This window comes from Saimiri boliviensis, chromosome X (genome assembly GCF_048565385.1).
Source record: "Saimiri boliviensis isolate mSaiBol1 chromosome X, mSaiBol1.pri, whole genome shotgun sequence".
NCBI lineage: Eukaryota > Metazoa > Chordata > Mammalia > Primates > Cebidae > Saimiri > Saimiri boliviensis.
In genome coordinates this window covers 130,892,091-131,036,269 of record NC_133470.1, presented here as the reverse complement: position 1 = coordinate 131,036,269, position 144,179 = coordinate 130,892,091, and the positions used below count along the sequence as shown (strand labels likewise).

General features: G+C 39.7%; 3 protein-coding genes, 1 long non-coding RNA gene and 1 pseudogene across 13 annotated transcripts; 3 read left to right on the top strand and 2 right to left on the bottom strand.

Moving 5' to 3' along the window:
* Window positions 1–40,912: 40,912 nt before the first annotated feature.
* Window positions 40,913–45,195, bottom strand: TMSB15A (thymosin beta 15A). Its single transcript, XM_003944295.4, has 3 exons — window positions 44,975–45,195; window positions 43,451–43,567; window positions 40,913–42,512 (listed from the first exon to the last, which is right to left on the bottom strand). The coding sequence occupies exons 2-3, from the start codon at window positions 43,548–43,550 to the stop codon at window positions 42,475–42,477; spliced, it is 138 nt and encodes a 45-aa protein (XP_003944344.1). The 5' UTR covers window positions 43,551–43,567; window positions 44,975–45,195; the 3' UTR covers window positions 40,913–42,474.
* A 24,803-nt stretch (window positions 45,196–69,998) lies between these two features.
* On the top strand, window positions 69,999–73,922 carry LOC101040989 (nuclear RNA export factor 2-like; annotated as a pseudogene).
* Window positions 73,923–76,581: 2,659 nt separating this feature from the next.
* LOC141582834 (uncharacterized) lies at window positions 76,582–101,371 on the bottom strand. The gene is made up of 2 exons (XR_012515749.1): window positions 101,285–101,371; window positions 76,582–79,046 (listed from the first exon to the last, which is right to left on the bottom strand). It is a non-coding gene; the product is annotated as an uncharacterized LOC141582834 (long non-coding RNA).
* A 276-nt stretch (window positions 101,372–101,647) lies between these two features.
* GPRASP1 (G protein-coupled receptor associated sorting protein 1) lies at window positions 101,648–143,780 on the top strand. 6 transcript variants are annotated; one of them, XM_074392046.1, is made up of 6 exons: window positions 101,648–101,738; window positions 107,582–107,753; window positions 135,325–135,538; window positions 138,156–138,223; window positions 138,555–138,632; window positions 138,913–143,780. In XM_074392046.1, the coding sequence occupies exon 6, from the start codon at window positions 139,242–139,244 to the stop codon at window positions 143,424–143,426; it is 4,185 nt and encodes a 1,394-aa protein (XP_074248147.1). In that variant the 5' UTR covers window positions 101,648–101,738; window positions 107,582–107,753; window positions 135,325–135,538; window positions 138,156–138,223; window positions 138,555–138,632; window positions 138,913–139,241; the 3' UTR covers window positions 143,427–143,780. The 6 variants fall into 6 exon arrangements, with proteins under 6 accessions (XP_074248147.1, XP_039319894.2, XP_039319898.2 ...); XM_039463960.2 differs by lacking the exon at window positions 135,325–135,538; XM_039463964.2 differs by lacking the exon at window positions 135,325–135,538 and having other exon boundaries at window positions 101,660–101,750.
* Window positions 101,652–107,574, top strand: ARMCX5 (armadillo repeat containing X-linked 5). Of its 5 annotated transcripts, XM_074392052.1 has the most exons (4): window positions 101,757–102,899; window positions 102,992–103,043; window positions 103,556–103,601; window positions 103,966–107,574. In XM_074392052.1, exon 4 carries the CDS (start codon window positions 104,230–104,232, stop codon window positions 105,934–105,936), a length of 1,707 nt encoding a protein of 568 aa, XP_074248153.1. In that variant the 5' UTR covers window positions 101,757–102,899; window positions 102,992–103,043; window positions 103,556–103,601; window positions 103,966–104,229; the 3' UTR covers window positions 105,937–107,574. The 5 variants fall into 5 exon arrangements, with proteins under 5 accessions (XP_074248154.1, XP_010330517.1, XP_074248152.1 ...); XM_010332215.3 differs by lacking the exons at window positions 101,757–102,899; window positions 102,992–103,043 and adding an exon at window positions 101,656–101,738; XM_074392051.1 differs by lacking the exons at window positions 101,757–102,899; window positions 102,992–103,043 and adding an exon at window positions 101,676–101,750.
* Window positions 143,781–144,179: the final 399 nt, after the last annotated feature.

Below are 144,179 nucleotides of genomic sequence, written 5' to 3'. Positions count from 1 at the left end.
CTACAAAGAGAATAAAGTACCTAGGATACAACTAACAAGGGATGTGAAGGACCTCTTCAAGGAGAACTACAAACCGCTGCTCGAGGAAATAAGAGAGGACACAAACAGATGGAAAAAAAACATTCCATGCTCATGGTTAGGAAGAAGCAATATCATGAAAACGACCATACTGTCCAAAGTAATTTATAGATTCAATGCTATCCCCATCAAGCTACCATTGACTCTCTTCACAGAATCCGGGAAAAAACAAAACAAAACAAAACAAAACAAAAAAACCCTTAAATTTCATATGGAACCAAAACAGAGCCCGCATAGTCAAGACAATCCAAAACAAAAAGAACAAAGCTGAGAGCAGCACACTACATGATTTCAAATGATACTACAGGGCTACAGCAATCAAAACAGCGTGGTACTGGTATCGAAACAGATATACAGACCAATGGAACGGAACAGAGGCCTCAGATACAGCACCCCACATCTACAACCATCTGATGTTTGACAAACCTGACACAAACTAGCAATGGGGAAAGGATTCCCTGTTTAATAAATGGTGTTGTGAAAACTGGCCACCCATGTGCAGAAAGCTTAAACTAGATCCCTTCCTTACACCTTATACTAAAATTAACTCCACATGGATTAGAGACTTAAACATTAACACCTAAAACTATAAATACCCTAGAAGAAAACCTAGCCAATACCATTCAGGACATAGGCATGGGCAAATACTTCATGACTAAAACACCAGAAGCAATGGCAACAAAAGCCCAAAGTGACAAATGGGATCTAATTAAACTAAAGAGCTTCTGCGCAGCAAAGGAAACTATCATCAGAACGAACAGGCAATCTACAGAATGAGAGAAAAGTTTTGGAATCTACCCATCTGACAAAGGGCTAATATCCAGAATGTACAAAGAACTTAAACAAATGTACAAGAAAAACAACAACAACAACAACAACAACAAAAAAACATCAAAAACTGGGCAAAGGATACGAACAGGCACTTTTCAAAAGAAGACCTTTAGGCAGCCAACAAATGTATCAAAAAAAATCTCATCATCACTGGTCATTAGAGGAATGCAAATCAAAACCACAATGAGATACCACCTCATGCCAGTTAGAATGACAATCATTAAAAGGTCAGGAAACAATAGATGCTGGAGAGGATGTGGAGAAATAGGAACAGTTTTACACTGCTGGTGGGAGTGTATATTAGTTCAACCATTGTGAAAGACAGTGTGGTGATTCCTCAAGGATCTAGAACTAGAAATACCATTTGACCTAGAAATACCATTTTACCCAGCAATCCCATTACCCGGTATATACCCAAAGGATTATAAATCATTCTAGTATAAAGACGCATGCACACATTATGTTTACTGTGGCACTGTTCACAGTAGCAAAGACTTGGAACCAACCCAGATGCCCATCAATGATAGACTGGATAAAGAAAATGAGGCACATATACACCATGGAATACTAAGCAGCCACGAAAAGGAGATGAGTTCACATCCTTTGCAGGGCATGGATGAAGCTGGAAACCATCATTCTCAGCAAACTGACACAAGAACGGAAAACCAAACACCACATGTTCTCTCTCATAAGTGGGAGTTGAACAATGACAACACATGGACACAGGGAGGGGAACATCACACACCAGGGCCTGTCAGGGGGTGGGGGGCTAGGGGAGGGCTAGCATTAAGAGAAATACCTAATGTAGAGGACGGGTGGATGGGTGCAACAAGCAACCATGGCACGTGTATACGTATGTAACAAACCTGCATGTTCTGCACATGTACCCCAAAACTTAAAGTATAATAAAAAAGGAATGAAATACAATAGAAAGGAAAACATCTATACAATCCAGTATTTACGATTCAAAGCCCGACATGTCCAAATTAACCATAAACAAAACTAAGATGCAAAAGAGAAATACAACTTTGTGAAGAAGAAGAGAAAACCTGCCTGAAGAATTGTAGAGAGAGCATGAAGTGATTAGCCATACAATTGAAGCTAATCACACCTGCGGATAAGGGATACATAGAGAGTGGAGTGGAGAGTGGACCACTGAGCAATCCAGCTGGATTTGCCTTTCCCGTTAATCCCTAAACCTTGACCCTAGGTAATGTAGGCCAAAGTAGGCCTAATTTATAGAAAATTTGTAGAAAAGATACTGGTGTAATTCACCTAGTTGTAAGAAGACTTGGAATCATCTTGGGAGCTACACTTCCTTTAAAAATCTTGCCATAAACAAGACCCAATCTTGTGGGTGGGGCCCAGCGTTTTAGCAGTTCCTTCTCAAAGCAGCGGGGAGAGAACTTCAGTTGGCTCAGCTTGGTCAGGTGATCTCCTCTGACTTATCAGCTCCATGGGTGGGGGATGAGGCTAGATTCCTGCCCCTCCCCATCCTGGAACTGGGGGAAGGGGGAAAAGAGAAGGAGGGGAGAGAAGGCAGGGGTGGGGAGGGTGAGGCACGGGAAGGGTGGTGGGACAGAGGGGTGGGAGTGTGTGAGGTGGAAAGGGAGGGTGTTCTGATTATAAGTTTGCCCCACCTGCTGAGATCATCTTAGGTGAAAAGTGAGCCACAATGTCATTGCACATGGCCCCTGGCACTGGCCAGCCAGGGTTTCTCTTCTTTTTTTCTTTTTTTTTATTTAATGGAGTCTCACTCTGTCTCCCAGACTGGAGTGCATTGGCGGGATCCAGGCTCACTGCAATCTCAGCCTCTGGGGTTAAAGCAATTCTCCTGCCTCAGCCTTCCTTGTAGCTAGCATTAAAGGCACCTGCCACCATGCCTTACTGATTTCTGTATTTTCAGCAGAGATGGGGTTTCACCATATTAGCCAGGCTAGTCTCAAACTCCGGACCGCATGTGATCTGCCCGTCTCGGCCTCCCAATGTGCTGGGATTACTGGCGTGAGCCACCGTGTCCGGCCCCAGAGAGGGTTTCTACCAGTCCACGCCTCAACACAGACAGTTAAAAGTCCAAATTTAGGCCGGGCGCGGTAGCTCACGCCTGTAATCCCAGTACTTTGGGAGGCCAAGGCGGGTGGATCACGAAGTCAAGAGCTCGAGACCATCCCGGCCAACATGGTGAAACCCCATCTCTACTAAAAATACAAAAATTAGCTGGGCGTGGTGGCATGTGCCTGTAGTCCCAGCTACTCGAGAGGCTGCAACAGAATTGCTGGAACCCGGGAGGCGGAGGTTGCAGTGAGCGGAGATTGTGCCACTGCACTCCAGCCAGCAGCCGCAGCCTGGTGACAGAGGAAGACTTCATCTCAAAAAAAAAAAAAAAAAAAAAAAAAAGAAAAGAAAAAGAAAAAAGTCCAAAGTTAGTGGACATGTAGCAGGGGATGTTTACTTAAACCACTTGATGGCAAAAGGCTGTTGGATATTAGTGTCCCTGGTTCTCTGATATATTAAAGAAAGAACTGAGTCCTGACCAAAGATAGGAAAAGTGTGTTTGTCTTCTGCAGCAAAGCCAATATAGCATCTACACTGACACCTGACAAAGGCGGCACACAGGAGAAAACTTCCACCCATCTAACAATGCTATCAATTACAAGGCAGCCAATATCTGTTTGCACGTCCAACCCTCAGCCCACACTCCTGATTCCATTTCTTACCTATTTGATTTTCTTTTCCTCACAGTCGTCTTTTGGAATACGATATATTTTACTCATACGCTGTTTTTGTTTTTCATTGTCTGTCTCCCATAGTGAAAAAATACAAATTCCAGGAGGGCGAATATCTTTGTCTATTGCTCATTAATGTATCCTAAGTTCCTATAACAATGTCTGCTTCACGGGATAATTTGAATGAATAAATGAATTAATAATTAAATGAATTTTTCTCCAGCCACACTAGCCTCCTTTTTATTGCCCTAACACTATCTCAGCAAGCATACTCCCATACCATTCTGTATTCTTCTGTAACAGCCTGGCCGGAGGTATCCCTATAGCGACCTTGCTTACTTAGTGTACATCTCTGATCACATTATCAGACATGTGGTACTTTTCTTCATGACAGTTAGCTTGTCACCGTGTTGTTTTTATGTTTTGTTTTCTATTACTCTAATTACAGGTAAAGATGCAGATCAGCTGTGTCTGTTTTAATTTTGGCAGTACAGCGCCATCTTTCAGTAGATGGGGTAATGAGCATCAGCTCTCTTAGGATTGAATCCATGGCACTGCCACTCTGTAGCTAAATAACCTTGGCCAGGTAAACTCTTCCAAGGTTTTATTATCCATCTTTAAACTGGTAATAGTAATAAATTCAAGCTCATAAGGCTGTTGATGGCGTTTCATTAAGGTAGTTCATATACAGTTATGCACCACATAATGACTTTCTGGTCAATGATAGACCACATATATGATGGTGGTCTCATCATATTATAAGGTTATATGTTCAGATTCCTGTTCTGACACCATCCTAGCACTCAAGATTGCTGGTTCACCTTGCCTCTTTACAGATGGCTGTGGTGGGAGCTGAACTTTTACCCTAGGCCCACTGACACATTTCCAATAAAAAAGGGGGCACCAATTCACAACACTTTGTTACCTCAGAGGTAGGGTGGGGGAAGGTAGGCACAGTTATTTGCTAGGCTTCAGGGAAAGGGTAACTGGACGGCTGACTCAATATTTTGTTGCTGCAGTGTGGTGGGGCAGAAGGCTAGCTCCCCACTGCTCTCTGAGAACATGAGGGGAAGGAGTGGGAAAAGAGAGTGCCAACGAATCCTGCCTTCCACCACCTGCTTCCATCTTGAGGATGGGTGGAAGAGGAGGCATAGCTCTCCATAAGGCCTAGCTGGCACAGGAGGCCAGCGGGGGAAAGCAGAGAGTCGATTAGCCCCACCTCACACCATTTGATTGAGTTTGGATGCGTGTAAAGGTTCACGTTTCCACTGGACATCACTGATACCAGAGATGGGGATCAATGGAATGCTTACTAGTCCCAGCGTGGACTGCCTTGTTCAGTGTTATTGATGTCAGGTGAAGGTGAAGGCTCATCTTGCTGCTGGACACCACTGACACTACCTTGACAGGTGAATGGGATCATCACCATCTGCTTCAGAGAGGCAGGATAGAAGACAAGTTTCCTTCTTGTTCCCTGAAACCTTGGGCGTTGGGGGAGGTAAGGTTTTTCCATTGTTGCTTGTCTAGCGTAGGGGAGGGGAATTTGTCACAAATTCAGTTTTTAGATCATGCCTTCTCTGATCCTTTGGCTGAGGAAATAGGCTTTGCTTGGTTGCTTTGTGGCTGCCATTGTCAGTGGTTCTGGACTGGACGCGTCTGTGGTACCCTCTCTGTGACCTTGCGTGGAAATAGAAAAACCAAGAGAATGCGCTGCCTGTGTTCTTGCTCGAGTCCTGAGAGCACGAGTCAGTCTGCTTTCTCCTTTCCACGTTTCAGAGTTCCCTTTGCTGGTTTGCTGTTATATTCAGGGTGTTCTGGTGTAGAGGGACCATGTGGGAGGAAAGGGCAAACTCTAGCTTGGCCAGAGCTGGAGGTCTCTAGGATGTTTATTTTTGAGAATTTTATTTTGACATCTCTTGATCATCTACTGGGTTGGAGAGCAAGCCGTCCCTTGATTAGTAAATATGGCAATGAACTTGCCTTTGTGATATTTTGCTTCTCCCAGAACTGCCTGATTTCTGAACTCCTATGACTCATGATGCATTCTCAGTAAAATCTGCCATATTAAATTCATTTTCTAGGCTTTCATGTTTCCAAGTATGCCAATTTAACTCTCTGAGACATATTTATTTATTTTTTTAAATATTTGTTTATCTCAGCAGTGACCAAACACTAGTTGCAAACTGATGTTTTCCTTACACAAGATTTTTTTTTACAAGTCAGAGACTGAAATGTCTGGCCTGACTTGAGGATGGAATCTATGAATGAAAATAACATCCCTGTGGAAGATACTGGTAAACTTTTTGTCCCCTCTGAGTCCGTTGTCCTGGCTTTGCTGACAAGGTTTGACAGTGAAAGACTGTGAAACCTTCTGAATGTGAAATAGTGTATTGGAAGTGTTTCTCTGTTTGATTTATTCCATAGGCTCGGGGGTCGTGACATTCTAAAGTAAATGAGAAAGGAGACGATTTTCTGAAGAATAAGGAAGGTGCATATTAAAACCGTTACACTGATGCTGGCGAAAGATTATAACAGATGGGAAGAAATTTGGGCTTCAGAAGGGGATACGTGATGCCCCTTTGAGTACAGATGCCGAGGAAGCAGGAGGGTGAATTAAAAGGCCATGTTTCAACAGACAGTAGAGACACGTGTTCTTCATGTTGGTCAAGCTGGTCTGGAACTGCTAACATCAGGCACTCTGCTTGCCTCAGCCTCCCAAATTGCTGGGATAACAGGCGTGAGCCACTGCACCCTGCCACTCCCAGGAAGTTGCATCTATGTTTAGATTCAGCGAGGTAGAAACACATTTCTTCTAAAAGCTGCGTTTGAACATTCCAGAGTGGATGGGAGTACAGGCTGTAAAGAGAAGTACCTGAATGCTGGGAAGATGGCCGCCTAAGAACAGCTCAGGACTTCAGCTCCCAGTGAAAGTGCAGAGGGTGAGTGGACGCCGCATTTTCAGACGAACTCTTATTGCCCACAGTCCAGGAGATACCCAGGCAGAGGGGTCGCCAGGGTCGCAGTCCCAGCCAGTGCGGCTGTTTTGGCCCCCACGGGGCTGATTCCGCCTGCGCGGCTGCTGTGACCACGTCCTGTTGCTGCGGTTCTCCCTACAAAAGCCACTGGTCTGGGAGCCCTCTTAGCTGGCGAGCAGAGCCCTGAGATGGCAGAGCTGCCCATTCATCTGAAATAGCGAGTCAGGCCAGGAGATTCCTAGGCAAAAAATCTGCCAGGAGCCGGCGCCGCAGTTCGAGCCGACTCCGTGAGTCGCAGCACGGGAGATCCCGGCGCCTTTTCAACAAGCGACCCGAACGCGGGGTCGTTCAACTTAAAAGAAAAGACTCTGAGTCAGGGAGCCAGGTGATCAGGCTCGGTTGGTCCCACCCCTCCACCCCCAACAACAACGAAAACAAAAACAGTAATTGGAAACCCTCTGGGTTGAGCCCTCCAAACCAAGTACAGCTGAACCGGGACGGTTCGGCTCCGTGGGGGAGGGGCTTCCGCCATTACTGAGACTCTCCACCGCTACGGAGGCAGGCTGCCGTTGCCGAGGCAACCCGCCGTTGCCGAGGCAACCTGCCACAACAGAGAGAATCCGCCATGACAGAGGCGGGGCCACCATTGCCCAGACAGTTCTAACTACGCCCATATAAAAAGGACTACAGGGAAGAGCTCAGGGCAGCTGGGCGGAGCCCACAGCAGCTCAGCAAAGCCCCCGCGGGCAGGCAGAGGCTAGGCGTGCTGCTAGCTGGGCGGTCCGACCTGAAAGAAAAATCAAAAAAGGCAATAGTGCAATGGAAACTCATAAAGCTCCAACTCCCTGGGACAGAGACAGACAACAGGTGGATAAACCCACAAAAATGGGAAGAAACCAGCGCAAAAAGGATGAAAACTCCCGAAACCAGAACACCTCTCCTCCTAAAAGGGATCACAACTCCTCACCAGCAAGGGAACCAGACCGGATGGAGAAGGAGGGTGATGAAATGACAGAATCAGACTTCAGAAGGTAGGTAGTAAGAAACTACAATGAGCTAAAAGAACATGTTCTAACCCATCGCAAAGAAAATAGGAACCTTGAAAAAAGATTGGACGAACTGCTGACGAGAATGGACAGCATAGAGAGGAGTATAAGTGAATTGATGGAGCTGAAAAACGCAACACGAGAACTTCGTGAAGCATGCACAAGCTTCAACAGCTGAATTGACCAAGCAGAAGAAAGGATATCAGAGGTCGAAGATCAACTCAATGAAATAAAAAGAGAAGGCAAGAACAGAGAAAAAAGCGCAAAAAGGAATGAACAAAATCTTCAAGAAATGTGGGACTATGTGAAAAGACCTAATCTACGTCTGATAGGTGTACCTGAATGTGATGAAGAGAATGAATCCAAACTGGAAAATATTCTTCAAGATATTATCCAGGAAAACTTCCCTAACCTAGCAAGGCAGACCAATATTCAAATCCAGGAAATACAGAGAACACCACAGAGATATTCCTCAAGAAGAGCAACCCCAAGGCACATAATCGTCAGATTCACCAGGGTTGAAATGAAAGAGAAAATGCTAAGGGCAGCCAGAGAGAAAGGTCGGGTTACCCACAAAGGGAAGCCCATTAGACTCACAGCAGATCTCTCAGCAGAAACCCTACAAGCCAGAAGAGATTGGGGGCCAATATTCAACATTGTTAAAGAAAAGAACTTTCAACCCAGAATCTCCTATCCAGCCAAACTAAGCTTCATAAGTGAAGGAAAAATAAAATCCTTTGTGAACAAGCAAGCACTCAGAGATTTCATCACCACCAAACCTGCTCTACAAGAACTCCTGAAAGAGGCTCTACACATATAAAGGAACAACCAGTACCAGCCACTCCAAAAACACACCAAATGGTAAAAAAGCATCAACACAATCAAGAATCTGCATCAACTAACCAACAAAACAGCCAGGTAGCATCAAAATGACAGCATCAAATTCACACATAACAATACTATCCCTGAATGTCAATGGACTAAATGCCCCAATCAAAAGACACAGACTGGCAAATTGGATAAAAAGCCAAAACCCATCAGTGTGCTGTATCCAGGAAACCCATCTTACATGCAAGGATACACAAAGGCTCAAAATAAAGGGATGGAGGAAGATCTACCAAGCAAATGGAGAGCAAAAAAAGGCAGGAGTTGCAATTCTCATCTCTGATAAAATAGACTTTAAAGCAACAAAGATCAAAAGAGACAAAGAAGGACATTACATAATGGTAAAAGGATCATTGCAACAAGAAGAGCTAACGATCCTAAATATATACGTACCCAATACAGGAGCACCCAGATACATAAGGCAAGTTCTTAATGACTTGCAAAGAGACTTAGACTCCCACACAATAATAGTGGGAGACTTTAACACCCCATTGTCAATATTAGACAGATCATCCAGACAGAAAATCAACAAGGATATTCAGGACCTGAATACAGACCTGGAACAAGCAAACCTAATAGACATTTACAGAACTCTCCACCCCAAATCCACAGAATATACATTCTTCTCAGCACCACAACACACCTACTCTAAAATTGACCACATAATTGGCAATAAATCACTCCTCAGCAAATGCAAAAGAACAGAAATCATAACAAACAGTCTCTCAGACCACAGTGCAATCGAGTTAGAACTCAGAATGCAGAAACTAACTCAGAACCGCACAGCTTCATGGAAACTGAACAACTTGCTCTTGAATGTTGACTGGATAAACAATGAAATGAAGGCAGAAATAAAGATGTTATTCGAAACCAATGAGAACGAAGACACAACATACCAGAATCTCTGGGACACATTTAAAGCAGTCTCTAGAGGAAAATATATAGCAATGAGTGCCCACATGAGAAGAAAGGAGAGATCGAAAATTGACACCCTATCATCAAAATTGAAAGAGCTAGAGGAGCAAGATCAAAAAAACTCAAAACCTAGCAGAAGACAGGAAATAACTAAGATCAGAGCAGAACTGAAGGAAATAGAGACACAAAAAACTCTTCAAAAAATCAATAAATCCAGGAGCTGGTTTTTTGAAAAGACCAACAAAATAGACAGACCACTAGTCAGATTAATAAAAAAGAAAAGAGAGAATAACCAAATTGATGCAATAAAAAACGATAAAGGGGATATCACCACAGATTCCACAGAAATCCAAACCATCATCAGAGATTATTACAAACAACTCTATGCACATAAACTAGTAAACCTGGAAGAAATGGATAAATTCCTGGACACCTGCATCCTCCCAAGCCTAAACCTGGAAGAAGCGGAAACCCTGAATAGACCAATAACATGGTCTGAAGTCGAGGCAGCCATAAAGAGCCTACCACCCAAAAAAAGCCCAGGTCCAGATGGGTTCACAGCTGAATTCTACCAGACATACAAAGAGGAGCTGATACCATTCCTTCTGAAACTATTCCAGACAATCCAAAAAGAGGGAATCCTTCCCAAATCATTTTACGAGACCAACATCATCCTGATACCAAAACCCGGCAGAGACTCAACAAGAAAAGAAAATTTCAGGCCAATATCCATAATGAACATAGATGCAAAAATCTTCAATAAAATACTGGCAAACCGATTGCAACAGCACATCAAAAAGCTCATCCACCACGATCAAGTAGGATTTATCCCGGGGATGCAAGGCTGGTTCAACATACGCAAGTCCATAAACGTAATTCACCACATAAACAGAACCAAAGACAAAAACCACATGATTATCTCAATTGATGCAGAGAAGGCTTTCGACAAAATTCAACAACCCTTTATGCTAAAAACCCTCAATAAACTAGGTATTGATGGAATGTATCTCAAAACAATAAAAGCTATTTACGACAAACCAACAGCCAATATCATACTGAATGGGCAAAAACTGGAAGCATTCCCTTTGAAATCTGGCACTAGACAAGGATGCCCTCTCTCACCACTCCTATTCAATATAGTACTGGAAGTTCTAGCCAGAGCAATCAGGCAAGAAAAAGAAATAAAGGGTATCCAAATTGGAAAGGAGGAAATCAAATTGTCTCTATTTGCAGATGACATGATTGTATATCTGGAAGACCCCATCATCTCAGCCCAAAATCTCCTGAAACTGATAAACAACTTCAGCAAAATCTCAGGATACAAAATCAACGTGCAAAAATCACAAGCATTCCTGTACACCAGTAATAGACTTCAAGAGAGCCAAATCAAGAACGAACTGCCATTCACAATTGCTACAAAGAGAATAAAGTACCTAGGAATACAACTAACAAGGAGCGTAAAGGACCTCTTCAAGGAGAACTACAAGCCATTGCTCAACGAAATAAGAGAGGATACAAACAGATGGAGAAACATTCCATGTTCATGGTTAGGAAAAATCAACATCGTGAAAATGGCCATACTGCCCAAAGTAATTTACAGATTCAACGCTATTCCCATCAAGCTACCAATGACCTTCTTCACAGAACTGGAAAAAAACACCTTAAACTTCATATGGAACCAAAAGAGAGCCCGCATAGCCAAGTCAATTCTAAGCAAAAAGAACAAAGCGGGAGGCATCACACTACCGGACTTCAAACTATACTACAAGGCTACAGTAATCAAAACAGCATGGTACTGGTACCAAAACAGAGATATAGACCAATGGAACAGAACAGAGGCCTCAGAGGAAATACAACATACCTACAACCATCTGATCTTCGACAAACCTGACAAAAACAAGCAATGGGGAAAGGACTCCCTGTTTAATAAATGGTGTTGGGAAAACTGGCTAGCCATGTGCAGAAAGCAGAAACAGGACCCCTTCCTGACACCTTACACCAAAATTAACTCCAGATGGATTAAAGACTTAAACATCAGACCTAATACCATAAGAACCTTAGAAGAAAATCTAGGCAAAACCATTCAGGACATAGGTGTAGGCAAGGACTTCATGACCAAAACGCCAAAAGCAATGGCAACAAAAGCCAAAATAGACAAATGGGACCTAATCAAACTCCACAGCTTCTGCACGGCAAAAGAAACAGTCAGTAGAGTGAATCGGCAACCAACAGAATGGGAAAAAATTTTTGCAGCCTACCCATCTGACAAGGGGCTGATATCCAGAATCTACAAAGAACTAAAGCAGATCTACAAGAAAAAAACAAACAAGCCCATTCAAAAATGGGCGAAGGATATGAACAGATACTTTACAAAAGAAGACATACAGGAGGCCAACAAACATATGAAAAAATGCTCATCATCACTGGTCATCAGAGAAATGCAAATCAAAACCACATTGAGATACCATCTCACACCAGTTAGAATGGCGATCATTAAAAAATCGGGAAACAACAGATGCTGGAGAGGATGTGGAGAAATAGGAACACTTTTACACTGTTGGTGGGAATGTAAATTAATTCAACCATTGTGGAAGACAGTGTGGCGATTCCTCAAGGACCTAGAAATAGAAATCCCATTTGACCCAGCAATCCCATTACTGGGTATATATCCAAAGGATTATAAATCATTCTACTATAAGGACACGTGCACACGAATGTTCATTGCAGCACTGTTTACAATAGCAAAGACCTGGAACCAACCCAAATGCCCAACGATGATAGACTGGATAGGGAAAATGTGGTACATATACACCATGGAATATTACGCAGCCATCAAAAACGATGAGTTCACGTCCTTTGTAGGGACATGGATGAACCTGGAAACCATCATTCTCAGCAAACTGACACAAGAGCAGAAAATCAAACACCGTATATTCTCACTCATAGGCGGGTGTTGAACAATGAGAACACATGGGCACAGGGACAGGAGCACTACACACTGGGGTCCATTGGGGGGAAATGGGGGAGGGGCGGGGGGTGAGGAAGTGGGAAGAGATAGCATGGGGAGAAATGAAAGATACAGGTGACGGGACGGAAGGCAGCAAACCACACTGCCATGTGTGTACCTATGCAACAATCTTGCATGTTCATCACATGTACCCCAAAACCTAAAATGCAATAAAAAAACCCAACGTAATGCATTTATATATTTATAGAGTGGATATTCTTGAATGGTTAGAGACATGTTTTTTTGTTCCAATAATTTCATTAAATGAACTATGGGACTCACAACTTAAAGGAACTTTTAAATTGGCTCTTTAATTGAGCAAATCTGTCTTTCATAAAGCAAATAATTAGCCACCAATTTGTTTCCTAAACAAGATTTTACATAGCAGATTTTCTTAAACAAGGACTCTTTTAGTTGGTGATCTGTAGATTTTCTCATTTTTCCTGACTTCGGTAAAGACAAACTTATTATAAAAGGCCAATGTGGGATGATATTAGTGAGAATGACAGAGAAAGGACCTTGGAAAATTCTTCTCTCCATAAGGACAGTAAGTACATTGGCAAGTATGACAAACACCAACTTTTTCAGAACTCTGAAAATTAACCAAGGCTTTGAAAAATCCAAGGTGAGTTTATTAAAGAAAAAAATGATTGCATTTCAGAGACAATAGCAAGCTTTGTCACAATGCTTGGTATTTCAACTTGTGCTGTTTCCACCACTTCTTCTTCAGGCCCAAAGTTGTCATAAAACTCAACAGCCATATAATCACAGTGAAAACCAACAGCCAAAGGAGGGAGCAGAGGATTTGAAGCTGTCCAAAACATCATTCTAAGAGAAACATCATCATAGGCACTACTTGGAAGTTCCCTGGAAACACTCATTTCAAGTCTTGTCATTATTTGACCTGACCAAGATCTCACTCGGTGTGAACAGTCTTTTTCACAGGGGCATTTGATTTAAAGAAAACAGTAGCAATCGGATGACACAATCACTCCTTGAGGTGGCAATAAGAGTTAAGACAAACAAGAAGCTGAACAAAAAGCCTAAAGAGTAAAACTGGGGAATGAGATGCTTATATAGGGGACTTTGAAAAGTTTAGGCATTTAAAACACCCAAGAATCTAGGAGGCCACTCAGATGTGCAGGGTTGTGTGCACACCTAGAAAAGATCTAAGAAGGCTCTAAATTTTCACCTCAAGGCAACCTTGAGACCCAGCACAAGTTGAAGGCTGAGAGAGAGTTGTAAACTGCTTTGCCTGAACATTGAAGGAATTTATCCACAATACATACAGGGTCCTGGAAAACAAATCTAGGGATTTCTAAGTTCCCCATAATTATATAATTTACAATATCCAATTATCTTGGACCCTTCTCTTACATCATACACAAAAATCAACTCAAAAGGGATTAAAGACTGAAATGTAAAACATGAAACCATAAAACTCCCAGAATAAAACACATAGGGAAACTTCCTTTACATTGGCCTTGGCAGTCATGTCTTTTGTTATCACACCAAAAGTTCAAGCAACAACAGCGAAAATAAGTGGGACTATGCCAAACTAAAAAGCTTCAGCACAGCAAAGGAAGCATCAACAAAATGAAAAACCAGCCTATGGATTGGGAGAAAATATTTGCAAATAATATATCCGATGAAGAGTCAATATCCAAAATACATAAGGAACACACACAACTCAATAGCAAAAAATGCAAATACTCCCTTTAAAACATGAGCAAAGGACCTGAATAAACATTTTTCCAAAGAAGACATAAAAATCACCAATAGGTACATGTAAAGGTACTCAACATCACTAATTATCAGTGAAATGCAAACTAAAACCACAACAGGATGTCATATTACTCCTGTTAAAATATCATGTTGTACATCTTCAACATATACAATAAGAAATAAAATATGCTGTTATCAAGGAATGACATTAGCAAGATGGTGGAATAAGAAGTCCTGGACTTTCCTTCCCCAAAAGACACAGGGATTCAATAGCATGTGATGAATCAATTTCTTTTGTGAGAAATACAGAAACTAGTTGACAGGCTCCTGCATCCTGAGTGAGTGTGAAACCAACCACATCAAAACAAGTAGGAAAATTGAGACCCTCTTACCATAATCCCCACTCTAGGCACAGCACCATATGATCAAGAGAAAACCGAAGGCTTTGAGCCTCTTCTTGAAGAGCCAAGGAGTTAGACAACATATCTAAATTTCCAATTTTCTCAGGTACTACCCAAAGACTGGCTTCTATCTCTCTTGTTTCTAAAAGCTGATGGGGCCCAGCAGGCACTAGTCCCCTGGGGGCTACAGAGAGCAATGCCTAAAGTGCAAGCACTTACCACAGCTCCACCCCTGGTTCAGCCAGTTTAAGTCAAGAAGAAATAGAAAATGTCAATAGTCATATAACAACTAAAGAGATTGTGTCAGTCGTCAAAAACCTTCCCACAAAAAAAAATCCCAGGACACAATGGCTTCATTGGTTAATTCTACCAACAGTTCCAAAAAGAAATAACACCAATACTTCACAAACGTTTCCAAAAATAAAAAAGATGGAACACCATAATTCAGGTATCACTCTATAATTCAAGTATCAAAGCCAGACAGACATTACAAGAAAAGAAATAAAAGACATATCTATTATGAATATAGATGAAAAATCTTCAGCAAAATAATAGCAAAACAAATTCAGCATTGTAGAAAAATAAGTATACACTCTGACCCAGTGCAATTTATCCAAAGAATGCAAGGTTGTTTTAGCATCTGAAAATCAGTCAATGTAATTTATATGCAATATAAATAACATAAAGGCAAAAAGACATAATCATCTCAATAGATGCATTTGACAAAATCCAACACTATTTTATAATAAAAGCACAGAACAATCTAAGTCTAGAAGGGAACTTTCTCCACATTATAAAAGGCGGCTGTAAAAACCAATAGCTAACTTCATACTTAATGAAATGCTGGATACTTTTCCATTAAAATGAAGAAACAGACAGAGATGTTCACCTTCATCACATCTATTCAGTAATGTACTGGAAGTTATAACCAGGGAAATTAGATGAGAAAAAATATAAAAGTCATCCAGACTGTAAAGGAAGAAATGAAATTATCTCTTTTTGGAGATAACATGATTTTATATTTAAAAACAACAAATCCACATAAATATATTAGTGCTAATAAATGAGTTTAGCAAGGTTGCAGAATTAACATACAGAAATCAGTTGTATTTCTATATACTAGAAATAACCAATTAAAAATGAAATTAAGAACCTAATTTTACTTACATGAGCATCACATTAATTAAATCACTTAAAATTTAGAAAAGAAGGTACAAAACATGCACACTGAAGTGTACAAGCCATTGCTGAAAGAAATTAAAGAAGGCCTAAATAAATGAAAAGACATTTGTGTTCATGAATTGGAATAATTAATATCATTAAGATGTTGCTATTCCCCAAATTGATCTACCAATCTAACAAAATAACTTTCAGAATTCCAACTGCATTTTCACAGAAATGGGAAAGCTAAAATTCATGTTTGTATTAGTTTGTTTTCACATTGCTATAAAAAAACTACCTGAGACTGGGCAATTTATAAAGAAAAGAGATTTAATTGGCTCACAGTTCCACAGCCTGTACAGGAAGCATAGCTGGGGTGGTCTCAGGAAACTTACAATCATGGTGGAAGGTGAAGGGAAAGCCTGCACATCATACATGGCTGGAGTGAGAGGAAGAGAGAGAGGGAAGGGGAAGGTGCTACACACTTTCAAACAACCAGATCTCATGAGCACTCTATCATGAGACAGCACTAGGGGGATGGTGCTAAACCATTAGAAACCACCCTTAGATCCAATCACATCTCACCAGGCTTCTCCTCCAACAGTGAGAATTGCAATTCTACATGAGATTTGGGTGGGGACACAGAGTCAAATTATATCAATGTGGAAGTAGAAGGGACCCAAATAATCAACACAATCTTTAAAAAATAGAAGAAATTTGAAGAACTTCCACTCCTTGATTTCAAAACTGTAATAATCAGTACAGTGTGATATTGATGTTTCCATAAAGATATATATGAATAAAACAAAATTGAGAGCCCAGATACAACCCATACATCTATAGTCAATTGGTTTTCAATAATATTTTCAAAAATGGTCCTGGGACAAGTGGATATACACATAGTGGTTGCAAAATAATCAATTTGGTCACTTTCCTTACATTGTATGCAAAAAAAAAAAAAACACAAACAAACATAAAAATGGATGAAATATCTAAATGCGATAATTAAAGTTATAAGCTACTGGAAAAAAAAATGTAAATCTTTGTGAGTTTGGACTAAGAAATCATTCCTTTGATATTGTCTCAGTCAGTTCAGGCTTATATAACAAATACCATAGACTAGGTGGCTTATAAACAGCAGAAATTTCCGTCTCATAGTGCTGGAGACCAGAAGTCTAAGATCAGGGTGCCAGCATGGTCAGGTTTTGGCAAAGGCACTCTTGTGGTTTGGAAACTGTCAATTTCTTATTATACCCTCACATGGTAGGGAGCAGAGACAGTGAGAGCAAGCTTTTGTGTCTCTTCTTGTAAGGGGAATAATCCCATTAATAAGAACTCCACCCTCATGAGCTAATCACCCCCTTATGACCCCACCTCCCAATAACATCACATTGGGAATTAAAATTTCAACATATAAATTTGGGAGGACACGAGCACTTAGTCCATAACAGATATGACATCAAAACACAACAACCAAAGAAAAAATAAACTGGACATTATCAAAGTTTACAACTTTTGTGCATCAAAGGACACTATGAAGATAACACGTTTACCTATGTGACAAACCTGCACATCATGCTCATGCACCCCAGAACTTAAAATAAAAACTAAAATTAAAAAAGATAATTAAAAGATAACCCAGAGTTTGAGAAAGTATTTGCAAATATTTTATGTAATAAAAATCTAGTATCCAGAATATATAAAGAACTCTTTCAATTCAGTAATGAAAACAAACCCAGTTAAAGCTGAACAAAGAATTTGAATAGATATTTCTATGAAGAACAAATGGCCAGTAAGCACATAAAAGAGAATCAATATCATTAATCATTAGGGAAATGCAAATGAATACCACAGCTAAATACTACTTCTTACCCACTAGGACAGCTACCATCAAAAAGGACAGACATGACAAATGGTGATGAGGATATGGAGAAATTGGAGCCCTCAAATACTGCTGGGGGGAATGTAAAGTGGTGCAGCTACTCAGGAAAACAGTCTGGAAGTTCTACAGATGATTAAATATAGAGTTACCATATGTCCCAACAATTTCACTCATAGGTATATATCCACGAGAACTGAAAACATGTTTATACTAAAATTCGTACATGAATACTAACCATGACATTATTCATAATAATCTTAAGCTAAAACAAACACAAATAACCATTAATTAGTAATTTTATAATTGAAATATCTTATATCTATATAATGCAATATTATTTACCATAAAAGGGATGAAATTCTGACACGTTACAACATGGATGAACCTTAAGAACATTACGTGTCAAGTGAAAGAAGCCAGTCATAAAAAGCCACATATTGTATGATTCTATTTATATGAAATGTTAACAATAGGCAAAACCATAGAAACAGAAACTGGATTAGTGGTTGCCAAAAGCTGTTGAGAAAGGGCAATAGGGGGAGACTAATAACAGGTAGAGGATTTCTTTTTGTGGTGATAAAAATATTCTGGGATTAAGCAGTGGTGATGGCTGCAAAATTGTGTGAACATACTAAAACCATTGAATTGTACATTTTAAAATAGCAAATTTCATGACATATGAATAATTTCTCCATTTAAAAAAGTTAATCCCAACCACCATCAATACACTATAAAGCTCAATGGGGCATGAGCGGCATAGATAGAATTCTTCTGTGTCTTTCACTGTTTATCTGTATGTAATTATAGAAATAAAGGTTGGACAGACACTGGATCTTGATGTCAGATTCCATGCTATGACTGTATATAGATGCTTTCCAAATCCAAATTGAAGTTTCATAATAGGTTCTGTTATAAATGTGTGGTTCTATTTTATATCCTGTATTTACATGTATTCCATAAATAACATTCCAAAATTGTCTGAGACACACAGATTTGCAGAATATCGTCTTATCTTTCAAGCTTTACTCCAAAGAGTTGAGACTTTCTTTAACAGATTTAGTACAACAAACACAGTCTGTCGTCTTTAGTAATGTAGTGAAATTTATCCACAGTTGAAATTTTGTTCTGTTGAGCTTTCTGCAGCTATGTATGCAGCTATGCCACATTTCAGAGACCTGACAAAATAATCCCACCACTTGTACAGCATTAGGTTTGCCTACGACAGCAAATCAGAAAGACCACATCAAATTTACTTTGGATACACAGAAAAAGCTGCATTTTCTGAAGCAAGTTAGTAAAAGAGGTATTGTTGAAATTGCAGTTTCAAAAAAATCTGCAATATATATTCTTCTTTCTCTGTTCTTTCTGGAAAGGTATAAGCAGAATATAAAGAGGGTAAAATATAACTAATTCAAATGTTATTCCTTTATAACTTTGTAATTGTCACGTGAGCTAGGTGTGATGTTTAAACTTTGCAGTATTTCCCTTTATAATGTTAATTTTAAAAAAGAAATTTTAACTAACATCAAGCATTTTATATCCCTCTTAATATACAAATATTTTATATCTTAATGATAAATTTTTATCCTGACATGAAAGTAAATTGTTGAGATTCACTCGGGGTGATTGGCAAAATATTATGGAAAATATTTAGGGCAAGTTATGGATTATAGTGTTAAACCTTTTGGAAGGTCGAAAGGTTGTATTGGGGCAGGCCAAAGGTGGTCTGCCAGTCCATTAAGTTAGAGAGAGACAGAGACCATCAAAGGCCTTATCCCACACCCATTTGTCTCCACTCTGTTTGCTCATGTCAATTTTGTGCTGGGTAGTCTCTCTGGAGAAGATCAAAGGGGAATTACCTGTTAATAGCATTTACTCTGGGCTCCAGAACCTAAAACTTTTATCAGTCATATAACCACTCTCTTAACCATATTAATTATCCACAAGTGTGTTTAACTTAGAACTTCTGTTGTAAAATCTTGAGGGAATAAATGTGTAATGGACAGAGGGTCTGGGTCGACTGGTTGCATTTTACCCTCTGAAAGCAGCCAATGGCCACTCCTAGCCCACTTGAAACACTATAATGGCGTGAGAGTACATTCGTTCATTTGTTGTTGAGTCAGGGTCTGCAGGTCAGATTTCCACAGCAGTAACCCATGTCTCATGACCCCGACATGATCGAGGGCACAGTAAATGTCTTGAGATCTTTAATTAGATTCACCTTTGATTGGTAGTTGAAATTCTTAAAATGCCATTTCAAAGAGATCTTTCATGGCCTCAAATTTTCAGTGACTGGGACTGGCTGTCCAGTTAGTTTGAATTAGTAAGTCTGAATTAATGTCCATTTACTTTTGAGTACCTCCTGAGTGATTAGGACACAGAATGTGGAGTGAGACTGACCAAAGACAAATCATCATTTCACTATATACAAGCTTGGTAACCACTTAGCCAAGTGGCCTCTATGCTTCAACTGCCCTCATCTGTACAATTGGAATAATAATAGCAGAAATGTCGTAAAGTTGACACAATTAAATGTGTTAACCTTTTAAAGTACCTGGAACATTTTAATCATTATATTTATTTAAAAGAATAATTAAAATAGACCTATTTGGTTTGCTTTAATTTCCTTTAAGCCTGCGTTAAATCAACAGTACTTAATCTGTACCAACTGCCATGCTTAGGTTCTTGCAGCACTTCCTATGTTATGGCTATGTTTATAGTTTTATGAAGGACCTATTTTACTGTTATGAGTTAATTTGTTATGTATTAAATTTAATGAGTTAGTAGAAAACAACATAACAAATTCCAAAATAAAAAGGGATGGAGCAGCTAAAGGCCAAGCTCATGTGTTGTGAAGGTCACCTGGTGGCACCACCATCACTGTGGAGCTCAGAAACATGGGCAAACTCAGATCTCCAAGTGTCATGAATCAGATAGACCCCGGAACCATGTAGAACACTAGAACAGTACTGCCAATGAACTCTATTTTTATGGGACAAGAATAGCCCTTCCAGGCAAATGAAGATTACAGGCTCCTAATGTTACGGGTCATGTGAATACTACAATCATGTGGTCTCCTACTTTCATGTGGCAGTGAGGCCCTCATAATTATGTGGGCACCACAGGTACACTACCACTGTTCGTCACATGGATACCATGTGGCTTAGTCTGTTTGGGCTACTATAACAAAATACCATAGACTGGGTAGTGTATAAACAGCAGAAATTTATTTTTCACAATTCTGGAGACTGGAAAGTCCAAGGTCAAGGCGCTGACAGATCCAGAGTCTGATAAAGGCCCTGGCCATATTTTCACTGTAACCTTACATGGACAAGGGGCTAGGGATCTCTTTTGGGCCTCTTTTGAAAGGACTCTAATCCCATTCACAAGGGCTCTACCTTTATGACCTAATCAATTCCCAAAAGTCTCAGCTCCTAATGCCATCACCATAGGGTTTAGAATTTCAGCATATGAATTTTTGGGGAACACCAATATTTAGACCTTAGCACTCTGATCATGGCTCCTTTACAGTCATTAGGCAGCCAAAACTCTTTCCATTGCATAAAAAAATGTAGGCTCTGGAACCCTTATGAGTCATGTGAATATTGTCCCCCTTATGGCCCTCACTATCATGTGGCAGGTTCAGCTCTCTCAGTCAGGTGAAGTCACATGGATCCTGTGAGCATGGTCACAGTCCTATGGTCATGTACCATGACTAGCCCATTAATAGAAACTTCTGAACTAGATCTAATCTTTTATCCCTCTGAAAATTCAGACCTATAGATGCAGAAAATTCTCAGAACTGTAGTCCATGCCATGACTCAGGCAAAACTTTGATCAGACTGTGACTCGGATCTCAATCTTTCTACCAAATTTTACATCCTGCTTCAGTGGAAAGTACTTGGGTATCAGGAGTGACAGCAGATATTAGAAGTTTACACAGCAAATTGGCCACTGAGGAAGCCAAGTGGGTCCAAGTGGCAGACGGACCAAGAGGGTTGGTGGAGGGAGGGAGACTTCCTCAAAGTTTGTGGACAAATTTGTAAGGCTGGGAGAAAAATCCTGTGGATATGTTTGACCTGATCCTGCACAGACAGAAGCTGTTATTGCTAGAGAGGGATGTGGTGTTAGGGGGGAAACACTATGAGAGGTATAGGTCATGTACTTGTAGATCATCTGTCTGTGGCAGGGCTCTGGAAGGCTGGTAATTAATATTAATTAATTAATATTAAGTCTGAATTAATATCAATTTACTTTGGGCTATCTCCTGAGTGATTAGGACACAGAATGTCGAGTGAGACTGGCCGGAAACAAATCATCATTTCACTATATACAGGCTTACTGACCAATTAGCTAAGTGGCCTAATACCTCTTTGCTTCAACTGTCCTCATCTGTAAAATTGGAATGATAATAGGGATCCCCTGCCCTACCCCTCCCCGATCCCTGCAATAACGTCCTACACTTGCCTATGACCCTGCCATATTAACTGTCTGTGGAGATTAATTATCTAAATCACCTGTATTTGGTGTATCAATTTTATTCCTTCTGTTTACACTCCCATAAACTGTGTGATGACCTTATATTTGTATGTTGCTCTTGTATTCTGGAAACTTTCTGTATTCATTTATGAGCTCAAATAGATGTTTTATAAATTTTTAAATAGTGTTACTTTCCCTTTCAATTTGGATGCATTTTATTCTTTTTCTTACCTAATTGTCCAGTACAATGTTGAATAGAAGTCATGATATCGGACATCCTTCTATTGTTCCTGACTTTATTGGGAAAGTTTTCAGTCTTTCAGCTTTAAGTATGATATTAGTTCTTGCTCTTTTTTTCTTTTTTTTGTAGATGTCCTTTTTCAGATTGAGAAATTTCCCTTCTATCCCTAATTTGGTGAGTGTTTTTAATGATAAAAGGGTGTTGGATTTCATTAAATGCTTTTTCTGCATCAACTGAGATAACCGTGTGGAAATTTTTCCCTTCATTTCCTATTAATGTGTTGTATGGCATTGTTTGATTTTGATATGTTCAATCACTCTTTACTTTTGGAATAAATTCTACTTGGTCATGGTGCACAAACGTTTTAAATATGATGCTGGATTGTTTTTGTTAGTACTTTTTGAGTATTTTTCATCTCTATCTACTTATTTATAGTTTTCTTTGCTTTTGATGTCTACGTTTGGCTTTAATATCAGGGTAATTATGGCTTCACTGTATGAATTAGGAAACAGTCCCTACTCTATAATTTTTGAAAGAGTTTGAGAAAGATTGGTATTAATTCATTTTTAAATGTTTGACAGAATTCACTGGTGAAGCCACCTGGTTCTAGGCCCTTCTTCATTGGAAGATTTTTGATTCCCAGTTCACTCTATTTGCTTTGGGCCTGTCAAAATGTCTTATTTCTTCTTGAGTTAGTTTGAGTAATTTGTGTATTTCTAGGAATGTCTCCATTTAAGCTAGGTTTTTTAGTTTCTTGGCACATAATTGTTCATAGTATCCTCCTATAATTTTTTTTAAATCACATAAAATTGGCAGTAATATTCACACTTCCATTTCTGACTTTCATAAATTGAATATTCTGTCTATTTTTATTGATCATTCTAACAAAGGGTGTCAAATTCATTGGTCTTTTCAAATAATCAATTTCTGGGTTCATTAATTATCTCTATTGTTTTTCTATTCTCCAGTTTTTTTTTAAATCTCTTCTCTAATATGTAGTATGTCCTTCCTTTTGCATCCATTGGGTTTAGTATATTCTTCTTTCCTAGTTTTTTTAAGATGAAACCTTAGGTTATTGACCAGAGATCTTTCTTCTTTATTAATGTATGCATACAGCTGTAAGTTTCGCTCTGAACACTGGTTTGGCTGTATCCCATCAGTTTTGATATGTTACATTTTCATTTTCAGTCATCTCAAAATATTTTCCAATATCCTTTGTGATTTTCTTTGACCAATTTACTTTATAGGAATGCGTTGTTTCATTTTTACATATGTGTAAAATTTCCTTTTTTTCTGTTATTGATTTCTAGTTTCATTCCATCGTGGTTGAAGAAAATACTTTGCATTATTCCAATCTTTTCTAGTGCATTTAGATTAGTTTTCTAGGCTAACATTTTCTCTCATGAAAAAAGTTTCATGTGCACTTGAGAAGAATGTATTTTCTGATATTGTTGGGCAGAGTGTTCTGTATATGTGTTAGATTTAGTTGGTTCATAGTTTTGTTCATATCTTCTATTTGATGAGTCCAGCTCCTGGCTAAAAACCTACGTTATTTTTTGTGCCCAACCCTGGGCAATTGTAAAGGTTGTCAGACCACATGGACAAAAAGCTGCCTTTCCCACACAAACCTTGGTACATAGCCAGTGAATTATAGTTTCTGAAGGGAGTTGAAGTCAAGGACTCGGGCTCACCTGGTTGGCCATGTCCTTGTAACTGGGTTTTCTCTTGGGTGCTGGTGAGGCACAACTTCCCCGAGAGAATGCTGTGGGTTCTTGGTCTCCAATCTCTTAAAGAATAAGCGATGGGACCACTGCAGGTACGCCGTATGCTCGTAAAAGCAAATATTGGACCCAAGAAGTGTTGCAGAAAGGTCATTTTATTTAGGTAGAGAAAAGAGAAGGAAAGGAGAAGAAGAGAAAGACTTCCACGAAGAGTGTGGAAGGGGATTTCAGGGGGAAAATCCGGCCAGGTGTGTGGACATGGACTTTTATCCTGGGAGAAACCCCTACCTTCTCCAAGACCCTGGGACAGTGAAAGGAGTTCCTTAGAACTTCCGCTGGAGTGATTAACTTGTAGTTTCTTCCTGCACCCACAAAATTCAAACGTAAGCCATTAAATCTCAGGGATGGAGAGAGATGGGAGTGGGGCATGGCATTGGGAAATTCTTGCCCTTAAAGCTACACCCCCTCATGGACCCAGAAAGAGAACACATTCCCTCACCCTTATGAATATCTGCATTACTAAATGAAACACTTCCATTCAGAGGCTTCTTTATCTGGGTCTCTGGCAAAGGCCTTCATCAGTTACCTCTGCCAAGGCCTCCTTAGGGAGTGGGAAAAGGTCATTTTAAACAGCTTTTCTCCACTCTGATTCAGTACTCGGAATTTTTCCACTCCTAGCCCTTCCCTCTAGCCTTCTGGTCCATAAAGTTGCAGGAGCCTTTTGCTCAAGACTTTACTGGCTATGAGATGACCCCCACATCTGTGCTGACCCACCTGAACCTAGACCAACAGTGCTACAGAGAAAAATGGGACAGGGAAAGCTGGTGTTTTCTCCAGTTTAGCTTCTTGGTTATGTTATCATAATAAGTGATTAAAAGCCTGATTGTGACTTTCATTTAGGCATTTTTAAATCAGCTACTCGGACACCTGGTAGCTCAGCTCTCTTCAGCTCAGCTGAGCTCCTGACAAATTGATGCAGCAAGTAGTGTAGTGGATTAAGCACAACTGCAGAAAACCAAGAAGCCTGAAAATCCCATTGGCCACTTTGCCAATGGGGTGCTAGTGGAGTCCGTGGGGCACTCTCAGAGGGTGTTAGTGGATGCTTTGCAAGAGTTTGAGGATCCCACAGAGAACTTTGTCAGTGAGTCTTGGGAAATGCTAGCAAGTTCCACAGAACACTTTGCCAACTATACCAATGGTCTTGGGAAATGCTAGCAGAAGCCATGGGGAATTCTTGGCTGTTGCTAGTGAACTGTTGGGTTTTTTATTTGAGGGGGCCCATTTTTCCTTATTAATTTCCAACTCTTTTGCTGAATTTATCTAGTGGGTCAAATTTGAATTCCAACTGAGGGGCTCTACTGTGTATTGTTCTTTCATGATGAGCCCAAAAGTCATTGGCGATTCTCTTGGCTGAGTTCACCCAGTAACTATTGTTAGCTCTAGGCAGGTCGTTAGCAATTATGGAAAGCCTGCAAAGCAATGACTTATTGAGATTCATGCTTTTAATGAAAAAGGATCACTTCACTTAGTGGCCTGATGAGACCTTAGAGACTTGGTAAGTTTGCTTCCATAATGAAGGAGATAATCTTGTTAAATTTAGTAAAGGAGATTGGCACCTTGTGGAGTGCACCACCTTGTGGAGTGCCTTGACATTGGACACTTCACCTAAGGATGAGGAAGGGGAGGAAGATGAAAAGTATGAATACTCTTGAAACACTTTCCTTCCTTAGTTGGGTACTATTTCAGCCCTGACAGGTTTAAACTGCCCATGACAAGTTCCTTACCATTGCATAACATATCTGAACCAGAATCACAAAAGCTATAGACGAAGTTAGATGTAAGCCAGCCTGGTCATCCCTTGGGTCCACAATGAGAAAGTGGGAAGAGTAGATAACACAGGATTGTCAACAAAACTCAAATTTGCAGGCCCGTTCATACTATTCTTACGATTGTCAAGCTCAATTAAACTTCCTACTGGAATCAGATCAATCAATCCATGACACAATCTGAATCTTAACGGACAAATTTTCAGGTATGAAAAAAGTGGCTACTGTCAAAGTAGCACATATAAACCAACAGGAAGACATAAAAATGGTAAACATGTGCCCTCTGCTGGACAATCTAGGTAAAGACTCTTAGGAAAAGATCTCTGAGTCTGGCTATTCCATGAAAAGGTCTTAAAAGAGGAAACTGAAGGGACACCCTACAAGGAACTCCTAGCCAGATACTGGGTCACAGAGGGCTTAACAGGCAACCCTGTTAGGATTTGCACAGTGACTTTTTATAAGTAATACACGTGCTATTTTCTCTGCCTTTCTCAATGGCCCCAGAACCCATACCCTGGGATTTTAACCCAGTGGGTAACTATGAGATTTTCAGCATATCAGACTTGTCGCTATTTCTTTATCTATACAATGAGATTGAAGTTGGATGGTCTTTAAAGTCTATGTTAATGTTTTCAGTTCTATCAATTCTTTATGTACATGTATAATTATTTAAATTGAACTTACCTAGAAGAAAAAAAATTCTAAGTACATGCAACCTCATGTGTATGTGTGTACACACACACATATTTATTACAGAGGTTTCCTAAATTTACATGAATTTAAGACACGGACACTAGTCTCTAATCATGGTTTCTGGTCTTTGAAACAATTATACAGCTTCAGCTAATTTTACTTGGTAAACCTTGAATCCCAACAGCTCATTTTAAGTAAAATGTTTTTCTCTAAAAATGAGTTTTTGTATCTTGATCCATCTTCTCTAACCTTAGGAAGGATGCTAAACTAAATAGCATCTCTCATTAGTTTTTTTTCAAACTCTAACTTTGACATTGTACTGAAAAAAAAGTTATTCACAAAGATGTAACTTCACCTTTCACTCCCTGAATTACCAATTCTTATTCTTACATTCCTGAATCTTATGAAATGTATCTGTCCTGGCAGAACAATGACATTATCAAACTTAACACTTGCTGATAATTAGAAATTTAATATCCTTCAATGATCTTATAGGAAGTTATAACATTATTAACAGCTCGTTGTCATTCTACCCTTTCTTAAGTCCCACTCCCCCTCATTACCAATGGCTCCAACCTGTGAAAAAGGAGATTCCAAGGTTGGCTGGACAAGCCACAGGGACTGGGGCTGTCATATAAATTATATGCACCTGCCTGGTATGTAGCAAGCTGGGCAGAGCCACATCACAACACAAAAACCTGGGGACAAGTTGAATCCTGAAAAAACACACACACACGCAGACACAAACACACACACACACACACACACACACACACACACACACACACATCCTCTCATACCTTGAAAGTACAGGCTCTTGCTACTACCATTGAGTCTGGGTGAATTTTAGTCAAAAGCTGATAGTCAAAACTGGGCCCCACAGGGCTGGGTCTGAAAGGTAAATCCTTTGGGAACAAACCTCTGTGAAAAGAAAATATCTTGGGCCCCCAAAATCCCTAAGTTAAAGGGAAAGTTCAAGCTGGGAACTGCTTAGGGCAAATCTGCCTCCAATTCTATTCAAAGTCATCCCTCTGCTCTCTCAGATAAATTCGTATCTGATTGCCTCCTTTGGAGAGGCTAATTAGAAACTCAAAATAGTCCAACCATTTGTCTCTCACCTACCTGTGACCTAGAAGCCCACTCCCCACTTTGAGTTGTCCCACTTTTGCTTCGAGTTGTCCCACCTTTCCAGGCTGATCCAGTGTTCATTTTACATATGTCAATTAATGTCTCATGTCTCCCTAAAATGTATAAAACCAAGCTGTGCTCTGATCACCTTGGGCACATGTCGTCAGGACCTCCTCAGGCTGTCACAGGTGCACATCCTCAAGCTTGGCAAAATAAACTTCCTGAATTAACTGAGACCTGTCTCAAATTTTCGAGGTTCACAATTCTGAGGGCTCAGAGACCTTTGGTGATGGAGAAGACCTCAACACCATCTTGTTCTTCCTCTTGTCTGACATGTGAGGACTCAAAGTGGGCCCAGAGAAAACATTTGGCCAGAATCTCATGGTTAGCAATGATAGAGCTGTGGGCACAGCTGGGTGTCCTCACGTAGGGTTCATAGCCATTTCCACCACATGCTGACCAGCGGCACTCTGTCTTTCCCTGCTCCTACCCTGACCCTTTCTGCCCAACACACACCAAAAAGACCACTGCTGACCCACAACATAAAAAAGGTCCTTTTACAGAAAAAAACTCAGCTTTTGTTCTGGGAGCCAGACCTAAAAGTCCCTTTAAGAACCACTTCAGGGAAGAAGTGACTAGAAAAGAATTGGTCTCTTCAAATAAAGAATTGCTTTTTCCAAATTTATCAACAAAGTCCCCATGGGGTACCTTCCTGATATGGTTTGCCTGCGTACCCACGCAAATCTCATCTTGAATTGTAGCTCCCATAATTTCCATGTGTCATGAGAGGGACTCGGTGGGAAGTAATTGAATCATGGGAGTCGGTTTTTCCCATGCCATTCTCGTGATAGTGAATAAATTGCATGAGATCTGATGGCTTTATAAAGGACAATTCCCCTACACAGACTCTCTTTCCTGCCACCATGTAAGACATGCCTTTGCTCCTTCTTCACCTTCTATCATGATTGTGAGGCCTCTCCAGCCATATGGAACTGTAAGTCCATTAAAACTCTTTTTTAAAAAATAAATTACCCTATCTGAGGCATGTCTTTATTAGCACCATGAGAATGGACTAATACAGTAAATTGGTACCAGGTAGTGGGGCACTGATGTAAAGATACTCGAAAATGTCGAAGCAGTTTTGGAACTGGGTAACAGGCAGAGGATGAGCACAGTTTGGAGAGCTCAGAAAAAGACAGGAAAATATGGAAAAGTTTGGAACTTCCTAGAGACTTGTTGAATGCCTTTGACCAAAATGCTGGTAGTAACATATTTAATGAAGTCCAGGCAGAGGTGGTCTCAGATGGAGATGAAGAACTTATTGGGAACTGGAGCAAAGGTAACTATTGTTATGCTTTAGCAAAGAGATTGGCAGCATTTTGCCCTAGAGATCTGTGGAACTTTGAAGTTGAGAGAGATGATTTAGGTATCTGGTAGAAGAAACTTCTAAGTGGTAAAGGGTTCAAGAGGAAGCAGAGCATAACAGTTTGGACAATGTGTAGGCTGACATTGCAACAGAAAAGAAAAACCCATTTTCTGGAGAGAAATTCAAGCTGGCTGCATAAATTTGCATAAGTAATGAGGACCTGAATGTTAATCACTAAGACAATGGGGAAAATGTCTCTACAGCATGTCAAAGACCTTTGCAGCAGCCCTTCCCATCACAGGCCCAGAGGCCTAGGAGGAAGAAAAGGTTTTGTGGGTTGGGCCCAGGGTCCCCCTGCTGTGTGCAGCCTAGGGACTTGGTACCTTGTGTCCCAGCTGTTCCAGCCATGTCTAAAAGGGGTCAACATACAGCTTGGTCCATGGTTTCAGAGGGTCCAAGCTCCAAGCCTTGGCAGCTTCCACATGGTACTGAAAACCTAAAAATGCACAGAAGTCAAGAATTGAGGTTTGGGAGCCTCTGCCTAGATTTCAGAGGATGTATGGAAATGCCTGTATGTCTACACAAAGGTTTTCTGCAGGGGTGGTACCTTTATGGATAACTTCTGCTAGAGCAGTACAGAAAGGAAATGTGGGTTTGAAGCCCCCACAAAGAATTCCCACTGAGACACTGCCTAGTGGAGCTGTGAGAAAAAGGCCACTGTCCTCTAGACCCCAAAATGGTAAATCCACAGACAGTTTGCACTCTGGAAATGCCACAGACACTCAACACCAGCCCAGGAAAGCAGCCAGTTGCACCCTGCAAAGCTACAGGGGTGGATCTGCCCAAAACTATGGAAACCCACTTCTTGCATCAGTGTGACCTGGATGTGAGACATGAAGTCAAAGGAGATCATTTTGGAGATTTGAGATTTGACTGCCCCCCTGGATTTTGGACTTCCGTGGGGTCTGTAGCCTCTTTATTTTGCCAATTTCTCCCACTTGGAACAAGTACATTTACCCAATACCTGTACTCTCATTGTATCTAGGAAGTAACTAACTTGCTTGTGATTTTACAGGCTCACAGGCAGAACAGACTTGCCTTGTCTCAGATAAGTCTTTGGTCTGTGGACATTTGAGTTAACGCAGAGATGACTTAAAACTCTGGGGGACTGTTGAGAAGGCATAATTGATTTTGAAATGTGAGAACATGAGATTTTGGAGGGTCCAGGGGCAGAATTATATGGTTTGGCTTTGTTCCCACCCAAATCTCATCTTGAATCATAGCTCCCATAAGCTCCACATGTCATGGGAGGGATGCAATGGGAGATAATTGAATCATAGGGGAAGGTTTTTCCCATGCCATTTTCATGATAGTGAATAAGTCTCAGGTGATCTGATGGTTTTATAAAGGGCAGTTCCCCTACACAGGCACTCTTGCCTGCCACCATGTAAGACATGCCTTTGCTCCTTGTTCATCTTCCACCAGGAGGCTCCTGTGAAGCCTCCCCAGCTATGTGGAACTGTTGAGTCCATTAAACCTCTTTTTCTTTGTAAATTACCCAGGCTTGGGTATGTCTTTATTAGAAGCTAGAGAAAAGACTAATACACCTCCAAACTTCCCCAGCTTGTACCATTCCTGAGTCTTTCATCCTGCCTAATGATCTTCCTGTTGCTGATTTTATTCCCAGCCTTGGACCAGTATATAAAACAAACACCCCTATGATGATGAGGCATTTGGTTAAAAATTTGTTCTACTCTTAGTAACCTGCTTATTTGTCAACCCCTATGTTGACAAATGGGACTATTACCAAGAAGCAGACAGTGTTTCTCAGCTAAACATAGAGACTGAAGTGTCTACCCAAGAGCAAGCAGATGTGCAACCAATTGCCTCCTGGATCCACAAGAAGAGAAGATGGCCCATGGGAATTCAGACATCATCCTAGACTGGAACTACATACATGGACTGCCACTGTTATGAGATGTCAAAACAGCATGAAAAAGCTGTCCTTCCTACTAAATTGTGGCCAAAGCAAAAATCACTGCTCAGGGACAGAATTCCCTAAACCAACAGGCCAGAATGTTTTTGACAGGTAGATCATTTTAGGTGTCTCATCCTAACCAGAAGATTTTACTGGATCCTGACCGCAGTTGGCACTTCTCCAGGTTTGGTCTAGCCATTCCTGTGCATCCCACTAATTCAGGGCACACTATCCAAGTCCTATAAGACTATATGTGTTCTCTGTTCCGTTTTCCTTAGCACACCACATCTGATAACAGTGCCATATTTGTACTCCAGGCTACACAACAGTGGGCTAAATCATGAGGTATACAATGGACTCTCCATGTTATATATTACTCCCAAGTTACTGGGATGATTGAGCATTTCAATGGACAGTTAAGGATGGGCTTGCCTGGCTGATGAAGAGAACAAGATACTCCCAGACAGGACTACACATCTCAGGCAAGCATTCTCTCATCTCAATGCAGCAATTCAATTAAATGGTACTTCTCATTTGCACCACATATTTGATCAGACGGTCTCTTCCTTTCCTTCAATTGTATAACCTTTTTTTATAGTTTTATATTAAAACCTCAGTCTCTGTGGGGAACCTGCAAGGGCCTTCCATCTTCTTTGACCTTTTTCCTGAAGACGTATAAAGATGAAAGTTTGAAAGTTTAAAACAACTATTAAGCAGCAATGAATGAAAAGTTATCTGTCACCCAGGCTGGAGTGCAGTGGCATCATCTGGGCTCACTGCAACCTCCACCTCCCAGGTCCAAGCAATTCTCATGCCTCAGTCTCCTGAGTAGCTGGAATTACAGGTGTGTGCCAACATGCCCGGCTAATGTTCTGTGGAGACAGAGTTTCACCATGTTGGCCAGGCTGGTCTTGAACTCCTGGCCTCAAGTGATTCACCTGTGTTGGCTTCCCAAAGTGCTGGGGTTACAGGCATGAACCACTGCATCTGGCCTATGCTAACAATTCTTAAACATGGTATGTTTTTCTGCTTAAGTTATAGAAAAATATTTTTTTCTATAAAAAGGCTTTTGTCCCTCTTGCATACAACCCTACCAGAGAAAAGGTCTGGATACAAATAGGAGATAGAAAAATAATTTATGGTTTTGATTACTAAATGGGAGTCATGCAACAACAGAAAATAAAACATCACCTGGGGAGGAACTGGGGAGGGAGAGCACAATAATGATTTTTATTTTCTCAGAACTAATCTTGTTTTTTCAGAACTGTGTTCCCCTCCTCCTGAAAAATAAAAATAAAACCTCCTTTTCTGCCTTTTCGGGCTTCAGTGATTCACACTAATTGCTAAGCCTAAAATCATATCTGACTATGCTGACTACGAGAGAGCAGAAACTGGTCACAGCTCCTGCAGTGTCCACACAGAACACCTACAGATACTCTCCACACTCATAAGGATGATCAAGTCATACCATAGATGACCTTAACTTTTTGTCTTCAATTCAAATTGTGACTTTCTTGGTTTTTTGGTAAAATCAGTGATTTTTATTTTTATCCTGGAAATTTTGTTTATTGCCTTAGGAGACTCTTTATCCTATTTAAATATTCTATTTTAGCATGCAATTTTCCTGTTTAGTTTTATTATGTAAGTTCTGGCTTACTTTTGTGGGCTTTCCTTCCAATGACATTTTAGTTACCTGAGCCCTTGTAATACTATTTTAGTCTGCTTTTTCTGGTGCTCCTACTTGATTTTTGATAGTGGTCTCCTCAGTCAGACTGTCTACAGAGGCCCTGGCTGTGGAGCAGGAGTTGGAACATCTCTGTAGATTTCTGTAGGACTTTTCCTTTCTTAGTCTTTTGGGTAGAAATTTGGCCATTATTTTCTTGGTCATTTTTGTCTATTCTTATTGGCTCCTGATTGCAGGATACTCCCAAACCCAATATGGAGTATGTGGGAAATAAACACCAAACCCAGGAAACTCACCATTTTCTCTCTCTCTCTTTTTTTTTTTTTAAGTCTTAAGTATCCTACCCATCCTGCCCTCTTCTTTCCATCTCACAGAGTTTTTTTCTTAAATCATTGTCTGTTAATAATTTTGAGGTTATTTAATTGCATTTAGACAGTAGGAGCATAGATAACTGAATCTATACCATCTTGTATCCGAACTGGAAGTCTAGATTCTTTTTATTTTCTTGAATTCCATGTAAATGGAATCATACACTATGTACTCATTTTTGTCTAATATCTTTCACTCAGCATAATTCTCTTGAGATCATCCATGTTGTTTCATATATTATTAATTTCTTTCAATTGATGAGTATTATTTGAATATATGGATAGAGCACATTTATATATCTATTCACTTTTTGGTAAATAATTTGTTTGGACTTCTGAGCTATTACAAATAGAGCTGCTATAAAATATTGTGTACAAGTCTTTTATGGTCTTTAACTTTCACTTCTTTGAATAAACACTTGAGGTTGGAAAGGCTGAGTCATGTGGTAGGTGTATGTTTAACTTTTTAAGAAACTATCTGTTTATCAAAGTGATTAGAAAATCTTCATTTTCCTCAGCAATGTATGAGCATTTCAATTACTCCACATCCTCAAGAAAATTTGGTATAATCAATCATTTTAGCTTTCTAATAAGTATGCAGTAGCATCACATTGTGATTTTTATTTTTGTTAATTGACAAAATAATTTCACATATTTATGCACATAACAATATGCAGATACATATAGTGATCAGATTATGATAATTTGCAAACCCATTATCCTAAACATTTGTCATTTCTTTGCATTGAGAACATTCAATATCCTCCTTCTAGCTATTTAAAACTATAAATTATTCTTAAATATAGCCATCCTACAGTGGTGTAGAACTCTAGAACTCATTACTCCTATCTAACTATAATTTTGTATCCCCTAAGAAACCTCTCACCACCTTTCCCATCCTCTAATATGCTTTGTTCTACATTTTACATCTATGAGATCAACTTTCTTTAGTCTCCACATATGAGTGAGAACATGTGTTTAACTTTCTGTTCCTAGCTTGTTTTACTTAACACAATGTCCTCCAGTTTCATCTCACATTGCCATTTTAATGTGTTTTCCCAATGACTAATTATGTTGAGCATCTTTTTGTTTCCTATTGGTATATCTTCTTTGGTTAAGTGTCTATTCCAATATTCAGTCAATTTTTTCATTGCACAGTTGGTTTTCTTATTACTGAGTTTTGAGAAAATTCTTTACATATTGCAGATATGTGTCCATTATGAGATAAATGATTTAGAATTATTTGCTGCACTCTGTGACTTATCTTTTTACTATTGTAACAAGGTCTTCCAAAATTCAGAAGATTTATTTTGATAATTTTATTTTTTCTATAAAGCATGCTTTTGGTGCCATATCTAAGAAATATTTGCCAAATGTGGGTCACTTTTATTTTCTCATAATTTTTTCTAGACTTTTATAATTTTAGTTTGAACATTTAGTTCTATGATGAGTTTTAAGTTAATTTTTGCATATGATATGAAGTATGGATTGAGTTTTTCTTCTTTCCTTCCTTTATTTCTTTCTCTTTTTTTGTTTTTGCATATGAAGATACACAAAGTTGCTATTTTCAGTGCTCTTCATTCCTTTCTGTATATTCATATATTCATGTTTCCCTCTTGGAAAAAAAATCTGCAAGTAAGGAATTCTTTCTCCTTTTGGATGTTTTAAAATGTCTTTATTCTGCATTCATTAAAAAATATACACTGGATATAAAATTCTAGGTTGACAGAAATATCCTTCCATTAATTCAAATATATTGCTCTATAAAATAAAACCCATCAGTCTTTGCCAAATTCTTTCTTAAAAAAGAATAATTTCCAACTAATATCATAGTATTACTATGATACTAAGATCAGAAAAAGACTGTACAAAGAAAAACTATAGACCAATGTCACCTGTTAAATCCATAATAAAATATTAGTAAACCAAATCCAGCAATATATAAAAATTATTATACACCATTACCAAGTGGGATTTATCCCAGGAATGCAAGATTTGCTTGTTATAAGAAAAATCTAGGACTGTAACACTCCCTCCCACCCCCCAGACTGAGACGAAGCCAAGAGACCACAAAGCAACTCAGACAAATCTAGCTTGACAAATAGATGAGACCATTATTATTAGTCTTACATACAGGACATTATTAAGACTTATGTAATTATTAAGACTTACATACAGGACATTCCTGGGCAGCAGCAGTGCAACTCCAGAGAGCTGCCCACAACTCATCTCTCAGCTGCTTTTAAGCTAATTTTCTGGCTCATTGCCTACTGTATGTGTGTGTATGTGATGAGACTGTTTCTTTTGGTATGTTCCCAGCTATGCCCCAGGATATTTGAATTCTCAGGGACACCCCCTCCTTTTCTGGGCATCATAGACTTGGCTTATAGCCCAGCCTTTAGTGTTCAAGCAGCAGACATATACCCTTAAGCAACCTGGTAGAGAATGCATCACACTACATAGCTTAACATCTGAGAATCAATTAATGCAATACATCATATCAATAGAATAAAAATGGAAAAAGAAATTATCATTTCAGTAGACACAGAACAAAGTTCTATAAAATCCAACACCTGTTCATAATAAAAACATGCAACACACTAGGAACAAAATGGAACTTCCTAAATCTGATAAAGGTCATCTATTAAAAACCCACAGCTAGTATCATATTCAGTGGTGAAAGACTGGCAGCTTTTCCCCTAAGATCAGGATGTTTCTTATTTGCTATATCTAGTCAAAATTGTATTTAAAGTTACAGCCATTATAATTATATACAAAATAAACAAAAGGAATCCAGATTGTAAAGGAAGAAGTAAAACTACCTCTATTTGTAATTCACATGATTTTTTACATAAAGAGTCCTTTAAAACCCCACTAAAAACTGTTCAGAGTTAATAAACCAGTTGAACAAGTTCACAGAATACAAGATCAATATACAAAAATCAATTCTATTTCTACATACTAGCAATTGGCAATTCTAAAATGAAATTCTGATAACAATTCAATTTATAATCACATAAAGAAAACAAATACTCAGGAATTAGTCCAACAAATTAAGGGCAAAACTTGAACTCTGAAAATTGTAAGACATAATTGAAGTAATTGCAGAAAATCAAAATAAGTGGAAAGACAACCCACATTCATAAATTGGAAGAATTAATATTGTTAAGAGGGAAATACTTCCCTAAATTAATCTACAACTCAACATAATTCCTATCAAAATCCCAGCTGTCATTTTTTGTAGAAATTAACAAGCTGATTCTAAGGTTCTTATGCAAATTTAAGGGATACAGAGTAGCAAAAGGAATCTTGAAAAAGAAGTACAAAATTGGAGAACTCACTACAAAGCTTCAGAAATCAAAACAATATGGTAGTGATATATAGAAAAACATAGATTAATGGAAAAAAATGAGAGTCTACAAATAAGTCCATATATCTGTAGTCAGTTGATTTTTGACAAGTGTGCCAAACTATCCAATGAAGAAAAAAATAGCCTTTCATCAAATGGTGCTAGGACAACTGAACAACATATGCAAAAGAGGGAATTTGGATGTTTTCGTCACATTATAAATAAAAATTACCTCAAAATGGATCAAATACCTTAAATAAAATTAAAACTCTTAAAAGAAAATATAGAAGTAAATCTTTATGATCTTGGGTTTGGCAAAGGATTCTTTGATATGACACCAAAAGTATAAAAAAGCAAAAACAAAAAATATTCAGTACCAACCATGTTTGTATTCTTGAGTGAATCCTGATTTGTCCTTTTAGGTTTTTCTTTTAACATAATGCCAGATTAGATTGTTAATATTTCATGTAAAATAGTTGTACTCTCATTTGTAGGTGTGGTTTCCCAGAATTCTTTCACCATGCTCTTGTCAATGGATTTTATCAAAATATTTTCTTTAAACAAAAATAAAATTATTTTTTCATGCTATGCATACTTTTCATTGGCAGTAGAAATACCCGATATTCAATGGTCTGAAAGGAAACATCCTTGGAAGACAGGGCATTTGAGATGGGGCATTATCAATGATCAACTCATTGATAATCTGTTACTTCCATTCTTCTTAGTTTTTAAGATTTTTGGGTTTTTTTTTTTTGTAGGAAAGAGGAAGGTTTTAATTCTTTAATTTTTGTTTTGTAATTCTCTCATTTTATCAATATTTTCAATTATAGATATTCAAAATATTTATAGATATTTGAAAGAAGCATTGTTTTGGTAAAAAAAAAAAAAAAAAAAAAAAAAAAAAAAAAAAAACATTTCCTATAATTTTTTTCTTCCTAAGGTGGTTGCTTAGAGGCATAGTTAAGCAATTGTTTTAAGCCAATGGCATTCACGAATTCTCAGTTTGGGTATTTTTCTAGGAATAACTACTGCTAGGAAAACAATTTAAACCTTGATAAATATTTAAGTATTTGTTATACATTCATAAATATCCTTAATTTTGTTTATGTTGCATCTTTGGAAACTGCTCTCTTGCCATTTTTCCTCTCTCTGATTCAGTGAGGGAGTTTCTGTTTTTGTTTTTGAGATAGGGTGTCACTCTGTTATCCAGTGCAATGCAAACATGCCGCACTGCAGTCTCCATCTGCCCAGCTCAAGTGATACTCCCACCTCAGACTCCCAAGTAACTGAGACTACAGGCATGCATCACCATGCCCAGCTAGATTTTTGTATTTTTTTGCTAGAGATAAGGGTTTCACCATGTTGCCCAGGATGGTCTTGAATTTCTGAGCTCAATCAATCTGCCTGCCTTGGCCTCCCAAAATATTAGAATTATAGGTATGAGTCTCCACACCCAGGCTGATTCACTTAGGTTTTGATCAGAATGGAAGGTAGTGACTTGTCAGCCAGGTTCCTTCTTTTCCAGAGCATTCTCCTCCCCCAAGTCAGAGAATTTCTGCTCGAGTCAAGAAAAAGCCTTTATATCCATAGGCCAATTCTCTTCTAACAAAATCTGATTCAGGGTGGGAAATGTAGTGCTCTGAAGCAGATGGAAAATCTCAGGGCTTGATTCAGAAGACAAAACTACATCATTTCTCCATGTCCCCAATGTGAAGCAGAGACCAAAGTAAAGACTCTTTGTATTCTCTTTGTGCACGTGGTAATAATAACAACAATAATCATAGTAATAGAGTTCGTTTCTATTCTCCCCCACAGCTATCCCTGCCTCCATGGATTCTCTCCTCACCAGTTGTTTGTCCCCTTAAAATTCAGGTCCAGCCTCCATGAAAATAAATCAGAGATCCAAAACCTAGCTGCATGGAAACTTGTGATGCTGAAGTATGTACAATACACATTTTCCCTCATATGAATGTGTTTATTATATTTCACTTCATTTCTTACCTCTAACAAGAGTATTCTGTTCATGGATCATTGTAGGTCAGTGCATCCCGAAGGCAAGAGAGTGTTACGTCGCAAAGACCTGCAAAAGCTATATGCACATCCCAAGATATGGCTATCCCACTTTTGAATCCCACTTAAAACACTTCACCTATTTTATTTGGTCATTGGCATTCTTACTTTATCCCTTCTATGATATTGTAAGTCTCTGGAGGGCAACAATTGTCTCTTATTCATCTCCTACATTCTCTGCACACATGCTTAGATGTAATAGGTTCTTGAAAAATGCCTGCTGAATTTAAAAAAATATATCTTTATCTTTTCCTAAGTGTCTGTTCTAGCTAGCTACTACAGCCCAGCCCTGAAAGCATTTTTACTAGTTACCTAAAGCACTGATACTTAAGCCTGAATGTGCATCAGAATCACCTGAAAAGCATGGTGAAACACAGACTGCTGGCCCCCCTCCCAGTTTCTGATTCATTAGGTCTAGGATAGAGCCTGAGAATTTGTACTTCTAACAAGTTCCCAGTTGATGCTAATGCTGCTGTCCATGTGCCAATACTTGGAGAACATGGGAGCTAAAGCATTGCCAACGAATTACTCCATCTGTTCCTCTCAAGACATCAACAATACCAATATTCAGCAAGAAAACATTCTACGTAAGGGAGACACAGAAGTTAGATGTTGTAAACAAAAGATTAAGTCATAAATCATAAAAGGAAAGAAGTAATAATATATATACTATAATTTTGCAAAATTATGACAAGAGAACATCCTTTGCTCTCACTGAATCTGAATCTCTGGGGAAGGGGCCCAGGAATACACACTAATTACCAAGGATGGTCCTAATACTCATGGCTCAGGGACCACACTTTTAGAAGTTCTCCTGGGTATATTCACAAATAATCACCACAAATCTAAGCTACATCCTATACATTGTCTTAAGTTACCTTGCTTATGTATTGAGCAGTAACTTCTCCTGTGTGACCTGAAAAATTCCTTTCCTCTCTGAGCCCTGGTTTCTTCACTTAGCAAATGCAGTTCTACTACACAGCATGCTCTAGATCAGGCGTCTCCAAACTTTTTACACAGGGGGCCAGTTCACTGTCCCTCAGACCATTGGAGGGCCGCCACATACTGTGCTCCTCCACATACTGTGCTCCTCTCATTGACCACCAATGAAAGAGGTGCCCCTTCCTGAAGTGTGGCGGGGGGCCAGATAAATGGCCTCAGGGGGCCGCATGCGGCCCGCGGGCCATAGTTTGGGGACACCTGCCTAGATCTACCCCAGGCTCTGTCATCATTACCTCTTTTTCCTTTCTCTATAAATGTAACTGCCCACAATAACATAAGGCTACAACAAAGCCTTAGTGCTGTCAGTTTTGCAATTCATAAATGAATTCAGGGCAATAAATCTCAATCTCTTTTTATAGTGGACTTATGGGAAAAAAATATTCCCTTGGTTGGCAAAGGGAAGTGAACCTTGTAGCTAAAAGAATAGCTGCATGTCATTAAAAAAAAATACAGGACAAAACTACAGTAGGTAAGCAATTGTTTTTCCCAACTGGTGTAAATACTCACTTAGCAATACACATATTTCACCTTCATCATGTGCCTTTCATCTGCTCCCACTCAGTTTACCACTTATACTACCCAGGGTAGAATTAATGCCTTAAGGAAAAGGATAGGTACCAGATGTAATTGAACACTGGGAGTTAACATCCAATTCCAGCTTACCTGACAATATTCATGCTTTCCTTTAGGCACTTTGAAATGAGTCTAATCTTGAGTTGGATTAGTATACAAATGCAGAGGCTGCTGGATCTATCATAGATATATAGCACTTTTATCAAATTTGCAAGTAGCAACACTGAAAGGAGAGCATATGTGTTGGATGATAGAATCAGAATCCAAAGAAATCTGATAATGAGGAAACTTGAGCACACCTAACATGCAATCAGCATGGTTCCCCATCCATGTGACTTGGGTCCAAAGGATGTGAGAGATGTCTCCTGGAGAAGACTTGGAGGTACTAGGGCAGGCACACAACAGCTGACTTCAAATACTGGAAGGCAGGTTAATCACCTTGTGAAAGTACCCAAAAAACTGTCTGAGGACTGTTGGATAGGAGCTAAAGGTAGGCAATTTTGGGCACAGTGTAAATACCATGTCATTGTAAGGGGTGAATGACTATTGGACAACTGCTTTAGATAGGAGTTAAGTTACTGGTGACCCACATGGTTACTTCCAAGGTTCAAACCCTCTGGCTACACTAAGCCCTGTGATTGTGTCACCTCATCGGCACTTGATCAAAGTTGATCCACCTACTGTTTCGCTTGTGGAACTTTACGCTATAGCAGAAAAAAATGGCTTCCACGTCCTGTAACCTCAGTGATTAAGAATATGAGCCCTTAGAAAGGGAGGTAAGAACAATACTTGAGATTGCGAATAGGTGCTAAAAGCATTATTTATTTATTTTCTTGCAGAAAAAGCTCACAGTCCAGATTAACAGAGCCACAGTCTGGATGGTTATACAGTACACATAAATGCTAACACTTCTAATTGGTGGGGTTATATGTAATTGACTTGAATAAATTAAAAATGACAAAAGTATTAAGGGCATGGGTTGAGACATGTGCATTTATATGTATTCCTTATTGTAATAGTCATCTCAAGTTACCATAACAAAAATATCATAGACTGTGTGGCTTAAACAGAAATTTATTTTCTCACAGTTCTGTATGCCAGAAGTCCTAGGTCAAGGTCCTGCAAGGTCAGTTTCTGGTGAGGGCTCTCTTCCTGGCTTGCAGACAGCTGCCTTCTCACTATGTCCTCACAGAGCAGTGATCTCTCTCGCTCGTTCACTCTCTCTCCCTCTTTCTCTCACTCCTCCTCTTCTTCTTAAGGCCACAATCCTATTGTATTAGAACCTGACCCTTATGACCTTTTTTTAACCTTAACTACTTCCTAAAGAACCTACCTCTAGATATTATCACACTGGGGTTAAGTCTTCGACATACAAATTTGGGGGGAAACAATTCAGTCAATAGCACTTATGTTCACCATAAACATCAAAAATGCTTGGTTCCTAAGACAGCAAATTCTGTTCTACACAAGAACCAAACCAGAAGTTCTCTACTACAGGTCATTAAGAAATATTAGATATGGGTTTATGTTCCACAGAAGGCATATTGTACTTAGTACAGTGCATGTTAGCAAGTGCCTCCTGCCCCTTCCCCATCCAATCCCAGCCTTGAGTGGCCCATTCCATTAAGTTGAAAAATACTTTCTAGAAGGCAAGAGAACTCCACTTTAATATTCATCTTGAGCAGATCACCTCAGACTTTGTATTTTCATTTCTTCATTCTGAGATAAGGGGGTTAGTCCACATGACCTTCCTTTCCAAGTTTCTCTAACTCTATGATTCCAACTCTAACAAAAAGCACCTAGCATCTCCAAATCAGGATCCACAAGGCCTGGAGAAAGGTGAAAATTTCCCACATGAATAATCTGCTAAAACAGTTTTCCTTCAACCATTCTGTCTGGCTGAAAAGTATATCCTTGTGTACTTTTCATCACTTAGAAGAGTGCCAAGAGTCAACCACCAGGAGTCTCAAGATAATGATTACATTTGTTACTTTATTACTACATTAGAAATGAAAATAAACTGTGAAAGGCTGCAAAAGCATTTAACTTCATGAAGATTATGAAGCAATGAAGGCACCTATCACAGCAGGTTAAAACAGGCTTATGCAAGAACTACATACACAAAGATCATCAATGGTGAGATTATTGACATCATCTGCCATCTGGAACATAAGCACCAATGGTAAGTATAAAAATCAATTTAAGGAAACATTGGCTACTTCTGACTTCTTAGCCAGGGAACACAGGTGAGAAGACATCCAAGGAGGCCTAAAATCTCTACAAACACATGGGTTTACAAAAAACAAGCCTAAACCAAGACTCTCAGGTAATGTTGAAATCTGCTGTTGGGAGGAGATCCCCATTTTACGATGTTTGAACACACTCTTTCTCCTGCTGGATAGCTGGGAAGACAAACAAACACAAATTAAGACCATATTTTCCTAAGGTTAAGTTCAGTTTCTTCCAAAAGAGCTCCTTGCTGAGTCATCAAAGTCTGTATAAATGCTTTAAATTTAGAATGCCAAATCATTAACCACAAATCCTCACAATAGGGTGTGTGCATGTATGTGTGTATGTTAACTACCTGAATATTCATTAGAATCTATAACTGTGGAGTATTTCTTCCCATTTGAGAGATAGAGATATGCTGTTGCCATTTTTTCATAGATGATTCAAGACTGAGATATGAAGCAATTTCTTTGGATTTATCTATTCATATACAACTAGGAAGTTATACCTTTTCAGACAATTTTGGCTGACTTTGGAACTCTTAAAGCTAAAAAGACAAAAAGTTCCCCTCAACTTCTGCAAATACAATTGGAGTTTCTCCAGCAGGCTCTATTTCTGGAAGGCAGAAGTGATCACTTATCCCTTGAGTCTGGGAGCCTTAATTGCACCCAAGATCTAAACTTGTTCATCTTCTTTATCTCATCATCAGGTAGAAAAGGACAAAACTGCAACGTTTGCATGGCTTTGGGTGTAAGATCACTGATCCAAATTGACGGATGCAGAAAAATGTCTAATAAGCATAAAGTGAACAATACTAAGGTTTCTAGTATTAAATCCAATGTTTCAAGATTGATTTTAAGGTGGTTTTTAGTAATTTTCCAACAAGAAACTAGGCTTCCCTCATTCTTATTAAGACTTACGTGAGAACTACTTATATAACCCAAGTAAGAAGACAACTATTTGATATTTTTAACCGTTATATTAAATACCATGGTAGTCTAATTATTGCTTACTTTGTGGCAGAAAGTTACTAGAAGATAGGTTTATTTACTGAACCTATTGACATTCTCTATTGTTTGTTTCCACTAGAATCCCCCCCCCCATGACTTACTTTCCTTTGAAGGAAGAGTATTTTTTTCTTCAGTATTAGTTTTCTTCAGTTTTGACCTGTCAAACTTCTCCACTTCTGACAAGTCTGGCTTATCACTCATCTTGACTAAAAGATAGCCTGAAAAGAAAAAATACTTTTAAGAAAATTTACCTGGCAGAACTATCTTCGGACTAAGGGGTCACAAGCAAAAATTTTCACATTTCATATCAATGTATATTCTACCCACTGATTTTCAACAGAAAAACAGCAACAGATCTTGGAAAAGTTATATTTTTGTTAGAATAATCTTCCATTCCACATCAGTAGCCCATTTTTGGTAGGCAGTAAATGCCATTGGATCAGAATGCACCAGAAACCAAGATGTTCTAGAAACCCAGAGCCAATATGTCTGACTCTTAAATCACAGCAACGGTAAAATGGAGGTGAGAGAAGCACAAGATCAGACAGAGATAGAAGCAAAAATAAAGACCGGCTTTAACCAGTTAACGATTTTATAGCAGCAGATAGCACTATTCGAGCATCTTCACATTCTATTACATTACTTTGGATCTTTGGTATTTTTCCTAGGAGACGGGGAGCAGCACAGACGAACATTAAGACACTACAATAGACGTCTCATCATAGCTCCTCGTGGCATTGGTTTGCACACGTTTTAAGAAGGAACAGCTAACTAGGATGAGACGACCCAGGACTCGAGCAAAATGGAATAAACCAAACCTAAGTGTGTCTTCCTTCACCATCGTTTCTCTGCAGAGAGAGACGCAAAGAGAGGAGGCTCAGGGGTGCATGGCTGTGGACCTGACGGAATGCCTGGCGCCCTGTGAGCGTCCCGAGTTTGTCCAGAAGAGACCAGAGGATATCCCAGAAATCGCAAGGCAGAGCCCTGGTGGGCGAGCCCGGCCCCACCGTGGGGGAGTACGACACTTGGCCTGGTGCCTCGGGTAGAATGGAGAGGCCCCCAAGCAGCCAGAAGTGCCGAACGTGCCTCCATTCCGTCGAGGTGACCCAGGCGAGCGACCAGACTCCAAGCTGGGCGCTGGGAAGCGGAACTAGCCCATAAATAACAGCAGGGCCGGGCGCAGAGGCCAGGCTGCCAGGAGCAGCCGGCACACTTTTCCAGGGAACGATGAGCGTTGCCGGGCGCCCAGCCCGACGGCCGTGGGAGGAGAGGGAACGAGGGCCCAGCCCCAGAGGGCCCGTTCCCGGCGGCCCCCGAACTCCTCATCCCCTAAGCCTCAGACCCGCAGCCACCGCGCACGGGCCGCTTTACGGCTTCGCCCCCGCTCCCCACCGCGGGGCCTTGTTTCACACCCCCGGGAGGGCTCGGCATCCCGCGCAGAGGGCGGCGCCCGCCCGGGGGAGGACAAAGGCGCGGACTCGCCGGGCCGGGCGGCGGTGCAGACGCGAAGCGCCAGCCCCAACCCCGGCCGCTCTGGCTCCCGCGGGCGCGGCTTCCCCAGCTCGCGACCCCCACGCCTTCCCGTCCCCGTGGTCCTCGGGCTCCGCGAGGCCGCACGTCGTCACCTGAAGGGTTGAAGACTCGGGAAAGGCCGCCCGCGGGGCTGAGACCGAGGCCGGCTCCGGACCAGGTTCGCGTTCCCGCGCAGAGCCCCGCCGTGCTAAGCCCCGTGGCGGCCCCGCCTCAGGCCTCTCCCATTGGCCGAGGGCTCCCGGGCTCGCCTCCTTCCCCTCTTCCGCTTGGGCCTCCAGAGCCTGCGCCCACCGTCCGGCTCCTCTGCCGTCAGGGGCTTCGTGACGTCAGAGCAGACCCCGCCCACCCAGACCCCGCCTCCCGGGCCTCTCCCACCGCTGTCAGTCCTGAGGGGCCGCATTGCCTTCACCCCAGGTACACTCACTCCTTCACGACAACGGACGGAGGCCTCTTCGATAAGCGGACGCATCTGGCCCAGGGAGCTTAGAGCTCCTGACCGGGGTCCAAGCGGAATGACCGGTATTTAGGCGCTGTCGGCTTTTCATAGCCAGTGGGGCCTAAGGAGGCTCTGACAACCTAACGGGAGGTTGGGACTGGGGCTCGGTGCTTTCTGCTCTAATCCTGGGCCAGGTCGTGGAGTAGGGGCTCTCATGGCGCGAGTGGGTGGTTCGGAACCATTCGCCCCTTCAACTGGACATTTCTGTGACAGCTGTGCTCGCCCATGAAATGTCAAAGTCACATTTGCAACGTTCTCAGCCACTGGACACAATAGCAGTTGATAATCACCACAGACCAACTGACGCTATTCGCCTTTACATCCCAATCCCTAGCCCTTTGGCCCACAGGACACACTAGTTGTGGAGATGTCTGTAGATGGAAGGAACAAATCCGTGATAGAGAGGGATTTTTTGACAACAGCGCCACCCAGTGTCTGTTGGAAGACAAAATTGCGGACCTGGTATTTATTTGAAAGGACTAAACGTTCAAGATCATTTCCTGGATTCTCACCCAGAACCTTAGAGCGTTAAGACGGAGGTAGAGCTATGCCTTTAGCTTGCACCGCGTGTCTGTTGGTATACGTCCATATAGATCATATGTCACTCTTTCCACAAGGATTTCTCAAGCTTTCCCACCTCACTTCATTACCTTTTCTTTGCTTTTGTAGCACTTTCTGCTAATTTGAGAATTGTGTATGTTTTGATGGAGAAACTTTTAAAACAAAAAGGCATAGTCATTCAACAAATAATATATTGAGTGCCTACAACGTCCCTGGCATTAAATATAGCAAACACCAGTGTTTCCACTACTCAGATTTCAATGTTGTTAACATTTAGGTATATTGATTTTGTTTTTCTTTTAAGGAATGAAACCTTTACAGAAAAAATCGAGGTTTCCTTGACCCTGACTACATTTTCCTTCCCCTTCCCACTTCTCCAGGGCTACTCCTATCCTGAATGTTATGTGTAGTTTCTAGCCTATTTTTCTGTTATTACAGATCAATGTCATTTCTGTTTTCGTGTGTAAAATGAAGCACTGTTTGAACCAGTGATCCAAGTCTAAGACCACATCCCTCACATCACTTGGGATTGACAGGAAGCTCCAGGCAACTACCCTTCCATAGCCCAAACCTCAAAATCCTGAAACCAGATGTGCCTTGAATCATTAGAACTTCTCTAATGATGACATTTATCTCCATTTGTGCCAGTAACCCCAAGACACTCTTCAATTTATACATTCTAACCTCCATAAGGCTGTATCCACACCCCTTCTTTAGTTCACTTTTCTCACCCCTCCTCTACTAATAAAATGCCATGCACCCTTAGTAATTCCTCCATATTTTAAATCTCTTCTCCGAATTCCCCCTTCCATGAGGATTCTAGATCCCCTGAAGCCTACTCATGAATTTTTTACTCCTACCACCCCTGTACCACAGATCCTAAAGCTTATGTAAGTGACTTTACTGATTCTCATTGCTGACTTTAGATTGTAATCCCCCTCCCGCCCCTCTAAAAACTTCCAGCTTTTGACAGGTTGTGTCATTGACTAGCCTTTGTTGTGTCATATGACAAATTTCAAGTATTACCCACTCATTTCTCAAAGATTTTAGCTTCTACAACACAGTCATTCTCAAAGGTAGTTGCCCTGCTTTAATTCTTAGTAAGTTCAAGGATGATAATTCTGACCAACTGGTCTTTTCAGTTCCTTGAACATTTCTGCTTCATAACATTGTTCTCAACTCCCCCTCGGTCACTCACACAGTCGTACTCTAGCCCTTGTCACTATAATTATTGGAACCCCTCCATAATCTCAGTTTCAAACATCCCCCTTTCTGACCATACCCTCCTCTCTTTTCAGCTAACTGTCTTTGGGTCCTACTTTCTTTCAACCTCACCAGAATCTTCAATACATTGATCTTGTCAAATTTTCATTATCTCTTCTTCCCTTAATTGTATTCTCTCCCCTCCTTCCCTTGCTCAAATGTCATGCTCAGTCTTTACAATCACTCATATACATATACCTTCCACTGTCCTGCCTTTTCACTTTGTATTGCTTCCTAGGAATAGTAACCCTGGCTAAATTCAACTACACTTCAACAAGCCTCAGCCTACAAAGATAAATCTGGCCAAAAGAAAATAGATAACTACATGACTCATTTCAATTTAAATTTATGATCATTAACTTAAAACAGACCTTTAATGTTAACAGGTAATCACTCTTTAGACCTCATGGCCTTCTCTCCCCTCATATTCTCTGTAACCTCCCCACCCCAACTCTTTTGCTTTCTATTTACACTAGAAAACTGTAGCCCTCAGAAGAACACTTCCACAGACCCTGTATTAGTCAGGGTTCTCTAGAGGGACGGAACTAATACGATATATTATATATGAAAGGGAGTTTATTAAAGAGAATTGACTCACATGATCACAAGGTGAAGTGTCACAATAGGCCATCTGCAAGCTGAGGAGCAAGGAAACCAGTAGTGGCTAGGCCAAGTCCCAGAATCTCAAAAGTAGAGATGCCAAAACAGTTCAGCCTTCAGTCTGTGGCTGAAGGCCTGAGAGTTCCTGGAAAACCACTGGTATAAATCCAAGAGTCCAAAAGCCAAAGAACTTGGAATCTGATGTTAGAGGGCATAAAGCATCTAGCATGTGAGAACGATGAAGCCTGGAAGATTCAGCAAGTCTGCTCATTCCACCTTCTTCTGCCTGCTTTTTCTAGCCATGCTGGCAGCCAGTTGAGTGAGAGTAGGTCTGCCTCTCCCAGTCCTTGACTCAAATGTTAATCGCCTCTGGCAACACTCTCACAAATACACCCAGAAACAATATTTTGCATCCTTCAATCCAATCAAGTTAACAATTAATATTAACCATCACAGACCCCTATCACCACATCACTTCACCCACCTGCACCTGCCTACTATATGACTTTCCTGCTGATAGCATACATGAAATTTCTAGGCTCCTGTCTAAAATTTCCTCTCCTTTCCCACTGCATCTCTTTCTCTCAAACCAATTCAGTGATGTTTCTACCATCTTTCTCTTCCTTATGTCTAGCATCATCAATATTGTACTCTATACTGTATCGTTTCTCTCAGGATACAATCGTACTCTTATTTCTATCTACCTATCTATCTGTACACACATTATTATATATATGTGTGTGTGTGTGTGTATATATATATATATATATATATATATATATATAGTTGCACATTCTTTTTATATATACATATTCTTGACTTCAATTCTCCTATTCTCCTACCTATCATTATCCCATTTCTTTGTTCCCCTTTGATGGAAATCTCTTTTACAGTTACATGTGATATATGTTTTCATGTTCAATATAAGGCATTATTTGAACCAGGACTCCTGACCTAAGACCACACTCCCCTAGGCTTTCTATCTACATCAATCTAGCATCAAGAAGGATCCCCAATCATCCTTTCTTATCCTCCATTTTCTCTGTCTATTCTATTTCTCACCCCATCTGTTCCAGGTGTGGCCTCCCTACTATTCCTCAGACAAGCCATGCTCACTATTGTGTTAGGGCCTTTACAATATCTATTCCGTATGTCAAGAAAGTTCTTTCCTCAGATATCCATTTGACTACTCTCTCATCCTCTTTTAACAGTTTCCTGTTTCCAATTTTTCTTCTCCTGGTCTCTCTTCAACACATTCCAATCAGGTATTCACCTCTTCCACTCCACTGAGATTACTTTTGTCAAGGTCATGAATGGTTTTCACATGGCTCAATACAATGGTCAATTCTTAATCCCTCATTTTGAACTACCAGCATCATTTGGCATAGTTCATGTCTGAGTTCTTCTCACTTCACTTATATCACATGGCTTCCAAGGCACTGCACTCTCCTATTTTCTCCATCTTCACCAACTCCTCCTCTTCTCTCAGACCTGTTTAAATGTGAGTCACTTAGAACTCAGTCCCTGTTCTTCTGCTCATTTATATCTACACTTCCCTGGTGATATCTCCCAGTCCAATAGCTATAGAAAACATTTTTTATGTTAACAGTTTCTATATTCATGTCTGCAGGCCACATCAACATCCTGAACTCCAGTCTGATATATACAACTGCCTACTCAGAACCTCCACTCAGATGTCTTATAGACATCTCAAACTCAAAATGTCGCAGACTTAACTCCTAGTCTTTTCTCCAATACCCACTCCTACTACAGCCTTCCCCATCTCAATTGATGGCAACTCTGACATCCATTTGGTCATGTCAAAAATCTTGATATCACCCTCAATTCCTCTCTTTCTTTTACACTACACATCCAATTCATCAGGAAATTATTTTGGCTGCACTTCAAAATGCATCCAAAATCCAATCACTTATCATTTCCATTTGTATGCATAAAGCCTAATCCACCATCATCTCTCATCTGGATAACTGAATTAGTTTGGTCTTTCTACTTCAAGTCTTGCTCCCTAATTTTTGTATCCTCAACGTAGAAACTAAAGTGAGCATTTTTTAAAATATAAGTCAAATCATGGCACTCCTCTTCTCAAAGTCCTGCAAAGGCACCTTATTCTCTTCAGAGTTAGAGCCAAAATTTCTACAAAAGCCCTACATTTTTTGGCTCACCATCATATCTCTGACCCATCTATCTAATCTCTTCCTCACTCACTCTGCCCCATCCATGGCCTCCTTACTATTCCTAAAGACCAATGACACTATGAAGAAACTGTATCAACTAGTGTGCAAAATAACCAGATAGCATCTTGATGACAGGATCAAATTCACACATAACAATACTAACCTTAAATGTAAATGGGCTAAATTCCCCAATGACACAGACTGGCAGATTGTATAAAGAGTCAAGACTCACTGGTGTGCTGTATTCAGGAAACATCTCACCCCCAAAGACACACATAGGTTAAAATTAAATGGGTGGAGGAAAATTTATCAAGCAAATGGAAAGCAAAAAAAAAAAAAAAAAAAAAAAAAAAAAAAAAAAAAAAAAAAGCAGGGGTTGCAATCCTATTCTCTGACAAAATACTTTAAACCAACAAAGATCAAAAAAGACAAAGAAGGAAATTATATAATAAAGGGATCGATTCAACAAGAACAGTTAACTATACTAAATATATATGCATCAATACAGGAGCACCCACATTCATAAAACAAGTTCTTAGAGACCTACAAGGAGACCTAGACTCCCATACAATAATAGTGGGAGACATTAACACTCCACTGTCAATATTAGACAGATCAACAAGACAGAAAATTAACAAGGATATTCAGGGCTTGAACTCAGCTCTGGATCAAGTGGACCCTAATAGACATATACAGAACTCTCCATCTCAAATCAACAGAATATACATTCTTCTTAGTGCCACATGGCACTTATTCTAAAATATACCACATAATTGGAAGTAAAACACTTCTCAGCAAATGAAAAAGAACTGAAATCATAACAGTCTCTCAGACCACAGTGCAATCAAATTAGAACTCAGGATTAAGTAACTCACTCAAAACCATCCAACTACATGGAAATTAAACAATCTACTCCTGAATGACTCCAGGTAAATAATGAAATTAAGGCAAAAATCAAGAAGTTCTTTGAAATCAATGAGAACAAACAGACAATGTACCAGAATTTCTGGGACAAAACTAAGGCAGTGTTAAGAGGGAAATTTATAGCACTAAATGTCCACATCAGAAAGGTAGAAAGATCTCAAATTGATACCCTAACATCACAACTCAAAGAACTAGAGAAGCAAGAGCAAACAAACTTCAGAGCTAGCAGAAGACAAGAAATAACTAAGATCACAGCAGAAATGGAGATAGAGACGAAAAAAAAAAAAAACCCTTCAAAAAATCACTGATTCCAGGAGCTGGTTTTTTGAAAAAAAAAAAAAAAAAAAAAAAAAAAAAAAAACAAATAACAAAATAGATAGACCACTATCTAGACAAACAAAGAATAAAAGAGAGAAGAATCAAATAGATACAATAAAAAAGTGATAAAGGGGATATCACCATTGTTATACAGAAATACAAGCTACTATCAGAGAATACTATAAACACCAAGAATTACATAGGACTTCTCTTCAGGAACCATGCAAACAAGAAGGGGGTGGAATGAAATACTTAGATTGAAAGAAAACTCCCATCAACCTAGAATTCTGTATTCAAGTCAAGGCTATTAAGCTTCCAAAATGAAGGAGAAAAGACTTTCTCAGACAAGCCAAAAAAAAAAAAATGAGTGAGTTTGTTACCAGTAGACCTGCTTTGCCAGAAATGTTAAAAGAACTTCTTAACAGAAGAAAAATTACATTATTCAAAAACTTGATCTACATAAAGAAAAGAAGAACATTAGAGAATGAAGGTAAAACAAAATCTTATGGTTTTCTTATTTGATTTAAATGGTAACAATGTATTCAGTGATTACAATTTATGGGTAAGTGAAATAAATGACATCAATGTGATAAGGAATGGGAGTGAGGAGTTGGTAATATTCTATCATAAGCTACATGCACTATCCATGAAGCAGTATTACTGTTTTTTGAAAGTGGACTTAGATTAGTTATGAATGTATATTACAAACTATAGGATTACCACTTAAAAATTTTTAAAAAGAAGCATAATTGACATGTAAAGAAAGGAGAGAAAAATAATTTACATAAAATGCTTACATGAAAGCAAATAATGCAGGAAAAGAGTGTAAGACCAAAAAAGAAACAAAGAAGAAGGGCAAGTATAAAAAGAGTAAAAACTCCACAGCTTCTGCAAGGCAAAAGAAACAGTCAGTAAAGTGAATCGGCAACCAACAGAATGGGAAAAAATTTTTGCAGTCTACCCATCTGACAAGGGGCTGATATCCAGAATTTACAAAGAACTAAAGCAGATCTACAAGAAAAAAACAAACAAGCCCATTCAAAAATGGGCAAAGGATATGAACAGATACTTTACAAAAGAAGACATACAGGAGGCCAACAAACATATGAAAAAATGCTCATCATCACTGGTCATCAGAGAAATGCAAATCAAAACCACATTGAGATACCATCTCACACCAGTTAGAATGGCGATCATTAAAAAATCGGGAAACAACAGATGCTGGAGAGGATGTGGAGAAATAGGAACACTTTTACACTGTTGGTGGGAATGTAAATTAATTCAACCATTGTGGAAGACAGTGTGGCGATTCCTCAAGGACCTAAAAATAGAAATCCCATTTGACCCAGCAATCCCATTACTGGGTATATATCCAAAGGATTATAAATCATTCCACTACAAGGACACGTGCACACGAATGTTCATTGCAGCACTGTTTACAATAGCAAAGACCTGGAACCAACCCAAATGCCCAACGATGATAAACTGGATAGGGAAAATGTGGTACATATACACCATAGAATATTACATAGCCGTCAAAAACGATGAGTTCACGTCCTTTGTAGGGACATGGATGAACCTGGAAACCATCATTCTCAGCAAACTGACACAAGAGCAGAAAATCAAACACCACATGTTCTCACTCATAGGCGGGTGTTGAACAATGAGAACACATGGACACAGGGAGAGGAGCACTACACACTGGGGTCGGTTGGGGGGAAGTGGGGGAGGGATGGGGGGTGGGGAGGTGGGAAGAGATAGCATGGGGAGAAATGACAGATACAGGTGAGGGGACGGAAGGCAGCAAAGCACACTGCCATGTGTGTACCTATGCAACAATCTTGCATGTTCTTCACATGTACCCCAAAACCTAAAATGCAATTAAAAAAAAAAGAACACACATACAAGTATATAACAATACAAGTTTTAAGAAAAAAAGAAAAAAAGAGTAGTAAGTCCTTAACAAAGCTCTGAGTTGACTCTGGCTTTTTCTACATACATTTAGTCCATTTTACTGAGTCCATTTTATTTTATATGTCTACTGATATTGGTCTATTACGTTGTGAAAATGGCAAAAGCAAACTAGAGGGATACAAAAAATATCATGAGGAGTTAAGCTGACCTAATATAAATAAATTTTGATAACTATGTAATTAGAGAAACAAGGAAATAAGTCAATATAGTCTCATATATGGTGTGAAGTAAGTCCAATACTGTACTTAAAAGACTGGGAAGATAATATCATGTCAAAAAGTCTGTAAAGATCTAAAGCACATATTATACTACTAAATGGTAAGTCAAGAATCTCCATTTTACTCTAGTAAGTGGCTATATCAATCAGGATTCTCCAGACAAATAGAATCAGTATATATTTATTTTCAAAGAATATATATTTCCAAATCATTTTTAGTTTAAATTTATTTGAAAGAACTGGCTTATGCAATTGTCGGTGGTGGCAAGTTTAAGATCATAGCGCAGGCCAGCAGGCTCATACAGGAACTGATACAGTATTGCATCAGAATCTTTCTTTCTCTGGGAAACCTCAGTTGTTGCTCATAAAGCCTTTCAGCTGGTTAGATGAAGCCCACTCATATTACTGAAAGTCATCTCCTTTACTTAAAGCCAAAGCCAACTGATTGCAGCTGCTAACCACATCTATAAAAAACCTCCACAGCAATGCCTAGATTGCTGTTTGATTAAATAACTGAGTATTATAGCTAGCCAAATTGACAAATCACAATGACTAAAATGCTTTCATTAAAAAAATACTTTAGGATCATGTCATTTTTTTTGCAAAACTTCTACTCATGTCTGCCCCAATGATTTTCAATGTACATATTGCCACATACTACCCTTTCAATTCTATAAAAATTCATTGAATATCTCCACGTGGTAGCCACTACAGGACTGTCTGTCCACAAGGAGTTCCAGAAATTAATTTTGTGTGCAGTAACTTTATTTGATATATCAGGAACACTTATTACCTTCAAGCAAATGAGTCAGCTTTTAAAATATGCATCTGAGTAAGCTACTGAAAAAGTTTTACCAACAAGTCATTTGTCTAACATATCATTCAGTGTCCAGCATTCAGAGTCAGTTTGTTGTCTCAAAAGTTTCCTCTATTGTGTTGATTGAAAATTTAAAGACAACTTCATTATAATGAGGACACACCATCTTCTTTATAATCTGACCTCTTGTATGATTTATATTACTTATCTTTTAAGTCCATCCTGTTCTGTCTACAACTACCTTTTTTATTTTTAAATTTACTTTTGCTACACTAGTTGGTCTTTACTAAAAATCATAAAGTGGGATCAATATAAGGAATTTGTGTCACATAAAAGCTAGAGTGCAATGGGGATGGTGTGAACTCATGTTGACCAATTGTAATGGCATTTTGTTTTTGGCTTATGTAACTGAAGTTGCATTGTAAGAAGCTACTAGAATTCTTAGAGTATTACAATTGTCGAAGTGAGAATATATGTAATACACGTTGTGACTACACTATTCCTGCAGAATTTCTGTGCTGGCAGTCAGATGTTTTTGTTCCTGCAACTGTGGTCCAAAGTTAGGTTAAGGGTCATTGTCAGACCACCTTTATTTCAGTCCTCTCCTATCCTTGGCCAATTTAATTGAGTTTTCATCTTCCAAGTCTAGAAAATTGGCCACAGTCTTACTTCCCCATATTTTACCTATTCTGTTGTGCTGCTTAGGATTAAATTAGCTGGGCATGGTGGCAGGTGCCTGTAATCCCAGCTATTTGGGAGGCTAAAGCAGGAGAATTTCTTGAACCTGGGAGGCAGAAGTTGCAGTGAGCAAATATTGCACCATTGCACTCCAGCCTGAGCAACAAGAGTGAAACTCCGTCAAAAAAAAAAAAAAAAAGGAGTGCCTAGCATATTAGCAATTTTTATGCTCTTTTAACTCAGTTTCTTCGTATCAACTAGATCTCTTTGAGAAAACTGTCCAAACTTGACTCTAGTTACCATTTTTAGTGTTAATTTTTGTGTGTGTTAATTGTCCAAAGCAACTTAGGAATTCTATGCTGGAAAAAAATTAAAGATGGCTTGGATTGAGAATTTTGGGAATTTAGAGTGAGGACAAACAAGAATTTTAATTAAAACCACAACTCAAATTCATAGAATGGTATATTTCATTCCGTATACCAAGCTAGGGTAAAGAGGGTTAGTGAACATTCGATCAGGGAGAAACATTTCCTTTCAACATTGTGACCCTAGGCAAAAGATGCTGAAAGGATCCTCCTACGAAGGATCCGTGAATTAAATACAGGTATGATCATAAATCATTACCCTGAAATGAATTTCTGAAGGACAGATTAAGCATTCAGATTCACTGCTCATATCATCAAAAAGCTTGATCTCTTAAAATAAAACCTCTAAAATAAAAAATAAAAACAACTCTATTCAATTTTAATGAATAAATTTTAGAACCCGAAGTCACCTCAGAGATCATTCTCTACTGAATTAAAAGTGAAGAACTTGCTGCTAATTAGGTCTGAGCTAGGAGCAAGTTCTAAACAATCCCATGGCATTTTCTCAAATATTCTTAGGCTCTCAGTTTCTCCATCCATCAACTGAGCTTTGGTTTTCTTTAGTGTTCAAAGTTCCTGCTAACCATACTTTACCAGGACCCTTAGAACAATGGGAGACTTAGTAAACAAGAAAATAAAGGAAAAATAATAGGTTATTTCTAAATAATGTAATTGGACAAGCTTGGAAATGCCCTTCTGTAGCAACAGAGTTTACGAGATTATAAGTAGGATTCAATTCCAAAGCAAGTTGATCTAGCTTATAATGATCTAGTTTGTATAAATAATCCACATTCCCACAGCTCTTCTAGACTAAAAACTGTTTATAGTGGAAAGAATAGGATAATATTACTGTGTAGGCTAGCTTACAGAGAGCAATTGTGCTCTCAGACTTGGATATTTTACTTTGCAGTTTTCTTTAAAAGTGTTTTTAAATCTTGTATATGATGTGAAATATCAGGGAGTAGAGGGAAGAGAACCAACATTTTTTTTTTTTTTTATGTCATATACTTTTTTTTTTTTTTCTTTTTTTTTTTATTGCATTTTAGGTTTTGGGGTACATGTGATGAACATGCAAGATTGTTGCATAGGTACACACATGGCAGTGTGCTTTGCTGCCTTCCGTCCCCTCACCTGTATCTGTCATTTCTCCCCATGCTATCTCTTCCCACCTCCCCACCCCCCGCCCCTCCCCCATTTCCCCCCAACAGACCCCAGTGTGTAGTGCTCCCCTCCCTGTGTCCATGTGTTCTCATTGTTCAACACCCGCCTATGAGCGAGAATATACGGTGTTTGATTTTCTGCTCTTGTGTCAGTTTGCTGAGAATGATGGTTTCCAGGAGAACCAACATTTTTAAAGTTCTTATTTCACACTGAGTGTGATGGGTAGCAGTTTCCATAGCCTATCCTATGAAGTTTCATGACAACTACAGAAGTTAAGTTTTTGTTCTTTTTTATTTTTAATGCAATGCAGAAATTTTTATTCCAGCTGGAAGACAGTACATCACAAAAACCTACGGTAGGTCTGAGAGGAAGTGTTATTTACAATAAATGATGAAATAGTTTGTCTTTGGCAATATGATTACATATGAAGAATGCAAACTGCAGGTATGGATGCCTTCCAAGCAACATCATCAAGTCCCTAGAGTTTAGTTGATTGTGCCTGCCTCCACATTGTTTCTTTAGGTTCACATAAATGTAACTGAACATCATGTTCTTTATCCTTTATGGTTCTTCCTTTCTATTCATGATATTGACATGAATACAAGAAAAAAATTGGCGTTTGAAAAATTATTATTCTCATAAATTAATTTGGCCATGTACTCTTCTTGGCCAGCCAAGGTCACACGATGCTAAGCATCAATAGTAAACCTCTTGTTCTTCTGATTGCTTTATCACTTTTTTTCCCATAAAACAAAACAAAACTCAGAAATGTTACAGAATCAGAGTATGAAAAAATGTTCAAGTGTATATGCTTCCCAGACACACATAGATACATTTTTCCTCCACATTTTCACCATGGCAGTATTAAGTAGTGAGTGTGAATGGCACAGCATGAAACTGGTTACTTAATCAGCTATAAGCTCAGATGGCCTCAACATACATACTCAAGAAATGCTGAATGTTTAAATAGCCGAGTGTGCTAAATCTCATCTTTAAAAAAGGAGGAGAGGGGCTGGGGAACTCAGACCACAGTCGTGTAAACCTAAGGGTTGGACCTGTAGCCAATCACACCCTGCTCCTTTGCCCAGCCCCCACCCAGGGTCGGCAGTGCAGCTCCCACCCAGGCCAGAAGTTAGGTTTTTTAATTCACAAGGTTTAGGATTAATAGTTCGTGAAACTGTTTTACACATTTCAGTGCAACTCCAAAATTCTTCATCAATATTAATTACTCATGCTGCTTATGAAAGTGCAAAACAAACATGGTTTTTTAAATAAGATCATTATAAGCTTATGTATTTGCCTTGTACATACTTTTGTAATTATCACTGAGAGTAGAAATCATCAAATCTTACTCATTTTTGCATCTCTCAATAAGCATCATAGCCTGACACAGAGAGGTGCCCATTAAAGGTCTGTTAACAAAACAACAGACATTAAAGGGAAGTTTTAGGTCAGGAATAACTAAAATTATTTCTGACATTATTTGGCATATGTTAAATAGTTCATAATAAATTTTTATTATAATTTAAATAGTGTATAATAACATTTTTTAATCCATACAACAAGAATCTCTCGTATGATGGATTCCTAGAAATGCGTCTGCAAGTTCAGAGGTCTGTAAATTATGCAAAATGTAAGCGGTGGATTTTTTCAAACAAATGTATATTGTAAAATTGAAATATTATCAACTGTTTAATTTACAAAACAAATAAAAATATAAAGAAGAAAGCAATCATGATTACTCCCTTGACTCAGCTATTACAGCAGAGAAATGGGTCTGTTTCTTACTCTAGTGCTCTCTCCAACAGATTCACATCTATTTATTCTTCTGAGCACCTTTCCTAATTTGCCTCCAGAGAAATCAGTAGACATTATTTTTGTTGACATTCCCAATGTTCTTAAAACAATTAAAAGAATGGGGGCAGGGAAAGGAGCACATCAATGAAATGCAAAAGAAAGGAGAGAGTTCTGTTGTTGAGGCCCTAGACCAGTAATGATCACTCTGTTGTTATCTAAGTCTTCTTCCCCCGAAGCTATTGTCTTTGAATTTGCACAGCAACACAGTTTGCTGGCTGAATGACCTGTCTGACATTATAAAGAAGGCCCCCAAAGTCAAGATCCTGAACCTCATCAAAAATGAAATGAGAAGAAATGGCCAGATCAAATTTGGGTTGATGGTAGATGGTAGTGCACATCAGGATGATAGTGAGAAATAGGATCCCCAACAGACACAGGCAAGCTCCTGGAAATGACCACACTGGCCAGACCCACCCACTCCTGCTCTTCTTTTTCTCCTAGGAGCAGCTTGTGCAAGTACTTCAAGGATATCAGGAATAAAAAACATTCAAGGACTCCTGTAAGTGTGTGATGGGGAAGACTGCCAAGGTAAGGAGGTATGATGGGAGCAATCACAGGGGCCAAGGGCCAGGATGTGGCAGCCCTCCCCCAAACTTTGCTTCTCCTCTCCTCCACAGACCAGCGGGGGCAGCTGCTGAAGCACACAAAACATGACATTGTGGACTCCCTCAGTGTGTTGCCCAAAACTCAGCATGACCTCAGCTCCTTCCTGATGGACATGTGGTACCAGACAGTTAGCATCTGCTTCCTCCCTTGGACAGGCCCAGAGAGCCAGAGGTGTGTAGGAGGTTAAGGGGGATCCTGAGCACCTAAGTTCTTCCCTTTCATGAATAGATGCTCTACTTTTCTGTAAACGGGGTGTTCAAAGAAGGTGAGTGTCTATAGAGTCTCCTCCCCAAATCCCCCACTGCTCCCTCTCAAAACTCTCCCAGCTTCCCTGACTCCTTTTCTTTCCTTCCTTTTCACCGTGTGTTCTTCCGTTCCCACTCTACTCCCAAAGAATTACCTATTTTACTTGTAAGTCATAAATTTACTAGAAGTTTAGAAATACTTTCTATATTGCCAAAACAAAAAATATTAAAATGTGAAAAGCTGAAAGAACATATTTGCAACAATATTGCAGACTTTGTGTAAAGAACCCTGTACTAAAGGGCCTTTACTAACCAGGAGAAAGTGTAACAAATATCAAGAGTTAATTTCCCTGAAAAGCAAAATGACTCTGTAATAGACATTTGTGTCCAAACTACATTGATTAAAATGAGAATTAAAAGATGTCACAATATTGAAAAAAATCAGTTTGCAGAAAATTATGTGACTTCAAATTCTTAAAAGAATATATTTGTATGTTTGTTACTTACACATATTTTAAGGTAGGTAAGTATCTGCCTTGCCCATCTAGAAAGTGTGCACTAGATTGGTAGATTATTTACAGTGAATATCTTTAGGTCATCGTGTGGTGATCATATTGACAGAAGGTGCAGAATGACTTTATTTTCAAAATACACATTTCATAGTGTTTAATATTTTGTAATTAGTAAACTTCAGGGAGAGCAAGGAGCTGGTGATTCTGTAAATAAGTTTTCTCATGTTACATGAAGGAATACAATGTAATATATTGGAAAGAGCGTAAATAGCTAAGTTCTCTGCTTGTAACAAGTACTTAGGCCCGAGGCCCCGTGATTGGAGCTAACCAATTCTGCAAGAATATCTCCCTTGGAAACAACTTCCTAGGGGTCAGGCTGATAGGAAACCTAGAGGACATTAAAAATAGTAAACAGTCTCCTCTCTATGCCTTTGAAGAAGGAATTTCCTATAAGGACTCCATTTTGTTCACTAACAAAGTGGCTTGGGACTTGCTGTCACCTTCCTTGGCTGCCCTCTTCAAACTTCTGCAAACCCCCAGCTCCAGGCCACAAAGATTCTCCTGTGAGGACATTGGTGAAAAGTCACTGCCTTCAGGACACACCATGGGTGAGCTGGTCAGCATGAAGCCTTGGTTTCAGGTCCCCACAGGGCAGGAGGGACTGAGTCCCCTTCCCACCTCCACTCCACCCATATGACACCTAGCAGAGTCTCCTTTAAATGGGAAGTAGCAAGAGCCCAAATTCCATCAATTTATTGCCATGTATATTTTGGCTTTGCACTAAAAAATAAATACAGATTTGTTTTATTAACATCTTTATGTTGAGCTGAACCATTTATCATTATAAAATATCCCTTCTTCTTCTAGTAATGTTTTACTGAAAGTATATCTTTTCTCTTATGAATGGTTATAGCAGCTTTCATTTGGTCAGTGTTTTAATGGTATTTTTTTGCCTTTTTTTTCTTTCAAATGTCCTGTGTTTTGTTTTACATATGTTACTTTTAAGGAGCATTTGGTTAAATTAATTTTTAATCAAGTCTAATGATTTCTGCTTTTTTATTTGAAACCTTCAGTACATTACATATAACATAATTCCACATATAATTTGGCTTATATGTAACATCTTTCTGTTTGCTGTACATCTATTTTCCTATTCTAATTTTCTCTTTTCCTTTGTAAAATTTTAAATTATTTTTGAGTTGTTAATTTTTGCCTCATTTGGCTTGATAACGTGACATTCTTTTGCTATTTTTGTAGTCTACCTTTCAGATTACAACACACATTCTTGCCTTATCACAGTCTAATGTATGTTAGTTCTTTCACATATCCTTGGACAACACAGATACCTTCCAATATTTTAACTCTCTTAATGTCCCTCCCAATATACTATTGTGCATAAAACTTTTTTAAATTTTTATCTTAAGTTCCGGGGTATATGTGCAGGATGTGCAGGTTTGTTACACAGGTAAACGTGTGCTATGGTGATCTGCTGTACAGATCAACCCATCACCTAGGTATTAAACCCAGCATGCATTAGCTATTTTTCCCAGTGTTCTCCCTCCCCTAACCCTCCCACCACAGGCCCCTGTGTGTGTTGTTCCCCTTCCTCAACAAACTAATGGAGGAACAGAAAAGCAGACACTGCATGTTTTCACTTATAAGAGAACTCACTTTGGGAGCTGAACAATGAGAACACATATTTAAATTCTTTAAAGATGTTTTCACTGTATTATATAGTAAATATTTATTTAGATTTTCCTACATATTTGCCAGTGTCATTATTCTTCATTCCTTCTTGTGTTTACATTCCTCAAACTGGGATCATATTTCTTTGGCCTGAAGATGAGTCTTTTGTTTTGAGTTGACTGGCGACAAATTTGCTTAGCTTTTGTTTGGATTAAAATGTCACAAGCAGGGCCGCGCACTGTAGCTCATGCCTGTAGTCCCAGCACTTTTGGAGGCTGAGGCAGATGGATCACTTGAGGTCAAGGGTTTGACACCAGCCTGGCCAACATGGTGAAACCCCGTCTCTACTAAAAATACAAAAATTGGATGGGCGTGGTGGCACACACCTGTAATCCCAGCTACTTGGGAGGCTGACACAGGAGAATCGCTGAGGCAGGAGAATCGCTTGAATGTGGGAGGTGGAGGTTGCGGTGAGCTGAGTTCGTGCCATTTCATTCCAGTATGAGCAACAAGAGCGAGACTCCATCTCAAAAAATAAAAAAATAAAAAAATAAAAAATAAAACAGTCACAAGTAGCCTGGAAAACATGGTAAAACCCCATATATACAAAAAAAATAATAATAATAACAAAAATTCACCAGGCGTGGTGGCGCATGCCTGTAGTCCCAGCTACTCTAGAGGCTAAGGTGGGAGATTGCCTCAGCCCAGGAGGAGGAGGTTGCAGTGAGCCAACATCATGTCACTGCAGTACAGCCTAGGTGGCAACAAAGCAAGACCTGTATTTAAAAAAAAAAAAAAAATCACAAGTATGAAAAAATCTCAAAGTGCTTTTTTCTATTTTCTCACTCTACAACAACCATCAGCACAAAAGACTTCTGTGACCAAATATGTGGGGGGAGTTTTCCCCACCAACACACAAGCAATCAGTTTTGTAGTAAACACTTGTTGTGTGTCCTCTAACTTAATTTTGATAGTGTCAAAATTAGATTACCTGGAGATAGCATCAGATCCCACAGGTTGTGGGCTAAGTCCCCAAGACTGACCTCCTCCTTCAGACACCACAAGTGGGAAGTCTGGGTCTTCAGAATTTCTAACTGATCACTTTCAAGTTGGAGTTCCTATGACCCTCTTTTTGAATTGCATTAATTTGCTAGAATGGCTCACAGAACTCAGGGAAGCACTTATGTTTACTAGCTTGTTATAAAGGATATTGCAAGGAATACAGACAAATAGATGTATGGGGCAAGGTACAGGAAAGGGATGTGGAGCTTCTATGCCCTCCTCAGGTGTGCCACCATCCAGGAATTTTCATGTGTTCATCTGTCCAGAAGCTCTCTGAACCCTGTCCTTTGGCTTTTTATACATGCATGACTGATTAATCCATTGGCCATTGGTGACTGACTTAGCTTTCAGCCCCTTGAAAGTTCCTCTAATACTGCCTTGCTGTTTCCAGTGACCATCCCTCATCCTGAAGCTACTAGGGGCTGCCAGCCTAGCATACAAAAAGACTTCACTTTGGAGTTGATAAAAATTTTAGGAGTTGTATGCCAGCAAACAGGGTTGAAGATCTAATATATGTTTTGCAATATCACAGATGTTTAACTTCCATTTCGTATCTTTCAAAAAATGGAAGTTAAATAAACACACAATTCTAGACCTATGGCTGTTACACTTTAGCACTCTGAATATGTAACATTACTTTCTTTAAGCTACATTATTTCTGTTTAAAAAATATATATTGATCAGCCTTATTTTTGCTTATTTGAAGATAACCTGTTGTTTTCATTTTACTTTGAATATTTGTTTTCTTTGGATTTCAACAGCTTTACTAGGATGCACCTGGGTTCTGTTTTCCTCATACTCTGCTGCACTTGAAATATACATTGCTACTTGCACCTGTGACTTGGCATCTTCTGTTACTTTTTGAAACTGTTCAAACATTATACCTTGAAATACAGTTTATGCACTCTTCTCTTTTCTTCCTTCTAAAACTCAGATTAAACATATTTGATGTAATTACTGTATCCCCTTTAATTTTCCCGGTGTCTTTTTGTACCCTTCATCATTTTGTGTATTCGTACTATTCCAAACCCCTTTGTTGTTCAAGGAGATATAAAAGAACTAATGTGCATTAGACTGTGATAAGGCAAGAATGTACATTGCCACCTGAAGGGTAAAGGTCACAAAAATACATCTATGATGTTATGCTGCTAATCATATAATTGTTCTTAATTACAGTTATTTCATTTATGGATTCTAGAAATTCTGTTCACTTTTTATATTGTTCAATTCTTGGCTGAAATATAATCTTTTATATTCTTGACAATAATGTCATTATCTGAGTAGTTGAATTTTATGTGTTTTTTATTGTCCTTTTTTAATCATGCCATTTTATCTCCTTTTTCACCTATTTTTTTCAGGGAACTATATATAATAAATTATAGATTCATTTATTTCTGTCCTAGGATGAAGTTGTCTTGCTCGAGGGAAGATTTTTTTTCTGTCAGCTTGCTAGATTGCAAGGAAAACCCCAAATCTCTTTAATCCCATTGATTAATTGAGGTTAATTAATCTCATTGATTATTGAGATTATTAATTTGGACTTCAGTTCCTTGGAGATCTGGTCTATTTCCAGTTTACCCGTATTTACTTGACATAGCTCTTAGAGGTGCCTATCTAAGCCTGAGTGGTTTGCCAAGGTCCCCTCTCCTTAACATGCCCAACTTCAAATTTTATGCTCTCAGCTCTATGACTCTGTGGGAATTTGGCAAAAATTCACAGCATTTTAGCATGTTACCTACATCCTTCGGAATCATCAACTGCTGCTAGAAAAAAATCAGCCCCAAGGATTGGGATTGCATTCTGAGTTTCCTTTTTTCCCCTGGTGTTTCCCCCATAACAACTTATTATATCATTAGCTTTTTGATACCTTTAAATAACCTTTATTTTAAATGATTTTCCACACTTTTCTAGTTATTCTCAGTTGGAAGTTTGGTACGACTTAACCAATCTCTCTTTACTGGAAGAAAAACTCTAAATTTATTTTTTCAAATGCTGAGTTTGGTATAGTTCTTAATATCCTCATTGTTATCTTCTTTACTGTGGCTTCTCTCTAATGTTTAGAAGATAATGCCACAGGAATGGGTAAACACGTGTAATATGCTTTCCATGAAGTTTTCAAGATGGACGTATATGGCTAGCATGGATTCAGTATATCAGAAGCTTTTTCTCATTTTATTGTATTGCCATTGCTCATCGTCATCTTATGCTTCCATCCTTGATTGTTTGCCTCTTGTTTATGAGAATATCAGGTCTCTTTCAGTCTCAACTACTCTCTGGTATCTTAGCCACTACCCTGATAATAAATTCTGGATCCTTCTCTTTCAGCCATCCTCCTGACTAATTATGAATATATACATTGAGGCAATGTTTTTCAAATATAAACTTTAAAAAGGGCAATTTTTGTATCAACGTATGCAAATTTTCAAAATGGTTCCTGAACTGGTGTGAATATAAGCTCATTCACTCACTCTTTATTAGCATGCAAATAAGTATAAATATATATTTTAAATACCACTTCTAAAAATCTCTTAAATTTGAAAGCATTCATGTTTTTATCAAAGTAATCCATTTGTAGAATTATTGCAGGAAAAACTGTAAACAAATAATAGAAGATATATATAATCCTATTCTTAGTAGCATTGTTTATAGTAGCAAAAACTTGGAGGGATTTATTAAAATTTAAAATCTTATTAGTAGATTAAAATTTGTAACATATTTTAACTAAAATAATAATCTAATGTATAAATTATATTAAAGTCAGAAATTGTTATTTAGACATTTTAAAAAATATGAAAAATATAAATTTTGGACTAATCATATTTATTCTTCCCTGAGCTTCCAGCTCAATGAGATTCAACCATCAGTTCTTGCTCTGCTAAACAGGTGACCTTAGCTTTAATTTCCACAATGTCTGTAAAGGAAAGCATATTAATTTGATAAATAATAAAAATCAATTAAATATTATTTCTGAACATGCAATGATATAAAATGTTAACTGAAAAGAGCAGGTTACAGATATTTTTACAATACGATTGAAGTTTGTTAAAAGATTTTTGAGCAGAGGAATGAGAGGGTTTGACTTCTGCTTTAAAGAAATCACTCTCCCACTATGATGAAAATGTATGACGAGGAAGCAAGTGTAAAAGCAGAGGGACAAGTTGGAAGGCAATATAATCCAGGAGATAGATGTTGGTGACCTTGCCAGGGTAGTAGCAATGGAGGGAATGAAAAGGGCCCAGACTCTGGATATATTGTAAAGGTAGAGTCAAGAGACTTTCTTGATCCGTTGAATGTGAATTATGAGAAAAAGAGAGCATTCCAAGCTATCACCAAATTTTAGGGACTGAACATTTCTGGATCAAATGCTCTACCTGTATTTAATTTCACTTCCAATGCCTTACAAGAAAAGTCCCAAAGGTTGTGAGTAACAAAACTATCCTAACCATGGGTCACACAGTGAAAGCAATGACTTTCCAGAGGAGTTCATCTGAGGCCTGGTCATAACAATTATATTGTAAATGGATCAGGAGTGAACAGAATGTTTACTCACAAATACGTCCTGAGATAACATGGAGTAATTAATATGTAATATGTATAAAATGCAAACCTATGGATGAGCATGGTGGCTCATGCCTATAATCCCAGAAGTTTGGGAGACCGAGACAGGAGGATTTCTTGAGTTTAGGAGTTCGAAATCAGCCTGGGCAACATGTTGAGACCCCATGTCTACCAAATTTTTTTTAAAAAATAGCCTAGCATGGTGGTGTGCACCTATAGTCCCAGCTACTTGGGAGGCTGGAGTGGGAGGATTTACTGGAGCCTGAGGGGTGGAAGTTGCAGTGAACCAAGATCATACCTCTGCACTTCAGCCTAGGTGACAGAGTAAGACCGTGTCTCAATACGATACATATTAATTAAATTAAATACCAACCTAGAGAACATTACATTTAGATGCTAAAAGGAAGCTGGCTTCAAATAGTCTAATATCCTTAATCCCCACCTTCAAAACCACTAGTATTACTATTGTTGCTGTTGAATGTGATAAAGATAAAATATCCTTCATCAATATGGTTATGGGCAAGAGAATTGATACTATCTTATTTTCGTAGCTGTAAATTAAACTTCCAAATCTTGCCACATGGTTAATTGAACATGTTGATGGGGAATATGGAGGGTGAACAAGGAAATTCCTAGTAGTAAATACATTGAAATATAACCAACGCACATAATAAGCATACCTGAGTCCACAATATTTGATAAAGTAGACTTGCTGGCAAAGAAAATCTGTAGAAACAAAAATGATATTACATAATGATAAAAGGATCAATCCACCAGGAAGACGGAATGATCCTAACTGTGTACACACCCAAACAGCAGAGGCTGAAAATACATGAAGCAAAAACTGATGGAGCTGAAATAGCCAAGTCCACAATTATCACTGGGGCCTTCAACATCCCCAACAACAGCAGAGTATACTTTTTCCCACATATCTGACAACATTCATGATAGACTATGTTCACAGAGACAGACCATGTCCTGGGCCATCAAACAAACCTCAGTAAATTTAAAAGAATGAAAGTCATACAGATTATTCTCTCTGACCACAGAAAAATCTCTAAACACTTGGAAATTGTAGTTGACACCTATCATTTCTGATCATTGTTCAGCTCCTTGTTATAGAAGAGTAGAAGTTAGAAGCATTGTCTTCTGAGCTGAAAGGCATTTCAGGGTCAGCAAAAAGACAGCTCACTCTGTGTATTTCAAAAAGAGTATTGTTGAAGGCAAGGCTGGAGGCAAAGAAACAGTTTAGTAGGATGATACATCAATCTACCCTGTCATGAAAGTTTGCATTAGAAGAGACAGTACAGCTTGCTGATTATTAATAAAATCAATTTCGTGGCTGATTGCATTTGGGAGGTGTGAGAGAGGTTGCCAATCATGTTTTGGTGAGATTGTTACACTACAGCGGCACAAGGGAAGGCAAGATTTGGATCCTTCCTGGGGTGTGGCTGATCTCCTGTCTAATCCATGAACATTCACACTTCTGTTCTTTATAAATGCTGCTTTGTTTTCCAAATGGTTCCACACAGTTACCTCCTCCTTTAAGATTTCTTCCCTAATTATGTCATCTGTAAGAAAAGGTCCTCCTATCTGGACAGGTAGAGGAGTTTGCTTTCTGGGGGTTATGTTACTGCTCTATTAGGGCAAGCTGGCACTTTGCTTGCCCTACTATGGTGTTAGGCCAAGAAATGGTAAATGGTATGTGACCACTGATGTGTCTTCAAACTCGTATTTTTGTTCCAAATTTCAGAACACAGTAATGGTAACAGCTCTCCTCAAGGAGAAAATAAAGGTGGAGATTCTTCCCAGGATAATTTTGGAAAGGAGAACCTTCATGATGAACACGATGGATATGAGCTCCCACCTCCCCACCTTCAGGAGGATAATGAAAATGTGGAGGTGAGGGATGTCCACGAGGACCCCCAAATAAGAAAGTAAGTGATCAGGCAGGCTGGTTTGCACATAGCAGCCCCTGGAACTTCGTGTTTCTTTCACTCTCTGTAGTCTTCTTTTTTTTTTTCCTTTCATTGAAAAACTGAAGAATGCTAGAAGTGAAGTAATGGCTGAGAAATCCTAATTGCAGACCTGGTTTTCAGTGAGTTGAGGGTGTATGAAAAACTGTGTCACACTTCTATGCATTTCTATACATTTATAGACATATATTTTTATCAATTTCCCTACAGCAACCCCTGTACCTTACAACCCAATAGTAGGACTGTGAAATGCCATAGTGAATTCCAAGATATAATTTCTCCAGAGAAGGAAGTGGAGAAGAACACACAGAATGGAGACCCGGGGACCTGGTTCAAGGTCACAGTGAGTGTCCTGAGAAAATGCCAAAAAATATGCAGGAAAGGCGGGTCAGGGAGAGTTGTGTTAATCACATGTAAAAATATTAGATAATGGCAGGGCACTGTGGCTCATGCCTGTAATCCCAACACTTTGGGAGGCCGAGGCAGGCAGATTACTGGAGGACAGGAATTCGACACCAGCCTGACCAACATGGTAAAATCCTGTCTACTAAAAATACAAAAATTAGCCAGGTGTGGTGGCACATGTCTGTAATCCCAGCTACTCAGGAGGCTGAGACAGGAGAATCGCTTGAATCTTGGAGGCGGAGGTTTCAGTGAGCAGAGATTGCGTCAGTGCACTCCAGCCTGGGCAACAAAAACAAAACTCTGTGAAAGAAAGACAGAAAGACAAAGGGAGGGAAGGAAGGAGGGAGGGAGGGAAGGAAGGAAGGAAATAGGGAGGGAGGGAGGTAGGGAAAGAGAGAAAGAAAGAGAGATGAAAGAAAGAAAGAAGAAAGAAAGAAAGGAAAGAAAGAAAGAAAGAAAGAAAGAAAGAAGAAAGAGAAAGAAAGAAAGACAAAGAAAGAAAGAAAGAGAAAGAAAGACTAGGTATTTTTCAGAGGACAGGGGGAGTTAACGTCTAAGGGCAGGTTCAGAAAAACAATGTAAAGGGAACAGGCTGACTGCAAGAGGGCACAAGAGATTGTCTAAAAGCAAAGGTGGAAACTACTGCCAAGAAGATGGAGCAGCTCTCCACCAGATGCCTCATGACTCAAGCTGAGTGTAGCGGTGTTGAGTTTCTGGAGTTCTTGTCAGAGGTGCAGGCTGTCTTCAATAGGTAGAATCTTCTAGCACCTTAAAAAAAGATTATTTAGAACATCTGAAATTTATTATCTTGGGGGTAAATTTGGAATAAAGAGTAAAGACAACAACTAGGAATTCCATGTCTGACAAAAAAATTAAAAGTTGAAATTATGTTAACGGTCCCTATCTTAGAAGTCTTTCGAAGCTCCACTAGAAGGTTAGAATAAAACACTTAATTGGGTCTACTTTCCAGGCTTAATTCCATGTTGTCTCTCTTCTATCCCATTTCTTCTTTTCACCATTAGATTCCTTATGGGATAAAGTATGATAAGACATGGATATTGAATTCAATCCAGAGTCATTGCAATGTCTCCTTCACTCCAGTCAATGTAAGGGAATATGGTAAAGCCAGATGAGTGGGCACAGGGGAGGGGGAGAGGCCTGACTCAGAAGGGACCACTGGCCTCTGGCACTATTACTCTTGCCTCCACTCCCTGTAGTTCCACTACGACAAAAATCAGGCCCACTTCTTTGTCCAGAATGTTCATGCTGCCTGTGCATTAAAGAAAGTCAACTGCAAGATTCATGATGAGGAAAACCAAAAGGTATATGTCAACAATATTCCTGATATGTAATCTCTGGACAGGAGGACAGGCCATGGACTAGTCTTTGTCTTTTTGAGATTAGAGGTCCTGGTGCTCACCTCGCCTCACCTTCTTGCAGGTATTTGTTTTTGTCAATCTTTCTACTGACCCTCAGTCTATGCAGAAAAAGATGAAACGAAAAGCGATGACACAGCTAAAGGTAATACAGATTCAAGGCACCTCTTCTGCCCCCACCCCTATATTTCCCTATCACCACCACCAGAGCCTCAGAGCTTCTCTCTTCATCTCTGTCTCTATAGCTGACCATGAACAAACGATATGATGTCTCCCAGCAAGCTCTTGATCTCCAGAGTCTCTGCTTTGACCCAGGTATGGCTGACAGCAACAATTCTAAGGCAAGTAGGGGCAGAGCAGTCTGCCTGGGAAGGAGACTTATATGGATGGCAACTTTGGGAGGGGTTGATGCTGGTGCTGATCTAGCTGGGCCCTCCCAGCCTTCTGATTCCCTTCTCTTGGTTTCCTGAAGACTTGGTGAAACATCATTTTGATATAAGCCTGAATCGAAGAAACGACATGGCTGCCACTCTGAAGATCATTTCGACAAATTTTCCTGAGGTGAGGCCTTAGGTCGAGTGCTACTATTTAATTAGAGGGGTGGAAGAGATGGGGTTAAAGGCAGATTTGATTCCAAGGCTCAAGATACTATCCATCACTCTAACTGTTCTTACCCGACAGCTACTGTCTTTGAACTTGTGCAACAACAAACTGTACCAGCTGGATGGCCTGTCTGACATTACAGAGAAGGCCCCCAATGTCAAGATCCTGAACCTCTCCAAAAATGAGGTGAGAAGGGAGAGCCAGGTCAACTTTGGGTGGAGGATGGATGGCGGTACACATCAGGATGTTGGCAACGGGCAGGCAGAGGTGTCTGGTGTCCGTAGGTGACTGTGAGGGCTGGGGGAACCTGGGGCCCAGGGTCCCGAGTGTCTGTCTTTCCCTGGCCCTCCTTCTCCAGTTTCCTCCCCATCTTTCTTAGCTGAAGTCGGTGTGGGAGTTGGGCAAGGTGAAAGGGCTGAAGCTCGAAGAGCTGTGGTTAGAAGGGAACCCCTTGTGCAGCATCTTCTCTGACGAGTCCGCCTATGTAAGGTCAGTGGCAACCCCTGTCGCCCTTCCTGGGCACCTTTGCTCCCTGGATGACTGAGCTGTATCTGAAAGTGCCCCTGTGCAGGAAGAGGCAGCCTTGGTCCTCTGGGAGGACCACAGACCTCCTCCCCTCCTACACACACACACACACACACACACACACACACACACACACACTCACTCACTCCTCTCTCGGCGTCACTCACTCATTTGTGCTTAGCAGTCTCCTTTCCTTCCTCTGGCATGCTCCCCCTTTCACCTGCTCTGTGGTGTTTCCCACTTGTCTTCACCCAGCCTCCTCCAGTGCGCCTTCTGTGAGTGTGCTCCAGGGAGCAGGGCTCCCCCACCTTCACAGGACCAGCAATATTCTGATGCTGGTGCCTTGGACCAAGAAGAGTCTCCCAACCCAGGTCTTCATGCTGAGGCAGGTCTTCCTGCCTCCATGCTGAGACAGAGTTTCCCTCCCAAGTCCCAAGGGGAATTCTCCTTGTCTTGCTCCAGAAAGGTTCCCACACCTGTCCTGCGCTGGCATGGGGGCTTCCCTGCTCCATGCTGAGGGCTGAGGCCCTGGGTGGCTGCTATCATGCCATCTCTTCTTCTGGCCCAATGCCAGGACCTGGGCCCTCCTTGGGGAGAAACCTGAGTCAGGGGACCATAAGTGGGACACCTTCTTGAGGCAGTGGGCAGAGGAGGTTGAGGAGACCGAAAGACAAGCCTCTCTGGGCAGTGCACCTCCTTCCGTCCACACCTCACATCGTCCTGCCTGGGGCCTCAGAGGAGCCCTGGGTAATCAAAGACAGCTAGCCTTCTTCGGTCATGTGTCAGCACACTGGGGCGCAGGCACCAGGGACCATCAGAAGAGAATGCAGTGGCCGGGAGAGGAGGTCCCCAGACTCTGAATCCCATTCTGAGCTGCGGCCTGACCCTTTACTCCTGCTGGGAGAAGGTCTCCTGTCCCCATGGCTGCTGTTTCCCATGCCCAGCTCAGACTGAGCTCACACAGGTGAGAAAGGCTCCAGCTGCATCCAGCAGGCCCCAGCCCAACAGGTACAAGTTTTCCTTTCCTGTCTCAGTCCCCAGGGCCACCCAGGGGGCGGTGAGGGAAAGGGCTGCAGCAGGGGAGCCCTTTTCTCCTCTCTTCCTCCCTGAAGTCCACCCCCACAGTAGAGCATCTTTCCCTTCCCTTTGCTTTGCATCCTGCTTCTCCTTTGTCTCTCATCTCCTATGTCTCCCCCATCTCTCCCACCCCTACTTTCACTCCGTTTCTGTTGTCAACCCCCCTGCCTTCCCCTTCTTGCCTCCTGAGCCCCACCTCACTCACCTCCCTGTCCCAGCATCCTGGGCCATCCCTAAGGGCTGACTTGCTCTTGGCCAGGGCCTGGTCAGGCAGGTTGACGGACAGCCAATGAGGTAACGGAGCACTGAGCTCCCACCCCATTTCCTGCTCCCTGCGGAGACTTCCCTGGGGATTTGGGCAAAGGTGAGGGAGGGAGGGAGGGAGGGAGGGAGGAAGGGAGATAGGGGAAGAAAGCTCTGGAGCTCCCAATGCTGCTGCTTGTGGCACTGGAGAAAGGAGAGTCAGGGCAGTCTAGGTGGAAGCTAACCATGAGAAATGAGAGGGAGAGGGGGAAGAGAGGGAGGAAACAGGCTCTGCAACCCTAAACTGTCAGTCACTTCCTTCTATTTTTGGTTATGCACAGTACCATCCTGGAATGTTTCCCAGAGTTGTTACGCCTGGTAAGTATTTACCATCATCAATGTCTCTTCTTACTCAAGTACACGACCTCTATGCCTGCCCTCAAGTCCTTTGGGTCTTGCCTAGATTACATGTTTGTATCAGACCCTCATCCATTTTAGAGACAAAGATTCCTGAAAACAAACAAACAAAAGAAAAAAAAAAAAAAAACAAGAATATTCTCCCTGGAATAAAATGTCCATAAACACACACACACACACACACACACACACACACACTCACACACTCACACTCATTAATTCACACAAAAATTGCATCTAATAATAGAGGCTTCCAAGATCCACTGTTGAAGACTCCAGCTGTTGTCCTGCTGATAGAATTTTGAGGAGGCCATTTCACACCTCACCTCTGATCGTTGTTCCCTCTGGGGTTGTTCATCTCCTTACTCATACAGCTCTACCTTCCTAGTATGCACTGCTGACTACCTCTTTCCTTTCTCAGGATGGCCAGGTTTTAACATCTCCAATTATAATGGGCGTTGAAACCCCTGAGATAATAAAACCTTGTAAGGTAAGAAGGGATCATCAAGATTTGAGATATTGTAAGGGATGTTTTTTAAACCACATAGCTTCAAGGAGTCTTTTGATTCCAGGAAAGCTATAAAGGATCTGAGATCATAAAGAATCTGGTACTTCAGTTTCTGCTTCAGTAAGTACCCCAAAATCATGAGGCAGTGGAAGGTTAACACAAGACAGGTCCCCCAAGCAAATGTCTATTCATGGGTTTAGGGGGTCTTCAAGTCTCATTTGGGTCCCTGGCCACAGAAATAGCCTATCCCCACTTCTCTTTCACAGGTATTACTTGATCTATGACTCTGAAGACAGAAAGGGTCTCCTCAGTGTTTACCATAACAAGGCCTGCTTCTCCCTGACCATTCCCCTCAACCCTGAGGACCCAGCCCTGTGAGTAACTCAGCTCTGACTCTGGTCTGGGGCTATGTGGCTTCCCTGCAAAGGGCAGTTCCTGGAAATGTCTGCATTGGCAGTACCACCCACTCCTGTTCCTCTTTTTCTCCTAGAAGCAACTTGGAAAAGTACTTAAAGGACAGCAGGAATATAAAGAATATCAAGGACTCTCGTGAGTGTGTGGTGGGGGAAGATCAGCACGGGAAATGGGGTGGGGAGTCAATAATAGGGTACAGGGGGCAGGATGTGGCAACCCCCATTGCTTCTCTTTCTCACACAGGCCTGAGGGTTCAGCTGCTGAAGCACACAAAACATGAGATTGTGGACTTCCTGAGTGCATTGCCCAGAACTCAACACGACCTTAACTCCTATGTGGTAGACTTGTGCATCCAGACGGTGAGCACCTGCTTACTCCCTCAGTCAGGCCCAGAGAGCTGAAGTAGGTAGGAAGTAAGGAGGTAGGTAGGAGGATCAATCATGAAGGCTCTAGTTTTTCTTCTTCCCTTTCAGGATAGGATGCTCTTCTTTTCTGTCAATGGAGTATTTAAGGAAGGTGAGTGTCTATAGATTCTCCTCTCCAGATCACTCATTACTCCCATCCCCAGGCTGGGCTTACTCCAAGAACTCTCTCAGCTTCCCAGGTTGCTCCTCTCCCCTCCCCTTGCATTCTTCCTCTCCATTTGTGGTCTTCCTCTCCTCCCAACTTTCTGTTATCTTTGTGTTCTTTCCTTTTTGTTCCCTTCCCTTTGTGTTCTTCCTCTCTCCCAGTTTTGTTCCCAAACGTCGTTACTTCCTGATCTACATCCATGCCTGTCTGCACCTGGACAGCTCAGCTGTTAGGGACACAGACTGTAGAGTTTAATGGCTCTCATCCCAGGTTCTTACTTTGCGAAGTTTGGACATTGTCCTGTTACCTAATCACTCAGTTTCCTCATTTGCAAAATGGGTTCATAAGGTCATCTCTTGGGCAAATGTGTAAAATGAATCAAGTGAACTTATGTTTGTCAAGAGACCTGACACATGTTAGGGGGTTCTATCCCTGGGAGCCAATTGTTCCTATTGTTGCCCTCTAAATCCCTGAAACCCGCTCCTGATCTTCACTGAAAAGTTGTCCCAGCCTGGCTCCCTTCAGGGTACCATGAGATTATCTCCCTGACTGGAGAACTCTGTGTGAATGTGTAAAGCATGTACAATGGAGGTATCATTGTTTGTTGTTGTTAAAGTGGAAACGGAGTCTCCAGGTTCTGTTCTTGCCTTCACCCGAACCTTCATCTTGACTTCTGTCAGCAATTCCAAGTAAGTGCTGTGTTGTGGGTGGGAGTACCCATCCTGTCCTAGAATCAGTGGTGTGGGAATGTGGTGGTGCAGTCCCCGGGGAGTTCTCAGTACCCTGTAAAGCCAACTGATAGATCCAAAGAGAGATCTAGATTAAGAGAATACCAGATTTTCTTTTTGGTCACAATACTTTCTAATTAGTTGTGTGTATTTCCATACAGTCATAAGATTTCTCTGTGATTCAGTCCTTTTCTTAAAATGGGATGTCTACTTATTTTGTAAACTATATGCAGTGGGGTTAAATCTACAAATCTAGAAAAACTGGTAGACAACCTTTCCAAAGGTAGACTCTGCAGCAGGGACAAAGCCTACCAGCCAAGGAATCTGAAAAGTGGGCAGAGTAGGTGCTTGGAAGGAATATGGTTCCTCAGTGGTAATGGAAGCAGGATCATTGTTGAAAGTGTGGGGTTATCCATTTTTCCAGTTGTCTGAGGGCTTATCTTTTCTTCAGTCTGTATGTTGTGAATGACGAGCTGATACTGAGGAATGCCAGCATGAAAGAGACCCAGAGTGCCTTCTCCATCCCATTGCCTGTACCCTTCTCCAGCTCCTTGCCTACCCTCTCCCAGGAGCAGCAAGAAACGATGCATACTGTCTCCACCAAGTCTGGGATGAACCTTGAGCAGTCTCAGAAGTGAGTGCTGGGAGTCTTTCAGGATAGATGTGAGCTGGGAAGAGTGGGGAGAGAAATGGAAACTTTCAGTTAATTTGTTAAAAAAAACTATTTAGATGTGCTTCCAAAAATGAGCAGGCTCACAAAGTATTTATATTAATTGACAGTGATGATGAAATTAATTTTTTAACAATATAGTGTTCAGATCACATGACATGATGTTGTATATATAAAATCCTATGTAAACAACACAAAAATCTATTAAAATTAATAAATAAGTTCTGTATTGTCTGAGAATACAAAATTAATATACAAAACCCAATTGTATTACCATATACCTGTAATGAACAATAAGAAAATAAAATTAAAAAAACAATTCCACATACAATAGAATAAAAATAACATAGGAGCAAATTTAACCAAAAAAAAATCTAAAATGTTTACTTTGAAATCTGCAGTATATTATAGAAATAATTTAAGGAAGACCTAAATAAATAGAATGGCATCCCAGGTCCCTGGATTGGAAGACTTAATGTTGTTAAAATGGCAGTACTTTCCAAATTTATTTAAAGATTCAATGCAAATGCAATCCATATCAAAATCCCAGCTGGCTTCTTTGTAGCAATTTAGAGGTTAGCCCTACCATTGAAAAGAAAATAGAATGAATGCAGAATAAAAAATAATTTTGAAAAAGAATAAAGTTGGAGGACCCACTACAAAGTTACTGCAGTCTTACTACAAAGCTACAGTAATCAATCCATATTGAGTGATACAGATCTAGGAACAGACATATATATCAATGTAATAAAATGAGAGTCCAAAATAAACCAAAATCCTTACCTTTATGGTCAATTGATTTTCAACCAGAGTGCCAAAAAAAAAAAAAAAAAAAAAAAAAAAAAGCCAGTGGATAAAGAAAGATTAGTCTTTTCGCAACTGGTGCAGGCACAACTGGATATCCACTCACAAACAATGAATTTGTACCCCTATTTTATACCGTATACAAAAAATAAACCAAAATAGTCAAAGGCCTAAAAGTTAGAACTAAAACTATAAAAATCTTAGAAGGAAACAAAAGAGTGAATCTTTGTGACCTTGAATTAGGCAATGGTTTCTGACATATAACAAAACACACCTACACACACAAAATTAGATAAAGTGGATTTATTCAAAATTTAAAATCAAAGACACTATCAATAAAGTGAAAAGACAACCCAAGAATCAGAGAAAATATTTGCATATTATACACCTGGTAAGGGACTTGTATCCAGAATATATAAAGAACTCTTAGAACTCAACCATAAAAATGAAAATAACCCAATTAAAATAGGAAAGGATCCAAACAGACATTTCTCCAAAAACAAACAAAAAAAAGTATCCAAAAAGCACATGGAAAGATACCAAACATAATTAGTCATCTGGGAAATGCAAATCTAAATCACACTGAGGTATCACTTCATACACAGCAGGATGACTACCATTTTTTGAAAATGAAATAACAAGTGTTGATAAGAGGAAAACAATAGGTTGAGCTTTGTTTAAAGGTACAAAATTACAGCTACATAGGAGTAATAAGTTCTAGTGTTTTACAGCATTGTAGGATGAATATAGTTAATAATATGTAGTTTCAAATAGCTAGAAGGAAGATATTAAATGTTCCCAGCACAAAGATATATATTTAAGATGATGAATATGCTAATTACATTCATCTATTTACTGTACATTGCATGTATTGAAGCATCATTATGTACCCCATAAATATGTACAATTATGTGTCAGTTAAAAATAATTTTTTTTAAATCTTGACAAAGATGTGGATAAAATGCAACCCTCATACATTGCTGGTAAGAATGGAAAATGATGCAGCCACTGTGTAAAATAGTATGGCAGTTCCTCAAAATGGTAAATATGAAATTTCTATATGACACAGCAATTACACAAAGAGAGATGAAAACATGTTCACACAAAAACTTGAACATGAGTGTTTATAGCAGAATTATTCATAATAGTGAAAAATGGAAACAATCCAAATATTCATCAATTTATGAAGATAAATCAAATGTGATACGTTCATATAATGAAATATTACTCAGCAATAAAATAGAATGAGGTTGTGATACATGCTATAACATGGATGACCCTTGAAAATATTATGCTAAGTCACCTGAGAGCAGTGGCTCACGCCTGTAATCCTAGCACTTTGGGAGGCCGAGGTGGGTGAATCACCTGACCAGAGTCTGGGCAAAAAGGGGAATAAAGGGTGACCTCTAATAGGTAAGGAGTATTTTTTTTTAAGGTGGTGAAAATGTTTTGGGTAGATAAAATTGGGATGGTTTCACAAGTATATTTTCTTGTAAATATACTAGAAATATTATATAAATATAAATATACTAGAAAAATTATTGAATTGTACACCTTAAAATGGTGAATGCTATCTTATATCACAATGTAAAAGTTGGTGGATAATTTTCATTTTTGAATTTCTATTTGTTATTTCTTGAACATCTTTTTTTGTCAATATGTATTAAGCTCTTGTTCATTTGAACAACGCTGTTTTTCTGCTTTGAATTCTAGTGGGCATGAATGTCAGCAATTGGCATTTTAGTTTTCCCTACAATGGTGCTCATATCAGTACACGTGTCCCAGCAAAAAGTAGCATAGATTAAGGTATGGCATTGCATAGTCAGCGTGTCAGAGATCACCTGTTCTTCTCCCTTAGGTGCCTTCAGGACAGTGAGTAAAACTACATCAAAGCTGACCAGGTTTTCACTATGCTCCAGGTGAGATCCGGGAATCAGATGTTTCCAGAAAGTCCAGAAAATTGTAACCCAGGTGGTCTGGGTATGGAACGCAGAGCATCTGGCTCTTTGGACAACCCAACTCCTTTTCTTTACTTCCTCTAGACCAAGAGCAAGATCCCAGTAGAAATCCTCAAGCAAATCCGCTAAAAGTAGCCCTTCGATGTCTTCTTTGTCTTCATTGACATCTGCTTTGTTTCCTCTTTTCACCAGCTGAAGGCCATGCCCAGGATTGGGGTTGGAGGCCTGGCTGACCAGAAAGCCAAAGTTAACTTGCAATCCGGGTGACATAACCACTCAAAGAGCCAGTTTTTCTGTGTATTCACCCCACTCATGATCACCATTTATTTTCATAATAAAGAGTGACGTTACATGTTGTACATTGTGTGTCCTGGATTGCTCTTCCCCTAACCATGAGCCAGCGGGGCCAGGACTGAAAGCCCCTGACATCCCTGTTCGTCCCTGGCTCGCCTTAGCAGATATATTGATAGGGCTTGCCTTCATACATAATTTGTCGATAAATCCTGATGAGAAAGGATACATGCTCCTTCTAGAGATTGGCCTTGGCCTTGAGAGACAGTGGAACTCTGTCAGATGCTCGACCTGGAGCCCAACAGAAGCAGGCATGTTACCTTGGCACACCAGGGGCTTCCATCCACCGTCCCGACCCCTCCCTTTCCTGAAGTTGCACTGTGCTAGGAGCCTCAGGTTACCACCTGCAGGGGGAGGTTCAGCCCATCTGCCCAGCTCATTCTTCAGAGAGCTGATACTTGGTGTTCCATATTCTTGAAGAGGTTCAGCCATTTGTTTTCACTTCTAAACAAAAAACAGCAGCACAGAATCTCAGGTTATGGTCATTTTGGTAGGACCTTTCTCAACAACTGGCATTTGGCAGTTCTAAATTGCAGGCAAGAGTTGAAGAAGACATTTGCACAATTTATTGCCCACACTTCTGTGATGATTTCACGTTAGACAATCAGCAGGCATACTTTTTGAAATTAAAATAATAGCGGTACAACGTTTTCAATTCACAATCCTATAAATGATAACATAGGAGAGGTAATACCAGTTTATAAATTATGCTTCCACTTTGGTGTTTGGCATATGTTATTTCCTACCAGTCACCAATTTCCTACCGCTTGCCACTTTTCAGTTCTTTATAAACATGTGCAATCAGGAGCCATATGTTGGAGTATGACTTTCTTAAAACTAGGAGCTAAGGGGATAGTTGCCATTACAAAAAGAATAATGCCAAACTTGTTCTTCCCTTTAGTGCCTCAATAGTTAAAGACAAGCTCCTGTACCTCTCTAAGCCTTGGTTCTCTCACTGAGGGAGCAGAGACCATGCTGTGTGCTTCTCAGCCTCATTGTGGGGACTAGAGATGGTCTCACATGCTACTCATCAACCACAGTGTCTGTTCAGCTCAGGCTCTCAGAGCTGCCTGGGTTCCTTTGTGGGCAGGAATCATGGAACCTATCACATGGCCCCTCTACTTCCTCTCTGTACATCATCAGGCTACCACGGCCTTACCCTTTCCTAGCAAACTTGGACACCATGGTTTTCCAGTCACTCATCCTCCTGCCAGTTCCCACAATTCCTTGTGGTCTTATGCTCCCAAGCAAATGCTAACCCTAAAGTCTTCTTCATCACATATGTCTGTATACCCAAAGTCACAGTTCCAAAGTAGCAGAGCTGGGATGTGAAAGTAGACAGTGGAACCACAGTCTTGAGTATGGAATGGCTGCACACTCATTTAACCACCAGTCATTTAGTTTAATCTCCAAAACAGCATGTTGCATGAGCATTAGTGCTATTCTCATTTGAAAGAAGAGAAAAATTAGGCCCAGAAGAGTGACAATTAATACAACTCAGAATTTTGGTGTTCAGTCATTCACCTGTGCCACCCCCAATTCTAACACAGATTCATATTCGATGTAAAAATACAGTTAGACCTGAAGTCAGCACAAGGGAAATGACTCAACCATTTTCCTCTAGTCAGGGATAGATGTGCTCTTGGAACACCCCTTTCCTTACTCCAATCTTCAGTTCCTGTGTACTCTCTCCATTCTTAGACACAATAAAACTGGCTTTGATGTTCAGCTATAGGGTGGAGCAGCAGAGACAAGAAAGAACATAGAATGAAATGAAGGTTTCCAGTGAGACAGGTATTAATTTGCAAGATGAATTCTGTTCCTATGTTTTTTCACATTTTATTTAAGTATTAATGCTCTCTCTCACTAACATCCCATTCTTTGATCTCTCTTTCTCCCTTTCAGATCTTCTAGCACTTTCTTTCCCTTCCAAACTTGATTGCAGGCTCCATAATTTCATTTCATGCACTATTTAGGCAAAATCGTCAACTTCTTTGCAGTGTCAGCAGGGTGACTACATTTTATTCATGATAATAGCCTGGGAATGAGAAATTGGTAAATGCACACTGGTGCCAGGTTCAGTTTTTCTACAGTGAGCTGCTTTCAGTTGAATTGAAAATATTAAAGTTCAAAAGATATATTCTATCCTTTCCGCAAAACAACCAAAAATTAATTGCAAGTGAAAAATTGGAAAAGTATTTACAACATATTTTAGTGACAGAATATTAATATATTGGACATATAAATAAATCTGACTTAAATAAAAGGAGATAACATGGTAATTTTCTTCTGTGAATATGTATTTATTGTATTGGAGTTATATTTAGAATAAATATGAATTTTAATCTGCAAAAGCAACAGATTATATAGGTAAAAGAGTGGTGTCTATGGCCAAATATTACATATTTCAAAGAAATATTAAACAGATAACATGATAATTTTCTTCTATGAATATGTATTTATTCTATTAGGGGTTATATTTAGAAAAATATGAATTTTGAAATCTGCAAAAGCAACAGACCACATAGCTAAAAGAGTGGTGTCTATGGCTAGGTATTACATATTTCAAAGAAATATTAAAGTGATAACATGGTAATTTTCTTCTATGAATATGTATTTATTGTATCAGGGGTTATATTTAGAATAAATATGAATATTGAAATCTGCAAAAGCAACAGATTATATAGCTGAAAGACTGGTGTCTATGGCCAGGTATTACGTATTTCAAAGAAATACTAAAGAGATAACATGGTAATTTTCTTGTATGAATATGTATTTATTGTATTGGGGTTATATTTAGAATAAATATATGAATTTTGAAATCTGCAAAGCAAAAGATTATATTTTGATAACACTGGATACTCCTGCTTGTAAATCACATCCCTAAAGTAATGTTAGTCATATATTTTTTAATTTAAAAAGAAGACTGCAAAAAGCTTTTCTGTCTATGTATCTGTGTTTATGAATTATGTATATAACTCAATGCATATAATCCCATATAAATCCATAATACCCATAACATTATGGAAGGTTAATGTTAAGAAGGTTCGATACATAACACTTCATTAGATGACCCCATTTTCTCCTTACAACAATCCTAATTAGGTAATGTCCTTAATCACCCCCACTGACAATAAACCCATTCCTTTGTATTTATCATGTGTTTTTGAATTGCAATATTATTTTACAAATGTATGTACATATGTGTTTGTGTATTTATGTATATCTATCTAGCTAGCTAGCTAGCTACCTATCTATCTACTTATCTATCTATCCACTCTCCTAATAAAGTTCCCATTTACTTCTTGCCTTCTCTGACAAAGGTCATGGAAAAGAGGTCACAATCGCGAGGGACCACAAGGCCAATGGCTAAAATGGCATGGCCCACAGGAGAAGCTTGTCATGAATGAAGTTTTCTAAAGTAAATATTGACATGGAAGTATATAATAAAGAGCTGATAATTAATGTTGAAGACATGCATTTTTGTTCTATACACACTTAATCCATGTTTTGTTTTGCAAGAAGCAGGATAGGTTACAAATGGTTGTCTACACTTGGTTTGGCCAGTCAGCCTCAACAATGAGTGTTTCAGCTTACTTTTCAATTGCTGGAGCCTGCAATTTCGCTGTCTCTAACACAGAGGGAACTTGCTTTTTCCTTCGTGGAAATTTAATCTAGATGCTCCTAGGTGGGCAATGGAGGGGAAATGTCCACATGGAGAGTAGTAACTAGACCGCACAGGACAACATCCACCTTCTCCTTTGAGATTGCTCCCTACATCACCACCCAATACATTTGGTATTGAGGGACAGCACCTTGCTTAACTTCCTCTACATAGCTGAGATCATGTTAGACCATTTAAACAAAGTTTCATGGAGAATTCGGGGTTTACAACATGGAAATGGACACACAACAAAATGTAACTAGAGAATCTGGTTTACAGAGCATAACTCACTCATCTCTTGGTCAGGTGCTCCTACAAAGATTACTGCATCACCTGTAGTCCACCTCAATGAGGCAGAGGTCTTCTGTAACCCCTGCCCACTGTGGAGGGAGGGAGAGAAGAAAGAAAAGGGGTAGAGGGAGAGAGAAGGTGAGAAACAGAGAGAGAGGTAGGTTCTCACACCCAACTAGTCCTCTTTAAGAACTCACCACTGGCCAGGTGCAGTGACTCATACCTGTAATCCCAGTACTTTGGGAGGCTGAGGCTGGTGGATTACCTGAGGCCAGGAGTTCAAGACCAGCCTGAGTAATATGGTGAAACCCTGACTCTACTAAAAATAAATAAATAAATAAAATACAAAGTTAGCTGGGCATGGTGATGCATGCCTGTCATCCCAGCTACTCAGAAGGCTGAGGCAGGAGAATCACTTGAACCCGGGAAGGGGAGGTTGAGGTGAGCCAAGATTGTGCCACTGCACTACTCCAGCCTGGGCAACAAGAGCAAAACTCCATCTCAAAAAAAAAAAAAAAGAACTCACCACTTTCTCAGGTGATTAATATTAGTAAGGTCTATTCATTTCAGGACTTAAGTATAGTCTTATTCTGTGGCCTTGATTAGATACCTACATAAGATTATAAGACAGTTAAGTCCAACATCCATACAAGATACACACATACACACCAGATACGGAAGAGAGGAGGGGTTTTGTTATGCTCTCATGATTTCAGATACTACTGGGACCTGGGATCTCCAAGTGGAAGGCGAATGCACTTCATAGAAACCTAGGTCTGTGATAGCCAGGGGCCTGCTGGGGCAAGAAAGAAGGGAAGAGATTAAAATAAATCCTTGGGGACTGCTTTGCACTTTCACTAGTTATTTGTCCAGCCCTAGTATAATCCTGTAGACAGCAACCTCATAGCCAACTTACCCCACAAAACATCCCACACTAAGGAAACCAAGAACAAAATGTTACAGGTGCTCGTTTAATCTGCACATGGAGATGCTTTTATCCAGTGACAGGTTCAGAGAAACATCAGTCTCACCTAAGCACTCTTTTTTTCTTTTTCTTTCTTTCTTTCTTTTTCTTTTTCTTTGAGACGGAATCTTGCTCTGTCACAAGGCTGGAGTGCAGTGGTGCGATCTTGGCTCACTGCAACCTCCGCCTCCTGGGTTCAAGCGATTCTTCCGCCTCAGCCTCCCGAGTAGCTGGGACCACAGGAGCATGCCACCACGTCCGGCTATTTTTTTTTTATTATTTATTTTTTATTTTTAGTAGAGACAGGTTTCACCGTGTTGGCCAGGATGGTCTCAGTCTCTTGACCTTGTGATCCACCCGCCTCAGCCTCCCAAAGTGTTGGGATTACAGGCATTAGCCACCAGGACCAGCCACCTAAGCACTCTTAAAGCTGTGTGTGTGTCCAGTGGTGGTGGAAAGGGGTGCTTCTCATCCGATTCTCCTCATGTCAAAAATCATAGTAAAACCTCACAATATCTTCAGCACCAGGTAAAAGGGAAACTGTGAGACTTTTCTGAAAGTGAGATGAAGAACAAACCATTTAGAGGCAGTAAATAAACAGAAAGGGAAGCAGAGGGAGGCTGGGGCAGCAGCCGCAGAGGAAATGGTCCTGAACAGCAGACACCTCCTTCAAGAATTGGGAACTGAGAGATTCTGCTTTGCTTTCCCACCTGGCAATATTACTTTCAGAGCTGCAGCCAAAAGGGTACATCCCAGGTCCCACAAGTTAAGACTCTGAATATATTTCTTTTATAAAAAATCATCAAATACAGTAGCTGATTATTAGCTTATGATATCACTAATGGTACTATGGTATTTTGAGGCATGATACTGTCTTTGTGTGCCAGCTAAAAGGCTAATCACCATGTACTTCATTGTTTCTATTGGGAGATGCATTCCAAGTTCCAAATAAATGACCTAAGTGAGATTTTATGGGAAAATACTGTAAATTGGGAAAATACTGTAACTTTTTTCCAAAAAGGTAAAATTTCAAGTTTCTACTTTTGCAGTATATGGCTTACTTTAAAAGCTTAAAAGCCTTTCCAGAGAGAAATGGGAAATATTATAAACCAGATGATGATAGACTATTGAGAAGCCTGACAGTTCCTATTAAAAACAGTGAAACACATTCATCTAGTCTTTATGTAATTTTCTCATATTCAGTTACTGTAAAACACAAATGCAATGTAAATAGCAAGGATAACTCAAATCTTCCTTAACCAAACTCATGGTCAGCTTTGCAATATAGCAAGAACTGCCCTTTTTTTCTCTCTTTATTTCAATAGTTTTTGGGGAATTGGTTGCATGGAGAAACTCTCTAGTGGTGATTTCTGACATTTTAGTGCACCTGTCACCTGAGCAGTGTACACTGTACCCAGTGTGTAGTCTTTTATCCCTCACCCATTTACATCCTTCCTCACAAACCCCCACGATGTCTTTGCATCCTCACAGCTTAGCCTCCATAAACTTCCCTGCACATGTCCTATGCATGAGATATAAAAGGGCATAAAACAAATTCTTTGCCCTTGAATAATGTAGTCTTCTGGGAAAGGAAATGGGAAATCCTTAAATAGAGGTAGCTGCTTAATAAAACCTGATGTATTTTAGCTGCTTAATAAAACCTGATGTATTTTCGCACTGACTATAAAAACAAAATACTTACCTAAAAGACAAAAATGGCTTGGTAACTTTCTTGATTTCCTAATTGTAGTAATGGTGTTCTCAAAAGCAAAAATTCAGTCACTTTGGGCTAAGAATTATGATTTTACATAAAAGAGAAATAGAGATGATCTAAATCTGAAGCCATGCCAGTAATTGTCACAAGTCCATTGACATATCTGTATATGGATGTTAAAAATTCCCATAATAAACGATGAGTTCATGTCCTTTGTAGGGACATGGATGAACCTGGAAACCATCATTCTCAGCAAACTGACACAAGAGCAGAAAATCACACACCTCATGTTCTCACTCATAGGCGGGTGTTGAACAATGAGAACACATGGACACGGGGAGGGGAGCACTACACACTGGGGTCCATTGGAGGGAAATGGGGGAGGGATGGTGGGGTGAGGAGGTGGGGAGAGATAGCATGGGGAGAAATGACAGATATAGGTGAGGGGGAGGAAGGCAGCAAATCACACTGCCATGTGTGTACCTATGCAACAATCTTGCATGTTCTTCACATGTACCCCAAAACCTAAAATGCAATTTAAAAAATTCCCATAATCTTACATTCCAAACCAAGATCTTCATCTCTATCCCTGCCCTGTCTAGACTAGGAATTGCTATTTTCAGCTACACTCAAAAAAAAAAAAAAAAACCACACACATTCAAAAAAAACAAAACTTATGCAGGCTAATAATTTCCTCGATCTATCAGCAATACATCTGAGCACACAGAGTAACCTTCCCGTAACATTTCATCATGCCACTTACACTAAGAGTCCCATTACCTACAGAATAAATGCAAATTATTAACGTTGAAAATGATGTGAAAACCACTGAAGTGGTGTGTTTAAAATCTCTGTACAAATTTAGTGACAGAAGCATGACCAAAATGCAAGTCTTCTCTCAACCCCATGCACTTTCCCATTTCCAGCCTTTTTTTTTTTTTTTTTTCCTGAGATGGAGTCTTGCTCTGTCACCCAGGCTGGAGTGCTATGGCATGCTCTCGGCTCACTGCAGCTTCTGCCTCCCGGGTTCAAGTGATTCTCCTGCCTCGGCCTCCTGAGTAGCTGGGATTACAGGCCCGCGGCACCATGCCCGGCTCAATTTTGTATTTTTAGTACAGATGGGGCTTCACCGTGTTGGTCAGGCTGTTCTTGAACCCCTGACCTCGTGATCGGCCCACCTCAGCCTCCCAAAGTGCTGGGATTAGAAGCGTGAGCCACTGAGCCTGGCTTCCATTTCCAGTCTTATCCACTGCTGCTTCAACATCCAGGAAGTGTGTGGATTATTGTCTCAATTTCCCAAAAGTATGTCCACCTGTATTTTTGATAAACAAGGGCAGAAACCAAGCTTTAGTCGGCTTCTTAGCCCTAGTACCTGGAACACAGGTGCTTACTGAACTAAACGGAGCTGGAAAGATTCTGCCATCCTTTTTACAATGCAAATCCTACTGCATTCAAGTTTTATCTTTATTACGAATGATTCCCTGATCACAATTCACAAAGATAGTTGCTACTTGGGACTCACTTATTTTAGTCATATGCTACCTGCTTAGCATATCATAGTCTTTGATGTGGTATTATATAATGTTACAGTCTTGGTTTTCCACTTTATTATTACATGTGCATAACTCAATTATAAATTCCTTTAAGGGGACTATTTCTATCTGCCTTTTGGAATATAGTCCTGACACAGAACAATGCTCATATGTTTATTATATTCTACTCTGGCTTCCGTGCTAGGTGGGAAAAAAAATACAACTAGCTGTTAGATTTCTATTTTCCATCAATTGCTATATTTTTATGCTTGTAAACCAAGAGTTCTTTGTTCTTTCTTTCTTTTTTTTTTTTTTTTTTTTTTTGAGATGGAGTCTCACTCTGTCACCCAGGCTGGAGTGTAATGGTGTGATCTCAGCTCACTGCAACTTCCACTTCCCAGGTTCAAGCAATTCTTCTGCCTCAGCCTCCCAAGTAGTTGGGACAACAGGCACACACCACCATGCCTGGCTAACTCTTTTTGTATTTTTATTAGAGACAGAGTTTCACCATGTTAGCCAGGCTGGAACTCTCAACCTCAAATGATCCACCCACCTTGGCCTCCCAAAGTGTTGGGATTACAGGCGTGAGCCATGGCGCCTGGCCAAGTTTTTCAAAATCCATATAAAAACATTATTAGGAATGTTCCGTTTCTTGATTTGTTTTTGATTATACAGGTTGTAACTTACTGATTTGTATACCATTCTATTCTTTGACATAGCCCAAATATAAAGGGATTTTTCACTTTACTTTCATTGCTAATTAAACCCCACATCACTTACATAATGAAAGAATCTGTATGTTTATGACATGAAGAAAGTGAGAAAAAAATGCAATTCTCAAAACACTCCTAGCCATCAAGCAACACATATGCTTTTCCTATATTCTGGTATTTTTATGCTGCTATATAACTTACATTTATTATCTCCTACATATCTTTGTCCATAGATGGTATGTACCCAGCTACATAAAACTGTTTAGAGGGGGGAAACCATGTTATCACAGTGACACCTCCTGGTGTTTAGCTATAAATTTTATATTCTAAGTAAAGGACAGATTTTTAGGTGTCAAAATTTTAAATAAAATTTAATATTAATGTTTTCCATTTAAATAATTTGTTGTATAATTGTTAAAAACAAATCTATGTAATACACAATTGACCAGAGATTTTTCTTTACTTAGTAACAATGATCTTACTGTCATTTTATTAACTATTTTCTTTAAAAAGACACTTTCCCAATAAAGCAGCTTAAGTATTGAAAGAAAAAAAAAAGACGGAAGGGAGATGAAGAGAAGTTGATCAATGGATGCAAATACATAATTTGATACATGTAATAAGACCTAGGGTTTAAGCAGTAGGGTAACTATAGTATACAATAATCTATTGTACATTCCAAAATAGCTAGAATAAAGTAACTCAAACGTTTCTAACAAAAAGAAAAGGCAAATATTTAAAGTAACGGATATCCCAAGTACACCGATTTGATCTTTGCGAATTATACAAATATATTTTTATCACATGTACCGTGAAACTATGTGTATCTATTATGCATCAATGAAAAATTTTTTAAAAAGAGAGAAATAATACATATGCATACTGTTATATTTTTAATACATATGCAATTAATTACATAATTACCTATGTTGTTATCTTTACCAGTGCTCATATTTTGTGGTATAGATTCATATTATCATCTGGTATTATTTCATTTTAGCCTGCAAAAATTTTCTTAGTATTTATTGTAAAGACAGGGCTACTAGCAATGAATTCTTTTAGTCTTTGTTTAGCTGGGGATATCTTTTTTCACACTCTCACTTTGAAGTATGGTTTTACTATTAGGTTGATGCAAAAGTAACTGTAGTGTTTTACTTTTAATGTTCACTACTTTTAATAGCAAAAATTGCAATTACTCTTGTACCAGCCTAATAGACAATTTTGGCTTGACATTTTTTCTTCTTTTCTGTGCCTTGAATGTCATCCCTATGCTTTCTGGCCTCCATTGATTCTGATGACAGATCAGCTATAGTATTATTGTGACTTTCTTGTATTTGATCATTCAATTTTGTGTTACTGCTGTCCAGATTTGCTGTTTTTGGTTTTCAGCAGTTTGTGATGTGCTTACATCTCCTTCTCTTTATCCTATTTGCAGTTAGTTGAGATTCTGAGATATTTAGATTAATGTTTTTCATCCAATTTGGGATGTTTGGGGACATCATTTCTCCAAATATGTTTTAACAGATTTATTACAATATAACTCACATACCATACAACTCATCCATTTAAAATGTATAATGCAATGGGTTTTAGTATATTCACGGAATTGTGCATCAATCACCACAACCGATTCTGCAACATTTTAGTCACCTCTAAAAGAAACCATACTCCTCTTAGCTCTCAACTCAATCTCCCCATACCTCTGAGCTCTAGGCAATCATTAATATGCATTCTGTCTGTACAGATTTGCACATTATGGACATTTCACATAAGTGAAATTATATAAAATATGTGGTTATTTGTGACTGGATTTTTAAAGTTAGCATGTTTTCAAGATTCATCCATGTTGGAGTATGTATCAATACTTCATTTATTTTTATTGCTGAATAATATTCCATTGTATGAATACAATACCTTTATCCATTCATAAGTTAATGAACACTGAAGTTGTTTTTTGGCCATTATGAATAATGTTGCCATGAAAACTCATGCACAAGTTTTTGTGTGGATATATGTTTTCATTTCTGTGTACATGACTAGGAGTGGAATTGCTGGATTATATGATAATGTTGTGATTAACCATTTGAATGCCTGCTAGACCCTTTCAAAAGTGGCTGCACCATTTTATATCCCCACCAGCAAAGTATGAGGTTTGCAGTTTCTCCACATCCTTGCCAACATTTACTATTTTTATTATAGACATCCCAGTGGGTGTGCAGTGGTATCTTATTGTGGTATTGATTTGTATTTCCCTAATAAATAATGATGAGTATCTTTTCATCTGCTTATTGGCCATTTGTATATCTTCTCTGGAAAAATGTCTAGCCAGTTCCTTTGTCCATTTTAAATTCAGTTGTCTTATAACTTTTGAGTTGTAAGATTTTTTATGTATTCCATATATAACTTCCTTTTAATATATATGATTTGCAAAAATGTTCTCCAATTCTGTGGGTGGCCTTTTCACCTTCTTGATGGTATCTTTTGAAGCATAAAAGCTTTTATTTTGATAAATGCCAAGTTATGTACTTTTTACTTTGTTACTTATACTTTTGTTGTCATACAAAATAAACCATTTCTTAATTCAAAGTCACAAAGACAACTTTTGTTTCCTTCTAAGACTTTTAGTTTTAGCTCTTACTTTTAGGTCTTTGATCATTTTAAATTAATTTTGAGACGAGTCTTGCTCTTATTTTATTTTGAGATGGAATCCCTCTTTCGCCCAGGCTGGAGCACAGCGGCACAATCTCTGCTCACTGCAACCTCCACCTCCTGGGATCAAAAGATTCTCCTGCCTCAGCCTCCCAAGTGGCTGGGGGGAGTACAGGCAATCACCACCATATCCCATTAATTTTTGTATTTTTAATAGAGATGGGGTTTTGCCATGTTGGCCAGGGTGGTCTCAAACTCCTGACCTCAGATGATCTGCCCGTCTTGACCTCCCAATGTGCTGGGATTACAGGTGTGAGCCACCACACCCAGCCAATTTTTGTATATTTGCTTGTGGATAGCCCGTTGTCCCTTCACCATTTGAAGACAAGTCACCATTTCCTCCAGTAAATAGTATTGGCACTCTTTTCTCCTATCAGATAACCATAAATATACAGGTTTATTTCTGGATTCTCAGTTGTATTCCAACAGACATCTATATGTCTATCTTTTTGCCAATATTACCATCATGGTAAGTGTAGCTTTGTAGTAAGTTTTAAAATTTGGGAAATTGAGTTCCTCCAACTTTTTTGTCCATGATTGTTTTGGCTATTCTGAATCCTTGGATTTAGAACAAATTTGTCATTTTCATTAAAAAAGTGAAGTGATATTTTGACACAGATTGTGTAGAATTTGTAGATAAAATTGGGGCATAATGCCATCTTAATAACATTCTGTCTTCAGATCCGTGAACAGGAAATTTTCTCTCATTTGTTTAGATTTCATTTTATTTCTTTCAATAATATTTTGTAGTTTTAAGTACACAAGTTATCTATTATTGGTTAAATTTATCTCCAAATATTTTATTCTTAATGGTATTATAAATGAAATTGTTTTATATATTGTATTTTCAGATTGTTCATCACAAGTATATAGAAATGAATTGATGTTCGCATATTTATCTTGTATATTACCACACGGTTGAACTTGTTTATTAGTTCTAATAGTTTGAACCACTCTATAGGGTCTACTTGTGGGTTCTAATGAGGAAGGAATGGTTGAAATTTCTTGAATGATACTGCTATTTACCTCTTGAGTGTACGGCCCCCAGTGCCCAGAGAACAGAAGTACTCAGACCTTGCTTATTTGCAGCTGCTCCCCGACCCATGGGGATGTGGGTACTCACTCACAGACTAAACGTAGCAGTCACCTTCATTCATTCATAACCACATGCTGAGAGACAAGAATGTGCCATGCTGTGTGCCAAGCAGCATGGCAATCCCTACATTAGCTCTAAGGCTCAGTCAGCCCCTAGTTCTTTGTCTCATATGTAAAGGGTTGTGAAATCTCCAGTCACAGAGATTTCCTTCCTAGGAAAGCTGTCCCACTGGAGCCACACTAATATGTGGAAGACCTGCTTCCATCTCTGCTCATCAAGGTCTGTTGATAAGTTCAAACTGTAGAGAGGGCCCCACAGAGAGGATACTTTCCAGTGTCCCATCTTCATAATGGCTGGCCAAAATTTCTCCTCAGCTTCTTTGTGTGATCCTCTCTCCCATGCTCTCTGCACCCTCCTTTCCCTGGATCTAATACATCACCCAAGATTCCCTATATTAATTTACAATCAGAGAATCTAAACATAATTTATGTACACAGCCATGTGTGTGTTTACACACTGAAGCAGAGATTCCAAAGAATTATGCACAATGCATTTTCGGCAAAATAAATAAAACCTTGAAAAGCATGGAAGAAGAAAATAACAATATTTTTTCTTCCCATATTACTTAAAATAACATTGCTCTTTATGACATTCCTATATTAATTTAGCCCCACCACATACGTACATTTTCCAGACCCTGGGAATATTCTGAGACATTTTTTGTAAAGCTATAATATTTTTTAAAAAAAGAAAAACAGAAAGAATTATTCAATGTTTTGGTGTCTTGAACTTTTTTTCTAATTTTGTGAGAGGATAATGATTCCTGTCTTCAAAAGGGGGCAAGTTCTTGGGGTGATTCACAATCACCACTGGAACTTGATAGCCTTGCCAATGGAAACAGTCAAACAATCACCATATTTTTTTCACAGGAATAAATGAATGAATGAATGGATATTGTCCCAGGTATCCCAGTTTGCAAATGTCATTTCTGAATGGCTTGGTAGCATCTGAATAGTAAATTCTGTGTGGATAGAACATGGTTGAATTTGGTAAAGAAATCTGAATAACAACAAAATGAATACCTAGAAAAAGTAACAAAACCCTCATTCACAGATGTGTGTATACGGCATCAGGGAATTATCTCCACAATGTCTTTGGCCAGCAAACACAGTTCTATCTGTTAGTCAGATCTAAACTCTGCAGAAATAGTAAGTGCAAAAAAAGAAATATGTAGATGATATTGATAGTGAGTGTTAAATTTTGCCTAAGCTAGTCAAAGCAGTTTGTTGTGATACAACTCACTGAGCTGATGAAAGGAGTTGAGGCTACAAAGGAGGGGAAAAGCCTCTGAATAATCTCTGGTAGGATACAGAGATGAAATAAATCAAAGTAAAGAGCAAGTATTAATACATGAGGAGAGAGCTCTGGTTGAGAGTATGACTCCAGAAGGCAGGCAAAAACCTGCTGGTAGATGAGTCCATGAGACTTAGAGTCAGAGACAATTTAAGGAGCGTATATAATTTTCAGAGGGACAAGTTTGATTAATTGTAAATCATTTCCTTTGAAATCCGCTTCCTACTAATAAAGGTTTAGGAAATTGAACATCAACTTATCTTTACTACTCTTAGTACTCCTGGTTCTTCTCTGCTGCCATGAATGATTGACAGATATGTGGGCACTTTTCTTCTTACTAACATTTGTGCCAATTCATGGTGTAAAGGAACTACGTAGCATCCTGTAGAAACCAGTGTGCTCTTTCCTTAATTGGTCCTACACCAGAATGACCTCAGAACCCTGTAGTGTCCAGTTGGTTATCTCTGAGTCCTGTCTGTTAACCGGGGAGGACCCCTGTCTTCAGTCCAGTCATGCTGGACTCCCTCTCCCTTCCACCCATCCAGCCCCCAAAAGTCCTGCCCATTGTTCTGGGTACAGCTCATCTTCAAGGAGACTCTGACATCTCCAGTGAGGCTTCCCTTCTCTTTTATACTTCAATGTGGTTTTACAGAGGTCATCATAACTTTCACACAGACATAGACCTTGTTCAGTGATTATCTTGATAATTCACAAGGGGATGTTGGCCACAGGGGATGTTGAGAGTGACTGCATAAATGCCCATTGATTTTGGCTTAAATGATCTTTCTGGAACAGAGCTTCTGTGGTGCAATGGTTAAGAGTACTGGCCCTAAAGCCATGTCATACTGTTCATGTCATCATGTTCAAATCCAAGATGTGGCCCTTGCTAACTTAACAACTCTATTGATGATGAAAATAATGATGGTGGAGGTGAAATCCTGCTCCTTGTACCAAGAGGGCTAGGTGTTGGCGGTCACGGGCAATGACTAGTTTCTGAGGTGCTGTGTCACTCAGGCAGAAACACAGTTGCTGATGTATAAAAACTGAAGTAAGGGGTAGGGTATTAAAACTTTTAGAAATATCATATTCCAGGCATTAAGCATTTTTTATCTCCTTTGATCCTACCATTTTTATTACCATGACTCATATCAAATGTTAGGAGAAGTGACTTTCCTCAGAGAAAAATTAATGTGAATTACTTTTCAGGAACTCAAGCCCCGGAAATACTTAACATTCCAATATTTTTCTGTCCCATCATGTGGATAGACTTTTAACGTCCTCATGTATATTGTTTTGTGTTTTCTCTTAAATAGTGAAATATACTACATTTTAAAATAAAAAACTATAAAATTGGAAATGTCTCATGTATAGTTATATATGTATATATACATATAACTTTATATACATGTAACTACATATTAATGTCTTTGGTATAGCTTTCTCTATATATAGCATGTACAAGTTCTAAGTAGGTAAATAGCATATAAATTATAAGTGCATATATATATATACATACATATATATATAAACACAAAAAAGGTGTAGGAAAATATTTATGACCTATATTTTAGACATGGGGCTAATATGCTTGACATATAAAGATCTCTTAACAAATACAGAAATTGGTAAATAATAACAACAGCATGCCCAAAAAACTATGTAAATATCCAATAAACATTTGAAAATGTGCTCAACCAAATGAAATGGCAAATAAAAACCCAGAGATATAATAAGGAAAAGAGGTCAGGTAATATATTACATACAGGGTAATCACAATTTTTCAAAGGAATGTATTTTATATGTGTATATACATTGGAGTGTTTTGATATATGAGAATACATTCAGAAAGATAAACAATCTGAAGAATACGCAGCAAGTGATTAATAGTGAATGGATAATTAAGTACCTAAAATCACTACTAACAATCGCTAACATGTGTTGGGTCTTTCAGCTCTCAAGCAATGACTTGAGGTGTACTTAGAGAAAGCATTAAGTCACTTTTCTTTTAGGTAGAATGTAAGATTCGATGTATGAGTATTCCTTTAACAAATAAAAATCAACTTGAAATCTCCAATGGGCTTTCTGACTAAAAGTTGAAGGCCAAGTGAAAAACTGAGAGCAAAGGCATTTGTTTTTCTTCTCATTTTAACTTACTGTTCATAGCGCCTGACACCCAAAAAAGGAAAATGAAGTTTGGTGCTAATAAAATGCTTAGATTATACTCTGATATTCTCATTTTTAAGGTGTATATAAGATATCTTTTCTCCTTAGGTTGTTTCAAATGTCTGAAATGTTCCAACGGTAATTACGTAAGTCATAAAACAACAGTTATTATAAAAATGAATGATTATTTAAAAATTATATCAGTTGATAGACATACTTCAGCAGTAAGATCATTAAGTCTTCTTAAACATGTACTAAGTTCAGGCTATATAAATTCAAATTGTAATTATGATAGGTCACATTTTTTAGTGTTTACAAGAGCCTAGCACTGTTGGAGGAGTTTAGCTGGATTGTGTTTTATTTAATCTTTACAACAACAACCATATAAAGGAGATAATCTTATAAAGGAGATAAACTTATTTTTTCCATTCTACACAAGTGGAAATCAAGGCACACAAGGTAAGTTGGCCAAAGCTCCTAACACCATTCCTCTCATAACAGAAGAAGAAGTTTTAAAACACAGTGACTCCAGATAGTTTACTTTTAATGTCCCAAAGGACAATGTACTTTTTGTTTGTTTTATTTTTTCCCTTCCAAATTTTACACAGAATGAAAATAACTTGAAGTACATGACTCAATGGAAGCCAACTAGTACGTAGGTAGTTCTGAAATTTGAACCCAAACAGTCTGTTAAGAAAATGTCATTTGTTGAATCATGTCTATGATGTTTGAAGTTGAGTAAAGCCCTCCATACCTTACATCAGTGGCCATTTTAATTTTAAAATCAATGATAATTATAATACAGCACACTATTTACAAGACAACTGGGCTGTTAAAGATACCCTGGACTATGGATAATTATTTCTGCAAAAGGAAAAACAATAGGCACAGAAACAGATTGGAGGTAGCCTATAGGAGATGGGAAGAAGGATTGACTTCCAAGAGACATGGGGAAACTTGGTGAGGGGAGGTGGGTGATGAAAATCTTCTGTATGTTAATCGTGGTGGTGGGGTTCCACTAGGCATACATTTGTACAGTCCCACAGAACTGTACACCTAAATGATAGCATTAGGAGGTGGGGCTTTTAGGAGGTGATTAGACTCATTACTGGGATTAGTGCCTTATGAGAGAGGCCCCCAAAACCCCTTACCCCTTCTACCATGTGAGGTTACAGCAAAAAAGGCAGTCATCAATGAAACAGGAAAAGGAAATCATCAATGAACCTATCACATAATATACTACAGCATGAAGATATGCCATAATTTATTTAACCTGATGAATATTTAGATTGATAAATATTTAGATTCTTTTCAATCTTTAATTGTTTAAAACGAATCTTCAGTGAATATTCTTGTGCACACAATATTTTGCAATGTGAAAATATAACTTAAGCATAGATTCTTAAACCGCAATTGTTGGTCTATGGCTATGTGCATTTGTACACTGATAATTGCCAAAAAACCATCATAGATGGTGTAGCAATTTGCATTTCCATTAACATTGTGCAGTAGTGCCAGTTTTCCAACCCTTTCTCCACTAAAATTTATCAAAATTTTTGTCATTAATCCAACAGATGATAAATAATATACCGTTGTAATTATATTTTACGTTTGCTATTATTAGTGAGATTAAATATTTTCTCAAATGTTTAAAACATATTGATGTGTCTTTTTGTGAAGACTCTGTTCATATACTAGCATATTGTTCCACTGGATCATTGTTCATCAGTGTGTATGAATTCATAGGTGTTTGCCAATATATTAAAGAGCTTAATATTAATATATTAAAGAGCTAATATAATTAAATATATTAATATATTAAAAAGCTAATATAACTAATATATTAAAGAGCTAATATATTAAAGAGCTTAATAATGCATACTTATAAATAGAAGACAGAAAAAGAAAAATAAATCACTAATATCGAATCAAAATTAAATGTATCCCCCAAAATATTCATTACTCAGATATTAAGATATCCCAGGCTTCTTTCTAAAATATACTTTTAAAAATCCTTACTCCCTTCCTCCATTAAAATCAGAGCCACTCCTGTATGGCTGATTCTGAGCTAAGCCCTAGGGTTATAGCCAGCAAAGACAAAGACATGCCTATGAATTAGCATTGATCTGGAAGAAAAGCAGAGGATACCAAGGAATTCTCATGACTCAGTAGCCCCTCACCTTTTTCAACCCTTGAATGACTATATTGTTCACTATGTGCTAAAGATATGCTTGTGAACAAGGACAGAAAAAAAGGGGCCTTCATTCAAGGAACCTCCAGTCTAACAAGCCAAACTCTCCACCGCTTAGAAGGGAGAGTTAAAAATTGTATCTACTCAGAGGAAAAGAGTACATGCATTCATTAAGCAGGGTGCAGGGCTGAGAGAAAGGTGCAGTTGAGGAGAGCACCTGGGATCTGGGATCTACCTTGAAAAAGTGCACAGATAGCAGTCCCCTCTCCTGAAAGAAAAGTGGAAGAGGTTCCAGGACCATCCCTACCTGGTGCCATCAAAGAAGGAGGACTGTTATGATCTCCCGTGGGTCTTTACAGGGAAAGGCCTTCTTTTGGGGTCAACTCTGGGGATGGTACAATGCCAATGTGAGCCACCATTTGAAATGAGAAAAAGGAGTGTGGCAGAAAGAATGAGTCTGCTGCAGACCAGTGATTAGTTTCCTAGGATTAGAGGTCTAGGTCTACCTTCTTTTAGAAGAGAAGCAATGGTGAGGCCTTGATGAAAGCCCTTGCCCAAGAGTTCACTTGGTGCACCTTCCTCCCCTGCCTGGCTTCATGAAGCAGGGAATGAAACGCACAGGAGGACCACCCGAGAGCCCTGGGCCTGTCTGGCCTGAAATCACCTCTCTTCCCTAGCCCGCAGTCCTGATGTTCCTTCTAGTCCATTGGGCTTTTGGGGCAGGAAATGTGGTCGGTAAGGTCTCAGACGAGACCACAAAACTGGGAGGGAGTAGGACCACCAGTACAAAGTATTTTGGTATAATCCTCTTCCATGAGTACAGAGTTGTTTTTCTCAAGCCTATGCTCAGGCCCTGCATATTTATTTAGGTGGAGAAAATACTGTGGGAATGGAACACATACACACTGGGTAGTATGGTATTAATGTCATCTCTCTGCTTTCCCTATATCCCCATCCCATTTTATCTTTGACTATTTCAGTGCAAGACATATGCTGGGCAATAAGGGTGAAAAGACTCAGGTGAGAGGAACAGAAAAAAAGATGAAAGGATGTTTGATACTAATCTGCAAATGAGGCTGGATCAGCTGTCCAGTGGCCTCATCAGGACCTTGCCCATTTTGTGTAGAAAATTAAGGGCTGTAAATTTCCCTCTTAGCAGTGCTTTAGCTGCATCCCAGAGATTCTGGGATTTTGTCTCTTTGTTCTCATTGGTTTCAAAGAACTTTCTGATTTCTGCCTTAATTTAATTATTTACTCAGGAGTCATTCAGGAGCAGGTTATTCAATTTCCATGTAGTTCTGTGGTTTTGAGTGAGTTTCTTAACCTTGAGTTCTAATTTGATGGCGCTGTGGTCTGAGAGACTGCTATGATTTCAGTTCCCTTGCATTTGATGAGGAGTGTTTTACTTCCAATTATGTGATCAGTTATAGAGCAAGTGCCAGGTGGCACCGAGAAGACTGTATATTCTGTTGTTTTGGGGTAGAGAGTTCTGTAGACGTCTGTCAGGTCTACTTGATCCAGAGTTGAGTTCAAGTCCTGAATATCCTTGCTAATTTTCTGTCTCAATAATCTGTCTAATTGGAAGTTCTGACCAGGGCAATCAGACAAGAGAAAGAAATAAACTAGGTATAGAAGGAACATATCTCAAAATAATAAGAGCCATTTATGACAAACCTACAGCCAATATCACAATGAATGGGCAAAAGCTGGAAGCATTCCCCTTGAAAACCAGCAAAAGACAATGATGCCCTCTCTTATCACTCCTATTCAACATAGTATTGGAAGTTCTGCCCAGGGAAGTCAGGCAAGAGAAAGAAATAAAGGATATTCAAATAGGAAGAGAGGAAGTCAAATTGTCTTTGTTTGCAGATGACATGATCCTGTATCTAGAAAACCCCATTGTCTCAGCCCAAAAGCTCATTAAGCTGATAAGCAACTTCAGCAAAGTCTCAGGATACAAAGTCAGCATTCCAAAGTCACACACATTCCTATACACCAACAGTAGACAAACAGAGATCCATATTATGAATGAACTCCCATTCACAATTGGCATAAAGATAACAAAATACCTAGGAATACAGCTAACAAGGGAAGTGAAGGACCTCTTCAAGGAGAACTACAAACCATTGCTCAAAGAAATAAGAGAGGAAACAAGCAGATAGAAAAACATTCCATGCTCATGGATAGGAAGAATCAATAACATGAAAATGGTCACACTGTCTAATTTATAGATTCAATGCTATTCCCATCAAACTACCATTGACATTCTTCACAGAATTAGAAGAAACTATTTTAAAATTCACACGAAATCCAAAAAGAGGTCATATAGCCAAGACGATCCTAAGTAAAAAGAACAAAGCTGGAGGCATCACACTACTTGACTTCAAACTATACTACAAGGCTACAGTAACCAAAACAGCATGGTTCTGGTACAAAAACAGATACATAGACCAGTGGAACAGAATAGAGAACTCAAGAAATAAGACTACACACATACAACCATCTGATCTTTGAAAAACCTGACAGAAACAAGCAATAGGGAAAGATGCCCCATTTAATAAATGGTGCTGGGAAAACTGGCTAGCCATATACAGAAAATTGAAATGTGACCCCTTCCTTACACCTTATACAAAATTTAACTCATGATGGATTAAATACTTAAATGTAAAACCCAAAACTATAAAAACCCTGGAAGAAAATTTAGGCAATACCATTGAGGACATAGGCACAGACAAAGATTTCATGATGAAATTGCCAAAAGCAATCACAACAAAAGCAAAAATTAACAAATTGGATCTAATTAAACTAAAGAGCTTCTGCACAGCAAAAGAAACTATCATTAGAGTAAACAGGCAACCTACAGAGTGGGAGAAAGTTTTTGCAGTCCATCTATCTGACAAAGATCTAATATCCAGACTCTACAAGGAACTTAAATTTACAAGAAAAAAACAAACAACCCCATTAAAAAGTGAACAAAGGACATGAACAGACACTTCTCAAAAGAAGACATTTATGTGGCCAACAAACACTTGGAAAAAAGCTCAACATCATTGATCATTAGAGAAATGCAAATCAAAGTCACAATGAGATACCGTCTCACTAGTGAGAATCGCAATTATTAAAAAGTGAAGAAACAAGAGAAGCTGGCAAGGTTGTGGAGAATAGGAATGCTTCTACACTGTTGGTGGGAATTTAAATTAGTTCAACCATTGTGGAAGACGGTGTGTCAATTCCCCAAAGATCTAGAACCAGAAATACCATTTGACCCAGCAATCCCATTACTGGGTATATACCCAGAGGAATATAAATCATTCTATTACAAAGCTACATGCACATGTATATTCATTGCCACACTATTCATAATAGCAAAGATGTGGAATAAACCCAAACGCCCATCAATGATAGAATGGATAAAGAAAGTGTGGGGCATATACACCATGAAATACCATGCAGCCATAATAAACAGTGAGATCATGTTTTTTGTAGGTACATGGATGAAGGCGGAAGCCATTGTCCTCATCAAACTAATGCAGAAACAGTAAACCAAACACTGCATGTTCTCATTTATAAGTGGAAGCTGAACAGTGAGAACACATGGACACAGGGAGGGGAACAACACACACTGGGCCCTGTCAGAGGGTGAGGTGAGGGGAGGGAGAGCATTAGGAAAAATAGCGCATGCTACGCTTAATACCTAGGTCATAGGTTGATTGATGCAGCAAACCACCATGGCACAGTTTTGCCTGTTTAACAAACATTCACATCCTGCACATGTATCACATAACTTGGAAAAAAAAAAAAAAGAAAAGAAAAGAAAAGGAAAGAAAGAAAGAAAGAAAGAAAGAAAGAAAGAAAGAAAGATAGAAAGAAAGAAAGAAAGAAAGAAAGAAAGAAAAAGAAAGAAAAGAAAACGAAAAATAAGGCCTGGGAGGGGGGACTCGAGGGACACAAAGTTTGTGGAATCGATTAGTATGTATCCTCCTATCTCAGTTTCACTGTCTTTGCAGACTTTCCTACCTTGGGCCCCACCCCAAGACCGCCCATTTCGGTGGGGCCCCTGTGTTTGGAGAGATGAACTTCTAAAGACTGGAACACTTCTGCCTGTCAGGACAGAAGAGATTTCCTGAGCCGGAAACCCGTGTGCATTTCAGTTCAGAAAATAATGGTAGGCTTGGTGGGGGGAGCTCCTGCAAAAGGGGAACTAATACCGAAACAGTCTGGTATTTGTCTGCCTCTCTCATTCCACCGCGGTTTTCCCTATGTCCGGAGCTCGCCCCTGCGCATTCCAATACCTGAAGCGGCCACAGAGTACAGGACAGGGAGCTCTCCGACAGAAAGAGTCGCGGCGCTAGGCAAACCCTGACGTCACTCCGTTTCCACAAGCCTGACCCGGGTAAACTACGCTCTAGCTCCTCCCACTGCCGATGTGGGTAACCCGGATGCGGAAGACCGTTGTCTGCGAAGGAAAAGGTAGATGTTAAATGGTAACTACCCGTGAGGTCCCGAGGAGCCCTGGGAACAGGAAAGAGAAAGGAATACCGAAAAGTGACAACCGTTTGCCAATCACAGTCTTTAATCTGATAAAGCGGGTATCCCGTCTTGAGTCCCCGGTGCCGGATCAACCTCCAAACACAGCCGCCGCCATTGACTCGAGTCCTTGTGTCTGAGTGTCAGTCCCTGCTGCTGTGTGACACAGCACCTAGAGGCAAGGAAATAAGAAAACTCCCTCTGATCCAAGCGAAGAAGGTCAGTGAGAAGGTGGGCATCACTTGGGGGGTGTGGATGTGGATATCGGAGGTGAACAGTGGAAACGCGACCTGGTCATGGGAGGCGGGAGGTGAGAAGGAGAGAGAGACGAGTAATGTGAATGGCACAGAACAATAAAAAATGATCTGCCTTTTGCTAGCTTGATTTCCATACACTCGGTGCATGACCATGTTTGGGAAGAAAAAGGTTGCAGCTTCTAGTCGGGAAAAGGTACACTAGATAAGAGGAAGAGGGGGCTACTTCTACAGGCGAGAACAGTTGTCTGGGGAGCACTGAGAGGGAGAGAATAAAAAACAGGTTGTAAATGGTTGATAATCAAGGCCCTGGATTCGAAAAGGGTCTCATGTCTTGGTTATTGGTCTGACTATTAATAACCACGTCTCTCTCTCTGTCTTTTCATTTGCTCTTTGGGTGTGTATCACGCGTTTTTATGTGTAGATCTGTTCCTAAGTTTTCAGCACGCCACGTTTCCGTAAAGATCTGTAGAGGGCAGCAGACCTCAAGGGGAGGGGAGAACGGAAAGAAAATTGGCCTGGTTTTTAGAGTGGGCAGTACTTGGAAGTGGTAGATGGCTAAGACTAGAGTAGGCAGGAGTCTAAGGGAGCCCCCAGAACTCTCTGCCAGCTTTCCTAACATGTCCTCATTTACCCCCATTATGTTGCAGAAAATGTTAGGCTTTGGGAGAGAGAGAAAACATAGGAACCCAGATGAAATATGGAAATAATACTTTTCATTTTTTCCCAGCCTCCGTGGTTTGTCTAGTCATTTCATCCCTACAAACACCACTACTACTACCTTGTAGGGATGTTTGAGTTGTCTCTGTATAGGAATTGTCAGACTTTGAGAATAGAGCAGAGGGCTTGGAGATTTAGGAGTGGGAGAAAAAAAGGGAGATAGAAAATGTTTGCAGATCAGGTACCTGTATTCAGAAAGAATCTGCTCTAGGTGCTAGTCTCTACCAAAGACTCAGCCTCAGCTGTCTCCTGTGTCTTCATTTATTGGTCTCTGTTTTTGTGAATCCCTGTAAGTAGATCTGTCTCTAGGACTGTGGAACTGTCAGTTGTGAAGTTTTGTAAAATGACCACCCAACTTAAAGCTAGGAAATTACGAAGAAGAGAAAATTGCCCTGTATCTGTTAAGGTTGGTGTAAAGCTACAGGGACGGGGTCGGGGGTGGGGGGGTGGCAACTTCAGCTAGAGAATTCCATCTCTTCTGTTTTGTCATTTTACCAGTTGTTTCCACCTGCCCCACCCTCTGCTGCTGCTGATTTAGTTGGGAGTCTTGGTAAGCTTTGGGGGTACAGAATACTAAGACCTGCCTTTCCCACTTCCCACTCGATCGTCCTGCTCTCATGCTTAACCCTAGTCTAATCTGAATGAAGGATATTCTAGGGCAGGTATCCCCATACGTTTTACACAGGGGGCCAGTTCACTGCCCCTCAGACCATTGGAGGGCCGCCACATACTGTGCTCCTCTCGCTGACCACCAATGAAAGAGGTGCCCCTTCCTGAAGTGCGGCCAAGGGCCAGATAAATGGCCTCAGGGGGCTGCATGCGGCCCGCGGGCCATAGTTTGGGGACACCTGTTCTAGGGCAATCACTGAAGAAAGAGGAAGATGGTTGTCAATAGGGAGAAGAAGAAGGAGTAGCCCTGAAACAAAGCAGTGCAGGGAAAGGGGACTAGGAGGGAAACAGTAGACAAAATGTATCTGGAAAGGCAAGAATAGGGACCAGAGACCAAGCTCTGTCACCAGGAGATCAGTTTCCATATTCTCCTGTTTGTTTATTTGTTCATAGGTCTGCCTGTAGATCTGCTGTAGGGCTTGTCACCATTGGAAGCAAGGTAAGGAGGAGAAAGTTACTCGAGATCAGTGCAGGTTGGTATGAGTGTGGGGATTGCCTGGGTAGACCTGTAGGATGTAGTAGTGGAGAGCTGCTTGGCTCCAGCAGTGGTCAAGAACCACTATAGGAATTCCTTAGGCTCTCATCCACTTTTCCTTTGTGCTCCTGTTTGGTGCCTGGAAAGAAGGTTGACAGTGCTTGGAAGCATAGGGAGTGGGTGAAATGAAGGGAGAAAGAGTTTGCTAGTTATCTACCTCTCTTACCTAGCACTGAATCTCCATACTCTCCTGTCTCCTTGTGCTGATCAGCATGAGGAGAAAAAATTGGAAGAGACTCAAAGCCCCATTTCCTTCCTCCACCCCTAGGTCCTACTTCAGTGGCAGATCTGGTGGCCTTGGAGTGGCTGAAGACCACCACCCTCCACAGGGCTGCGCCCATGCACAGCCATCCTTCCCTACCTTGAGTGAGCTTCCTCTGCATGTTTTCTATGTCACTGGCAGAGCCTGTAGTTGGAAAGGGGACAGAGTGACTACTGGACTTTGTATGAAAACACCAACCGGGACAGACCTTCAGTCAAGGCTGAGACAGGGTTGGGGGTATATAACTTGTCCTTGCCTTAAACTTGGAACATGGCTGGCTCTGGGACAGAAGCAAGGGCTAGAGAAAAGGCTGAGGCTGGCCTGAAAGATGGAGTCAGAGGTCCTGCTGCTGCTAGAGTGAGTGGTGAAACACAGGCCAAGTCAGTGGCTGAGGCAAAACTGAAAACAGAATCAGTGACCCAGGCCAAAGCTGGTGACGGAGCAATGGCCAGGACACATACGGTGACCTACACTGTGACTATGGCTGTGACAAGGGAAGAGAGCAGGATGGAAGATACAACTAAGACTAGAGTCGTGGTTGAGACTAAGGCAAAACCCCTGGCAGAACATAGTATAGTGCCACAAACCAAGTCAAAGGCCATGCCTATGTCTAGGGTCAGTGCTGTAACAAAGTCTGAAGTCAAGGTTGTTGCTGTCAGTGAGGCAGATATCAGGTCCTATACCAAGTCACATGATAAGGCCAATACTGGGTCCAGACCTGACAGAAGGGAAGAGGCCAGCATCAAGGCCAAGGCTGGGGACAAAGCTGGCATTGGGATGAAATCCAGTGATGAGGATGAAGAAAATATCTGCTCCTGGTTCTGGACTGGAGAAGAACCTAGTGTAGGGTCCTGGTTCTGGCCTGAAGAAGAGACCTCTCCTCAAGTTTATAAGCCCCTACCTAAGATCCAGGAAAAGCCCAAACCCACACCTAAACCCATGCTTACTATAAAACAAAAGGCAATAGCATGGTCAAGGGCCAGGTATATTGTCCTAGTTCCAATTGAGGGAGGAGAGCAATCCTTGCCTCCAGAAGGAAACTGGACCCTGGTTGAGACCTTGATTGAAACTCCTCTGGGGATTCGACCTCTGACCAAGATCCCACCTTATCATGGGCCTTATTTCCAGACCTTAGCCGAGATCAAAAAACAGATTAAGCAAAGGGAAAAGTATGGGCCCAATCCAAAGGCTTGCCGCTGCAAATCACATGCATTTAGTTTGGAGCCTAAAGAGTTTGATAAACTTGTTGCCCTCCTTAAGTTAACTAAGGATCCTTTCATTCATCAAATAGCTACCATGATAATGGGCATCAGTCCTGCTTATCCATTTACACAAGATATAATTCATGATGTAGGTATTACTGTTATGATTGAAAACTTGGTCAATAATCCCAATGTTAAAGAACACCCTAGAGCTTTAAGTACGGTGGATGACAGCTCTGAGTCTTCCAAAGAACCAAAAGCAGAAGAGTCATATATACACCAAGTTTGTAAGGACATAGTCTCTTGCCCCTTGAACTCCCCTGTGCAACTGACTGGACTGAAATTATTAGGGCACTTGAGTGTAAAATTTGAAGATCACTATGTGATTACCAGTTATATACCAGATTTCCTCACCTTGTTAAACAAGGGAAGTGTCAAAACCAAGTTTTATGTTTTAAAAGTGTTTTTGTGTTTGTCTAAAAATCAAGCCAATACAAGAGAATTGGTCAGTGCCAAAGTACTGTCATCATTGGTTGCACCCTTTAACAAGAATGAGTCAAAGGCCAATATTCTTAATATTATTGAAATATTTGAGAATATAAACTTTCAGTTCAAAACAAAGGCAAAGTTATTTACCAAAGAAAAGTTCACTAAATCTGAGCTTATTTCAATATTCCAGGAAGCAAAACAGTTTGGTCAGAAACTCCAAGACTTAGCAGAACACAGTGATCCTGAAGTGAGAGATAAAGTCATACGATTAATACTCAAACTCTGAATACCCCTCTGTTTTTATAAAGCCTCAAATAGTTTTTTGGAGTTGCAATACGGAAACAATGCATATTATAATTATAAATTCAATACTTATGTCTTCCATGTTGATTGAGGGAGAATACCAATTAATCTCGAGTTCCTGAAACGTGCTGATTTTTATTGTGCTATATAATATAAATGGAGATTATTTTTAGTATTTCTGCAACATGACCTGATAATGAATCTATTCATCCTAAGCTTATACTTCTGTGCTTTAAATTGATATAAGTGTATTCTTTTGAGATTTTATTTCCATGTTGTTAATAAAGTTGCATGCTAAAACTGGTGAAAATATTGTCCTAGTTTTTCAGTTGAAATCTAGTCTGCGGGGGATAAAGCACAGACAGCATAAAGATGGTGAAGAACACTGCCTGCGTGTCTGTAGGAGGGCACAAACAAAACAAGTTCGCATTGATTATTTAGTTTCAACATGTTCAAGGAGTAGAATCACTCTATGCAAGAAGACAGGACTGTGCTATTAGCTATCTTGTAGGCTTCTACTGATAGGGCTTCAAATGAGGAATGAAGCCCTATCTGGGCAGCCCTGGGAAAGGGAGGAAGGAGGAAGGGAACACAGATGCTTTCATTGTAGTCTCAGTTCCAGAACTTGTGCTCAGCTTTTCACATAAAATGTCTCATCAGGATGCCTTGAAGCTGTTTGACCCCAAGAGGATTCCTGGTTCTCACCCCTGTTCAGTAAGCCATGGACAGCTGCACAGGAAGTGTGGTTCTGAAGGGACCCAGCCCCACTGTGCCCTCAACAGCTCTCTCCCTATCCAGGGGTATTAGATTTACTGCTGCATCTGAGATTCTCTCCCCATGAAGTCCTGAGTCGCAGAAGAGAGTGTTTCTGGGGATTACCCATTGAAACTGCTTCATAGATAATCTCATCTATCTCATCCTGGTAACTGTTGACTCCTTGCCTTTGTTTTTGGGCCAATGCTTTGGACTTGGTGATTTGTGCCACAGTTGGTAGCAGCCCCCTTGTTTGTGCTGATTCTTTTTGGTCAGAGCTCAGGTCTATGTATGACATAGCCACAGGATACCAAATTCCTTTAGAAGTATGTAGTTAGGAAGAAATGAATTCCCATAAAACCCATTATTCTGTCTATTTGCATAGTTTATACAGTTGAAGCTATGTTGTCTATACTAAGCTTGTCCTGTTTATTCTTAACAAAGGCTAGCTTCTCTGCAGGTGGTTTGTGGAATCGAATGACAGAGTATAGTTTAGGATTTTGGGGACACCTCTGCATCTTCTACCCCATGCCTCTTTTACTGTTAATTTACTGCCCAGAATTGGGAAATACAGATATTAGGGTAAGTATACAAATGGTGATCTTTCTGTTGACCTTCCGCTCCTAACTTTTAGGGAAGTTCTAAACCAGAAAATCTCAATATGGTGTAATGGATCCCTACTTTTAATAGCTATACCTAGTTTAATTTCTACTAGGATCAGGTGTGAATCTATTGTGGTACATCTAAAAGTTTAAATGAAGCACAATTAGCTACACTTGTGCATTAAGAGAAACAAGGAAGCTAGTTTTTTTTGCATTGTGAAACTTCAATTTAGATGATTTTTGAAGTTCTTTATAACATTTTTTAATCCACAGAATTCCTGTAGCCTGTAATACCAGCTGTGGGTACTACTCTCAGTGTTGGAGATCATCAAAATACAATTGGACCAGACCCTTTGGAAATAATTCTGTGTCTCAAATGCCATGTGGAGCACATACTTAATCAGTTGATGGCTATGGAATTTTCCAACATCAGCTAAAGAGAAGGGTGAGTGTGGGGTGTGTATTAAAGTGCAAAGTTGATAGTCTCTACTTGGATGGGAATTGTGGGATACAAAGTCACCTCCTACATTGTTCATGAGGTGTCATCTGTTGATGGGCACTTCACTTGTTTCCATCTTTTGGTGGTTATGAATATTGCTGCAGTGAACATTGGAGTACAAATATCTGTTTGAGTCCCTGATTTAAATTCTTTTGGGTATATACCTAGTTGTGGAATTGCTGGGTTGTATAAGATGTTTAGCTTTTTGAGGAATTGCCAAGCTGTTTTCCACAGTGCCTGTACCATTTTACATTCCCGTCAGCAAAATGCAAGGTTTCCAATGTATCCACATCCTTATTATTTTCCATTATTTTAAAAATAGCCATCTTAGTAGGTGTAAAGTGGTATATCATTGTGGTTTTAATTTGCATTTACTGAAAGTCTTATGATGTTGAGCATCTTTTTATATGCTTATTGGCCATTTGCATGTATTTTTTTGAGTAATGTGTATTTAAGTTCTTTGCCCATTTTTAATTGTGTTTTTTGGCATTGTAGGAGTTTTCAAGTATATACATACATGCCCCTTATTAGCTATGTGATTAGCAAATATTTTCTCCTGTTCTGTAGGTTTTTTCACTTTTAACGATGTCCTTTGATGTGCAAAAGATTTTAATTTCAAAGAAGCTCAATTCATCTATTTTTTTCTCTTGTTGCTGGCGCTTTTGGTGTCATATCTAAGAATTCATTGCCAAATTCAAGGTCACAAGAGACTTACCCCTATGTTTTCTTCTAAAAGTTGTATAGTTTTAAACATCAGAGTAATTAGTGTATCTATCACCTCAAACATTTATCATTTCTTTGTTTTGGGAGCATTCAAAATCTTTTCTAGCTGTTTGAAAATACCCAATACATTATTCTTAACTATAGTCACCCTACAGTGCAATAGAATATTAGAACTTATTCCTCCTATCTTGCTGTAATTTTGTGTCTGTTAACCAACCTTTCCCTCTCCACTCCCTTCCCTATCTTCTCTTAACTTTTAATGAAAAAAAAAAAAAAAAACACAATTACTTTTGCACCAGCCTAATAGTAACCACTATTCTACGCTCTGCTTCTGTGAGATAAGCTTTTTTAGCTTCCACATATGAATGATAATGTGGTATTTATCTTTCTGTGCCTGGCTTATTTCATATAGTGTCCTCCAGGTTCATCCATGTTTCCATCAATGACAAGATTTCTTTCATTTTTATGGCTGAACACATTTTTTAATCCCTGCGTCTGTTGATGGGTACTTATACTGATTTCATATCTTGACTATTGTGAATAGTGCTGCAATAAACATGAGAGTGCAGATATATCTTCGACATATTGATATCCTTTCTTTTTGATATATACCCAGCAGTAAGATAACTGGATCATATGGTAGCTCTATTATTAGTTTATTGAGAAATCTCCATGCTGTTTCCCATAGTGGCTATACTAATTTACATTCCCACCAACAGTGTGTAAGAGTTCCATTTTCTCTGCATCCTTACCAGCATTTTTCTTTTTGTCTTTTTGACAATAGCCATTCTAACTGGGGTGAAATGATATCTCTTTGCGGTTTTGATTTCCGTTTCCCTGATGATTAGTGATGTTGAGTGTTTTGTCATATACGTTTTGGCCATTTGTCTGTCTTCTTTTGAGAAAGGCCTGTTCTGATTATTTGCCAATTTTTAAATTGAAGTATTTGTGTTTTTGTTGTTTAGTTGTTTGAGTTCCTTGTATAGTCATGTACCACACAGCGTTTCAGTACATAATGGACTGCATGTATGAGAGTTGTCCCATAAGAATATAATACCAAATTTTTTCTGTACCTTTTATATGATTAGATACATGAATACTTACCATTGTCTTACAATTGCCTGTATTATTCAATACAATAACATTCTATACAGGTTTGCAGCCTAGGAGCAATAGGCTATACTACATAGCTTACGTATGTAGTAGGCTATACCATCTAGGTATTTGTTAGTAGTACTTTTCTTCTAAGTAGAAGAGCTTTTTTGCTCTTTTACTTTTAGAAGAGATTAAGAAAATCTGAGTCTGTGATAGTCTCACAATGATGGAAATGCCTAGGGACACATTTCTCAGAATGTATCCCCATGGTTAAACAATACATAACTATATATTCTGGATATTAATCCCTTGTTGAATGAACAGTTTGCAAATATTTTCTCCCATTCTGTAGATTGTCTTTTCATTCTCTGATTGTTTCTTTTGCTGTGTGGAAGCTTTTTAGTTTGATATAATCCCATTTGTCTATTTTTGCTATTTTGCCTGTGCTTTTTAGGTCTTATCCATAAAATCTTTGCCCAGACCAATATCCTGAAGTATTTCTCCTATTTTTTTTTCCTAGTAGTTTCATAGTATTTATAATTTATTTTGAGCTGTGCTGGGAAACAGAAGAATGAAACTGGACCTCTGTATTTCATCAAGTACTGCAGAATTTTGATTATAGTAGTTTTGTAGCATGTTTTGAAATCATTAAGTGTATATGCTCCAACTTTGTTCTTCTGCTTCAAGATTGTTTTTGTTATTCTGAGTCATTTTCCATTCCATGTCAATTTTAGAGTCAGCTTTTCCACTTAAACAAAAAAGTCTTCGGAATTTTCACATTGATATTTTTACTGAATCTATAGGTTGCTTTGAGGGTATTGCCATCTTTACAATATTTAGTTTCCATTCTATAAACACATAATGGCCTTATATTTATTTTGGTCTTTAACTTCTTTTAGGAATATTTTTTAGTTTTAGGTATGTAAGTTTTTCTCCTCCTTGGTTCATTTTATTCCTAGGTATTTCACTCTTTTATATGCTATTGTAAATGGAGTTGTTTTCTTTCCTTTTTCAGATTGTTCATTGCTGGTATACAGAAATATAACTGATACGTGTGTGTTGATTTTGTCACCTGCAACTTTGCTGAACTTATTTATTCACTCTAGTAGCTTTTTTGTGGATTCTTTTGAAATTTCTATCCATAGGATCATTTCGTCTACAAATAGAAATACTTTATCTTCTTTTCTCCTATATGGTTATCATGTATTTCTTTTTCTGGTCTAATTGCTCTGGCTTAATTTGAATAACAGTGCTGAAAACGGGCATGCTTGTCTTGTTTCTGATCTTCTCAGTGACAGTTTTCAGTCTTTTACTATTGAGTATGACATTAGTCGTGGGATTTTCATAAATTCTGATTATCATGGTAAGGAAGTTCCTTTCTGTGCCTGATTTTATCAGTGTTTTTTTAAAGGGTATCAGGTTTTATCAAATATCTTTTTTTGTTTCAACGGAGATGATCATGTGGGGATTTTTTTTTTTTCTATTTAAGTGGTATATTATGTGATTCGACTCTCTTATGTTGACCACCCTTGCATTTCTAGGATAAATCCCACTTGGTCATGGTATACAATCTTTTTAATATACTGTAGGATTTGGTGTGCTGGGATTTTGTTGATAATTTTTGTATCTATATTCATAAGGGATGCAGGGATGTATTGTTTCCTTGTGATGTCTTCATCCGGTTTTGATATCAGAGTAATACTGGCTCCGTAGAATTAGTTAGAAGATACTCCCCCTTCTACTTTTTAGAAGAGCTTGAGGATTGTTGTTGACTCTTCTTTATGTTTGTTAGAATTGTCTAGTGAAACCATCTGGTCCTGGAATTCTCTTTTGGGGGAAGTTTTTGATTACTGGTCCAATTTCTTCACTGTTTATGGGTCAGTTGAGATTTTCTATTCAGTTCAGTTTCTTTTCTGTCCAGATTTTGAGTCAGTTTAGGTAATTTATGTGTGTTTTTAAGAATTTGTTGATTTCATCTAAGTTATCTAATTTGTTAGTGGACAAATGTTTGTTGTGTACTTTTAATCTTTTAAAATTTCTATGTGGCTGGTAATAATGTTTCCCCTTTCTGGTTTTAGATATTTATGTCTTCTTTTTTTGTCTGTCTAACTAAAAGATTGTCAATTTTCTTTATCTTTCTGAAAAACCAACTTTTGGCTTTATTGATTCTCTGTACTGTTTTTTCATCCTCTATTTTCTTTATTTCTTCTCGAAATATTTATTTCCTTCGGATAGCTATGGGTTTCATTTGCTCTTCTTTTTCTAGTTCCTCAAGGTATAAGGTTAGGTAATTGATTTGGTATCTTTTTTATTTTTTGATGTAGGTGTTTATAGTATAAACTTCTCTCTGATCGCTATCTTTGCTGCATTCCATAAGTTTAGTTATGCTGTTTTTCTTTTTATTTATTTCTGAGTATTTTCTGATTTTCCTTGTGATTTCTTCTTTGACCCATTGGTTATTTAATAGTGTGTTGTTTAATCTCCATATATATGTGAATTTTAAATTTTTCTTTCAGGTGTGGATTCCTAGATTCAGCCACTGTCAATGAAGATATTTCACATGATATCAGTCTTATAAAGTTCATTGAGACTTATTTTAGAAGAATATGTTTTTGCCATTATTTGGTGCAAAGTTCTATATATGTCTGTTAGGTCTAGTTGATGTATACCGCTGTTCAAGTCCTTTATTTCTTTATTGATCTTGAGTCTAGATGCTCTATTCATTATTAAGTATGGGATTTGAAGTTTCCTACTGTTATTATAAAATGGTATTTTTTCCCTTCAGTTCTGTCAGTGTTTGCTTTTTCTTAGGGACTTTTACTTTTGTAATTATTTACAGTCTCCTGTATTTTAACCCCATTGTTTTTAAAGGTTTCTCTATATCTACATGGAACATATACTAATTTTTCCCTTGGGAGGAATAAAGTCCTTTTTCCCAACACTAATCTCACATACTTTTCCAGCTTTCTCTCCATCCTTTCAGAATAATCGTTTTTCCACATTTGTTATTTCTGCTTTCTCATCTCCTAGTTAGTCCTCACACAATTGCAATCTAGTTTCTTTCTCTACTACTCAACTAAAACTCTGCCCTCAAAGTCACCAAAGGCTCCATATTTCCTAAAAAAAGAGCAATTTACATTTTTAAAAATTTTATTTATATGTGCCGTTAGGGAATAACGGTTTCCCCCCACCCCACCCCCACTTTTGATGTAGCCTTACATGTAGTGGGATCCTTATTAGAATATCATCTCTGGCTTTTCTGTGTCCCCACCCTTATTCACTCTTACCCTTCTGTCTTCCCTTTCTTGTTCCACAGAGGGCTGTGTTCTTCTTTGCTGTTTTATAACATAAGTTTTCAAGTGAAGGTTGAAAATAGGGCCCCAATTTTTAATTGGATGGGATTGTGGGTTAAATTCTGAAATTTCTTTTTAGGAAGCCTTCCTGCCCAAAGATCTAAATCATATTTCTCTGTTTTAGAATTATTAGTAACAAAGATTATGTGTTTATTTCTCATCTGCTTCACTCTTTTTACTCAGTTTGTACAGAATTTGGGTAGCATAAAAGGATTGACATTTGTTGAGCCCTTTAAAATCAAACTCATGTAATAGCTTAATACATTTTGACTTCAAAAGATTGAGTATTACAAGTAAAGTTAAAGACCTCTTCAGCTATAAACCCCAATTTCAGTCTTCTTCCTAGAAGTAATACATATTGTCAGTTTCTAGAACCTTTTTATGCATTACCTACATACAAATATATCCATGTGTTCTGAAACTTTTTTGGAATATTAAATGTTACCATAGGATATGTATCAGTCTGCAGCTCTTTTTTTCAATAGCATGTCTTGGAGATTTTTCCATATAGGTATATATCTCTCTCCTTCTTATTAGTTTTATATAATATTTCATAGTCTTACAATATCATATTTGTTTGTGTGGATGATTCTGAGAAGTAGACTCTTGGGTCATAGGCGTTTTTTTGTTGTTGTTTTAGTAGACGCTAGAAACCTCCTTACAAAGGGATTATATCATCATATGCTTTCTCAGTATATCAGAGTCCCTCATTTCCCACACACTCACCAGCAGTACTATCTGCATATTTAAACATATCTGTCAATCTGATAATGAAAATGGCATCTTTTTGTTTTATGTTTTTACTAATGTTGAAGACAATAAATAAGCTGTCTAAACTCACAGAAAATAATCAAATTGGAAATACAAAGTACAATCAAATACAAATACAGATCAATTTGTAAGTATCAAAATGCTCATTAGAAAGATTTTGGAGGCTGAAGAATAGTCTGCAGAGAAAAGCATTTTTTCTTTGCCTGAACTTAATATTCAAAATTCCTGTTATGGAAATAGAAGTCATCTCATAGCACTAACAAACTTGATATTATAAGACCTTTTATTCTTTTAGCAATTTCATATATGTTGAGACACTTCAAATAATTATAAATTATTGATAATTCGCATAATCAATGATGATTTAAAACTATATTAAGTGATGTAATTCAACAGTAAGATTCCTAAGCTCTTCTTGAAGGAAGTTTCTATTCAAAATGTATAAACGCTTAAATCATCTTGGTGGTAGTTAGCACAGTTTAGTCAATCATCTTTGTGCTATGTAAAATAAAATTTTACAGTTTATTTTTTAAAACACACATTTTTGTTAATATTCATTCACAATTAATGGTGTCTTGTTTTTTTTTTTATTTTTTGTTTTTTGGGTTTTTTTTAGATGAAATCTCACTCTGTCGCCCAGACTGGAGTGCAGTGTCATGATCTCATCTCACTACATCCTCTGCCTCCTGCATTTAAACGATTTTCCTGCCTCAGTCTCCCAAGTAGCTGGGATTACAGGCACACACCACCACTCTGGGCTAATTTTTCTGTTTTTAATAGAGATGGGGTTTCACCATATTGGTCAGGTTTGTCTTGAATTCCTGACCTCGTGATTTGCGTGGCTCAGCCTCCCAAAGTGCTGAGATTACAGGCATGAGCCACCATGCCCAGCAGTGTCTTCTTATTACTGTCCCAGTTGAATACCCGAAGTTGTGGGAACAGACTCTGTAAAGTATGAAATTCTATTTTCTTAGCGAATAATTTTTTTTTCTCTCTAAGGTGATATTTACAGGATTTTCAAACGTGTCTAGATCTCACTGGTATTAATGTTTTTGGGGAGATTGATTTATTTACCAGAGAAGAAAGTTAGGCGCACTGAAATCTATGATCCAAAATGAAAAATGAGAAAATGGTTGTATGTACAAGCATATGATCTGATCTCTTATGTTGGAGCTCCATTCTGTGCTACAACAAATCTCGTAATCTGATTGCACTAAAGTGACCCTAAACAGTGTATATGAAAAATTCAGAATTCTATGTAGATATTCTTTGTTCTCTAGTGGGGATTTATTTCACTGAGATAATACAATTGAAGTAATTTTATGCTCTTTGAAGCACCTTAGATGATAAACCCTAGCCCAGAGCTGAAGATTTATTCCTCAGTGAGACAGTGACCAAGTACACAAAAAACTTGTGCTCCTAGAGTAGGGCTCTCTATCATCTTTCAGTTCCTTAAACAGGTAATAATGTATTGTGAGGCAAAAAAATTTAGTAAAACAGAAACTTAAGTGAATATCACCTTTTGGTGTGTAAATACTAAGTAGATAAGAAGTGAAAGAAAATGGCTCAAAAGTTTTGCCTTTTTGAGACTCCTGTTAATGTGATTTTTCTAGTATGCCAAAAATGAAAAGAGCAATAACACAATTAAAAACTAGGCAAAGGAATTTAAAAGGCATATTTCCAAAGAATATATGCAAATGGCCAAAGCACATGAAAAGATGCTCAACATTATTGGTCTTTAAAGAAATGCAAATCGAAACCATAGCTACACCACTCTACCCCCACTAGTATGTCTATAACTTTTTTATGTAACCTAAGTATTGACAAGGATGTGGGGAAGTTGGAACTCTTTTTTTTTTTTTTTTTTTTTGAGAAGGAGTTTCGCTCTTGTTACCCAGGCTGGAGTGCAATGGCACGATCTCGGCTCACCGCAACCTCCGCCTCCTGGGTTCAGGCAATTCTCCTGCCTCAGCCTCCTGAGTAGCTCGGATTACAGGCATGTGCCACCATGCCCAGCTACTTTTTTGTATTTTTAGTAGAGACGGGGTTTCACCATGTTGACCAGGATGGTCTCGATCTCTTGACCCTGTGATCCACCTGCCTCGGCCTCCCAAAGTGCTGGGATTGCAGGCTTAAGCCACCGCGCCCGGCGAAATTGGAACTCTTGTACATTGCTTGTGGGAATGTAAAACGGTACAGCCACTGTGGAAAATAATTTGATAGTTTTTCTAGTGTACCATTTTCATTCATTTCTCATTTCTTTTTTGTGTGTTTTTTTCCAGTGTTTTTTTTTTCTTAATGGTCACTCTGGGTATTACAATTAATATCTTAACTATACAACACTCAAGTTTAAATTAATATCAACTTAGTTTCAATGATACACAAAATTCTGCTCCTTTATACTTCCATCTCCCTCTTTATGTTGTCACAAATTTAATCTTTATATACTGTGTGTCTGTTAACAGATTTGTACTTATAGCTTTATGCATTTGGCTTTTAAAACATTTAGAAAAAAAACAGAAGTAAAACAACAAAAATGCAATAATACTGGCTTTTTGAAAAACTGACTTTGTATTTTAGAGTAGGTTTAGGTCTACAGAAAAATTGATCAGAAAGTACATACAGAGAGCACCCATACTTTTCTCTTGCACCCCACCTCTGCCACCTGCTGCCCACAGATTCCCATATTATTAGCATCTTGTAATAGTATGGTACTTTTTTTTAACTATCGATAAATGAATACTGATACATTATTATTAACTAAAGTCCTTAGTATACTTTAAGGTCTGATCATTAAGTTGTACATTCCAATTTTTTTAAAAAAACATTGTAGTAAAATACACATGACATTAAATTTGCCATTTTAGCCACTTTTACCAGTCCAATTTGGTGGTATTAAGTGCATTCACATTGCTGTGCTGCTATCACCACTATTGATCTCTAGAACTTTTGCATCATTCCAAATTAAAATTACATATATTAAAAAATAACTCCCTGTTATTCCCTTCCATCAGCCTATCCAGTTGTCCCAGCACCATTTTTTGAATACACTTTCCTTCCCCTACTAAAAAGTCTTGATACCCTTGTCAAAAATCATTTGAACATATTCTCAAGGGTTTCTTTTTGGATTCTCTATTGTATTCTGTTGGTTTATATGTCTGTCTTTATTCAAGTACCATACTATTTAGATTATTTTAGTTACATATAGTAAGTTTTGAAATCAAAGGCCTTAGTCCTCCGACTTTGTTCTTCCTTTCCAAGTCTGTTTGATCTATTTGGTGTCCTTTGAGATTCCATATGAATTTTAGGATAATTTTTTTTTCTATTTGTGCAAAACACATTATTGGGATTCTAATATGGATTGGATGGAAACTTATAGATTGCTTTGGATTGTTTTGAAAACAACATGAAATCTTCTGATCTTAGTGTCTTCAATTCTAATAGGGATTGCATGGAAGGATTGTATTGAAAACAACATTAAGTGTTCCAATTCTAATAGGGATTGCATGAAAGCTTATAGATTGCTTTGGATTGTATTGAAAACAACATTAATCTTCCAATCTAAATGATTAAATAGGGTATCTTTTCTAGTTTTCAATGTATAAGTCTTTGGCTTCCTTAGTTAAGCATATTTCTAAGTATTTTTTTTATTCTATTGCAAATGAAATAGATTTTTTAAATTCCCCTATCAGATTATATATTGTTAGTATACAAAGTATATCACACTTTTGTGTGTTGATTTTGTATCCTGCACTTTTGCTGAAATTGTTTATTAGCTTTAACCATTTCTGGGGGGAAATCTTTAGGTTTTCTATATATGTAATCATTCCATCTGTAAACACAGATACATTTATTTTTTTCCATTCCAATTTATACACCTCTTGTTTATCTTCTTTCGACAAATTGCTTTGGCTAGAACTTTCAATACTATGTTGAATAGAAGTGGAAAAAATGGACTTCCTTGTCTTGTTGCTCTTATGGGAAAAATGTTCAGTCTTTCACCATTGAATACGTTGTTAGCTGTGGGCTTTTTGTGTATGTCCTTTGTTTTGTTGAGGAGTTGAGGAGTTTCCTTTAATTCCTAGGTTGTTGAATGTTATTTTTTTCATGAAGGATTGTTGAATTTTTCTAAAATGATATTTCTACTACGTGAATTGAGATGATGATGTGTTTTTTTTTTCTCTTCATTCCATTAATAGGGTATAGTATATTGTTTGATGTTTGTATGTTGAACAACCCTTACATTCCAGGCGTAAGTCCCTCTTTGTGCTTGATATGGTTTGGCTCTGTGTCCTCATCCAAATCTCATCTCGAATTGTAATCCCCACTTGTGGAGGGAGGGACCTGTAATCCTTACATGTTGAGGGAGGGAAGCAATTGGATTATGGGAATGGTTCCCCCATGTGGTTCTCATAATAGTAAGTGAATTCTCACAAGATCTAATGGTTTTAATAAATGGTAGTTTTTCCTGCATGTTCTATCTCACCTGCTGCCATCTAAGACATGCCTGCCTCTCCTACTGCCATGATTGTAAGTCTCCTGAGGACTCCCCAAGCATGCAGAACTGTGAGTCAATTAAACTTCTTTCCTTTATAAATCACCCAGGCTCAGGTAGTATCTTTATAGCAGTGTGAGAATGGACTAATACAGTAAATTGGTACCACAGAGAGTGGGGCACTGCTAACAAGATACTTGAAAATGTGGAGGCAACTTTGAAACTGGGTAATGGGCATAGGTTGGAACAGTTTGGAGAGCTCAGAAGACAATAGGAAGATGTAGGAAAGTTTGGAACTTCCTAGAGACCTGTTGAATGATTTTGACCAAAATGCTGATAGTGATATGGGCAATGAAGTCCAGGCTGAAGTGGTCTCAGATGGAGATGAAAAAATTATTGGGAACTGGAGCAAAGATCAATCTTGCTATACTTTAGCAAAGAGACTGGCAGCATTTTGCCCCTGCCCTAGAGATCTGTAGAAATTTGAACTTTAGAGAGATAACCTGAAATTGGAATTTATGTTTAAAAGGGAAGTAGAGCATAAAAGTTTGGAAAATTTGCAGCCTGATGATGCAATAGAAAAGAAAACTCCATTTTCTTGGGAGAAAGTCAAGCAATTTGCATAAGTAGTGAGGGGACAAATGTTAATCACCAAAACAATTGGGAAAATGTCTCCAGGGCATGTAAGAGATCTTGGTGGCAACCCCTCCCATCACAGGCTGAGGACACCCCTGCTCTGTGCAGCCTCAGAACACAGTGCCCTGTGTCCTAGCTGCTTCACCTCCAGCCATGGCTAAAAGGGGCCAAGGTACAGCTCAGGTGGTTGCTTCAGAGGGTGCAAGCCCCAAGCCTTGGTGCCTTCCACATGGTATTGGGCATGTGGGTGCACAGAAGTCAAGAATTGCAATTTGGGAACCTCTTACTAGACTTCAGAGAATGTATGGAAATGCCTGGATGTCTAAGCAGAAGTCTGCTGGGGGGATGAAACCCTCGGAGAACCTCTGCTAGAACATTGTAGAAGGGAAATGTGGGGTTGGAGCCCACACACAGAGTCCCCACTGGGGTACTGCCTTGTGGAACTTTTTACATAAGTACTCATAACAGATATTGGTTTCTGGTTGTTTTTTCTTGTAGTACCGCTGACTTTGGTACCAAGCTAATAAGAAGTATTTCCTCCTCTTTTATTATTTTTTGAAGAGCTTGAAAAGGGTTCTTGTTCATTCTCCTTTAAATGTTTAGTAAAATTTACTAGTGAAATGATCTGGTCCAGTGTTTTTCTGTGTTGGGATGTTTTTTGATTACTGATTTGATATCCTCATTAGTTATAGGTCTATTCAGATTTTCTATTACTTAATTATTCAGTTTTGGCAAATTGTATGTTTCTAAGAATGTATCCATTTCATCTAGGTTATCCGATTTTTTGGCATGCAGTTGTTCATAGTACTCATACTCTTTGTTTCTATTAAGTGGTAATATTTTTGCTTTCATTTCTGGTTTTATTAATTTGAGTTTTCTGTTATTTAAGGTCAATCTAGCTAAAGGTTTGTCATTAAAAATATTTTCAAGTGCTGACTTTTAGTCTTATTGATTTTCCTTGTTTTCTACTCCCTATTTATTTTCATTCTAGTGTTTATTATCTTCTTTCTGCTGGCTCTAGGCTGAGTTTGTTATTCTCTTTCTGATTCCTTAAGGTGTAGAGTTTAGTAATTTAGTTGTTTATTTGAAATTTTATTATCCCTTTTTTTTTTTTTTTTAGGCTGGAGTCCAATGGCACAATCTTGGCTCACTACAACCTCTACAACCTCTGAACTCTTGGGTTCAAGCCATTCTCCTGCCTCAGCCTCCCAAGTAGCTGGGACTACAGGCATGTGCCACCACACCAGGCTAATTTTTGTATTTTTAATAGAGATAGGGTTTTACCATGTTGGCCAGGCTGGTGTCAAAGTCCTGTCCTCAAGTGATCTGTCCACCTTGACCTCCCAAAGTGCTGGGATTACAGGCATGGGCCACTACACCCAGCCTGAAATTTTCTTCTTTTAACTCTAATGCTTATTATCTCCTTTTTTGCCTTCAATTTCACCAAATTCTGCTCTTTTATTATTTCTTTGTTCTTGTCAATTTGGATTTAATATGCTTTTCTTGTTTTAGTTTTAAAGGTGGCATACTAGATTATTAATGTTATTGATTCTTCTTTTTTTCTAATATATCTATTCAATTATATAAATTTACTGTGAAGCACTGCTTTATTTGCATTTTCATTTTGATTAATTTTAAACTATTTAAAAATTTTCTCTTCAGCGTTCCTCTTTGATTTATTTTTTATTTGGAAATGTGTTGTTTAATCTTCAAATATTTGAATTTTCCAGCTACATTTTTATTATTTTCTTGTTTAATTTCATTATGGTCCAAAAATGTACATTGAATAATTTGCACTTTTAAATTTGTTAAGGTATTTTTTTGCGGCTCACAATCTGGTCCATCTTGGTGTATGTCCCATGTGAGCTTTAGAAGAATGTATATTCTGGTTTTAGATGAAATAGTCTACAGATGTAAATTAGAACTAGTTAATTGTTGGTGCTATTCAGTACAACTGTGTCCTTACTGCTTTTCCACATAGCAGATCTGTCAATTACTGATAGTGTTGAAATGTTTAATTATCACAGTGGATTTGCCTGGTATTTCTTGCAGTGTTATCACATTTTGCCTCCAATATTTTGATACTCTGTGTTTAGGAACATATATAGTAAGGGCTGTTATGTTTTCTTTGATATTTGACCCATTCATTATTACTGAAATCTGCTTTTTTCTCTTGATTAGTGTTTGCATGTTATAACTTAATCTCCTTTACTTTCAAGCTATCTGTGTCTTTACATATATAGTGGATTGTTATTGACAAGATATAGTTGGGTCTTCATTTCTTTTCATTCACCTTGAAAGTGGGTCTTTTTTCTTTTTAAATAAGTTCTGGGATATATGTGCAGAACGTGCAGGTTTGTTACATAGGTATACATGTTCCATGGTGGTCTGCTGCACCCATCAACCTGTCATCTACATTGGGTATTCCTCCTAATGTTATCCCTCTCCTATCCCCCCACCCCCTGACAGGCCCTGGTGTGTGATATTCCCCTCCCTGTGTCCATGTGTTCTTATTGTTCAACTCCCACTTATGAGTGAGAACATGTAATATTTGGTTTTCTGTTCTTGTGTTAGTTTGCTGAGAATGACGATTTCCAGCTTCATCCATTTCCCTGCAAAGGACATGAACTCATCCTTTTTTATGGCTGCATAGTATTCCATGGTGTATATAAGCCACATTTTTTTAATCCAATCTATCACTGATGGGCATTTGGTTTGGTTCCAAGTCTGCTATTGTGACTAGTGCTGCAATAAACATATGTGTGCATGTGTCTTTATAGTAGAATTATTTATAATCCTTTGAGTATATACCCAGTAATGGAATTGCTGGATTAAATGGTATTTCTGTTTCTAGATCCTTGAGGAATCGCCACACTGTCTTCCACAGTGCTTGAACTAATTTACACTCCCGCCAACAGTGTAAAAGTGTTCCCGTTTCTCCACATCCTCTCCAGCATCAGTTGTTTCCTGACTTTTTAATGATCACCATTCTAACCGGTGTGAGATGGTATCTCACAGTGGTTTTGATTTGCATGTCTCTAATAAGTTGTGCGGTTTTGGGTGAGTTTCTTATTCCTGAGTTCTAATTTGATATTACTGTGGTCTGAGAGACAGTTATGATTTCCATTCTTTTGCATTTGCTGAGGAGTGTTTTACTTCCAATTATGTGGTCAATTTTACATAAGTGCAATGTAAGGCTGAGAAGAAGATGTGTTCTGTTGATTTTGGGTGGAGAGTTCTGTAGATGTCTATTAGATCTGCTTGGTCCAGAGCTGAGTTCAGGTCCTGAATATTCTTGTTAATTTTCTGTCTCATTGATCTGTCTAATATTGACAATGGGGTGTTAAAATCTCCCACTCTTATTGTCTGGGAGTATAAGTTTCTAAGAACTTGCTTTGTGAATCTGGGCACTCCTGTATTGGGTGCATGTATATTTAGGATAGTTAGCACTTCTTGTTGCATTGATCCCTTTACCGTTATGTAATACCCTTCTTTGTCTTTTTTGATCTTTGTTGGTTTAAAGTCTCTTTTATCAGAGACTAGGATTGCAACCTCTGCCTTTTTTTTTTTTTTTTTGCTTTCCATTTTCTTGGTAAATGTTTCTCCATCCCTTTATTCTGAACCTATGTGTGTCTTTCCATGTGAAATGGGTCTCCTGAATACAGCACACTGATGGGTCTTGACCCTTTATCAAATTTGCCAGTCTGTGTCTTTTAATTGGGGCATTTAGCACATTTATGTTTAAGGTTAATATTGTTATGTATGAATTTGATCCTGTCATTATGATGCTGACTAGTTATTTCACCCTTTAGTTGATACAGTTTCTTTGTAGTGTCTATGCGCTTCACAATTTTGTGTGTTTTTGCAGTGGCTGGTACCAATTCTTCCTTTCCAGCCACTGCCAAAACATACTAAATTGTTTTTGCAGTGGTTCCTTCAGGAGCTCTTGTAAGGCAAGCCTGGTTGTGATAAAAATCTCAGCATCTGCTTGTCTGTAAAGGATTTTATATCTCCTTTACTTAAGAAGCTTAGTTTGCCTGGGTATGAAATTCTGGGTTGAAAATTCTTTTCTTTAAGAAAGTTGAATATTTGCCCCCACTCTCTTCTGGCTTGTAGGGTTTCTGCAGAGAGATCTGCTGTTTGTCTGATGGGTTTCCCTTTGTGGGTAACCTGACCTTTCTTTCTAGCCGCCCTTAATATTTTTTCCTTCATTTCAACCTTGGTAAATCTGATAATCATGTGCCTTGGGGTTGCTCTTCTCGAGAAGTATCTTTGTGGTGTTCTCTGTATTTCCTGAATTTGCATGTTGACCTGTCTTGCTAGGATGGGGAAGTTTTCACGCATAATATGCTGAAGTGTGTTTTCCAACTTGGTTCCATTCTCCCTGTCACTTTCAGGTAAACTAATCAAACATAGGTTTGGTCTTTTCACATAGTCCTGTATTTCTTGGAGGCTTTGTTCGTTTTTCATTCTTTTTTCTCTAAACTTGTCCTCACACTTTATTTCATTAAGCTGATCTTCAATCTCTGATATCCTTTCTTCTGCTTGATCAATTGGGCTATTAATACTTGTGTATGCCTCACAAAGTTTTTGTGTGGTGTTTTTCAGCTCTATCAGGTCATTTATGTTCTTCTCTAAACTGGTGATTCTAGTTAGCAATTCCTTTAACCTTTTTTGAAGATTCTTAGCTTACTTGCATTGGGTTAGAACATGCTCCTTTAACTCAGAGGAGTTTGTTATTACCCACCTTCTAAAGACTACTTCTCTCAATTTGTCAAACTCATTCTCCATCCAGTTTTGTTCTCTTGCTGGCAAGGAGTTGTGATCCTTTGGAGGAGAAAAGGTCTTCTGTTTTTTGGAACTTTCAGCCTTTTTTCACTTGTTTTTCCTCATCTTTATGGATTTATCTACCTTTGGACTTTGATGGTGACTTTTGGATGGGGCTTCTGTATGGATGTCCTTTTTGTTGATATTGATGCTATTCCTTTCTGTTAGTTTTCCTTCTAACAGTCAGGCCCCCCTGCTACAGGTCTGCTGTAGGTCTACTTGAGACTCTCTTTTCCTGGATATCACCAGCAGAGGCTGCAGAACAGCAAAGGCTACTGTCTCTTTCTACCTCTGGAAGCTTTGTCAGAGGGGCACCCACCAGATGCCAGCTGGAGCTCTCCTGTATGAGGTGTCTGTCAACCCCTGCTGAGAGGTGTCTCACAGTCAGGAGGTACGGGGGTCAGGGATTCACTTGAGGAGGCAGTCTGTACCTTAGCAGAGCTGTCCCTTAGCAGAGTGCTGTGCTGGGAGATCTGCTACTCTCTTCAGAGCCAGCAGGTAGAAACATTTAAGTCTGCTGAAGCTTCACCCACAGCTGCCCCTTGCCCGAAGTGCTGTGTCCCAGGGAGATGGGAATTTTATTTATAAGCTCCTGACTGGGGCTGCTGCCTTTTTTTCAGAGGTGCCCTGCCCAGAGAGAAGGAATCCTCTTTAGAAAGTCCGTCTTTTAATTGGAGTATTCAGACAATTCTTATTTAAAGTGATTATTGACATATTGGGATAAATATTTAACACTTTTGTAAGTATTTTATGTTTGTTGCCATCTGCATAGTGTTGTGTTTTGTATTCCACTTTTTTTCTGCCTTCTCTGGTTTTAATTGAACATTTAAAAAATTATTCCATTTACTCTCTTCTCTTAGAACTTTAATTATACAAGCTGAGCATCTTTATTTTGAAAATTCGAAATCTAAAATGCTCCAAACTCTGAAACTTTTTGATCACCAATGGGACGTTAAAAGAAAGTACTCATTGGATTTCAGATTTCATATTTTTTGGATTAGGGATGCAGAACTAATATAATAAGTATAATGCAAATATTCCAAAATCAAAAAAAAAAAAAGCTGGAATCTGAAAGTCTGCTGGTCCCAAGTATTTCAGAGAAGGGATACTCCACCTGTATTGCATTTTACAATTTTCTTAGTGATTGCTGTAGGGTTTGTCATATACATTAGCAAATATCCTAAATCCAGTTTTACATAACACTATACTGCTTCATGGGTAGTTCACATACCTCATGACGAGGTGTTACCAATTCTTCTCTCTCATCGTTTCTAACATTGTTGTCATTATTTCAAATATCCATAAGCTGTAATCACTGAATACATTGTTTCTATTGTTATTTTGAACAAATTATTTTCTTTTAGCTCTGTTAGAAATAAGAAAAATATGGTTGACCCTTGAACAACACAGGTTTGTACTGTACAGGCCCACTTATATGCAAATTCTCTTCTGCCTCTGCCACACCAAGACAGCAAGTGCAGCCCCTCTTCCCCCTTCTTGACCTACTCAATGTGTAGGTGACGAGCATGAAGAACTTCATGATGATCCACCTCTACTTAGAGAATAGTAAAATACTTCCTCTTCCTTATGATTTTCTTAATACCATTTTCTTTTCTCTAGCTTATTTTATTGTAAGAATATAATATATAATACATACAAGATACAAATATGTGTTAATCAACTATTTACCAGTAAGGTTTCTGATCACCAATAGGCTATTAGTTGTCAAGTTTTGGGGAAGTCAAAAATTATATATGGATTTTTGACTGTGAAGTGGTGTCATCACCCCTAAGCCCTGTGTTGTACAAGAGTCAACTGTAAAATATTTTAAAATTTCATTTATCCCTTCTTGAACAGTCTTTTTTTTCCTATGTAGATCTGACTTTCTTACCTATATAATTTTCCTTCTCTCTGCAGAACTACTTTTAACATTTCTGGCAAGACAGGTCTACTAGCAATAAATTCTCTTAATTTTTTAAAGCACTTCTAGGAGACTGCCAGGAAACAAATCCAGCAAGCTTATTGTTTTATTTATGAAAACAAATCCTCATTTGAAAGTCCCAAATCAAATAGTCTTTAAACACAAAGAATCACAACCAGAGTTTAAAATTTTTTACATAGAACTAATTGAAGAAATTAATCATAGAAGTTAATTATCATATTTTCGGATAAAGTGGATGGCTCTTAAAAGTGACTTTGAGTTGGGTAGAATTATTGCTGAGAAAGCTTTATGCTCTCTCTACAAATGTGGCATGTGAGCTGGATGTTTCTGGGCATGATAGTCACTCAGAATGGATGGCTCACAGATGGATGTTCTCAAAGAGCCCCACCAGGTAGGCCTCTCACACTTTCTGCAGTGCTATCACTGCTGAGCTTTGGAAGTGCAAGTTGATCTTGAAGTTCTCTGTCATCTTATGCACCAGATCCTTGAATGGCAGCTTGTGGATCAGCATCTCAGTTGACTTCTGGTAGCAGCAAATCTTACGCAGGGCCACTATGCCAAGCTGGTAGCCATAGGGCTTATTCATGCTTCTGGTGCCAGGGAACTCTTGCTGGCTACCTTGGTGGCCAGATGTCTACATGACAGTTTACCACCAGTGGATTTGTTGTCCACAATCACCACAACCTATTGCAAATGTAATTCAACATTTGTGTAGTCTGCTTGATGTGGGCCATTTCAGATTAACCAAAGAAAAATACAGATTTGGCCTCAATTTTTGTCTGAGAAAGTCTTTATTTTTTCTATACTTTTGAAGGATTATTTTGTTGGATACAATATTTCAGATTATTATTTTTTTACTATAACATTTTAGATATTTCACTCCACTCTCTTCCTGACAGCATGATTTCTGAAGATAAGTTCAATTTAATTCTTAGCCTTATTCTTCCATAAGAAAGGCATTTTTTTTTCTTTTGGCTTCTTGGAAGATTTTGTCTTTGTCTTTCATTTTCTGTAGTTTGAGTATAATATGCCTATGTGTAGATCTTTTTTTGGTTAAATTCTGCTTAGTGTTCCCTGAGCTTCTTGGATTTGTGGTTTGGCATCTGCTATGGATTGAATGCCTCCTCTTTCTGCGGCCATACTACCCTGAATGCATTCAATCTCATCTGAATGTCTCCTCCAAAATTCATGTTGAAATTTTATTGCAAATATAAAACTGTTGGGATTTGGGACCTTTAGGAGGTAATTAGGTTGTGAGGCCTTCACCATCATGAGTGGATTAATGCCATTATGGAGGGAATGGGTTAGTTATTGCAGAAGTTAGCCCCCCTTTTTCTTTTTCTCAAATGCTGAGTTGCCCTTCCATACTGTTACGATGCAGCAAGAAGACCTTCACCAGATTCAACCTTTTGAATTTAGACTTCTCAGCCTCCAGAACCATGAAACAAATAAATTCGTTTTCTTTACAGATTACCCAGTCAGTGATAGTCTGTTATAGCAGCAGTAAACAGAACAAGACAGCATCTGTCATTCAATTTACAAAAGTTTCAGCCATTATTACTTCAAACTGTTGTTTCTTTCTTTCTTCCCCTTCTGGTATCACCATTATCTCTGTGTTACAACTTTTGTAATTATCCCATAATTCTTTGATATTCTTTTCCGTGTTTTTCCTTCCTTTCTATTCTTGTCAATTTGAGGGCTTTCTACTGATATACTTTCAAGCTCATCGATTCTTTCCTTGACTGTCCAATCCACTGATGAAAGAATTTTTTAGAGATATTCTTCATTCCAGTTACAGTGCTTTAAATTTCTAGCATTTCCTTTTGAGTATTTCATAGAATTTTCTTTTGTTTTTTGTCTTTTATTTTAGGTTTAAGGATACATATACAGGTTTATTATATAGGTAAGCCTGCACCACAGGGGTTTGGTATACAGATAATTTTGTCACCCAAGTACTAAGCAAAATACAGAATCTTCTTCATTCTTATGGCTGCATAGTATTCCCTGGTATATATTTACCACGTTTTCTTTATCCAGTGTACCACTGATGAGTGTTTAGATTGACTACATGTCTTTCCTTATTGTGAATAGTGCTGCAATGAATAAATGCATGCATGTGTCTTTATGGTAGAACAATTTATATTCCTTTAGGTATATACTCAATAATGAGATTGTTGGGTCAAATGGTCATTCTGTTTTTAGTTCTTTGAAGAATCACCACACTGCTTTCCACAATGGCTGAACTGATTTACCCTCCCACCAGCAGTGTATAAGTGTTCCCTTTTCTCTGAAACCTTGCCAGCATTTGTTATATTTTGGATTTTTAAATAATAGCCATTTTGACTGGTGTGAGATGGTATCTCATTTTGGTTTTGATTTGCATTTCTCCAATGATTCATGATGTTCAGCATTTTTTCATGTGTTTGTTGGCCACATGTATGTCTTAGTGTCTATTCGTGTCCTATGCCCACTTTTTAATGGGGTTGTTTGTTTTTTGTTTGTAAATTTGTTTAAGTTCCTTTGTCATGAAATCTTTGCCCGTTTCTGTGGACAGAATGGTATTTCCTAGGTTATCTTCCAGGATTAGTTTTGGGTCTTACATTTAAGTCTTTAATCAATCTTGACTTGATTTTTGTATATGATATAAGGAATGGATTCAGTTTCAGTCTTCTGCATATGGCTAGCCAGTTACCCTAGCACCATTTATTGAATAGGAAATCCTTTTCCCATTGCATGTTTTTGTCAGTTCTTTCAAAGATCAGATAATTATAGGTGTGTGGAGTTATTTCTGGGCTCTCTATTCTGTTTCATTGGTCTATCTGTTTTTGTACCAGTACCATCCTGTTTTGCTTATTATAGCCCTGTAGGGTAGTTTGAAGTTGGGTAACATGATACCTCCAGCCTTATTCTTTTTTCTTAGAATTGCCTTTGCTATTCAAGCTCTTTTTTGGTTCCATATGAATTTTAAAATAGTTTTTGCCTAGTTTTGTGAAGAATCTCAATGATAGTTAAATAGTAATAGCACTGAATCTGTAAATTGCTTTGGGCTTTATGGCCATTTTATCAATATTGATTCTGTCTATGAGCATGGAGTATTTTACCATTTGTTTGTATCATCTCTGATTTCTTGGAGTAGTGTTTTATAATTCTCATTGTAAAGATCTTTCACCTCCCTGGTTAGCTGTATTCCTAGGTATTTTATTCTTTTTGTGGCCATTGTGAATGGGATTATGTTCCTGGTTTGGCTCTCAGCTTGGATATTGTTGGTACACAGGAATGCTACTGATTTTTCTATGATTTTGTATCCTGAAACTTTGCTAAAGTTGTTTATCAGCTCAAGGAGCTTTTGGTCAGAGACAATAGGGTTTTCTAAATATAGAATTATGTTGTTTGCAAACAGGGGTAGTTTGACTTCCTCTTGTCCTATTTGTATGCCTTTCATTTCTTTTTCTTGTCTGATTGCTTTGCCCAGAATTTCCAGTACTATATTGAATAAGAGTGTTGAAAGAGGGCATCCTTGCTTTGTGCCATTTTCAAGGGGAATACTTTTAGCTTTTGCCCATTCACTGTGATGTTAGCTGTGGGTTTGTCATAGCCGGCTCTTACCATTTTGCCATATGGTCCTTCAATGCCTAGTTTTTTGAAGTTGTCTAACATGAAGAGGTGTTGAATTTTATCAAAAGACTTTTCTGCATCTATTGGTAAAATCATGTAGTTTTTGTCTTTAATTTTGTTTATGTGATGAATCACATTTATTGATTAGCATATGTTGAACCAACCTTGCATCCCAGGAATAAAGCCTACTTGATTATTGTGGATTAGGTTTTTTACGTGTTGATGTTTGCTAGTATTTTACTGAGGATTTTTGCAGCTGTGTTCATCAAGGATATTGACCTGAAAATTTCTCTTTTTTGTCATGTGTCTGCCACATTTTTGTATCAGGATGATGCTGGTCTCAAAGGATGACTTGGGGAGGAGTCCCTCCTCCTCAATTGTTTTGCAATAGTTTCAGTAGGAATGGTACCAGCTCTTCTTTGTACATCTGATAGAATTTGGCTGTGAATCAATCTGGTCCTGGGCTTTTGTTTATTGTAGGCTATTTATTACTGATTCAGTTTTGGAGTTCATTATTGGTCTGTTCAGAGATTCAGTTTCCTCCTGGTTCAGTCCTGAAAAAATGTATGTGTTCAAGAATTTATCCATTTCCTCTGAATTTTCTAGCTTTTGTGCATAGGGGTGTTCATAATAGTCTCTGATGGTTATTTGTATTTCTGTGGGGTTAATGGTAATATCTCCTTTGTCATTTCTAATTGTTTAGATTATCTGTCTTTTCTTCTTTATTGGTCTAACTAGCAGTCTCTCTGTCTTACTGATTTTTTGAAAGCAGCAACTACTGGATTCACTGATTATTTTTTATGGTTTTTCATGTCTCAGTCTGTTTCAGTTCACCTCTGATTTTGGCTTTTTCTGGTCTTCTGCTAGCTTTGTGCTTCGTTTGCTCTTACTTCTCTATTTCTTCTAGTTGTGATGTTGGGTTGTTAATTTGAGATTTTTCTAAGATTTTGATGTGGGTGTTTTGTGCTATAAATTTCCCTCTTAACACTGCCTTAGCCACGTCTCACAGATTCTGGTTTGTTGTATCATTGTTCTCATTAGTTTCAAGGAACTTCTTTACCCAGAAGTCATTATTTATTCAAAATTCATTCAGGAGCAGGTTGTTTAATTTCCATGTAAATGAATGGTTTTGAGCAATTTTCTTTGCATTGAATACTATTTTAATTATGCTGTGGTCTGTAAGTGTGGTTGATACGATTTCAGGTTTTTTGAATTTGCTAAGGATTGTTTTATGTTCAATTGTGTGGTCAATTTTAGAGCATGTGGCATGTGGCAATGAGAAGAATGTATATTCTGCTGTTTTTGGATGGAGAGTTCTGCAGATATCTGTTAGATCCATTTGATCAAATGCTAAGTTCAGGTCCTGAATACCTTTGCTAATTTTCTGCCTTGATGATCTATCTGATACTGTCAGTGTGGTGTTGAAGTCTCCCACTATTATTGTGTAGGAATCTAAGTCTCTTTGTAGGTCTCTAAGAACTGTTTTAATGAATCTTGGTGCTCCTGTGTTGAGTGCTTTTATTTAGAATAGTTAGGTTTTCATGTTGAATTGAATCTTTTATCATTATGGATTCAATAAAAGACCTTCTTTGTCTTTTATATTTTTGTTGGTTTAATGTCTATTTTGTCTGAAATTAATTGTAACCTCTGCTTTTTTCTGTTTTCCATTTGCTTGGTAGATTTTTCTCTTTTCCTTATTTTGAGCTTATGGGTGTCATTACATGTAAGATGGGTCTTTTGAAGTCAGCATACCATTGGGTCTTGCTTCTTCATCCATCTTGCCACTCTGTGCCTTTTATTTATTTATTTATTTATTTATTTATTTATTTATTTAAGACGGAGTTTCACTCTTGCTACCCAGGCTGGAGTGCAATGGCACAATCTCGGCTCACTGCAACCTCCGCCTTCTGGATTCAAGCAATTCTCCTGCCTCAGCCTCCCGAGTAGCTGGGACTACAGGCGTGCACCACCATGCCCAACTAATTTTTGTATTTTTAGTAGAGACGGGGTTTCATGATGTTGACCAGGATGGTCTCAATCTCTTGACCTCATGATCCACTCACCTCAGCCTCCCAAAGTGCTGGGATTATAGGCGTCAGCCACCGTGTCTGGCCCTGTGCCTTTTAATTGAGGGCATTTAGCCTGTTTACATTCAAGTTTAATATTGATGTGTATGGATTTGATCCTGTCATGACATCATGATGTTAGCTGGTTATTATGCAGACTTGTTTATGTGGTTGCTTTATAGTGTCACTGGTCTGTGTACTTAAATGTGTTTTTGCAGTGGCTGGTAAAAGCCTTTCCTTTTCATTCTTAGCGCTTCCTTCAGGAGCTCTCATAAGGCAGGTCTGGTGGTAATGAATTACCTCAGCATTTATTTGTCTGAAAACGATCTTATTTTTCCTTTACTTATTAAGCTTAATTTGGCCAGATATAAAATTCTGGGTTGGAATTTCTTTTCTTTAAGAATGTTGAATATAGTACCCAATCTCTTCTGGTTTGAAGGGTTTCTATCAAAAGGCCCACTCTTAGCCTGATGGGGTTCCCTTTTTAGGTGACCGGCTCTTCTCTCTAGCTGCCTTTAACATATTTTCTTACATTTTGATCTTGGAGAATCTGATGATTGTGTGTCTTGGGGATGATCTTCTTGTGTAGAATCTTGCAGAGGTTCTCTGAATTTCCTGAATTCGAATATTGGCCTCTCTAGCAAGTTTGGGGAAGTCTTCATGGATGATTTCCTGAAATACGTTTTACAAGTTGTTTGCTTTCTCCCTATCTTTTTCAGGGATGCCAATGAGTCATAAATTTGGCTCTTTACATAATCTTATATTTCTTGTAGTTTTGTGTTTTCCTTTCAATTCTTTTGTCTTTATTTTCGTTTGACTGTCTTATTTTAGAGGGCCAGTCTTCAGGCTCTGAGATTCTTTCCTCACCTTGTTCTATTCCGTTATTAATACTTGTGATTGGATTGCATTATAATACTTGTGATTGGAAATTCTTGTAGTGTGTTTTTCAGCTCTTATCAGGTCGGTTTTGTTCTTTTTTATACTAATTTGACTCTAAGCATCTGTATATCCTTTCCTGTGATGCTTAGCTTCCTTGAATTGGGTTTCAATGAGATCCTAAATCTTGGTGTTCTTCACTTCTGTTCATATTCTGAATTCTATTTATGTTTTTTTTAGCTCTCTCATCTCAGTTAAGAACTTTTGCTGGAGAACTAGTGTGGGCAGTCATTTGGAGGAAAGCAGACGCTTTGGCCTTTTGAGTTGCCAGAGTTCTTACATTATTTTTTTCTCATCTGTGTGTGCAGGTGTTCCTTTAACTATGTAAATTGAGTACAGTCAGTAGACTTCTTTTCTTGATGTTTTCAGAGGGCTGTGGCTTCATGCAATGACTTTATTTGTAACTGAATTCTTATCTTTGGTTTCACAGGGGAGTATGTTCAAAAAGTATTTTTGGTGTTGAAGTTTTGGGATGTGATCTAGAATGTGGCACTTAAGCATAATGGTCAGTAGGTAGGCTCTTGCTTAGTCATGTGGCTTCTCTGTATTTCTGTATGTTTGCAACCGTGTCCCTCTCAATGCTCTGAAAATATTGGCTCCTCTTCCACTTGAGTGCTGGCTGCAGATCTCAACTCGGCATTCCCAGGATGTACACTATGGCTCTGGGGTGATCTCAGGCTTTACATTCCCTCCCCAGTTTGGAGACAGAAGAGGGAGGGACCTTAGCTATGGTTGTGTCCTAGAGTCTTTCACTTGTCTCCTGGGATGCTACCCCAGAGACATGTAGAGCTGTGATCAGTCAATGTGATTGGCCCAGGATTGGGGGGCTGCACTATGGGCCCAACCTGGAGGGGCCCTGAAGTGATGAGCAAGAGGGGTGGGTAGGACCTGTGGGAGACAGACTGGCCTCCTCTCTTTAAAGCAACTGCAGCTTGCTGGAGCTGTGGATAAAGCACTCAGGATCTTTACTCCTTCCCCAGTTTGAGGGCAGAAAGAGCAGTTCCACTGCAGAGGCAGTGGCAGAGGGGCTTTCAGTTACCCCTAGGAGATTTACCTCCAAGAAACACAGAGCTGCTGCTACTGGGAGTGTTCAGCCAGGGGCTAGATCAGCTGCACTGCTGTCGTGAGGTAGGGGCTCTGCTTGTTGGGGAACCGGGTGTCCAGGGCTCACAGGGAGGAGAGACTGGGCTCCTCCCCACGTGGTGACTGTGGTATGCTATAAGCTTGTGTGAAGCCCTCAAGCCCTTTGTTTCTTCCCTTGACTGAGGGTAGCAGGGGCAGAACTGCACTGTGGCAGAAGCAGAGGGGCTGTTGGTTGCCTCCAGGAACTTCTTCCAAGGGAAACTCAGAGCCACTACCAGCGGGTATGCTCAGCAGTGGGTGGGACAGCTGTTTTGCAGTTGTGAGCCTGGGACTCTGCCTGGTAAAGAATGGGGGATGAGAACTCCCAGGGAAGAGGGACTGGACTCCTTTCCATATGGTGGCTGCAGTGTACTGGAATTGCCAACACAACAACTAGGCCCTTTGTTCCTTCCCCAGCCCGAGGGTAGTTAGGGTGATACCACTGCAGCTGCAGTGGTGGAAGGGTTGTGAATTGACTCTGGGATTTCCTACTTGGAGAAATGCTGAGCCACCTCTAATTGAAGTGTTTAGGTGGATGCAGGGTAGTTCTGCTGGAGTTCCAGGTCGGGAGGCCTTGCCCAGTGAGAAGAAGTGAGGACTAATACCTGCATGGCGAACAATATGGCCACTTTTCCATGGGGTGACTGCACTGTGCTGAAGGTCTGCACCAGTCCCCAGTTACCATGGACTCTTCAGAGCTAACTGCATCTGTATCAGACTTAATGCTTATTATTTGACTCTGATATTTAGATTTCAGGGGTAAGTCAGGTTTACACAGGTGCTAGTATAAGCACTGAGGAGTACAAAGATGACTGTTGCAATTTATTGAACTGGAATTAATTATAGGAGGAAAGAAATAGGGCTTAGCACTCAGAATATCTTATTTCAATCTTTTATTTGTTCAAAGACTTTAAAGATAATCTATTTGATACATATACAGAAAAAGCTAACACATGAAAAGCTTAAATTAGGGCCTTTATCACTTCAATACATGTTAACCAATACAAGACCGTGTTTTCTAAGAGAACTGACAACAAATTGTCCAACACACATTTTAAAGTCTCACACAGCAAAATTTGTTACCTTTTGGTAGGAACATTCCACTGTCGGTAAATATCTTGGAAAAAAGATTCTAGCACTCCAGAATTACGAGAGAAGCTTGTACTAGTGTAATTTTGGACATACTTATAAAACAGTGAAGGGGATTGGTGGCTGTATTGGTGAGATGAGCCCTAAAATATTTCTCAGAGATGGAAGAGCAGGTAAAGAAAGGCAAGGGGAATAGCTTTCATCAGGATGGTGAGTGTATTCTCTTCCTACTGCTGCTATTGTTACCAACAAACATAATGGGTGGATTCAGCTGCCTGACCTCCACCCCCTGACCACAAGCAAGGATTTATTAAGGGGATTTATTACTTGTAACAAAGTAATGAGAACACCAGGGATAGTTCCCAAAACAGGGTCTCCCTGAGATGGGAGCTGGGTCAGGTTTTCATGAGCATATAGTATTGAGGCGTGATGGCACTGGATCAGACAATGAGGTGATACTGGGAGGCATGATTTGACTGGACCCTGTCATGCAGTGTCCACTTCTTAATTCAGTACTGTTCCTCATTCCAAACACTTAACATTCTCCCTCCGATTGCACGCTTGGATCATCTGGGAATGCTGATCAGGTAACATGATCTGAAGATTCCTGGCAAGGGAAAGACAGGGCACAACTTTGTTACTTAAAAGTTAAACCAGATAGGTCTGGTGCTGCTACCTTGTAATCAATTGCCACACATAGAATGGCTTAAAATAATACAAATGTATTATTATCGTACAGTCCTGGAGGTTGGAAATCTGCAAAGGTTTCACCACACTAAAATAAAGATGTTGCCAGAGCAGCTATCCCTCTGGGATTTCTAGGTAAGAATCTGTTTGTCTTTTCCAGGTTCTGGAGACAGCCTGTATTTCTTGGATCTTGGCTTCCTTCCATCTTCGAAGCCAAGAATGGCCAGTGTAGACTTTCTCATGCTGCTTCAATCTGACATTGAGTCCCTGCCTCCTTCTTCCACATCTACAGTACCCTTGCAATTACACTGGCCAAGTTACTGCAGCATACTCTTAAATTCCGCTAATTAGAAATCTTAATGCTCCTTTGCCAGGTAATATAAAATGGTACATGTTCTGGAGAACAGGGCATGGACATCTTTAGGGGACCGTCACCTGCCAGACACAATGAAGGTAGTTTTCAAATGGACAGCAGTAACCACAGCAACTTGGTGTTTAACCGCATGGCTCTGTCTGTCCCATGCAGGAAGCAGGGAAAAGAGGGGCTCAAGAGTAAAGGATGGATGTAGGGGTGAAAGGAGAGGCTTCAAAAGGAGCCACGGTGAGGGGAGGGGAGGTCATTCTCAGGATCCTCTCCTGACAATGACTGCTGAAGTAGCAGGTAGTTATGACAGGTGGCTGAGATCCAAGCTGGTTCGAATACCAGCCACATTTCTCCACTCCCAAATGTCATGGCAAGAGAAGACCTGACAGGGGACCGACGAGGAGCCAGGATCTTCCCTACCTGGTACCATCAAGCAGGGAGCACTGTTATGACCTCCTGTGCGTCCTGACAGGGAAAGGCTCTCTTTTGGGGGTAACTGTGGGGATGGCATAATGCCAACGTGAGCCAGCATTTGAAATGAGAAAAAAAAAAAGTGGTGTCGCATAAAGAAATGGGTCTGGTGCAGACCAGTGGTTGGTTTCCTAGGGTTAGAGGTCTAGCTCTACCTTCTTTTACGGAAGGAGCAGTGGCGAGGGCTTGATGGGAGCCCCTTGCCCTGCAGTCCACTTAAGAGCAGGTGTACCTCGATCCCCCGCCTGGCTCTATCAAGCAGGGAAAGAAACGCTCAGGACCACCCTAGAGTCCCGGGCCTACATGGCCTGAAATCGCCTCTCCCCTCCCAGACTGCAGTGCTGACACCCGATCTCCCATTAGCATACAGGAAGTGGGGTGAGGAGACTGGGGAGAGGGAGGGGGCAGACACCCAGCAGTCCTTGTCGGGGGAGGGTTGGGAGGGGGTGCAGGCACAGCAAGGGGCGGCTTGGTATCCATCCGCTGCTCCCTCCAGTGCGGCTCTTCCCGACCTCCCCATCCTGTCCCCCGCCCTGGTCCCCAGCCGCCCGCTGGTCCCACATATTGTATTAGCGCGAGAAATATGGTGGTGGTCGCCACGTCAGGGTCCGCGAGGGCCTCCTGACGCAGCCTGGTGCCAACACGCACGTCCAGGCTGGAGCTCGTCGTGGCCCCGCCCACCTCTGGGTCGGAACTACGGTGGGCCGGGGAGGGGGCGTTCAGCCTTTCGCGCCGTATCCCTCCGCCCCCCTCTCCCGACACCCTTGCGGCGAGCGGTTCTTGCCGCATCCTGCGCAGCCCCTGCCTACTTTGCTGCAGAGGCGTGGGGGGCGGGACGCCTCTTTGCCATTCGGAACGCGGGGAAAGCGGTGGGCATCCAAGTGAGGAGCTGCCAGAGGAGAGCTGAGGCGAGGAGGGGGAGGCCGACGACCTGGGCCCTGGGCCTCTGCAGGCAAGTTGGGGGTGCGTGAGTAGGGGGACCAGCGTGCGGGGGGTGGTCTGCCAGGGTGTCCCGGCTGGCAGCCTGCTGCGCAGACCCTGGCAGCCTGGCAACAAGGAGACGATCCGGTCGGAGCCAGGCGCTGGAGAGAGGTGCGCAATGCCGGAGACCCCTGGCGATGAGGAGGCGGTGGCTGGTGCGGGCCAGGCCGGGCTGGGCCAAGGGCTGAGGGGCTGACTCGGGAAGCACCGTGAGATCCTCTGGAGGAGAACCGCGCTGACCGCTTCCCAGCCAGCTTTGCAGGCGCCCGCGCCCCGCCCTCGACGGTGTCTGTGCCCAGAGAGGGCTGGGGGTAGGCTCCTGCAGGAGAAATGGCGGAGCGGGAGCCCTTATGGGGTTCGCCCAGGGAGGCCATTCGGGGGCATCCCAGCTCTGCGCCCAGCCCGCGGGAGGTGGGCCACGTTCCCTACTCCGGACCCTGATTCCGGAAAGGGGCCTGTGGGGCCCCTGTCCTGGGTGCCGTCCCACAGGCTCCAGGTTGATGTCAAAGTCTTCTGTCTGCGCGGTAAGTCTTGCGCATTCTGACAGGCCACACTGAGCCTCTGTAGAGGAGAGGCTTGAGATAAAGCAGGACGAGGAATACAGCCTGGAATCCCAGAGTTGTGTGGGGATGGGGGGTTGGGTGCCAAACATTTAACGGGGACCAGAATCGGGGTGGGGGACTGCGACCAGAGCAGGTCAGGCATCCAGGCGCACCTCCTAATCTTTCCTTCTCTAAAGGTCTTCCAGGCGCTTCTCCCGCCTTCCATCCCCACCTGCCTCCTCCACCGTCCTAATCTGGGGGCATGAAAGGGTGGGCTTTGCAGGTGGGGGTGATGAGGGAGACATATTGACAAGTACCAATTCACAACCTGTTTTCTAGAATATGCGGCGCCCTTCCCCCATTTTATGCTGCGCAGAGCCCAGGGGATGTGGCGCACCTAGTGGTGAATCCTCAGAATTGGAGAAGGGAATAATGGCAAGAGTATGACGTCAAGAGAAGGAGTTGTTATCTCTGGAACCTTGAAGTAGGGCCTAAATGAAACGAGAATATGCCACCAGCAAAACCCTGAATGTTGAAAGACAGATACTAATAATATGGGGACTCTTATCCTTGGTGTTGGTCTGCCACCCCTCATTTCCTGACTGTCTTACCTTTTCATCTGTTTGTCCATAGGCCTGCTTCAAGGCTGGTCAGTTCTGCAAGAAAGGCAAGAGAGAGGAGTCTGGCTCACACCTCTGGAGGTTGGTGAGGAGGGGGAGGGAGCGATGCAGGGGACAGCTGGAGAGAGAGAGTAAGGCAGGTGGCTTTGAGCCCAGTGGGTGTAGACCTACTTCTGCTCTGCTGGGTTTGCACCGTGCCAGCATCTTTTTTATTTGTTGCAGGAGACAGGAGATAGATGTAGGTTGGGTTGTGACTCAGAAAAGACCTGAGAGCTGGGACCAGGAGACAGGAAACAATAGACACATTGAACCCTTGAATGGGAAGAGAGAGATTTGTCACAGAGGCCAGAGTACCTGCCTATCTACCAAGTACTCAGACCCCATTCTCTCCTGTATGTTTACTTGTCTGTAGGACCCCCTTCTGTCAGCTGTGGGGCTTGACACCACTTGCACAAGAAAAGGAGGGGGAAACTGCACCACATCGGTGAAGGTTGGTATGAAAGCGGGTATACTTTTGGGTTGGGTAGTGGAGACCAGCATGCGTTTGGGAGTGATTAGGATCCAATCTACGGGCTTCTCAGCCCCTCCCATTGCCAACACACGTTCCCACCATTGCTGGACCTGTTTTATAGCAGGTAGCCAGCCAGAGAGACTTTCTCAAAGCCCAGCTGTCCCACCTAGCATTCAACATCAGTCTCACTGTGTACGTCTCTGCATGGGGCGACACAACTGGAAGAGACTCAAAGCCCCATTTCATTCTCTCTCTCTAGATCCACCTCCAGTGGCTGCTCTGCTGGTGGTGGAGTTGCCGCTGACAACCACCCTCAACAGGTCTGCACCCATCCAGGAAATATCTGTCTTCCTCAAGCTTGGTTCTACACTCTATCTGTGTTACTGAGTTATTGACTGAGACTTTGTTTTGGAGGGTGGCTGATTGATTGACTACTGGTCTGGATATTGACTCCAACTCTTGTTTCCAAGCTCATATCTTCTATCACTTAAAGATCAGAGTGTGTAGAAACAAACCTGTGACAGGTCTGTGGTTGAGGTTTAGACTGGGGGTGGAGTATATTACTGGACTTTCTTTGTAACTTGTACCATGACTGGAGCAGAGGTTGTACCTAGTGCCCAGGCCAAGCCTGAAAAGAAGCCTGGGGAAGAGGTTATGCCTGGGGCTGAGGGAGAGAATGAAGTCCCTCTGGTGGTCAGACCCAAGGTTAGGACCCAGGCCCAGATAATGCCTGGGACAAAGACAAAGAATAAGTCCAAGATTATGCCGGGAGGAAGCACCAAAGTTGAGACAAGTGCAGTGGGTGGGGCACGTCCTAAGAGTAAGGCCAAGGCAATACCTGCTTCACAATTTAAGGATGAAGCCCAGATGTGGGCTCAGACCGAGTTTGGTGCTGAAAGAATGTCTAAGACAGAGAGAAACTCCCAGACTAATGTTATAGCCTCTCCACTTGTTGGTACTGATTCTGTGTTGGTTGCTAAAACGAAGTACATGTGTGAGGATAGAGAACTGGTTAATACAGACACTGAGAGCTTTCCTGGAAGAAAGGCTCATTACCAAGCAGGATTCCAGCCTTCTTTCAGGTCAGAGGAGGAGACCAATATGGGGTCCTGGTGCTGTCCTAGGTCTACATCCAAACAAGAAGCCTCTCCTAATTCTGATTTCCAATGGGCAGAAAAATCTTCTGTGAGTTCCTTGCTCTGGAGTGGAGATGAGGTCGCTGAAAGATGTCATCCTAGGAACAGGGTAAAAGACAGTACCAGATCCAGGCACATGGCTAATCAAGAGGCTAATACCATGTCTAGGTCCCAAACTAACCAGGAGCTCTATATTGCATCTAGTTCTGGTTCTGAGGATGAGTCTGTTACAACATCCTGGTTCTGGGCCAGAGACAAAACCAATACCTGGTCTGGGCCCAGGGAAGATCCCAATAGCAGGTCCAGGTTTAGGGCCAAGAAAGAAGTCTATGTTGAACCCAGTTCTGGGTCTGAGCGTGAAGACCATATGGAGTCTTGGTTCTGGGCTGGAGAGGAGGCCAAATTCAGGTCCAAAACCAGAGCTGGGAAGGAGGCCAATACCAGGGCCAGGCATAGGGCCAAGCGAGAAGCTTGCATTGATTTCATGCCTGGGTCTATAGATGTGATTAAAAAAGAGTCCTGGTTCTGGCCTGAAGAAAATGCTAATACCTTTTCAAGGCCCATGATCAAGAAAGAGGCCAGGTCCAGAGCAATGGCAAAGAAAGAAGCCAAAACCAAGGCCCGAGCCAGGGCCAAGCAAGAAGTTAGGTCAGAGGAGGAAGCCCTCATTGGGACCTGGTTCTGGGCTACAGACGAGTCCAGTGTGGCAGATGAAGCCAGCACTGAGTTCAGTCCACAAGTGGAGGATGAGTCCATAATTGGGAGTTGGTTCTGGACTGAAGAAGGGGTCAGTATGGGGACTGGGGCCAGCAAATCCAAACCAAGGACTGAGGGGGAGCCTATTGGTGATTCCTTATTTGGGGCTGGGGAAAAGACCAGTATGAAAACTGGGGCTGAGGCCACGTCTGAATCTTTACTAGCAGCTGATGATGAACAGGTCATTATTGGTTCCTGGTTCTGGGCTGGTGAAGAAGTCAATCAAGAGGCTGAGGAAGAGACCATTTTTGGGTCTTGGTTCTGGGTCATTGATGAGGCCAGTGTGGAATCTGGTATTGGGGTCAGCTGTGAGTCCAGGCCAAGGTCTGAGGAAGAAGAGGTCATTGGTTCCTGGTTTTGGTCTGGAGAACATGCTGATATAGAGGCTGGGATTGGAGAAGAGGCCAGACCAGGAGCTGAAGAAGAGACAATATTTGGGTCCTGGTTTTGGGCTGAAAACCAGACCTATAGGGATTGTGGGGCTGAAGCTAGCTGTGACACCATGCAAGGGGCTGAGGAGGAGGAGCCCATTATTGGGTCCTGGTTTTGGACCAGAGTAGAAGCTTGTGTGGAGGATGATGTCAACAGCAAGTCTAGCCTGGAGGACAAGGAAGAGGCCATTATATCATCATGTTTGGGGGCCAAAGAAGAGGTCAGTATGAAGCATGGGACTGGTGTCAGATGTGGGTTTATGGCAGGGGCTGAGGAGACTAGTAATAGATCTTGCTTCTGGGCAGGAAAAGAACCTTGTATGTATCCTGCCAATGGAGGAAGTTGGAAGTCTAGGCCAGAGGAGGAAGAGGACACTGTCAATTCATGGTTCTGGTCCAGAAAATACACAGAGCCAGAGGCCATTACAGGGCCCTGGTTATGGGCTGCAGAAGAGAGTAATATAGATGGGACTGGAGAAGAGGCCAAGCTACTGACAGAAGAGGAGACCATGATCAATTCCTGGTTCTGGAAAGATGAAGCCATTTCAGAGGCTACTCACAGAGAAGAGTCCAGGCCAGAAGCTGAGGAAAATGACATTATTGGTTCTTGGTTCTGGGCTGGAGAAGAGGACAGACTAGAGCCAGCTGCTGAGACTAGAGAAGACAGGCGAGCAGCTGAGAAAGAAGGTATTGGTGGGTCCTGGTTTGGGGCCAGGGAAGAGATCATTAGAAGAGAGGCTGGGTCTTGCAGCAAATCCAGTACTAAAGCTGAAGAGGAAGAAGTCGTTATTGGGTCCTGGTTCTGGGAAGAAAAGGCCAGTCTAGAGGCAGTGGCAGGAGCTGGCTTTGAGTCAAAGCCTGGGACTGAGGAGGAAGAAATCACTGTTGGGTCCTGGTTCTGGCCTGAAGGAGAAGCCAGTATAGAGGCTGGGTCTCAGGCCGTAGAGGAGATGGAGTCAGAGACTGAAGAGGAAACCATTTTTGGGTCCTGGTTCTGGGCTGGAAAAGTAGTCAGTGCGGAAGCAGGGATATGCTGTGTATCCAAACCAGAGGATGATGAAGAGATGATTGTTGAGTCCTGGTTCTGGTCTGGAGACAAGGCCATTGAGGAAACAGGAACTGTGGCCACCTGTGAGTCAAAGCCAGAAAATGAGGAAGGGGTCATTGTTGGGTCTTGGTTTGAGGCTGAAGATGAGGTGGATAACCGGAGTGACAATGGAACCAACTGTGAGTCCAGGACACTAGATGATGAAGATGAGGCCATAGTGGGGTCCTGGTTCTGGGCAGGAGATGAGGCCCATTTTGAGTCAAATCCTAGCCCCGTGTTCAGGGCCGTTTGCACATCCACGTGTTCAGTTGAACAGGAGCCTGATCCTTCACGCAGGCCCCAGAGCTGGGAGGAGGTCACTGTTAAGTTCAAGCCTGGTCCATGGGGTAGGGTCGGTTTCCCATCTATAAGCCCCTTTAGATTTCCAAAAGAGGCAGCATCTTTATTCTGTGAAATGTTTGGGGGCAAACCTAGGAACACGGTACTTAGCCCAGAAGGGGAAGATCAGGAATCTTTGCTTCAACCTGATCAGCCTGACCCTGAGTTCCCATTTCAGTATGATCCTTCCTACCGGTCAGTCCAGGAAATTCGAGAGCATCTTAGGGCCAAGGAGAGTGCAGAGCCTGAGAATTGGTCCTGCAGCTGCATACAATGTGAGCTGAAAATTGGTTCTGAGGAGTTTGAAGAACTCCTTTTATTAATGGATAGAAATCGGGATCCTTTTATTCATGAAATATCTAAAATTGCAATGGGTATGAGAAGTGCTTCTCAATTTACCCGAGATTTCATTCGGGATTCTGGTGTTGTCTCACTTATTGAAGCCTTGCTCAATTATCCATCCTCCCGAGTTAGAACAAGGTTTTTGGAAAATATGATTCGCATGGCCCCAACTTATCCAAATCTAAACATGATTCAGACATACGTATGTAAAGTGTGTGAGGAAACCCTTACTTGTAGTTTGGATTCCCCGGAACAGCTGTCTGGAATAAGGATGATTAGACATCTCACTACTACTACTGACTATCACACACTGGTTGCCAATTATATGTCTGGGTTTCTCTCTTTATTAGCTACAGGTAATACCAAAACAAGGTTTCATGTTTTGAAAATGCTACTGAATTTGTCTGAAAATCTTGTCATGACAAAAGAACTACTCAGTGATGAAGCAGTGTCAGAATTTATGGGCCTTTTTCACAGGGACGAGACAAATGACAATATTCAAATTGTTCTTGCAATATTTGAGAATATTGGCAACAATATCAAAAAAGAAACAATGTTCTGTGATGATGATTTCGATCTTGAGCCGCTTATTTCTGCATTCCACAAAGTTGAGAAATTTGCTAAGGAACTGCAAGGCAAAACAGATGGTCAAAATGACCCTAAAGGGGACCAAGAAAATTAGTAATGGTTAATCACTGGCCTCAGATTGTCTTTATGTTCCTGGGTTATGATCCTTGATTAATGCTTTGGTTTTGACAGTTGGTTCTGTGTTGCAGTGTATATGTTTAATGCTGACACTAACTTTGTCCAACTTTGTCTGTAAGCTGGAGTATTTTTCTGATGCCAAATGAATATTAGAGCTGAAAACATATTTGTTTATATTTGCCTTGTCCAAATTGTGATGTTCAGTATTTGAGCTTATAGTGAACTGAGCATTCATAAATAAGCAACCCTTCTGATTACTGTTCTACTGTATATCTATCTATTTGAGTGTTGTTTGTGTTTCAATAAAGTTCTGTGTTAAAGTTGGCAGAAATCACCCTTCTTGAACTTAAAATACAGACCCAATGATAACACATGAGCACACATAATTAATATATGAATAATTGTTTGTTTCAAAAGCTTTGTCTCAGCTTTAAACACAAAAATTACCATGGACTGCAATGTAGTGCATATTTCAGAGAAAAAGAAGCTACTTCAGTTGCTTCAGAGAAGACTCTGAAGTTTGGGAAATAGGTGTTGTAAAAAAAAATAAGAAGCATGGAGCTGGGAAAAATTTTCCTATGGGCGTGAGGTATCCAGTTTGCCTACAGTGAGTGAGGAATATATTGAGTAACATAGAGGATAATGTAAGTTTCAAAGAGCTGAGAATTTGCATTTTACAGATCAAAGTACAACTGCTGCTCCCATACTACCCAAAGGGTAAAAGAATAAG

Coding starts and splice junctions, on each gene's coding strand:
- TMSB15A (XM_003944295.4), bottom strand. CDS start 43,550: ATGAGTGATAAGCCAGACTTGTCAGAAGTGGAGAAGTTTGACAGGTCA. Junction 42,513..43,450: donor TACTCTTCCTTCAAAGGAAA/GTAAGTCATGGG, acceptor TTGTCTTCCCAG/CTATCCAGCAGGAGAAAGAG.
- ARMCX5 (XM_074392053.1), top strand. CDS start 104,230: ATGGCTGGCTCTGGGACAGAAGCAAGGGCTAGAGAAAAGGCTGAGGCT.
- GPRASP1 (XM_039463960.2), top strand. CDS start 139,242: ATGACTGGAGCAGAGGTTGTACCTAGTGCCCAGGCCAAGCCTGAAAAG.